Source organism: Podarcis tiliguerta (assembly GCF_965153285.1).
Source record: "Podarcis tiliguerta genome assembly, chromosome: 6".
In the NCBI taxonomy this organism is placed as follows: Eukaryota; Metazoa; Chordata; class Lepidosauria; order Squamata; family Lacertidae; genus Podarcis; species Podarcis tiliguerta.
In genome coordinates, this window is record NC_139539.1 from 38,716,302 (window position 1) to 38,830,568 (window position 114,267).

At 41.7% G+C, this 114,267-nt stretch overlaps 3 protein-coding genes and 1 long non-coding RNA gene across 8 annotated transcripts; 3 read left to right on the top strand and 1 right to left on the bottom strand.

Annotated features, from left to right (window-relative positions):
* The first annotated feature begins 27,047 nt into the window (after nucleotides 1-27,047).
* IL20 (interleukin 20) lies at nucleotides 27,048-36,103 on the top strand. Of its 3 annotated transcripts, XM_083444628.1 has the most exons (6): nucleotides 27,048-27,157; nucleotides 28,420-28,617; nucleotides 28,751-28,816; nucleotides 29,764-29,916; nucleotides 33,383-33,457; nucleotides 34,586-36,103. In XM_083444628.1, the coding sequence occupies exons 2-6, from the start codon at nucleotides 28,462-28,464 to the stop codon at nucleotides 34,661-34,663; spliced, it is 528 nt and encodes a 175-aa protein (XP_083300754.1). In that variant the 5' UTR covers nucleotides 27,048-27,157; nucleotides 28,420-28,461; the 3' UTR covers nucleotides 34,664-36,103. The 3 variants fall into 3 exon arrangements, with proteins under 3 accessions (XP_083300754.1, XP_083300753.1, XP_083300755.1); XM_083444627.1 differs by lacking the exon at nucleotides 27,048-27,157 and having other exon boundaries at nucleotides 27,980-28,617; XM_083444629.1 differs by lacking the exons at nucleotides 27,048-27,157; nucleotides 33,383-33,457 and having other exon boundaries at nucleotides 27,980-28,617.
* LOC310679377 (interleukin-20-like) lies at nucleotides 33,451-87,420 on the bottom strand. 2 transcript variants are annotated; one of them, XM_083444601.1, is made up of 12 exons: nucleotides 87,189-87,420; nucleotides 67,501-67,624; nucleotides 59,546-59,694; nucleotides 55,127-55,269; nucleotides 54,476-54,558; nucleotides 52,340-52,421; nucleotides 51,284-51,347; nucleotides 44,132-44,314; nucleotides 41,804-41,866; nucleotides 40,530-40,682; nucleotides 39,286-39,360; nucleotides 33,451-34,315 (listed from the first exon to the last, which is right to left on the bottom strand). In XM_083444601.1, the coding sequence occupies exons 8-12, from the start codon at nucleotides 44,270-44,272 to the stop codon at nucleotides 34,043-34,045; spliced, it is 705 nt and encodes a 234-aa protein (XP_083300727.1). In that variant the 5' UTR covers nucleotides 44,273-44,314; nucleotides 51,284-51,347; nucleotides 52,340-52,421; nucleotides 54,476-54,558; nucleotides 55,127-55,269; nucleotides 59,546-59,694; nucleotides 67,501-67,624; nucleotides 87,189-87,420; the 3' UTR covers nucleotides 33,451-34,042. The 2 variants fall into 2 exon arrangements, with proteins under 2 accessions (XP_083300727.1, XP_083300728.1); XM_083444602.1 differs by lacking the exons at nucleotides 59,546-59,694; nucleotides 67,501-67,624; nucleotides 87,189-87,420 and having other exon boundaries at nucleotides 55,127-55,658.
* On the top strand, nucleotides 42,989-52,815 carry LOC310679429. 2 transcript variants are annotated; one of them, XR_014512252.1, is made up of 3 exons: nucleotides 42,989-43,040; nucleotides 44,548-44,710; nucleotides 52,410-52,815. It is a non-coding gene; the product is annotated as an uncharacterized lncRNA (long non-coding RNA). The 2 variants fall into 2 exon arrangements; XR_014512253.1 differs by lacking the exon at nucleotides 42,989-43,040 and adding an exon at nucleotides 44,332-44,435.
* Nucleotides 87,421-87,595: 175 nt separating the features above from the next.
* Nucleotides 87,596-96,833, top strand: IL10 (interleukin 10). The gene is made up of 5 exons (XM_083447208.1): nucleotides 87,596-90,086; nucleotides 91,125-91,187; nucleotides 92,370-92,519; nucleotides 94,165-94,230; nucleotides 95,398-96,833. The coding sequence occupies exons 1-5, from the start codon at nucleotides 89,928-89,930 to the stop codon at nucleotides 95,488-95,490; spliced, it is 531 nt and encodes a 176-aa protein (XP_083303334.1). The 5' UTR covers nucleotides 87,596-89,927; the 3' UTR covers nucleotides 95,491-96,833.
* Nucleotides 96,834-114,267: the final 17,434 nt, after the last annotated feature.

Here is a 114,267-nt window from a genome sequence, read left to right on the forward strand (position 1 = left end):
GGGAGCCAGCATTTGTCCACAGACAGCTTTCCAGGTTATATGGCCAGCATGACTAAGCTGCTTCTGGTGAACCAGAGCAGTGCACGGAAACGCCGTTTACCTTCCCACCAGAGCGGTACCTATTTATCTACTTGCACTTGAAGGTAAACGCCATTTACCTTCCTGCCACTGTGGTACCTATTTATCTACTTGCACTGCTGTGCTTTTGAACTGCTAGCTTGGCAGGAGCAGGGACAGAGCAAAGGGAGCTCACCCAACAAGGATTTGAACTGCTGATCTTCTGATCAACAAGCCCAAGAGGCTCAGTGGTTTAGACCACAGCGCCACCTGCATCCCTATATCCTAGTATCCATTTTGTGGGAAGGAGGAAGCAAGGTCAGATTTTGAGGAACTCAGTTTGCACCTTTGCTTGACACCTGCACTGTATTTCCAATGATACTTAGTCCACCAAATAAAAGAGATGGTGTGTAATTTCCTCTCTGAAGTAAGAGTCTTTCTACCCTTCCTTTCAAATTTCACTTGCATTATTTTTTCCCTTTGCACATTACATCATATCTCATCCTGTGTCATCCAGGGATAGACACAGAAGATTCCTTATTCAAGGAAGGATGCTTATTCCTGGGATTTTTTTTTTAAAAATACCTCTTTGCTGTGGAATTATCTCCAGCTTCATTTACATCATCACTTTGACGTAGAGGGAAGCATAAAGTGCATCAGGAAAAAGGAAAGAACGATGCAAGACATGTTGAAATATGTCATTCTAATCCCCAATAAATTAATTTTCCCCTGCCCTGATGCAAGGCTGGAACATTACAAGCTGGTATGACAGCCAATATGGTACAGTACCACTGAAAGGAGTTGGGCTAAGGCCATGTAGACCCCAATCAGCAAAGAAGCCCAATGGAGGACTTCTGGCCAATCACTATTTCTCAGCCTCACCTAGTTCACTGGGTGGTTGTCAGGATAAAAGATGGGGTGGAGAACTATGTATGCTACACTGAACTTCTCAGAGGCACCTGGTGGGCCACAGTGCAAACAGGATGCTGGACTAGAAAAGTCTTTTGTCTGATCCAGTAGGGCTCATATTATATTCTTAGGTCACCATGTTATATAAGAACAGAATTTCAATATTGCCTTTAACAATTGGCTGCCAGTTTACTTACAGTGTCAGCAGCTGCTCATAGTAGTTGCATTTCAGAATGTCATACTGATATGCAACTGATCTAGAAATGAAATCAGTTTTTTTTTAAAAGGCAGTAAAAAATGACCAGCTTCAGGTGTATTTCTGTGCATTGACTTTCAATACTAGGCCCAGATTAATTTCAGTGGAGAACCACACTGCAAGTGGAATAAGATGCACTTTTAAGGTTATTTTATGCGATAAATCTGAGACCCCTTAAATTTAGTTTTTCAGGCACTGAAATGTGTTTTATTGCAAAAAACAAAACAAAAAAACACCACCCAAGAATGCTAATGTGGCATTAGGAAGTGATGCTTCGAAGAACGTGTGTGATGAGACGGACTTTCCCTTTTCTCTCTTTTTCTGAAAATAACCTTCCTGACTCCTGACCTTCCTGTCCCTTTAGGACTCTTTCCATGAACACACCTTTTCCCATTGCACCACCGACTGACTACCTGCTCACTTCCAGCAACTTTGTGCAGGAGCAGACATGTCCACTTGGCATTCACTCTTACTGCTAGCCAAGCATGGGGGTCATATAGCATTTTGTAGAGGAGTACAAGTAAGAACAATTTCAGAGTACAGAATCCTACACACACACACACACACACAGAGAGAGAGAGAGAGAGAGAGAGAGAGAGAGAGAGAGAAGCCCTTTCATCCCCCAGCACTTAGTTAAATACAACCAGGGTCCTAAAGGAGTCACAATGAACAAAAAACCAAAATGTCAGTCTACTCGGTATACATTCTGGAGGGAATGCATAAATGTGATGATGGCTGAGGTGAAAATTGCGGGGAGGGGGTTCTCAGCTCTTCTTCCACAAGGTGGGTTTCTTCCACGCATAGGTTTCTTTCTTTCTTTCTTTCTTTCTTTCTTTCTTTCTTTCTTTCTTTCTTTCTTTCTTGTTAAAAGGGTTGGCTGGGCACAAGCTGAGGGGTGCTTGGGAAAGACTGAGGTGACTGGCTCGTGCATTCACATTACACAGAGAAGTTCCACTGCCTATTATTTCGTATCCCTTAGGAACAATGCACTTGTTTCATTCACTTCCACTGAACACGCTGAGACAAACCTGTGAAGCTATCTTATTTTCATTTATTCTCATGTCTCATGCTCCAGCCTGCACAGCGTCAGGTTATGGGGTGCAATACTTGCCTTGCCCTGGATGCTGGCATCCCCTGCTACGCCACTGAACCTACAGGCAGGATGTAAGAGCAACAGCACTCTTGCTTATGTCCCCCAGCAAACAGTCTTAATGAGCATAGTGCCTCTGATCCGGTAGTACAAGGAGCCATTGGCTGTCTTATTCTCCACAACTTTCATCTAATTCCCTCTTAAAGACACACCTCATTGCATCTTAGGGGTAGCAAATTCCATAGTTTAAGTGTGTACTGTATGAAGTATTTTCTCTTGTCTGCCCTGAATTTCCACACTTCAGAATCACAGGAGAACCTTGGGTTTGACTGGGGCCAGTTGCGGAGGAAAAGGCTTTGGTACCCAGAGCGGCGGGGGCATGGTATGTGGCACGTGGGGGCGTGGCAAGTGGCACGTGTGAGCATCCCAAGGGGGAGGTGCCTGCCTAAGCGAGTGTCCCAAGGGGGAGATGCCCACCCGCAGCGATGTCACTCCCCCAGGCTGGCACCCGGGACGCCCCTTGCCCCTCTTCCTCTGCCACTGGCTGGGGCAACTATCCAGGCAAGAGCCATATGAATGGATGGTGCTTTAAGGCATGGATGAGATTTCCTCTTCCCAGTGTAGCAGCTGACAGCAGTTTTGCATGAGAATAGGGGAGTCCCAAGCATGCCTATTTTGATCTCTGCAATGTTGGAAGGAGTGTGTAGTAAGGTCATGCTTCCCTTGTCCTTGTGCAACTACAACCATCCCTAGAATGTAATGGATAAAGGGAGCAGCCTTCACCGTCAGAGGCCAGGAAGTATTGTACCCTGACACCTCTAATTTTAGACATAGAACATTGTTGGGGAAGTAGTTTTTAGAATGTTGTAAAGTTCTGAGCCTCCAGGGCTGGGTAATAAATTGCTTCCACCCCACAGTGCTGTGTCAAGCCATTAACTTTCACATTATATTGCATCACTGAACCACAAGCACCTTGACTCAAAGAGTGCTAGCTGCCTCCGTACAGAATTACCCATGAAGTTGCAAATCTTACTTCATGTTCCTTCATGACTGAGGAGTCAGCACACTCAGCAAGCACAATTACTCAGCATATTCACCATTACTCAGCAGTGTGGTTCCATAGGAATTTTCAGTGCACTTTTCCTTTCATATGCCAAGACAGAATACTATAGATGTGTAAAGTGACTCTCGTAAAAATGATGTAAAATAAGCAATGCACGCTACAACATAAAAATAAAAGCAGAGCCAATTGCAAAACTATCTATTAACATTTAATAATGAAATTCTCTGTTAAACATTTAACCACTAGAAATCCTTCTGTTCTGAGTTGTTTGGCTCAAGGTTAATTAATTTAGTCATGTTAGTGATTTGATAATTTGTTAGAGATGCATTTTCCTTCAAGGAAATGAATATGGGAAGATAAAAGTATGTTATCCTGAACAGAACTGAAAATAGCTATTCTGATCTTAGGGATAAACTAGATGTGATGTGGGAGATCAGATCTGCCCACATACTTCTGGATCTCCTGGCATCTTGCCAAGTATCACAACCCTGGTCAAAACAGCCCTTTCTCCTGTGTGGCGCCAGCCCACCTATGAGGCAAGATGAGGCAATTACCTCAAGTGTCAGAATCTATGGGGGTGGCAGATCCAGCCTCCAAGCAATACACTGCTTGCTGCCACTGCTGTAGTAGTGAACAGGAGGCGTTGCTTGTTCCCAAAGTAGATCTTTATATCCCCATCCCCCCCCCCAATGTAGGTGTTTATTTCTTTCTTGTTCCATCTTCATTCACCCATTCTTCCATGGAGGTGGGGAGGCACCATTTTGTGGTTTGCCTCAGGTGCCAAATTCTATTGGGCCAGCCCTGCTCCTGTGGCTTCCTTTCAGCTAAGGAAAGATGTTGGGAAAACATAGTCATGGATCTTCCATGTCACATCCATTGAGGGACCTATTTCAACATTAGTATATGCAGGAATAAGGGGCGCAGGTGGCTCTGTGGGCTAAACCACAGAGCCTAGGGCTTGCCAATCATAAGATCGCCTGTTCGAATCCCTGCGATGGGGTTGCTCCTGTTGCTTGGTCCCTGCTCCTGCCAACCTAGCAGTTTGAAAGCACGTCAAAGTTCCATTTGAAACCCTACTTAGCAAATATGTTAGCAGTTTTTTATTGCTATCATTCCATTATTTAATTGGATATCAGCCCTGATTGAGGGGAATGCCTTTACAAACAGTTGCATCTTCAAAGCTGAGACCTTTTGTAACACGTTGACATTTCATCAAATACCGTAGAATGCAAATACTCATATATCACCATCAGCCATGATTCTGCTCTGCCCTTCACGATTTAATTATTGCAAAACATTTTCAGTTACGTGCAGAATCTCATTTTCCCTCTTCTACAGTGAAACGTATGTGTTAATTTCAGATTACTAATTTTCCCTGATCCTGTTTTTCCATTGCTAGTCACTGCCAGAATTTCCCTTGTTTTCCACAATTGTGCAATTAATATCCTAACTGCTGGTAATAGAATAGTATATAAATAGTATATATCTCCTTTCCATATTTGGATCCAGGTATGGTCACAACCTTCACCATACTAGTATCCTCCAGACGTTTTGGACAACAACTCTCATCAGCCTAGAAAACTTGAGCCTTACTAGTTTAGGGTGGTGTGAGTTGTAGTCCAAAATTTCTGGGGGGCACCAGGTTGGGGAAAGCTGATGTAACCTAACATCACTATTCGGTGTCTTTTCTTTTGGTAAAAAGATGGTGCTAGTATTCATATATTGATCAAAGTGTTGTGGCACAAAATGGCTGCCATGGGCAGCAGCAGAGGAGTTGTTGGTACTCCATACCAGTGAGTACTGTCTCAGAAAAGCCCTGCCACTATTATTAAACAAATTGATAGCGTTTATTTGAGAAATCATTTTTGAATCCAAAATATCTAAATACTAAAACTTTGACACCACACATGTACAATGTCAACCTTATCTTGTCCTACTAGTATTCGGATGGCACTTTTTTTTCAGAGGTGGCAACAAATTTTCCAAGCTTGTCTTGGGGAACTACAGGGGTTTATAAATAAGGTTCTCAAGTCAATGACTTCACCTCTGGCCAGAAATCCAAGCCAGAGTAGAATTTCTTGCTCCCCTTGCACCCGGAGGTGGAGCTAGCTGCTCCAGCACCTGGAGTGGCATACATGCTGTGCACCTGGGGGCGGGTCAATTGTTCCAGGGGGCGGCACCCGTGGCTAGCGGCAAGCATTCCAGGGGAGCACCACGATGAATGGTGAGCATCCCAGGGGGCCACTGCCCACGGCGAGCGGTGAGCATCTTAGGGGAGCGCCGCAGCGAGCGTTCCAGGGCAGTGACGCAGTGATGTCAACCCTGTCAGGGATGACACCCGGGCCAGACTGCACCCACTGCACCCCCTTCCTCTGCCACTGCTCCCACCTCCTGCACCAGCCCTATCTGTCACAAAAATCACCCTGGAGGAAGGATAGTATATAAAGTCTATCTATCTATCTATCTATCTATCTATCTATCATCTATCTATCTATCTATCTATCATCTATCTATCTATCTATCTATCTATCTATCTATCATCATCTATCTATCTATCTATCTATCATCTATCTATCTATCATCTATCTATCTATCTATCTATCTATCTATCTATCTATCATCTATCTATCTATCATCTATCTATCATCTATATCATCTATCAACTCCAGTTGCGATGTTTGACAGCTTTTATTTGATCAGAACCACAGTGGCTACTGGGGAACCCACAAAAGTAAAGTCCACTGGACTATAAATTACAGAGTCATATTGTATATAGAAGCATTCTCTCTTCTTATCTGTACACATGCACAGAAATTGCCATACAGTGGTACCTTGGGTTAAGTACTTAATTCATTCCGGAGGTCCGTTCTTAACCTGAAACTGTTCTTAACCTGAGCTACCACTTTAGCTAATGGGGCCTCCTGCTGCCGCCACACGATTTCTGTTCTCATCCTGAAGCAAAGTTCTTAACCCGAGGTAATATTTCTTGGTTAGCGGAGTCTGTAACCTGAAGCGTATGTAACCTGAAGCGTATGTAACCCGAGGTACCACTGTATTCTCAAAAGAAAAGCATGCTTGCATTGTTAGAGCTGGATGCATGTCTCAAAAGAAAAAGAATTTTTGTGTTATTTTTGCACTTTCCTGGATGGGGAAGGATGTGTGTGTATGAGGGGAGGGGAGAGAGGTGGGTGGGCATGAGAAAGATGTGTGGCTTTGTTTCAGCCAGAAGTAGTGGAGGAAAAGAGATAGAAAATAAGTTCATTGTTCCAATCCATCTTTCACACCCTTACTAAAGATGAAATCTGAGCCCCACTTACATGGAAGTAAGTCCTGCTGAATCTGACTTATTATATTTGTCCAGGAGAGTCATTAGAAAATCAGAGGGAGGTGGTGGGTCATTGCTGTGGCCCAGCTTTTGCTCCCCTTGCTAGAGCTGAAACACAAACCCCATTTACATGGAAGTAAGCCCCTCTGAATTTAATTTCAGCATCAGTTCTATCTGCCACAAATCACATACCCCCCTCCGCCCCAATTGACCGCATAGAAATGATGTGGTTTTACCATCACAAAACAGGATTTTTGGAGGCAAGGGGGTGGGAATTTATATGCAGCCATTTATATCTTATTCATTTATTAAAAAACACTCAAATGAAAAGCAGATTCCCTAGTCTTCATAAGGTTGCAAATTTGAAGAGTATGTGATTGTTTTACATGTTTTTAGATGTTTTAAGTATTATTTAAATATTTTAATGTGGTTTTGCTTATCACTTGTGTTGGCCACCCTGGGCAACTTTGGGAGGAAGGCTGGGCTGATAGAAAGAAAGGAAAGGAAAGGAAATCGTTTTTCATTGGAGAAAGAAATAGAATAATGGGACCAAAAAATTCAAAAGGAGGCCACAGAGGAAATTCAGAACGTCTGAGAGAAAACCAAGGGAAAGAACAAGAAAGAAAGAAAATGTGTTATTTCTAATCCTGCCACCCAAACGAGCAATTGATGTAATGAGCCTGTATAAATCTAGCCTGTTTATAATCCCCATATGTTTAACAAGCCCTGATTCTGATGAGCCAAATAGTAATACACTTATAATTGGAACCAATTACAGGCAACATAATTGCTGTTAATGAGGATTGGGCATCACTCTGTGGCCAAGTGCATACTTTGCATGCAAGAGGCTCCAGTTTCAATCCCTTCCACCTCCAGGCAGGCATGGGGAAATCCCTCATTTGAAACCCTGGAAAATCGCTTCCAGTCAGTGTAGACAATACTGAGCTAGATGGGCCAATGGTCTGATTTGGTCTAAGGTAGCTTGCTTGCTTCTGGCTCTGCCTTCGAGTACCAAACCCCAGAAACCTAGAGATGGACAAATCTATCCATTTCGGTTACTCATTTTCCCACTCTTAAGTTCAGTTTTCCACTTTTTGTATTAGTTTGTGTGTCAGCTACAAATATTATGGCTCCAATCCAATGAAAAATTGTAGGTGGTCAAGCTGGTCAATTGAGGGGGGGTGCCCAATAAAGATATTGCCTTACTCAGGCAAAGTAGCCTACTTGCAATGCCATTGTGCATATATAAGCTGCTTGATACAAGGCACACTTACTTTGAGAGTGTATGGGGTGTGCCTCATAGAAGCTGTCATGCATCATGGAGAAGTGGGAGCTTTACCAAATGTCACCTTTCACTTTACAGATGTCACCTTTCACTTTCTTGAAATTTACTTCACAGGTGAAAAAGGGCTGTAAGGCTTGCTTGCCTGTGAGGGGAAACCCACACTTGTTAATACTGTACAACAAGGCTTCCTTCCACTTTCTCTCTATGGGTTCAAATCAGTGGTGCAATTGCCAGGCATAAATGGCATTGAAGAGGTGTTGGAAACCCAGCATAAAGGCAGGGAAACTACAGTATAGAACTGGATACAGGAAAGGGGGGAGGGTTTACTGCCAGAGAAGGGGAGGAGGGATAATTCTATAGGGTTATATGGATTGGGCAAAAAAAGATGTTAGGAGTCGTGGGAAAGATACTGGTCAGAAGACACTAGAAACAGAAAAACTATACTGTCCCTAGATGCAGTGATACTTGTCTATGGTTAGGTCTTTGGGACAGGTGGTCACTGTTCCAGAAAGAACAGTCAGTTCCACAATCTTTTCTCTTTTCAGGTTTACAGCCCAGAGCTACCATTCGGAAAAGCTAGACGGCCAAAATCAGGCAAAGAATGCCATGGTCTCAGATGTGGCGCTGGTTGCTGTCCCATCAGCAGTGCTGACATCAGATTTTATTTATTTATCTGCCACTTTTTGGGGGTTATGGGGTGTCAGGGGAGGATTGCACCTCTGGTGGGGCACACTTTTGATCCACTTTTGATACCCACCCTGCACTCACCTGTGGCTCCTAGAAGCTGTCAACATGCAGCAGCGGCCTCATGGAAGCAGTTTCAGCTGGCCGGCTAAACCAGGTGTGGGTTGGTCTCAAACCCTCAATGTTACGGGGATTTCCCCTCTGTGAGAAGACAGGCTTCAGTGGATTGAGTGGATGAGACCAATAGTGGGTTCAAAGGTCAAGAAGGCAGATGAGACTCATCCACCTGGGAAGGGAGCCCATCTAGGAGAAGGAAAACTCTGATCCTAAACCTCCACTGCCTTGTGGGATATCTTCAGGAAAATAAAGGGCCTTTAAGGAGTAACCCCTATACAAATTAGGAGTGGAGTCCCTAAGATGGTTGGATGGCGCCTTGTACACCTCCTTCCAGGAACTCCTGCAGCCAACCTGGTGCCAAACATATTGCTCTGCTTTCATTTGGACCACATCAGTGAAGCTGAGAGGAGGGTCTTGTCATCTGGGCAGCCCAGGACCTCCATACACACTGTGCAGGCTTATGGCCTGGAGAGGTCACTTTGGTGCTACTACTGCAGTAGCGTGAGTTCACCCCTGGGCACAGTTCATCATCTCTCGAGACAGATGCCAATAATAACAAACAAAGCTTTGAGAGTAATGCTTGTAGCAGTGGCAATGGCCACTAGGTGGTAGCATGCCCCAATAGGTGTTCCACCCTGCCTGTCTTGCAATTACGAATTGCAATTGGCAATTTATGAATATGGCCCTTTATTATAATTTTTAAATGAATATATTTATTCTCAAGACTGCTTTTTAGTACAGCTGGTCCAAACATTCAGACAAAAAAGCTATAATTTTAAAAATTGTTATTTGTATGTGATTTTCTGTATTATCTGTTGAGTGTTTAATGTGCTTAACATAAAAAACATTATTACTTACATAAAATAAAATTGGTTGTAGTTAATATTTTATTCTGACAGGATCAGCACCAGAATATTTTTCTTCTCAAAGAGCTTTGCAGTTCATAACAACTACTAGAACAAGTTTTTACATTCCTTTTTAAAGTGCATTCTCTTCTCTGAAACTCCAGCATGTCAGGCTTTCTGTAAAATTTCTGTAAACAGAATTGAAGACCAATGACTCAAGTTGGTTGCATCTAAGAGTACCCCTGAAGAAGAGTTTACATTCAAATGTGCTGGTCTCAATAAGTAGCCAAAAAAACTGAGATCGTGTCCTGTGTGACTGGTTCCTGAACCTAGGATCTAGATCAGTTTCTTGTTCTAGATGGAATTGTACTCCCTCTGAACTCCTGGATCCATCTTTGTCCTTGTAGGTCGAACTGGTATTAGCTGCTGGGGAGAATTTTACCAGCTTCAGCAAGTGTGTCAGCTTCAACTGTTCCAGGACAGGGTTAACTTGGCCACAGTTGCTAGCCACTTGAGCCCTTGAAATTGATTACTGCAATGCTCTGTGTGGGACATTCTTTAAAGCTGGTCTGTAAGCTGCAGCTGGTGCAGAATGTAAGTTTATGAGCAAAGCAACCTGTTGCCACCATGTAGCATCCCTGTTAAAGGACATGCATTGGCTACTGATATACCACTGAGCCAGGTTTAAAATTTTGTTATTAGTAGTGCTATTTTTTTCTAGAAAAAGAGGTGCCAGAACTCACCCTTGTTCTCTTATAATGGCAATGGAGCCCACCTGAGAGGTGCCAGAATTGAGTTCTGGCCATTCCTGGCTGGGGAAAAAAGGCCTGGTTATTAGTATATACAGTGCTTTTTTCTACAAAAATGTTTAGGGGTACTCTCATTTTCCTACTCATATTGAAATACTGCCCCTTAATGAGGCCAAACTTAGATTCACAAAATGTTTAGGGGGATGCGTGCCCCTGCATCCCCCCAGAAAAAAGCACTGAGTATATAAAGCCCTAAATTTGGGACAAGGTTACTGAAGAGAGCATTTTCTTCCTTAAAAACATGCCCTGTCGCTGACATCACTTGAAGAGTGCCTCCTAGTGGTGCTGCATTCTCATGAAATCCCTCTTGGAGTAGGGCCTTTAATATGGCAGAACTTGCCACGTGGAATAATAATAATAATAATTTATTATTTATACTCTGCCCATCTAGCTGAGTTTTTCCAGCCACTCTGGGTAGCTCCCAATCAAGTGTTAAAAACAGTACAGCATTAAATATTAAAAACTTCCCTAAACAGAGCTGCCTGCAGATGTCTTTTAAAGATAGGATAGCTGCTTATTTCCTTCACATCTGAAGGGAAGCTGTTCCACAGGGTGGGCGCCACTACCGAGAAAGCCCTCTGTCTGGTTCCCTGTAACCTCACTTCTCACAATGAGGGAACCGCCACAAGGCCCTTGGTGCTGGATCTCAGTGTCCGAGCTGAACGATGGGGGTGGAGACGCTCCTTCAGGTATACAGGACTGAGGCCGTTTAGGGCTTTAAAGGTCAGTACCAACACTTTGAATTGTGCTCGGAAATGTACTGGGAGCCAATGCAGATCTCTCAGGACCGGTGTTATGTGGTCCCGGTGACCACTCCCAGGCACCAGTCTAGCTGCCGCATTCTGGATTAGTTGTAGTTTCCGGGTCACCTTCAAAGGTAGCTCCACGTAGAGCTCATTGCAGTAATCCAAGCAGGAGATAACTAGAGCATGCACCACTCTGGCGAGACAGTCCGCAGGCAGGTAGGGTCTTAGCCTGCGTCCCAGGTGGAGCTGGTAGATAGCTGCCCTGGACACAGAATTAACCTGCGCCTCCATGGACAGCTGTGAATCCAAAATGACTCCCAGGCTGCGCACCTGGTCCTTCAGGGACACAGTTACCCCATTCAGGACCAGGGAATCCCCCATACCCGCCTGCCTCCTGTCCCCCCAAAACAGTGCTTCTGTCTTGTCAGGATTCAACCTCAATCTGTTAGCCACCATCCATCCTCCAACTGCCTCCAGACACTCACACAGGACCTTCACCGTCTTCCCCATTTGGAAATAAGGCACACACCAATGATTTTAAGGCTTTGGTGTATGCAAAATGCCTTTTGTTACCCAAGTACATTCAGAGCAGTGATAATGGTCATATATGCTGCTGGTCACTACGAAGCTGTAGAGTTGTTTCTGGTGCTGTTTTTGATTGGTTTCTTATGTATTGTATTTATTTATTTTTTTGCTCTTTAGTACACCACTGAAAGTTTTTTTAATCAAAGCAGTTTACAAGTTAAATAAATAAGATGCTTTCCTACATCTGGAGGAATCCTCCCTTCTTCTCCTGAGTTTTCTCTCTTGCGGGTCCCCCTCGTAAATGGCAACCTCGTAAACATTGTTTTGCCAAATGATAACAACATACTATATGCTTGTTGTACATATTAATCTCTCCTCAGAGCCTGTCTTTTCCCTGAAGCCTTTGACTCAGCCGCTTAGTTCCTATAACACCATAGCAGCAGAGGCTAACCCTCAGCAGTGACTAATCTACACCCTCACCCCGTAATTTTTTCTAGCCCTCCCAAGACTCCTCCCCTCACAATATTTGGCAGTGGCAGCAAAAAGGGGGAAACAAATTAAAGTAGACACAGCACTGGGGTGTGTGTGGAGTGGACAGCATCCTAATGAGCAAACAGGTTTTCCCTGGTTATCAAACTGTTTCCTCCTTTCACAGAACTTCAAGAGTTGGGATTTTAAAGGAATCACAACATTTGCTACAGGACATCCTAAAGGTATCTCAGTTGGGAGCCATGAAAGTTTTACAATGAACTTTATTCATATTAACGAAATTTATCAAAAATATATGAAATGACCCAGACCATCATTCCACAGGGGAAATTTGATATTGTGCACCAATGCTTGTAATAAAGCCCTAGCAGTATTTTAATAAATAGAGGCCCCAGGAGGCTGTAATTTTGAGCAGAAGGAGTAAAATGGATAACTCTTCCCCACTGATCATTTCCCCCTACAAGATTTTTCCCCAAAGCAGCTTTCTCTCTCAGGTGCTTCCAGATATAATTTCAAAGTTGATGAGATGCAGGTAGTCTGTATCTCTTTAAGGCATACTCACAGTGATGAAATCTTGAGCATTGAGCAATTGAGCATTTGGAAACATTTGACACTTCCTTGTTCAATATGTTCTCTACCATGGCCTTGACTTACACAATCTTGGAGCAATAGACTGTTATCGATAAGATCTTTTCCCACCTATTCTTCCTGCAGGAAGGAGACTCTGAAAACCACTTTTCAAGGCAACTGGCAAACACCTTATTTTTCAAGAAGCCTGAAGCAAAAATCTGAAGTTGCCCACCTGTCGTGTAAGGAGGAATAAGTGAATGTTGTTGAAGGAAAACAAAACTCTTAATTCCTTTCTTAATAAATGGCGAAGTCAACAAGCATATTGGAAATGATTACTTCTTATTGAAGTGCAATTTCCTTTATGCCGTTTTTGTCCCTTTCTCTGAAACATGTTTAACTATTTGTTAACAGCACGCACAATGCTGGCACTCTCTTTCAGGACAAGTTTTTACATACCGTACATTTACAATGTAAGCTGTTTGCTCTTTGCTACGTGTGCAAAGCTGTTTGGTCTGCTGTGCACCTGATTTCTAACCATGCTGGGGAATGTTTTGGACAAGCTGGTCCTTTTGAAATGGGAGGGGCTCCACTTAAACCAGAATGGAGCCAGACTGTTGGCACTTTCAAGAAGGTGCCACAGCAGCTTTTGAAATAATTACTGGGGAAAGCAAGCAGGAACTGAGGAGCTGACTGTTTAATTATCTGTTCTAGGACCTCTCCTGATATCATTGTCAAGCTGACTGGTTGGTAGTTACTTGGGTTTTCTTCCCCCCTCCCTTTTTGAAGATGGGGAGAACATTTGCCCACCTCCAGCCTGCAGGGACCTCACTTGTTCTCCAAGAGTTCTCGAAGATTATTGGCAGAAGTTATGAGGCTACATCCTCAGCTTTTTTTCGTACCCTTGGGTGCAGCTCATCAGGCTCTGGAGATTTGAATTCATTTAACGTAGCTAGTCTTACCATCTCTTTCCCTATCTTGGATTGCAGCTCCTCCATTTATTCTGTCATCTCCAGGTTGGGCTTTTGTTTTGGGTGAAAAGAGAGGCAAAATAGGTGTTAAGCAGTTCTGCCTTCTCTCTGTCACCCAATAGCATTTCTCCATCTTCTCCATGCAGAGGACCTACTACTTGCTTGTTCTTCTTCCTCTCGCTTTGAACATAGCCAAAAAAACCTTTTTTAAAACCTCTCTGGCAAGCCTGAGCTCATTCTGATCTTTGGCCTGCCTCACCTTCTCCCTGCAACTGATTCTTCCTATGTGATTTTGATGTCTCCCAATCTTCTTTCTTGTTGGAGTTGTCTGCCTTTGTACCTTCAATATTTCGCCTTTAGGAAACCCCCCTCCATTTTGGACTCCCTTCTCTTTCAGTATTTTAGAGGTGCCATGAGTTCCTTCTTCCTGTGCTAAACAGTGACAGATTCTGTGTTTGTGCATACTATTCCTGTCGGTAAGAAGCTAGAAAGCAACCAAACAAAAACCTTCCTAGTTTGGAGTCACCATTAGCCGTGTTTGCTTTTGCATTCACGTTGAAGCTCTCCGGCACAGTTCCATCCTGAATAAGAAAAACGTGAAGATTTTTTAATCCCATGAACATTAAAACTGGACAGTTACCAGAAACATCAAAGACAAGCGCTCTTGCAACATGCTCTCTGCAGCCTGTGATACTCCCTCTCCCAATATTCTCACCATAAGAGTCCAACTGGCTCTGGAAAAAAACCTGAAATCACAGTTAAATTTGAAACCAGTACAAATTAGGCTTTCTTTCTTTCTTTCTTTCTTTCTTTCTTTCTTTCTTTCTTTCTTTCTTTCACCAAAGTTCTGATATAGCAAATACAACAATATATTCTATTAGAAAACCAGCCAGTTTTTTTATGGTTTTTGCTATTAAAAAACCACTCATTGAATTATCTAGTATCCACCGAACCATTATGTGAACCAAAGAATATGCTGCTAATTATGTAAACTTTACATGAATGGAAGTCAAGAAACTAATTTCTTGACTACTGAATATGTCATACTGAATACGTCAAAATGTGTTAGGAATATTTTCAGGGGTCCTGCTAACTCTGAAAAAAATGAAAGCAAAACATCTAGTTCAGTTTCTATTGTGGATCATGCATGTGTGTTGTCCATCAGGTGAAAGAAGGATCATAAGGAGCATGTGGTTTGTTGTTAAATATACTTCTTACTATATAGTCAATGTTGTATCAATGATAATTTAACAGTCATAGCCAGCCCAAAATAGCTGGGAACTGTAGTTTTCCTGACCACAGAGCTACAATTCCAGCAATATTAACAAACTACATTTGCCAGGTTTTCAAACGGGGTGATTTTTAAATTCATGGTGTGAATGGAGTCATAGATAAACCAAATAGTAGCCAAGGAGTGAATGGTTTGCTTCCACACTAACTCTTTCCCCTAGATCTAGTTACAGGTAGGCAGCCGTGTTGGTCTGCCGTAGTCGAAACAAAATAAAAAAATTCCTTCCAGTAGCACCTTAGAGACCATCTAAGTTTGCTATTGGTATGAGCTTTTGTGTGCATGCACACTTCTTCAGATACTTCTCCTTTCCCCTAGAGTATTTATCACTCAGTTGGTATAGTTTATGTTGCTAGCCTGTTCCACACTAGCATTTTCTGTGTTTGCCGACTGCTTTTTTAAAAATCTGATTTGTGCTGCCTTTACCAACTTCTAATATATTTGCATTACCAGTTTTGACAGGCAAAGCATTCCCAAGACTTAAAGGGAGAAATGGGCAGTGACATACTTGCCTCCCCCCCCCCTATTTCCAAGTCGCCATTGTATGTTTTGCAACCAATCCTTTCCACATTGGGCAGCACATATAATATGCAAATCTATGACCCCAGTCTTTATCAATTACTCTAGGAGTACTGCAGATTCTACTTTTCATTCTAAAAATATAGATTGCTGCAAAATGATAATTTCCTGAAAGAAACTGACACCCAGACACCTTTCACTGCTAGTTGTGTGTGTGTTTATTCTTATAATTTGCTTTCTTCTTCAGATATAAGTCTGTATCTATGTTAATACTGAAACTGAATAAATATATATATTTAAAATATATATATTGTGAGATCTCCATGATCAGGACCATCAGGACACAGCTGACTTCCCGTGGTAAGCCTGAGGTTGTTCAGGGGGGTGGGAAAAAATAACAATGACTGTATTTGATTTTTGTGTTATGCCATACAAACCCACACCCATGGCAGTCATTTTGTGATTGGTGCCCACAGCACTTTCTCAATATTCAAAACATGCCCACTGGTCCAGTGGTAATTGAAAATTCTCTGGTGGGCTGTGAACTTTCCTCCCGTCTGCTGAAAAGAAAGGTGATTGGCTCTCCTGCCTTTGTTTTTCCAAGGGCTTACCAGAAAAAAACACTCCCTTTCATTCAGAGGTTCTCTAATGCAGAGAGGTTCTCTAATGCTCCAGTCTTCTCAGCTCAATCATACCTGCTTCCAAAAAAACACAGACAGGAAATTAGTTACAATTGTGGGGTGGGGTGAAGGAATGGCTGTGAACAGGAGCTCTCTTCCAGCAGGTATGTTGCAACTCTGTGCTAGACATGCCTATAGAGTTTTATTCAGATGATTAGCAAAGGCTCATTAGAATCACCCCAGAAGACACCCGCCTGAGGCATTGGTTTGTGCAGATGAACGATTCCCAATCACAGGTGATTTGTTTGTGGCAGGTGGATCAATTACCACACTTTCTGCTACATTCCTGGGATGTGTGGGGTGTTAGGGGAGGGGTAGGACTTCTGGTGGGGGACACATTGTGTTTCTTCTGGGGTAGTTTCTCCACCTTTGGAGCTCTCACTTGCGGCTCCTAGAAGCTGTCAACAAGCAACAGCAGCCATTCCCCAGGAATGGCTTTAGCTGGCCGGCTAAACCAGGTGGGGGTAGCCAAGGGGTCTAAAACCCTTGGTGAATTGGGGACTCCCACCGCATGTGGTGGCTCCCTACTTGTGGAATGCTCTCCCCAGGGAGGCTCACCTGGCACCTTCATTACATACCTTTAGGTTTCAGGTGAAAATGTATCTCTGTAACCAGGCCTTGGGCTGATTAATTTTTATTTTTATTTTTATTTTTTATTGAATGTCCTTAATATCATAACATGATATGTGGTCTTTTGGGGAAAAAAGATTACAAAACAATGTCAATTCAAAATACAATACAATTCACCATACACTCCTACATATATATACAGATAAGACTTCCCACCCGCCCCCAGTGCTTTTACCTTTTCTATTTTCCTGTTGTACAAAACTTAACATTATACTAATTATACTATCTTAAAGTTGCCTAGTAGTTTTTAGAACCTTTTCATTCATATATACAGAAATCATTCAAATGCTGTCCAAGAAACCACCCCACTGCTATATTCTGTAAGTAGTTCTTGAACATGTCCCATTTTTGAATAAATTTTTGGTTAACATTACTTCTCATGGGCTGATTAACATTTGGTGGCCTTTTAAATGTATTTGTGGGAGGAGACTTATTGGTTCATTTTTGTTTTATTATGTATTTTGTGTTCTCAGTTTGTATTTTTATGTTGTGAACCACACTGTGATCTTTGGATTAAGAGTGGTATACAGATTTCATAAATAATGATAATGATAATGATAATACTCAGATGAGGACAAGTCCTCTATCTCTTCTTGTCAGTCGGCTGCAAGTCTGTACACATATGAATTTAGTCAGCAAACAATGTGTTTTGCCAGGTTTCACCTGTCTGAGAGTAAGTCCCATTGACTTACTACTAGGGATAGATAAATCTGACAATTGTGCTTTCTCTCATGTTCACATTCCCCAGTCAAATTCCATTCTTCACATTTACAATTTGTCATGGGGGGGGGGCATGGAATCCTCAAGAAAATTCATCAAAACTCTAGAGTGCAATTCTCCCCATAAACACATTTTTGTGTTGGTTATAAATAGTACACACATTTTTGTAAGTGCTTTTTCTCTACTAGAAAGAAGTTTAGTGCTATTTTCACTAATATGTATTTTTTTGAATATTTCTTCCAGTATATGCATTTGGTCAGAGAATTTCATCACAAAATTCAGAGAACTGTGAATTTTTAATGATAGCTGCATTCTGGTTTGCATATTGGTTTGAAAAGTGTGAATTAGGTGGTTTCTCATTTAAATGCAAACAAAATCTGATTTCTTCTTCATTCTGGTGTTTTTTTCTGTTGGGCTGCTACATACAGTGTGTCTTTCTTAATAGCCTATCAAAAATGTGCTTCTGCAAATTTGGCTATTAAAATTTTAGCAATTTTTTGACAGCCCTTGGGCTCCACTTTTCACTAGCTGCCCTACCCACGGCCCCACCAGCCCAAATAGATACCTGTCACTACTGCTTATCCTGGGACATGAGAGAGCCATTACTCAAAACAGCTGTACCTTTGTGAAATTCAGGAATAAATAGGTCTATTCCATTTGGGAGATACTTATCATCTGCCATAGGTCACTGCAGCGCGTGGTTGATTCTCAATTTAAGGATAACAAGGATGCCCGCCATGGTGACATTTCTGTTAAAGCTGAAGGGTTTTCTCTCTCCCATCCAGCTAGCTGCACCAGGAACTTACACTGTCATGCGTGAATTGGGACTGTGCTGAATGTTCAACCATTTCTAATTTCAGTGTAAGTGCAGTGCCATCAGGGACCAAAATATTTTTGAAAACCCTTCATGATTTGAATTCTCACTTTCAGCAGCACAGTATATTGTTTGTGAGTGCTACATGCCTGGGTTTGGTCAAGGTTAGAATTTATGTGTGTTTAAGATGTGTGTTTATGTGTGTTTAAGATAGATCTATGCATGTTTTTAATTTGTGTACCAGATACTTCTAGTCATTTATTTATTTAAGTCATTTTAGTCATTCTAGTCATTTTAGTTATTTAATTAGCAGGTGTGAAAGCTAATTATTCTGGACAGACTACTTAAATTGTATATTGGGTACCTCTTAATCCTAGTTGAAAGGTAATGGAGTCAGACTAATTTCCTTTGAGGTAATGGCCTGGGAATAATGAGACATTAGCACATCAAAAGGATGGGGCCTCTTCCTGAGTTAGAAAAGGCAGAGACAATGAAAGCTGAGGGAACAGTGTGCTGCAAGCTGGCAGGAGGAAGTTAGGGGTTAGAGTGACAAGACTGATTTGCTGCTGGGCTGCAAGGCTGCAGTCATGAGAAGGACAGGAAGTGATGCTGCAGAACCAATCCATCTAGACCAGTGTTTCCCAAACTTGGGTCTCCAACTGTTTTTGGACTACAATTCCCACCATCCCTGACCACTGGTACTGCTAGCTAGGCATGATGGGAGTTGTGGACCAAAGACAGCTGGAGACCCAAGCTTGGGAAAAACTGATCTAGACTCAGGTGGTATATATGTGTAAATAAACTATATATTAAAAAGACACCACAGTCTCTACTGTGCCTCATTGTCCAAAAGGAAACACAGACTCTGATAAGCATGCCTGGTACCACTGGAATCTCACACAACTTAGAGACTGGCATAGTGTGTAATACTATTAAAAAACCCAGTCTTTGCATTCTGTCCCTTGACTGCCCAGATATGGTTTCTAGGAAGGTTTCAGTACTGGCATTTCTGGTTAAAGACAACTGTTTGTATTCAAAGAACTATGCAAAATTAATTTTTGTAACTGAGGAAAGTTTGAAAAGCAATTTCTAGCATAGCATGAGGGTCAGCTGATGTGTGTACGCTCAACATTCCCACTGGGTAAAACCCCCTCAGAATCAAAGAATCATGGAATTGTAGAGTTTGGAAGGGATCCTGAGGGTCATCTAGTCTAACCTTCTGCAATGTATGAATCTCAACTAAAGCATCCATCACAAGTGGCCATCCAACCTCTGCTTTAAAACCTTCAAGGAAGGAGAGTCTGCAACCTCCCGAGGGAGACCGTTCCACTATCAAACAGTCTTACTGTCAGAAAGTTAGTTGGAATCTCCTTTCTTGTAACTTGAATCTGTTGGTTCAAGTCCTACCCTCTAGAGCAGGAGAAAACAAGCTTGTTCCATCTTCTGTGTGGCAGCCCTTTAGATATTTGAAGATGTCTCTTTTCCAAGCTAAGCAAACTCAACTCCCTCAATCGTTCCTCTTAAGGTTTCCAGACCCTTGACCATCACGGTAGCCCCCCTCTGAAGATGTTCTAGCTTTACATATCCCTCTTACATTGTGGCACCCGGAACTGGACACAATAATCCAGGTGTGGTCTGACCAAGGCAGAATAGAGCAGGACTATTACTTCCCTTGAAAGGGACGCAGGTGGCACTGTGGGTTAAGCCACAGAGCCTAGGACTTGCTGATCAGAAGGTCAGCGGTTCAAATCCCTGTGACGGGGTGAGCTCCCATTGCTCGGTCTCTGCTCCTGCCAACCTAGCAGTTCGAAAGCACATCAAAGTGCAAGTAGATAAATAGGTACCGCTCTGGCGGGAAGGTAAACGGCGTTTCCATGTGCTGCTCTGGTTCGCTAGAAGCGGCTTAGTCATGCTGGCCAATAAAGCGAGATGAGCGCCACAACCCCAGAGTCGGTCACGACTGGACCTAATGGTCAGGGGTCCCTTTACCTTATTACTTCCCTTGAATTGGACACTATCCTTCTGTTCATGCAGCCTAAAACAGCATTCGTCTTTTCTTTTTCTTTTTTTTTTTTTTTGCTGCTGTGTCACACTGTTGAATCAGGTTAAATTTGTAGTCTACTAAGACCCCTAGATCCTTTTCACATGTACTACTGACAAGCCAGCTGTTCCCCATCCTATATTTGTACAGCTGGTTATTCCTGCCTAAGTGTAGCACCTTATGTTGGTCCCTATTGAAATTCATTTTGTTAGTTTGGGCTCAGCTCTCCAATCTGCTAAGGTCATTTTGAATCCCAATTCTGTCTTCTGTGGCTTTAGCTCCCCCTCCAAGTTTGGTGTCATCTGCTAATTTGATGAGCACCCCTTCAATTCCTTTGTCCAAGTCATTTATAAAGATGTTGAACAACAATGGGCCCAGGACGGGCACTCCATTTTTCACTTTTCCCCTTGTATATACCAAAGTAGCTCTTTGGATGTTGATGTGAGAAAAAAACAACGAGTCCTGCAGCACATTCAATGCTGACACACTTACTATGTCATAAATTGTGGCACAAGCTTTTGTGGACTGGAATCCCTTTCTTCTGATGCATGAAGCATTGTATAAGGAAGTGGACTCTAGTACATGAAGGCAGTAAGCCACATCAAATGTGATAGGATGCACTTCTAACCGTGTCTTTTCATAAATAGGTTATATGGGATTAGGACTGCAGCTTTAGTCTTGAAGGTGCTATGAGACCCTTGGACAATTTCCTATGACAGTTGTCCCCTCTGGAAGTTTTTACCATGAAAGGCTTATAAGCACTCATGATAACACCCACCCACCCCCCAAAAATCCCCTCATCCCTGAAGGCCTGGGTTGTATAGCTAGAGTGAATGGTGTGATATCTGATACCATCAATATGTTATGTGTATGTGAGAATGTGCAAGGCAGAGTTTCACAGGAATTCTGCAAGGCAGCAATAAATAAAGTACATGATCCTAAGCCACGTACATTTCCCAGTACTGCTTAAACCCTGCAGCTATAAACTCCTACACTTACTCTCATGGCAGTACAAATAAATAGCACAAAGCAACATTGATTTCATCTGCTACGTATTACATGGGGTGCAGTTGTCCCTAGCTCTCAGAGCCAGCACAATTAAAGTATGTTGCAAAGCCTCAATCAATCACATTTTGAGCAATTTGAAGTTTCACTCTGCTACTGTTCATTCTGGATGTGCCATTATGTAAACTGTCAGAACAAAAACTTAATGGGATTATGATTTCACCACGACGGCTGCTTCCCCCACCCCCCTTTCAAGCCTGGAATCTGCTTCACCAATAAATTTGTCTCGATTTCTGCTAAGGGTTGCCAACTTTTCTGACCTGGCTGTGTTGCCTTCAGTTGCTGCCTGCCAAAGACATTTAGCATGTGAAGCTGTTTCTGGCATTGAGATCACAGTTGGCAGAGTGTCTGCATCCCCAGTTGCTGTGAGAAGCAGGGCCAGAAATAAAAGGAAAGAGAAATGGTATTCCCATTTCTACCTCCCCATGGAGTCAGCTGTCAGTTCCTACATCATAAAGCCAGAAATTTCGCTAGGACTTGTTTTTCCAGGTTTGGACCTCCAAGCCTTGGGAGCTTGTAATACGCACCTCCAATACAAAATGAGCATTGCAATGGCCTTTCCCTTTCCTACCCACCCCACCCACAAACCCTGACCCACCAACAATCCTCCAACCTCCTCCTTGCCACCCAGATGGCCAATCACTTGTATGCTGTTATTGTGATGGCAAGCAGGAATAATTAATTCCATCATATACCTTTAGGTGCCAGGCAAGCACGTTCCTTTTTAACCAGGACTTTGGTTGATCTTATTGACATCCAACACCCTTTTAGAATGTGGCTTTTGGGGGGGGGGTGGAGGTTATTGGGTTTCTGCTTTTGGTTTGATTTTATATGTTGTAGTCTTGTTGTGAACTGCCCTGAGACCTCTGGGTATAGGGCGGTGTATAAGTTGAATAAATAATAATAAAAATAAATAATTATAGCCACTGGAAAATGTAATTTTCCTGAGAGTTAGCGAAAATATCTTCCTTCCTCCTTGCAATCACCAGATTTCAGTATTCAGCACTAGATTTATACGACACACTATTAAAGTTATGGGTTATCAATGTCTATATGTAAAGATGCATCTGCATATTTGGTGATGAGAGAATAAGAGCTGTCAAGGTTTTGCTTGAGAGGGATCCTGTACCTTTGACAACAATATGTGTGTTGAGTACAAGCAGAAATTCAACAGATGAAGCTTTTCCTGGCATGCACATGCTATAGTGCAGGGCCCTCTTGATACTGTTGGACTCCAATTCCCATCAGCCTTGGGGTGGGATGATGCAAGTTGTCCACAATATGTGGCAGGTACAGGTTCCCCACAACTGCTATAGTAGGAAAAGTATCATATGCTGAACGTCTGCTTGATATGCTGCTGTTAAAAGCACAGAACCCAGCCAGAAACAAAATATGGCAACCCCAAATAATAAAATAAAATAAAATAAAATTGTAGATAACATTTCCAGAGTCACTCTTGAGAGAAGCCAAATGTCTCAGACCTGATAACAGTGTGTTTTCAGAAGGTTGATAGACACAAGGGATTAAGGAATCAAAGTTTTCCTCACCACTTCTCTCCATGTCAGGAATTTTTTTTTTTTTTTTGCATTGTCAGCCTGTTTTCAAATGAACTCATCCAGTAAAATTTCTACCTAACATAGCAATTATTTTCATTTGTCAAAGGTGGGAAGGTAAAATTCATGTCATAAAATTCAGCATTTCCTCAGTGGCAGCTCCATAATGCTTTCACCATCGCCTTCTTTGTAGGATGACGATTTGTCCTTCTGTGAGAGCAAAGCTCTTAATTGCTAGGCAAGGTTGTCTCTCTACAGTCTAGTCAAACCTGAGGTTTTGGTATTTGCAAAAGTATTTAAATTTAGCCAATTAATTCATTGGGTCATTAGTTAAAAGAAAGGTGATTAAGCAATTAAAATGGTATCAGCAGTTTGAGCTGCACATCCGAGAAAACACATATCCCAGAGTGTGCAGCCATTCCTATGAATGGGAACCAAGAGCCTTGGTTCCCTTTCATGTCCAGGGTCGAGGAAAGAAACAAGCTACAGAAAGGGATAGAGAACATTTTCCACCTCAAGGGCCACATTCATTCATAGAGATGCTGCCATAGGCCGCACACCAGTTGTGGGCAGGGCCAGAGACAAAAGTGTGTAGAGAAACAGCTGTGGCTCTTATCTTCTTACTGGATGCTGCATTCCAGCCATGCAAAAGTCAAGGATTTTTTTATTTTTATTTTTACTTATGCCCACAGTGCACACCCACATCTCTTCATCCTTCATTCAGGCAAGGAAGAGACATTATCTCAGTCAAGGGCACATTCCATTCAGTCAAAAACACTCATGGAGGACACAGAGCATAACTAGGGAGGGCTGTGGCCTGGAGAGATGGGTTGCAGCCTGAGAAGGGGCATGACCTAGCAAGAGTCCTGAGGATTGGTGACAGAGGCCTGGGGGGCTGCAGTCAGCCACAAAATCCAGAGGTACCCACTCTTGCTAGTACTATCTACTATCTACTATCCTTCCTCCCTGACCAACATTCTACATCCCATGGCTTATAGGGTTTTTTTGGTTTGTTTGTGTGTGGGGGGGGGGTGGTGACCTCTTTTGGTGGCTTTAAAATAATATTTATTCTTCTGCAAACCCTGGGATTTTCCCAAGCAGGCTAATAACTTGCTCTTGTTTCTCAGTAGCACCATATTGATTCTGTTTCTATCAGGATTGGGGCACTGAGTTCGCTATTATATTGATTCATTTTCAAAGTACTCAATACCACTAAGCAGGGAGTGAAGGGCTTATCAATGACTTATGATTTACAATCTGCTGCTGTTGCGTTTGTACACCATTGGCACTGATTGATATAATATTAGTCATAAGATTTTCCAAGACTAGGTTAACCCCCCCTTTTTTTCCGGCTGCATGACAGGCAGAAATTTAGCTGGTGAAGCTTTCCCAATAGCTTTGGGGTTGGGGGCTGGACCCCCTTCTATTAAATTTCTGCCTCCCATGCATTTCTTAAAGACATAGCATTAGGAACAGTGCCAAAAGTCGGTGACATCTCAAGCCAAGAACTTCTCATTCTATCTGTGTGTCTCGTTGCAAGAAGGCTGAGCACAGCCAAATACTTAATTTCTTTTCTCGGTAGTTCATTTCTTTATTACAGCCTGCAGCATATAGCTGGGAGGCAACTGCAGGGTTCGACCAAAAAGCTCGTTACAAGATAAAGGTAACACAAATCAAATCAGGGTGTTACTAATTTCGGATGTTGTAAAACTTTATCATATAAATATATCACTACTGAGGACTTTATGATCACAGGGCAGAGATACAATGATAACATGAAAGCATGGGCATAAACATAGCACGGATGGGAGATAGTTGTCTGAGCTGCCTTCCAATAGGGATGGTGACAACATGTAGCAGACATAGAAACTAAATAAGTGTTGCCTGTTGCCATTCTTAAGTCCCTATGTGCATCAAGCCCTCTGTGTTTCTTTTTGGGGAGAAAGAAAGGAAAGCTAAGAAAGGAAACTCAGGGTCCGCATAGGACTTTAGGGCAGACATACAGGGTCCCACTCAGCAAACTGAGCAGGATAGCTCCCAAATGCAGAAGGTTTGGTTTACTACACTGAAAAAACACTCACTTCTATCTCAAGAGCCTCTTAACCCAGAGATTAAAGTATCTAATGACACCAAGACTACTGAGAATCTGGCAAAATTCTCCCCCCCTTTCCTTCCTTCTTCCGCTTAGCCCATACCTTCCAACATTTCTCCAATGAAAATAGGGACATCCCATTCCATAATGATAATTTTACTATTTATACCCCAAACATCTTATTGGGTTCTCCCAGCTACTCTGGGCAGCTTCCAACTTATATAAAAACAAAATAAAACATTAAACATTTAAAAAAACTTCCCTATAGAGGATTGCCTTCAGATGGCTCGGGGTTCAGGTAACTCCATACCCTCCAACATTTATCCAATGAAAATAGGGACATCCTAAGGAAAAGTGGGATATTTGGGGATCAAATCAGAAACCGGGACAGCTTCAACAAATCAGGGATGTTCTTGGAAAATGGGGACACTTGGAAGGTCTGTTAGCCCAATGGGCTAGCATAGATGGGATAGCACAGTAAATCAGAGCCTAGTTTTTAAAAGATAAGATCATGCAACACCAGCCTCATCCAAAAAATACATACAGAGGCCCCAGTACAGGTGCTAGAAGTTTGGGGGCTAGAAGTGTTAGTGCAATAGCTTCAGTGGCACAGTTTAACTTAAATCTAAGTACTTTGCCTTAACTGGTTTGTGGATTGTCGTGTAAGAAACCTTCACATTTTGATTAGGCCCACTAGGGACTGTTATTAATGGATTGAACCTTTAAAAAGGGACATATCAAAGACACATAGATGTTCAGTCCTGTTCAGACAACGTATTTGTTTTGACTGAAAGAGAAGGAAAGAAATAAGGGAATCTGGAATGGTGGGCCCTTCCTCCATAATATTCAAAGGGAATGTGCATATGCACAAGTCCTGTTTGGAAGCTATGATGACTATACAGCATGAAATACCCCATGCACACTCAGGGCAAATATACACTATACATTTAAATCACATCTAATGCATACTTGAAGCACACAACTTCCCTCAAAGAAACTTAGGAACAACAGCCCCCCCCCCCCCCGAGCTATAATTCCCATCACCCTTAGGAAACTATAGTTTCTCAGATTCTTTGGGGAAAGTAAATGCACTTTTAATGTGCAGTGGATGTGCACATTAAATATATGGTGTGGATCTGCGTTCAGTCAACACAAGTGTGCTATCCAAACAGGACTAAATATGGGTGAAAGGCATTCAAATCCTCTGAAGAACACTCTACCTTGATTCCTAAGCACCAGAGTCTTTTCATAATTTTTTTAAAATAACCTCAACCTCAAGGTTTTTGACATCTTTGCTAATTGGACCATGTTGTGGTGAATATCTAAATCTATCACTTAGATCAGGGATGAGGAACCTGTGGCCCTCCAGACATTATTCCTATCACCCCTGACCATTGGCCACGCTGGCTGGGGCTGATGGGAGTTGGAGCTCAACATTTGGAGGACCTCAGGTTCCCCGTTCCTGAGTTAGATGTTCTGAACACCTGGACCATTTTCACAGAACTGAAAACAGATTGTTTTCCCACAGGGCTGACTTCATATTATGTGCATTCTCTAACCTCATATCTCTTCCCCCACAAAAACATGAGATATAGATGAGAGGTTACTCCATAAAAGATGTAGCATTTGGAGATGGGCCCACTGAAATTGCCATTTTGGCACACATTTATCATGGATATACAAGGCTAGTAGTCCTGTGTCAAGCTAATCTGGAAATAAAGTTGGCAGTGTAAACAAATATTCTGCTGAAAGGCATGTATCAAGAGTACTTGATGTATTTTCTACATCTGTGTGGGGGTGGCATCTTTACTATATGCCAGTCATCTCAGTGAGAAATGTGTGCACTGTTCTAGGAAATCTGTTTTGGCTGAGTAAGCTTGTACATAATAAGGCGAGAAATCCAAAGGGGATTACTAAGCATTTCATTATCTTCACTTATCAGTATATAAGTGGAAGACAATCTCAAGGACAGGTACACAATGATTACCAATAAACAGGGAAGGCATCTCAAAACACGGTAAGATATTTCTATGATCTGTTTTCATGCACTTTCACAATACTTGTACGTGTGAATTTATCCACTCTACAAGATAATAGATATATCAGATAGAAAGACAGAATCCGATACAGCATTTAGATAGATGACAGACAGACAGATAGATAGATGATAGATAGCTATCTGAAATATATGCATCTTGTTGTATGTTAATTAGATTATTCACTGTAAAGGGTCATTTTATAAAGTGATTTTAATGCTTCAGAATTTAAGAGCATTCTCCCCCCACCAAAAAAAGAAAAAAAGAAATTCATTTCTGATCTTCTATGTCCATTTTTGTCTTTTCTTTTGTATACTTTCAAAAAATATCAGATACTAAAATGGTGAAGAGACGTTCCATGCAGTGAACACTATTAGGGACCCCTATTTGGGCTGCAGCTCCCTGACATGTATCTTAACTTGTATAAGCATGTTCACTTGCCTTCACACTGGACAAACTTGCCATAGGAAACACTGGTACACTACCAGGGTACCTGTGGCAAACACAATCACCATGAAAAGTGTGGTGTTGTGGTGTGTGTTGAGGGCTTCATCCAAATTTGACTGGAAAATGGACATTGATGTGCATGAAGACGCTAAACATTAATATGTTTATTGAGAACTACCAACTGATTCATTTCAGTGGGACCCTTTTTATGTTATCTTTCCGTTTCTTTACCTCAGAAAAAAACTTGATACTGTTTTTCACTGTTTTTTGCTTTTGAGACCTGAAACCCTTATAGCAAGCAGCTCAGAGGAGGTTGTGCTGTAATAATCCAGGAGGTCCTTAAACATAAAATAAACTTTATTAACTGTTTACAGAATGAGGAATCTTGTAAAAAGGAAGCTATATAGCTTCTCTATTGCTGAATCATTCCAGACTCCTCTGATTCACTTAAGCACAACCCACTTCTTATCCTCACAACAACCCTGAGAGGTAGGCTAGATGGTGACTCGTCATCTAGCAGTAAGCTATGTGGCTGAGCAGGGCTTGGGTCTGAATGGCTTTCAAGTGAGAGAGATGCATGTACTGGAACAAGAGATGGGGAAATATACAGGTGGTGCAAGCTATTTACCATACATTCCAGCTCATCATATAGAAAAGGTTGGTGTATACATACTACTGAACAGAATTATGTAGATGAGCCCCATTGTCCAACAAGCATCTTGCAGACCTGTTAAAAGACCAGCATGTACCTGTACAAGTAGGGCTGCCTCACAGGTCTTTTATTTCCCATTAATAGCTCTCCTGGCTGAATAGTGAATGTTTCCTACCCAGTGCTGAAATGGAGGGTGGCTACATTCTCTTTCTTCTGCACACAGCCTTTCTGCTGTGTTTGATCCCTACCAGCAGCCTCAAACAACTCCACTTTGGGCACTGCATGGTATCTGTGGATATGTATGAAATGCGGAAGGGATTTGGAGACATCAAGGAAATGACTGTGAGTATTGGTGGAAGGAGGCTTCATACGTGTTTGGAACTGCAGTGGATTTCGTGCGGGAAGCTTAGTCGCAGAGACAAATCTTGATACATCAATTTGTATTACTGAACCTTTTGGGTTTCTTCTTCTTCAGCAGTCTCAAGATCAACACACAAGCATCCGCCTCTTACATGGATCACATTCTCTTCAAAATACAAAGGTATCTCCCCTAAGCCATTCAGTGATTAAATTGGGGGTGGGAGGAAGAAGACATGTGTGTGTGTGTGTGTGTGTGTGTGAGAGAGAGAGAGAGAGAGAGAGAGAGAGAGAGAGAGAGAGAGATTTGGCAGACTTTTCAGATTTTCTTGTAAATCTTTGTCCTTGAAAACTTGTTGGTATAAGCTTTCTGTCCCTTGCACATTCTGTTCTCTTATTTGGAGAAGTGCTCATATTCCAACAAAATATTAATCTTAAAAAATAGAGGTGAAAATAACTCCTGTTGAACTCAGTAGATGGATTCAATTGGACTGAAAATCTTTCTTTATTCAGAATGTGTCTCCTTTGTGTGCCCTAATATCTATGTCTTTTGTTGGTGATGACGTATATGTATCTCATATGTTCACACATATGGATTCTAATATATCGTTGTCCCATTTACACAATAGTGCCAAAGTTGGCAATAGTTCTGTAATCAAAGCTAACAAAGTCATACCGTGGTACCTCAGGTTAAGTACCTAATTCGTTCTGGAGGTCCGTTCTTAACCTGAAACTGTTCTTAACCTGAAGCACCACTTTAGCTAATGGGGCCTCCTGCTGCCACTGCGCCACTGGAGCATGATTTCTGTTCTCATCCTGAAGCAAAGTTCTTAACCCGAGGTACTATTTCTGGATTAGCAGATTTAGATTTCAGGATTAGATTTTTGACAGGTCATGACTGACATTCAGTGGAGTTTAGTATTAATAGTATTTGTTACTTGCAGAATTTGTTATATGCAGTATTTGAAAGGTGGTATGAAATTTAAGGAGATAACTGTTTAAGATGTTTCATATATGATAACTGATAAAATCAAAATGATTGTGAATTGTCAATAAGCCTCTGATTTGAACTGTAATGAATTATTCAATGAAATGTTGCCTATTCTAATAAGTTATCCTGATTTGCTTTAGTCCGAAGACAGGTGTTGCTTTTTTCATTACTTGTTGAAATTCTACCTGGTTAATGTCTTCAATCAATGCACAGAAGGAAACAACTTTCATCAAAGGAGAGTCAGCAGGATTGCCAACAACTTCCTCAGTATTAAGAAGGAACTGACACTCTGTGTAAGTTGCAGCAATGAACAATCCTATAGCAGTAATGGGCATACTTATAGTAGCTTTAGTACATAATACCAGTAAAATCATGCATGCACTGAAAACAACAAACCAGATTACAACTCATACAACCTTGGAATAAGTCTATGGGCTTTCTAATTGGTCATAATGGGTTTCAGTTCTCCCCCTCTGTGGTCAGCCAAGACAAGAAAAGTGCCCAGAACATTGGTGCCTGCTTTTAAATACATATCTTGTAAATTTCCTCTGGGTTTTTTGTTTTTGTTTTATGGGAACTAACAATCTGAGTAGACCTGCCTACTCAGATATAAAATCCTATTGAGTTCAATGGGGCTTACTGTAAAGGAATGTAGGATTTAGCTGGGAAGCTTTTTCTAAAAATTTGCAAAGCAGTGCAGTTTTTCAAAAGTTCATAAAGAAGTAGGTTGCAGGACTGTGCCAAATTTTAATAAGGTTTGATATGTAAAATTTACAGGAGGGGGAAACTCCACATTCCAGACTACCAGATATTTTTTACACTTGTTTGTAAAACAATTGTTTGCAAAGGGGGGGGGGTCCCCAATTTTTATTTATTCCTAGCCATTTCAGGATCATGAAGTCACAATGACATGTATCCCATAAGATATGGATATATCATTGAAGGGAGAAAGACAAATGAGTATCGTGAAAGGCAGGAAGCGTTTTTGACTATGCTAAATCTACTTGGGGATGCGAAGGAAAAAGGGAACATGTTCTTACCACCTAGTTTAAGTTCCACATCCTTCAGATGGAATGATATGAACAGTCAGATGCACGTTTGAATTTGCATCCCGTTGAAAATAATGCTGGACGAATGGATAGCATTCATTACCAGATGTGAATCCAGAGGCAAATCATGATGCATTCATTTCATTCGAACTGGCGTTCAGGCTCAAAACTGGATGTGTGCCCCAGTCCACATTCTGCTCCAATCATGCACAACTGTGAAAATTAATCAATGAGCACAAATACTCTCTCACCAATGGGCACAAATCCTCATAGTTTCCCCTTATGAACAGTTCCATATTTTTTTCCACAAAGGGGTGCAAAAATTGTCAACAAGGCAGCATGTGTTTTTGGAGTGAGGAAAATGTTCGTGACATCTCTCTCTCTCTCTCTCTCTCTCTCTCTCTCTCTCTCTCTCCCTCTCCCTCTCCCTCTCTCTCTCTCTCTCTCCCTCTCCCTCTCCCTCTCTCTCCATTTCAGCTCATTGTTAAATATATAACTCTCCAAATTGGCGGATGTTTTCATTATGGCAGTACCACTGCTACAAAGCTTCCTTGAGGTTTCCAGTGCATCTCAGATGCTTTTTGTGGGCCTGAAATCAGCAATGATGCATGGTTTTAAAAAGGAAGGAAGAAAAACTCAGCAGATCTGTAAGAACAGCAGTGATCAGAGAGCTTTCCACAAGTACATCAGACCTAGTGGGTTACTAGATAACCAGAATTTCTCTCTCTCCGCCCAGAGCAATCACGTGGGTTAAGGCTTTGGTTTTCAAACTGTAGGGAGGGCCCTTGAGAGAAGAGAGTAAATGACAGACCATCCTTGAGCAGTATTCACTGAATACTGAACTCAGTGGAACTTATTCCAGAGTAAGCTAATAAAAGAGATGAATGGGCAAAATTGCTGCTGAGGAATAAAATACATGCAAAGGGTTGCCATATTTCGAACAGGGGAAATCTGGATGGAAAAGTTGTTGTGCTTTTTCTGGAAAATTGAAAAAAATAATAATGAAGTTTTCGAGCTATTTTTATGGAAAATAAGCAAAAACCAAAAAAAAAAAAAACCCCACTAGTCATAAGAAGAGAAGACTCCCTGGAAAAGACCCTGATGTTGGGAAAGATGGAGGGCACAAGGAGAAGGGGACGACAGAGGATGAGATGGTTGGATGGTGTTCTTGAAGCTACCAGCATGAGTTTGACCAAACTGCGGGAGGAGGACAGAAGTGCCTGGCGTGCTCTGGTCCATGGGGTCACGAAGAGTCGGACACGACTAACCGACTAAACAATAACAGTTTGCCATACGTCCAAATTTTCCTGGACATTTTAAAGATTTTCGCCCAGACACTGCTGCTGCCTACAGTATTCCGGATATGTTCGGGAAATTCTGGACGTATGTCAACCCTATACATGCATGGGGGGGGAGGAGGGGGAGTGTTCCTACATTATAAAGCCCTCTAATATTCCTTCACCCTAATATACAGGTCTTGACATGAGGCCACAAATGGCTGCACATGAGCATCTCTGCAAGTTTGAACAAATGGACTGAGCTTGGTTCTGGGGCAGGGGGAGAAGTATGTTTAGAAGGAAACCCTGCTTTCAAAGTGTTAGAGAAATGTTGACATAAGTGCAAGCTCCATGCAGAAAACTTGCCACCCTCATAGAATTGTCATAAGCAGTGGATGTAACAAGCAAAAACAAAATAATTGCATACACAGATGTAGCACAGTTGATAAAATGGCTTTAACTCTGAAAAACTTCAGATAACGTGTCAGATGCCAGTCCCTTGTCAACTGCAGTTATGTTGCCCATAGGTACATGGATATCAACTCCATCTGCAAGACTGATTCCAGGATATATATTAAAATGGGTTTTATGCATTCAGTAAACCTAAATTCAGATTTGTAATTTAAAATTGGTCTTCAGTAAAGTGCCAAAAGCTTCCATTTCTTCATTAGCCTTTGTAGTAGTGTCAAATAATATAGCTCTTTGATGTTCTCATTGCTACATTTTCTTCCTCCTTTGCCTGACGTGGCATTTGATGACCAATTAGCTTTGTACAGCACTTACATGCATGAGTGGTTACAGCAGACTAGGAAGAAACTGCTTCTGCAGACCCTCTTTTCCATATTTTATTACATGGCTCTCACAACATATTTTTCACAAGTAGAGAATAGATGTGCTCCCATACCAAACACGGTAAAGGTAAAAAGGTAAAGGTACCCCTGCCCGTACGGGCCAGTCTTGACAGACTCTAGGGTTGTGCGCCCATCTCACTCAAAGAGGCCAAGGGCCAGCGCTGTCCGAAGACACTTCCGGGTCACGTGGCCAGCGTGACATCGCTGCTCTGGCGAGCCAGAGCCGCACACGGAAACGCCGTTTACCTTCCCGCTAGTAAGCGGTCCCTATTTATCTACTTGCACCCGGGAGTGCTTTCGAACTGCTAGGTTCGCAGGCGCTGGGACCGAACAGCGGGAGCGCACCCCGCCGCGGGGATTCGAACCGCCGACCTTTCGATCGGCAAGCCCTAGGCACTGAGGCTTTAACCCACAGCGCCACCCGCGTCCCCAAACACGATAATTTAGTAATTCAGCATTTGTTTTTGCATTCAGTTCAGCAGTACTGTGAATCTTGTTCCTCTTGAAGATATATGTTTGAACACAATATACATGAAGAAATATGTCTAAACATAATTTATTTAATGCATTATTTTCCTTCAGGATCCTGTCATAACATGCTCCTGTGGGAAGGAAGCCAATCAAAGATATGAACAAATCCTGAATCAGTTTCAGAGGGTAAATGTGTTTTCACTTTGCAATTTAGCTAATGGAATGCAGGTGCTCTCTTAAGCGGGTTGCAGGAGTCTGGTGTTGAACTGACTTTTGGCATGAGACCAGCCTGGCTGGAACCCTTTCTTGTCACTCCAGAAACTGTCTTCATGGCTTGCTCAGAAAAACAAGCACAGCATTTCCCAAGCCTAGCTGGAAACCTAGGATCTTTCATAGACCCATAGAATTGTAGAGTTGGAAGGAGTCTCAAGCGTCATCTAGTTCCCTGCAAATGCAAGAATCTCAACTAAAGCACCCATCACAGATGGCCATCCAACCTCTGCTTAGAAACCTCCAAGGAAGAAGAGTCCACTTTCAAACAGCTCTTACTGTCCAAAAGTTCTTCCCGACATTTAGTTGGAATCTCCTTTCTTGTAACTTGAATCCATTGGTTCAGGTCATACCCTCCAGAGCAGGAGAGAAGAAGCTTTCTCCATCTTCCATGTGAGAGCACTTTAGATATTTGAAGTTGGCTATCATATCTCAGTCTCTTCTTTTCCAGGCTAAACATACCCAACTCCCTCAACCATTCCTTCGTTTCCAAACCCTTGATCATCTTGGTCGCCCTCTTCTGCACACGTTCCAGCTTGTCAATATTCTTCTTAAACTGGCACCCAGAGCTGGACATAGTATTCCAGGTGTGGCCTGGCCAAGATAGAATAGAGAAGTATTTTGACTTCCCTGGATCTGTCTGGACACTGTACTTCTGTTGATGCAGTCTAGAATAGCATTAGCTTTTTTTGCTGGTGCATCACACTGTTGGCTCATGCTAAGCTGAACCATGGCAGAATCAGATGAAGAGAGCCATAATTGGATCTTCTGTGTCTTAAAGAAAATAAAAGCAAGTCAGCAAGGAAGGAGGACACTTTGGATTGAGAATGTAAAATTTCCCCCTTGAACTGATATAAATTGTCCCCAATCCTGCAGAAGCTGCTGTTTACCCTGTTAAGGTACCCATACTTACATAATTTTCTGTTACACCTTGCTGTACAAACAGCTACAGAAGTAATGCAGGAGACACCAGAGATATGTCATTTGTTATCCAGTATTCACACTGGTTGTTTGGAAAGTTTATCTTTTCCTGTTCCTTTTCAGATGGACTCACACTCTGCAGCAGTTAAAGCCCTTGGGGAGCTCGACATCCTACTGGATTGGATCGATAAAACAGACTAGGAAAAGGCTGGACACGAGAATGGGCCACACAGAGGCTTTAATTTTGTGAACCCCCAAAAGCTTCATCCACTAGCACTGATGTTGAATATCTGCCAAATGCTCCAATATCTGATATTGGATATCTATATTTGACACCTGGCAATAACTTGTAGTACTATGTAACCATCTCATGTGCAATTCAACTTCCCGCATTTCCTCCTTTCATGCATCCCTAAATCTATTCTGGGTTTCCCCTCAACCCTTCAGAGCAAATTTGGTCTGCTCTGAGGCCTTGGGGCACTTGCAAGGGAAAGAGGGAGGGAGTCCCATTGTGGAGTCATAAATCCTCGCACTGTTGGGACAGTAACTTGGTGCTACATTGGGTACAAGCGAACATTTATTCTTCTTAACATGATTTATGTGTCAGACCCAGGTATGTACAAAGTTCATTTGATCTAGCACAGTGATTTAGTTAGTAAATCACTAACTAAAAAATGTCCCAGAGAGTCCCTCAACTCTCCAGGGTTTATATTTCGGACAGCACGGGGGAGAAGGAATGGATGAAAATTGGCATTTCTACAAGCAGAACATTCCACTGCTAACCCCAGAAATGATCCAGCACAGTACTAAATAATTATCAGCCAATGTTCATGGCTATTGCACTTGCAGTTTGTAGTATTTCATGATATGTCGTAGTGTTGGTGTTGACATTATTTATTAATAAATATTTATTTATTGAGCATGTTCATATCCTCCTGCCTTTCCAGCCAAAAGGATCAGCAAGGTAGCTTCCCCTCAGCATAAAAACAGCTTGCATTATAAGGAGTTTTTGGTGGGCTTCTTAAAGGGGATCTTATGGTGTCCAATCTTCTAAAGGACTTGAAACTCATACTGATACCCACTTACCCAGGAGTAAGCCCCATTTAAGACAGTAGGGTTTACTTCTAAGTTTTAAAAAAGCATTGTGTTGTTTTGCGATAGGTTTTGATGCGGAAGACTGTGGGAGAGGCTGGTTTCATCTTTATACATTTTGTTTCTGATTCTGTAAGGCTGCGAGGCAGGGGACTGCTAGGGTGAAAGCTTCATTCCCTCATTTTATTTCTTATACACATATTTAACCTCACCCGTAGGACAGAGTTGTAACATGTTGTGGGGAGTTCTGAAGTGATTGAATACATTTTGTGTGTGGCTATGTGGTGTTTAGTATGATCATATTTTTTGAAGTGTAGGGTTGGTTGTAAAACCTGCTCCTTTCAGTCACTGACAAAAGCTGTCTTTGCCAGTGCTTGTTATCCTGAGAAGTTGTCTTTCCCAGTTCTAAGAAAGCTGTGTTGTCTCAAAGCCCCCAACTGGCATAACCTGATGAAGGAAACCTTTGGAGAACTGTGTTGGAGTGCAAAGGATTCCCCTTTTTATATACTTCATTATACAAATATCACATAGACCCCCGTAAGATGCAACAGAGAAATTTGTGTAAAATGTATGGTATTAAGTTGCAAAACAAAAAAAAAAAGTAAATCTCACCAAAGCATTAGTGCTAGATGCAAATTTATTGCTGTATCTCCTGCCACAACAAGAGAATTCAGGGAAGCTCAATACTAAATGTTTTCTGAATGTGAAACATTTTGGAAATATATTGTTTGAGTAGATTACACAAAAAAATGTGTTTCTCACACACAATCATCCATTTAGCAATACAAAGAGTAATACAGAAGGTATTATTTCAAGACAAGTACAGTAATGTATAGCATTTAATTGCATTAAAATCAAATGCATTGTGTAATTATGGCTGTAATCCTAAACACATTTACTAGGGAGAAAGCCCTACTGAGCACAGCTGCACTTCAAAGTAGACTTTGTACACCACCTTACTTTCATGAATGGCAGTAGTGAAACAATATATAATTTATAGTTATATAAATTATATGCAGAAAATTCTACTGTAGAAGTACTGTATAATTAACAGGTGGAATTGGTCCATCAGATGTTTTGTTTTTGTCCCAACTGAAGTTGATCTTATTAAGAGACTTCCTTGTCTCAGCTTTGTAGTATATGAAAACTCACAGTCTTTAATATATTTACAGCACAGTCCTATGCATGTTTACTCAAAAACAAGTCTACCTTACTTCAGTGGAACTTAGGCTCTTGGTGATAGGGCTACATCCCTCACATTCAAACCTTAGCATATTTTCTTCGAAGTATGCACTGCTTAGTGATAGCAGCCTTAAATTTATAAGCTTGGGATCCAGAATTCCCAGGAGCAGATCTCTGCTCATAAGACACTCCTACAGGAAGGAACAGTTATACAGGCAATTTTCACTGCTTCCTGCTTCCTAGTGCAGTCCCTATGCCATCTGAAAAGCTGCTCTGGAGGACTAGGGCACTCTTCAAAACAGTGTGGGAAATGGTGGTGGGCAGGAAGAGGGAACATTAGCACCTCTTTTCTTCTGCTGGGAGCATCTGCTGGATCAAAGCCTGTTCCATGATGAACTAGTCTAGTCTAAATATTAATATTTCAAGATTTACCAGTAATAGCTTATATTTGGTTCCTACAATCAGTTTACCTATTTGCTCCATTTTCTATGGACATGATTTCTTTTAGTGTGTTGCATGTGGAGATACAATGGATAGTTTGTGTTATCTGCAATTAATTATGTGACATGCCCCAATTAGCATTTTCAAATTTCTTCATATAAAAGTTGGTGCGTTATTGAACTGGTAGCAGCCTTCCCAAGGTATTTCATATAGGACAAAAATATATTTCAATTCCCCTCATCTAGCATAATTGTCCCTCTTTTCCTTTCTTTGCCAGAGTTGTTCTCATTTACAAAATTAAGCTGATTTTGCACATATCCACCCATTCACTATAGATACTTCTCCAATCTTCTGTTTCTGACTTACCATAAATTGAGCTATGCCACCATCCTACAAATATTTTCCTTTCCTTTCCTGCATATTATATCAAAGTAATTGGGTTTCATGGCTATATTTGTTTTGGGGTTTTAGAATCCCACATCCTAATGCTCACTGAAAGAGATGTATATATACAGCAAACATGTGAAAAATACTAGTTCCAGGATGGCAAGGGACAATAATGCACAAATTAATAAAAACAAAATGATAGGGAGTTGTGGCCTGGACTTGTCTAACCATGAACACATGCAGCCTTCCAAGAACATATATACACACTTCTTGAAATGAGTGAAAGGTGTTCAAGAGCAGACATGTTTTGAACAAACTGAACTCTTGCAACAGTCCTGAAATCCATCTCCCCCACTGTCCTTTGCAAACCGGCAGAAATGTGATACATGGATAGCATTCTTCTCCAGTGGAAGGAAGGGTGTGGGGAAGAATTTCATGAAATCTCAAGGAAGAGCTATTACTGCCTTTTCAGCTCTCTGAATCAAAGCCCCTTCCACATATATAAGCCACTACAACGGGTGCCAGGGGTCCCTACATGAGCTGGTTGCTTTTGTGTTGGGAGTGTTCTGTTCTGGAACCTTGTCTTCATATGCATAACTTTTGTCATCAAATCATAGATATTTTGAAACCTGCTTTAGGACTAGTTAAAGTTTAACAAAATGAATGTGCTTCCAGCATAATACTTGTTGATATCCATGAGAGTGTTTTTAAATAATTTGGATAGAGATAAACATGTGGGGGGGAGGGGGAATATGTAGACAGCAATACCTATTCAGGGTTGGGTTCTTGCTGCTGTTTTCGATGTAAGCTCACTGGAAGAGAAAAACTATCCATAATGTAGCTTGAAATGCTTTGTTTTTAACAATATGTTTTGCCTGACTCCTCATTTAGGTGCACTGGCAATCTACTCAGTACAACTCCTGCCTAGGTCTTGTGGAAAGAAATGGGAGCTGTCCAAGACAAGAGCACATTTGCTTTACAATAAGATGTGTTTAGCTTTGGTTTTGCTGCTCACTTAATTGTAGAAAGTCTTGCATGATTCAAGAGGTGGTGCAATTGAGTCGCAGATGAGCAAAGAGAATGTAGGAAAGTGCTACCTGACTGGAGCAGAGGTGCTGTCCCCAAAGCTAACTCCGTAGAACTGAACTTTGGAAGACCCATAGCAGTCCTGCTGCTAAAGTCAAACCCTTCCTGTTCAAGTACAGGGGCTGTGTGTGTGCATCCTTCAAGCCCAGCACCTTATGCAGTTCTTTAAGGCACAAGAGGGCTTTGCACCTTAAAGCATTGGGGGGAATTGGTCTATTGACGTGTAGCTGCTCAACCACGTGGCAGTCTAATGAGCACCCAGGTGTTTTTCAAAGCTTCCCATCTAGTGCCCACTAGGGAAGTGCCCACTTTTATCTCCTTAATTCTCTAGAATGGACTATGCAACACAGAATACTGATTCTGATTCTAATATGCCTCCAGCCAATTTAGCAGGATATCCAGTTCTCCAAGGGCTTTCATAGCAGCAAGTGTAACATCCATCTGGAAGTTAATTAACATGAAAACTTGGTCAATAACAAAAGCATTTGGGGGTGGTACATTAGCATTTTGGGGTGGGATGTAAACATTCCCCTTTAGTCACCTGCTGCCTTTATTTTTGTTGTTAAGATTAATATCATAATCAGTAACCATTTCTATTGCACTTTAAACTTCAGGTTGCAGTCCAATCAGTTTACCTGCTCATAGTTTCTGACGATCTGCTGATATTTGTTTGTTGCCTCTTCCCCACAGGTGCACATATTTTCATCCTGCTGGGAAATTATAGTAAGAATACCCATTGGCATAATAAAATTCAGTAGAGGTTTGGGACATACCAGTTTCATCAGCTGCGTTTTATCAGACTGTACTACATACAGTGAATCCATCACTACCACTAATAGTGGACTTGGGTGGCTGATGGAAACAGAACCAAAGTGGGGCTATGGAAACAAATCTTTCTATTCTTAAATTCAGATCTCTATATCAGCTTGTATTCTTTTTTTGAAAAAGAAGTCCTTGTGAAAATTTATTAGATAGTGCAAATTTCTCCTGATATGTTTGTATGCAATTTTGCTTAATATACACAATTTTGCAGAACATTTCCTCCTAAAATAATGCATTTGGTACCATATTTTCACCATATTGAGGCCAGTCCTGGCCAGGGAGGGCAGGATATAAATAATTTGTTTTAAATCATCATCATTATCATTTTAATGGAAACTTTACCACTGTGTGTGCATTTTTATACATGTTACTTGACAAGAGAACTACAATGCAAACTTTGGAGAAGTCTAAACAAAATAAAAAAATTCCTTCTAGTAGCACCTTAGAGACCAACTAAGTTTGTTATTGGTATGAGCTTTCTTGTGCATGCACACTTCTTCAGTGAAAAATTCAAAGGATGGCTGTGTTTCAGTTCATATATTGTAAATGTAAGTTAGATAGATTCACCTTTTAATGGAAAAGAAAAAATCAGAAAACTGAGGTAGAGGGTAAGGAGTTTGCCCTGCTTGTGTGTAATGGCCAGCTGCAACCCTGAATGAACAGCTCTTGTGAGTATGGCAGTTACGCTAAAATATTCTGTGGAGGGCCTCAATTGTTATCTTTATTTCAGTAATGCTCTGTGGTAATTGTTCGACTTTGGGGCCAGAACTGCCTGCTTGTGTACTTCTCTGCACATTCCTCCTAATTCTCTACATTAGGCATTATCTATTGCATAATATCTTTAAAATATATCACAAAATACCACTCAGTTCTCTGGCAGTATCTCCTCCGAAGAAAACTGACCCTTTCAAGTGGTTCACATTCTATAACTTAAAGAAGGCAACAGAATCGTAATGAACAAATCTGAAGATTAATCAGATTAATTTACAACCCTTCCTAATAAACATTCAGGGCAATGAAAATATGATAATTTCCACAAAACCAACATGTGACTTACACACACTCTGAATTTCTTCTCTATGCTGAGGAAGGAGTTGGCTATGCCACTGATTTTCCGATTGATGTAAAGACTTCCTGTCTCACAGTGCCTGAAGACTTTGTCCAGGTAAAATCTTAAGATGCTACGAGCAAGGCAACAGCTGTCTAAAGTCTCCAGGGAGAGAGTTTGGATTTATTAAACACTGTAAGACAAAGCTTCCAGACCATGGCAGTTGTAGTTTTTTCAGAACCTTTAGGCAAATTTGCATTGAGGCTTCCCACACACCAGCAAGGAAAACTGATAAAAGCTTATATCCTGCTCCCACCATCCCAGCCCCGCAGCAGGTGAACTTGTATCATATCACAATGGGTTGTATTCAGCTTAGTCATATGCAGAGTAGACCAACTAAATCCAATAGACTTAACTTAGTCAAACCCATTGTTTTCAGTGGGTGTACTCTGAGTGGATGCAAACATTATTTTAAAGCATTTGTTGTTGCATTAATGCAGCCATCAGCCAGTGGAGAGTCCTGTACTACTGGAACTGCCAGATTAATGCAGGTTGAACTAATTAATTAAATGTTTTTAAAAAAATCATGCTGTTGTGGGAAGCAGATCAGATCTACATCTAAGGCCACTTTCCAAAACCAGTGCCTCCAGCAACACATCATTTTCCAATTGATGCATTTCTTGGTTGGGAATGCTGGCATATCAGCAAGACAAAACCCACCTGCATCATTTACAAGGTTTTTTGCCCCCCTCCAAAAGCTGACCAATCCTAAAATAGCCTTAAACATGGTTTACACATCAGCAGTAGGTCTTATACCATTACATGGACCTGGGGCTACAAGCATTCCAAATAAGTTTATCTGGAAGTAAAGCCAATAGGGCTTGCTTCTCAGTGTAAATGCATAGAACTGCCTTATTTGTTTAGAAGACATATACAGCAACACTCTGCACAGAATAGCAACTTAACATTCAGCATGGCATTTCAACCCATCTAAAGCCATACCATTCGAGAAATGTACTCTCTTTCTAAAATCCTTTTTAAATAAAATGCTCATGCAGACTTACAACAGATATCGAAAACCAACCAGCCAAGGGCAACAGAGATGGCAAGGGAGTTTCAGACAAAAGTAGACTGAACTGTTCAAAGTAGGATGAACCGTGTGATCGTTAATGTTCTCTTAAATCAAAATCTGCTTGCTTTCCACAAGTTGATTCAAATATATTAATAGTGATATCATTTTGCTACAGAAATTGCAAAGAGATATTCTAACTAGTAGCACTTACTTGAAAGTTATGCAGAGAATGTGGGTGCAAAATGCTTGCTGTTCTGATAGGATCTCTGGCTTGCTAAATAGGGAAGAGAGATGATCCAGTCTGATTATGTGCTTTTTGCCACACCGATCATTAAACAACTACAGCCTAACAGCACATAAATATAGTTTAATATAACTGTAGGCTTCAGCTTGAAAAAAGGTAACAAATCAAACGATATCTGGAGGAGAAAACAACTGTACTTTCAGATCAGCCAGATTTATATTGTCACTGGGTCTAAGTACGTTTCTTGGAGCTAAGACTGCATTGGATAGTATTGCTAAAAATGTTAATGAAACAGCTTTTGGAGTGGAAAGATTTATGGGAACTGATAAAATGTTATTGTTAAAGTTGAGTTTCTGAATTGATTGAAACGAAACATTTCTGATCTAGCAAACAAGCTCCCAATCAAGAATGTATGGAGGTAACGGTCATCTGGGTTTGCTGTAAATTTCAAACTAGTATGCTTAAAGATGAAAAACTTCAAATCAATTCTTTAAATTCAACACCCTTTTCTTTCCCCACACTGCACAATAGTGAGAGTAATTCTACTGAAACTTCTTACATTGACTTTTTAAATGTTGATAAACTCCACTTTCTTCAAGCAATTTGAAGAAATTCTGCAGGGGGAAATGTTTCTTACAACATAACTTTAAGCACATATACTCATATGAAGGTCCCATTAGTTTCTTCTAGGTAAATTTAGGACATCCAGCTAATTTTTTTATTTGAGCAATCTAATTTAGTTTAAACCCATTCAACCTGCACCCACAATTCAATTTTCCAAATCAGCTAATGGATCAGTTTAGCAATTAAACATTTGCAGTAATTGTGTTTGCTGGTGTTGCTTCTTGTCCTGTCTTTAGTGACAAAATAGAACAATCACTTGTTATCTTTCTGGGGATTGTCTTTTAAATATATGGATATTACTAGCTGTGATGTTACCATATATGAGAGAGTGCTGGAGGGGAAATAGTTAAATAGGTTGCACCAACAGGATCCAGGGGGGTGGAGTCAGTGGGTCTATAAAGGAGTTCTGAGAGGAGTTCTGGGAGTTAGTTCGTTGGGAGTTGTGGGTGGGTAGTTGATTGGTTTTTGAGTGGGTTGGCTGGCTGGGAAAGGCAGTTGGTAATAGAGAGACAGTTAGGGCAGTTGGTCCTTGAGTGTGGGGTGGTAGCAGAGATAGAGAGAGGAACATAAGACTAAGAAAGTAAAGAGGAACACCATTTGGAATGCTGTAATAGTTTTGTTTTGAGTCTGAAATAAAATACACTCTTCTTTATGAATTGAAAAGCTGACTGAGACTGAAGTGATTTTACCAGGGAGGACCTGGTTGGTGGCAGCGGATTAGTGGTGTACGGGTCAATAGTCCGTGAGACGACCGGGGCCTCCGTACGAATGCCACACTAGCCTACACACAACTTAGAAGTTTTCTCTATGCTGAATTAAATGTGGCTATACCAAAACAGCCATGCTTTGTTTTCTTTTTCACAAAGGTTGAAAAGCACCCCTTATTTTCCTCATGCTTTGGCATTTTTCGCAAACACACCCATGTTCTCTTAATGCTAGGGTTGCCATATTTCAAAAAGTAAAAACCAGGACACCCCGAAAGTTGAGCACAGCCTTTCAAAAATCCCCCCCAGGCATCAATTCCACCTTTGAACTCCTGGTAATATCCGGGACGTATGACAGCCCTATTAATGCTATACTTAATGTTCACAATTTCTTCTTTTTCCTCACAGTCTTCACTCTCATTTGCATACATTGTCATTTAATCCTATTGGTTGTGGTGGCCCATGTGAAACTGATGACGATATCTAATGCAATACCAGTGTAGAAATTTGGAAACAAAATCAATTGGATTTAACAGGAAGGTGGGTCAATGAAAGCTGTGGAGGAAACGAGGAAGAAAGAAAATATTGCCAAGAACTATAACCATGTGCCAAGTGAATAAAATGATGCCAAAGGAGCAATGAAATGATTCTGGTATTTGGCAAAGTGACGATTTATTTTGCCACAACCCATTCAGCTGTGCCATGAGCGCTACATTTGACATAAATACTGACAAAGAGAATATTTGACACAAAGCTACTGAATATACTCAGAGCTGCCAATCTTTCCTCCAATTTCTTGCTCTTAAAAGTCATCCTTTCTCCCACAGCTATCAAGACTTTTGGACCTTTGTGAATTGTAAATGCTCAACTCAGGCAAACCATTATCGTGTTGGCTTCTATATGTCCTCTGCACTGAGTTTCCAAGAGATTGGCTCTTATGATAGAAGGAGAAAAGAACAATACTTACAATGACCTTTTTAATTGTACCAAAGCATTCCCGGATTTCATGAATATTAATTGAAATGCTGCAAGGTCCAAACTGGAAAAACCTGTCCCCCAAAACAGGCGGCAGCAGGAGATAGAGAAAGAGGCTGAAAAACACTTGCATAGTCTGGAGAATGAAGAACCTCTGGGTGGCTAAAGTGTGTTCCTGTTAAGAGGGGAAATGTTTTTGAATTATTTTGCCTCTGCATTATGCTTCATGCATTATCTGTAAAGTGCTAATCATCATCGTCATCATCATATTTTTTTTTTAACATGACTGGTCACAGGTGGGTCATATGTTAATCTGATCCAGACATGCAACTTCTTGTATTGTTTTATTATTTTCACCATGTGCTATCTGCAACTTCTCCCTTTATATTCTCCCTTTATATTTTACAGTGTGATAGTAGTGCTTTCTGGACAGAACTCTGGAACAGAAATAAGATATCCAATAGCAGGAAAAAAATGGCTGGGTAGGTTGAAAACCAATGAATATGCAACTGCTGCTGATAACTGCTTTGAGATGTTTTTCTACAATCAAGCAGTATATACATTTTATTAAGTAAGTAAGTAAGTGCAAAGTGAAGCCTGTTAGGGTTGGTTGGTTGGTTAGTTAGTTAGTTTATATTTACAAATATTTGCTGTTGTGGATGCCTTGTTGAGATTTCTGCATTGCAGGGGAATGGACTAGATGATCCTTGGCATCCCTTCCAAGTCTATGATTCTGTGATTTTATGAATCACTGGCCTTACCACACATATATACAGGAATAGGTTGCAAACTTGACTTTAACTTGACAAGATAAAAAACTGAGTTCATAGTAGAAAGGTCCCTGGAGCCAGCAGCTCAGTGACATAGTGTCTTAGAGTGTCTACTCTCAGTGGGGCTTATTTTCAGGTGGGTGTGTATTGAACACAGCTTCAGTGTTAGGAAATATTAGTAGAGGATTAGAGGTGAAAAACTGTAGCACCTTTATATTAACTGACAATTACCCACTACAATTCTGATTGGTCCACTTTAAGGTATGGGAAATGATCAAGAAGACAGGTGATCTTCCATTGAAAAAACAGAGGAAGAATGGGCTCCCCTCCACCCGGGCACCTTTCAGTTAACTAGATACTCAGCAAAACAAAAGAGAACCACTTCTGTCACTTGATAAAACTAGTAACTTGCCACCTGCAGCTCCTTCCTCACCCTTCCTTTGAAGGAGGAACCTGCATCCAGGACCATGTCACCAACTTCTAGGGACTTGAACAGGGATTGGAGACCCCCAACTGTTGTGTATTGAGTCAAAGGATTTTATATCTGTATTATTATTGTCTATATTTGCATTAGGGTAAAGTAACTGCCTTTTGGTTTCAGGGGGTACAGCTACTATTGGTTCATTTAAACTGCTGTATTTGGATCCTCTGTCTTATTGGTTTCCTCCAAAAGGCAGGACTGTGATTGCCTGATATTGTTCCCTCCAAAATGTATCCTTTCTAGCTAGTCCCCTGTCCCTATAAATGTAGCTTTCCCCTCCTCAGTCTTCAGTCTTGTTTGCTGTAATAAAGAAGTGTTACTAGAGAACTGTCTCCAGCAGGTTATGTCAAGAGAGCTGAAATCACAAACCCCACGTCACAACAACTGGCGACGAAGGTGGGATCCGGAATGCTGAGGAGCGGTTAAACGCAGCCCTGCCTCAGAGTCCGGATTGCAGCTAAGAACAAGACTCACTGGCCAGCTGAGAAGACGACCCTGCCACAGGACAATGGAGAGTCCAAGGGTATTGGAGCCCTTCCAGCCATCAGAGCCCCACACGTGGGAAGACTACGTCGAACGCTTCGAGTTCTTCGCAGTGGCTCAAGGGATCACCGATGCCAGCAAAAGAAGGGCCACATTCCTGAGCTACTGTGGGCCTGAGACCTTCAAGCTGGCCAAGGCATTGCTTGCTCCAGCGAAGCTAAGTGAGACATCTCTCAAAGATATTCTTGCCTGCCTAACAAGCCATTTGGCGCCTACTGAGACCAAGATGGCCCGGCGGATGGAGTTTCATGAGAGGCAGCAGCGTGCTGGGGAGTCTGTATCTGCATTTCTAGCTGAACTGCGGAAGCTCGCTCAGCACTGCGACTTCCAAAATCTGGAAGAGACTCTCCTGGATCGGTTTATCGGTGGTCTGAGCAGCAAGAAAGCCAGAAGACGCATCGTGGCTAAAGAAGAGGTTACCCTTGCTTCAGCCTTGAAGGAGGCCACCGCCACGGAGAATTATGAAAGAGAGGAGCTTGATGCCAGTCGCAAGGCCCCTAAGCCACAGATAGAAGTTGCGCATGCCATGGACGAGCTAGAGGCTACTCCGAGCCAGAGCCCAGTCCGTGGGGTCGAGTCAGTGCGTCAGGCCTGCACAGTGCACAAAGATCACCGAGGCAGGTGTCCAGGTTGTGGCGGAAACCATGAGCGGAAGAGTTGTCGTTTCCGGGATGCTATGTGCCGGACGTGCGGGAAGACAGGTCACATCGCCAGGGTCTGTAGATCGGCGGCGTTGGGAGCGACAGGAACACCTAGACTGGAGCATCGCAGACCGCCCACAGCAACCCATTTTCTAAAGGACTGCCACTATGTAACGGAGATCAACGGGAGGGTCGTGCAGTTCCCAGCGCAAGGCAAGGCACACGTCAAGGTGAAGATTGAGGGTCAGCAGTGCGACATGGAGGTGGACTCCGGATCTGGATTCACTATCGTGTCGGACCAGACCGCGAGGACATTCTTCCCCAGGGGTAAGTTGCCCCCTCTGGAGCCCTTCCCGGCAACCTTGCAGTCATACTCAGCGGGCCGCATCCATGTTATGGGAATGTGTGCCGTGAGAGTTCAGTTCCGGGACAAACAGGCTGTACTCAAACTGGTGATTGCGAAGGGCAGTCGCCCCAGTCTCCTGGGCACTGACTGGTTCCCCGCCCTGGGACTGAGTATATCAGGGCTTAATTCAATCCAAACCTGCCCTGAGATGAGCGAGGCATTATGCAAAGAGTTTGCTGGTCTCTTTAATGGAAAACTGGGTTGTTATAAAGGGCCCCCAGTTGACTTCGAGTTGGACCCTGGGGTGGCCCCAATCCGACTCAAACCAAGGCGAGTGCCATTTGCACTGCAACCCAAGATCGAAGCAGAGCTGGATAAATTGGTCAAGCAGGGAGTTCTCTCACCCGTGGACTCTGCTAAGTGGGAGACTCCAATCGTCACGCCCCTTAAAGCAAATGGGGAAGTCAGGATCTGTGCAGATTACAAATGTACTATCAATAAGGCACTCAGGGGAAACTCATACCCCATTCCAGTCGTATCACATCTGTTGGCTAAACTGGCTGGGGGCAAGGTGTTTGCCAAAATTGACCTGGCACAAGCCTACCAACAGCTGCCAGTAACCCCACAATCAGCGGAAGCACAGACTATTGTCACACATAAAGGGGCGTTCAGAGTTAACAGATTACAATTTGGAGTTTGTGTGGCCCCAGGGATTTTTCAAGGGCTCATGGAACGCCTGTTAAGAGGTCTGCCGGGGGTCTTGCCATTTTTTGATGACGTTTTGATTGCTGGAAAAGACCCACAGGAACTGGTTGCGCGTGTCCGTGCAGTGTTGCTCAAGTTCAAGGAGGTGGGGTTGCAACTGAAAAAGGAAAAATGCAGTTTTGGGGTGCCAGCTGTGGATTTCTTGGGGTTTAAAATTGATGCATCAGGCATCCACCCCACAGATGCTAAGATTAAGGCCATCATCGAGGCACCACGACCACAGAACAAGACGGAGTTGCAGTCATTCCTGGGACTTATTAACTTTTATCATTCGTTCTTACCCCATAAAGCTTCGGTAGCTGAACCATTACATAGACTGTTGCAGAAAAAGAATGTGTGGCGATGGGGGCAGGGGCAGCAGAAGGCTTTTGACTCCTTGCGAAGAATGCTGAGTAGCGGGAGCGTCCTTGCTCATTATGATGAGTCAAAGCCGCTGGTCCTGGCATGTGATGCCTCTCAATACGGCCTGGGGGCGGTGCTGAGTCATAGGGAACTGGATGGGTCGGAAAAGCCCATCTCTTTCTATTCCCGTACGTTGTCGCCCACGGAGCGCAACTATGCTCAAATTGACAAAGAGGCGCTTGCAATTGTGGCAGGAATCAAAAAGTTCCATGATTATGTGTACGGTCGCCATTTCTCCATTGAAACGGACCACAAACCACTGTTAGGGTTGTTCAACCCGAACAAACAAACGCCACAAATTCTCTCCCCCAGAATGTTGCGTTGGTCTATATTCCTGAACGGGTTCCAGTACACCTTGACCCATGTGCCGGGGAAACGGTTGTGCCACGCTGATGCGCTGAGTCGATTGCCCCTTCCTGGCGGGAGCAATGAGGATCCCGCTCCAGCGGAGCACATAATGATGCTGGAAACACTTCCGGGGGCTCCTGTAACGGCTACTGATATAGCTGAGAAAACGAGGAAAGATGCTGTTCTCTCCCGTGTGCTCACTTGGGTGGGGAGGGGGTGGCCAGGTGGTCCGCATGAAGACAAATTCAGGCCTTATGCGACAAGGCAGCACGAGTTGTCCATGCATAAGGGTTGTCTCCTGTGGGGAGATAGGGTGATCATCCCAGCACCACTGAGAAACAGGGTGCTTGAGACGCTTCACATGGGACACCCGGGAATGGTCAGGATGAAGTCGCTAGCCCGATGTTATGTGTGGTGGCCTGGAATGGACCAGAACATAGAACAATGGGTACGAACATGTAAGGCATGCCAAGAGGTGCGGCCAGAAGTGGCCAGAGCACCAGTTCACTGGTGGGAGCAGTCCAGATCTCCCTGGAGCCGGCTGCACTTAGATTTTGCTGGGCCATTCCAGGGGAAGGTCTTTTTGGTTGTCGTCGATGCATATTCCAAATGGTTAGAAGTGGCGATGGTCCCTAGCATGGCATCAGCTGCCGTAATCAAGGTGTTGAGGCAGCTGTTTGCAACCCACGGGTTACCTGAGACCATTGTATCAGATAATGGGGCAGCTTTTGTATCCCAAGAATTCAGGGCATTCTTGGCTGATAACTTCATAAGAGGGGTCACATCCGCGCCCTTTCACCCATCCTCCAATGGGCAGGCTGAGCGCATGGTAAGAACAGCCAAAGAATCCATTGCGCGCTTAATGGAGGGTAACTGGTCAGCTCGCATCGCGCGAATGTTATTTTTGCAGCATGCGACGCCGTGTACTGCGACGGGCAAGTCGCCAGCTGAGCTGCTCTTGGGTAGAAGACTGGTAACGGTGCTGGATTATGTCCACCCGGATAAAATGCCAAACCATAATTCAAGAGCAACCCCCCAGGCTGAGACTGACACAACAAGGTATCTCGCCCCTGAAGATCTGGTCTGGGTGAGGAACTATTCACGAGGTTCGCGGTGGGTGGCTGGTGTGGTCACCCGGGCTAGTGGACCTGTGTCCTATTATGTAACCTTGGAAAATGGGCAAGTTTGGAAGAGACATATAGATCAGCTGAGGCGCCGGGCGCTCAGCAGGGAGGAGTCAGATAATTCATCCCTGGCTAACGACGCAGAGCTGCAAGACCAGAGTGAAAATGGCCCAGAGGTGCAGTCACCAGGGGCTTCAGCAAATGAACCAGGGTCTGCTAGTCCTCATGATGACGAGGTACAGGTAGGGAACCCTGAGATGTCTGGGACTCCATCTGTTCCTGAGGAAACCCCTATAGCAGCCCCTCTACCACAGGTAACACCCAATCCAGAACCGGCAACGCCTGTTGTCAGGAGATCAAGTAGAAGTTGTAGGACCCCACAGTACCTGAGAGATTACGTCTGCTGTGCTCACTAGGGGGGGAGGGGTGTTGTGTATTGAGTCAAAGGATTTTATATCTGTATTATTATTGTCTATATTTGCATTAGGGTAAAGTAACTGCCTTTTGGTTTCAGGGGGTACAGCTACTATTGGTTCATTTAAACTGCTGTATTTGGATCCTCTGTCTTATTGGTTTCCTCCAAAAGGCAGGACTGTGATTGCCTGATATTGTTCCCTCCAAAATGTATCCTTTCTAGCTAGTCCCCTGTCCCTATAAATGTAGCTTTCCCCTCCTCAGTCTTCAGTCTTGTTTGCTGTAATAAAGAAGTGTTACTAGAGAACTGTCTCCAGCAGGTTATGTCAAGAGAGCTGAAATCACAAACCCCACGTCACAACACCAACCCTTCCAGATGTTGCTGGACTCCAAACCCTATCATCCCTTACTATTGATCATGCTGGCTGGGGATGATGGGAGTTGGAGTCCAACAACATATGAAGGGCCACTGACTCCTCATCCTTGTACAGTATTGCAGAAACTGCCATACACCCATCCATGTATCTGAAACATCTTATGTTATATTGGATTTAAATAATTGAAAATTTTATTGAAAGCCAATCTTGACTAAAATGTGGTTGATAAATGTAATCATTAATAAATAAAAAAGATGGATTAAACAATTGAGAGGGAAATATTTTGTTGCTACACTGTAAGAATGAATTAATAAAGATATAATTTCATTTTACTCCAAAAGAAGTAATTATTGACCTTATGATACAGAATTAAAAGGAACAGAAAATTGGGTTGGTTGTTTTTTTACTAGCATTAGATCATTTTTAAAGATTTGGATGAATTTGTGGAGTTAGAACTAGTAATACCCAAGTATAGCATAATCCTATTTAGTGAAAACTAAAATTTTAGATATCAGAGCATAGAGATCACTATTTTTATAGTTTGGTGTGCACATTCAGATAGTATTTAACTGGTTTATAAATTGTGAAAATAGATACAGAAACCAATTCCACTGTAGCATAATCTCATAGCATTCCTGACTCAGAAATTAGTCTCTCATGTAGTTAGTTCCAATCCTAATTCTGGAAAGTCAGTCCTTTATTCTGGCCTGTCAAAAAACACTGTAAGTTTACAGCAGCTATCTGGATCTTTTCATGCATACTCATCACTCAGCTGAAGCATATTGCTGCTGGTGCAAAATAACTTTCAAACAAGATCAACTAGATATAAATGCCTGTATGTTATAGCTGCATATGCATATAAGCAGGGAGGCATGTTGTAATTACCGAAAAGTAAGCCAAATGCATAGATATACATCTTGGATAGTGTCTTACCCTAGGCTTTGATGTGTAGATGCTTGCCTCTTGATTTGATGATGAATCTGAAAATGTCTGATGGTTTTATAGAAGTAAAGAGCGGAAATCAGTCTTTGAGGTTTTTTCCATGCGTCCTTTTCTCAGTACTCCATTTCCACATAGTTTTCCTTTATTTGGGAGTGGGAATTTTGGAGTTTCCTTGTACTGATTCGATCCAAGATGAAAGGTTGAGCTTCACGTAGCTGTCCCTTTTGCCTTATCTATCAGCTAGCAGGTATACATTGGCAATGAATTCCAAAATCCTATATCTGCCATTGCTTTTGTCTCAGGAGCAGAGGGTTGTAACCAACACTGGCAAAACAGAATTCTACCTACCTAATATAACACCAGTCATGGCCCAACTGCACTGGCTGCCAACTAGTTTCCAAGGTCAATTTGAAGTGCTGGTATTGATCTATAAAACCTTCTGCAGCTCAGGACCCCAATACCTCAAGAACCGCCTCTCCCCATATGAACAGACCTAGATTTAGACCCTGCAATCGTTATCTGAGGCACTTCTTTGTGTGCCCACTGTATGGGCAGTTAGAGAGCCAATTTGTGGAATGCTCTCCCCAGGGTGCCTTCATTATATATCTTTAGATGTTAGGCAAGAACATTCTTCTTAAACCAGGCCTTCAGCTGTTAACCAATCTATGGCCTTAAAACAGTGTGTGTGTGTGTGTGTGTGTGTGGTTATTGTCTTTTTAATTATGTGTGAGACCATAGAATTGTAAAGTTGGAAGGGACCACGAGGGTCATCTAGTATAGAGTATGGGGCCAGGCAGCACTAGGGATTTGCAGTTCTTCTAGATTACTTTGCTTGGTCTAATACAAAACAGCATTTCATGTACATGGTATCAAACATAGTAGGCTGTGTTCTGCTGGCACTTCCCATCATGGTCTATTTAGCATTGTGGAGCTAAAGTGGAGGAGAGGGCAGGTACCTCCAGGAAGAGATGTGCATGAGAAAAGGGGGTTCCTACAAGAGGCCTTCTTTTGGATTATGCCACCCGTTTTGTTCCTTAGGCAGCCTACCTTCTGGAAATGCCCTTCTCTTAAAAGATTGATTATTCCACCTGAGAATTTCCTTCTTGCATCACTTCAGCTGCTGCTCTGCCTGCAAGGAAGATGGAAACTGTGTGTCAAAGAAGGCTGTTTGCAAATGCTGCAGAAAATGCAACTTGAAAAAAGAGACAATGCACATATTTTTGTAAACTAAGAAATCTTTAATTTTTTTTTTAATGGGCTTTTGAAGCACCATGAGTGAAAACGTCAGACTATCTGGTACTCAGCGGGACACCAAACTGCTCCCTTCCCTTCAATAGAATCAGACCACTGCATGGCAAACTAATATGTTTGCCCCCTGAAGAACTAAAACACAGTGAGAACGTTTGCATTTTATGAAGGAACACAGGAAAGAGAGTTTGAGGATATAAATCAGCCTGTTGCCCATTCTTCCGTAATGTCTCTGCTGTATTCTGTTCCAATAATCTTCATTTAGAATTCTAACATTAAAGACCTTCTTGAAAAGTCTTTTGCCTCATGCTGAAGCCCAGGGTGGCCAATTAATAAATAATTTGCATAGTGCAGAAATTTGCACTGCTTCGATTAGTGGGGCAGTTATAAAGCAACTGTAACAAGGAAGCTACATTTTAACAGTGCCAGGGTGTGGTTCGTTCTCAATACATTGCTGAAAAGTTACGTATCTAAAGGCCTTCAGCAATGTTTGGCGTTAAAAATTTGTAAAAATGCAACACAAATTTCCCTGAGTTTCCAGCTGGTGCATGTTGGGGAAACACTAAAGGAAGCAAAATACAGTACATTTCCCACTGAATTGTTATATTTGTCCATCTCCCCAAAATTCCCCAACAGTTTTTCAAGAAGAAGAAGAAGAAGAAGAAGAAGAAGAAAATGATGACAACAGACATTATAATCACTTATTATTATAACCTACAGGTGAACAGAAGTAGAAGGTTAAAGTCCAGCAAAAAATAAAAATCAATCAACAGGAAGTATACACACACACACACACACACACACACACGTGTGTGTGTGTGTGTGTGTGTGTGTGTGTGTCTATTGTAATGGAGGGGCAGATAGATTTTTAACAGTGAAGTCAGTTATCCATTTCCTAAAATCATTGTACAAAGCCCTAAGGATGGGAGCAAATACTCTTCAGAACTTTCCCATCTTCTAAAAAACAAAATCAATTTTAAACACGCCTAGATAAAAAGAAGAGGAAAAAGACCCTAGACCTATTTGTTTGTAATTGGAAAGTTTCTTAGCTAGCAGGACCGTTCTCATGTGCTATTTTTATCCAATTATCCACAAAAGAATAGAGAATATTAAGTAAATCCCTTTAAAAAATCAACCCCAAACTATAAAACAGTGGCATATAACCTCTGTCCCAATCCGGCTCAGTGGGAGTCCTAAATAGGCCCATATGGTTGCTTTCCCCAAAGCATGCCCACCTGTCGTATGCCTGACATCATATGTGATGCCAGGTGTGGGGCAAGTCAAGATGTAGCTGAGGGAGCTCCTTGGACATTGTGACCTGTTGACCCACCCACCTGACAAAGAGGTCACAGGAGTTGGGGGAGGTAAGAATCCAGCCAACCATCCAAATCTACTTCTCCATTCCTGCTGCAAAGACTGCTCTTCCAAAACAACAAAAACAAAAAAATGTTGCCATTATCCTTTTGGAACTTGGTAGGATTCAACACCTCAGAATGAGCTACTGTGTCTGCAAATTTCCTCCACTTCTACAGAAAAGTTATAGTCAGATCGCTTTGCTTTTTGGGATAACTCGTTTGGGTTTACAGACAGAAAGCTCTGTATGGCTTTGTAAATGTAGTTGCCTACAGAAGCTTGAGGAAGAAGCACTCCATGTCAAAAATAAGCAGATTTATAGAGATTTGTTCTGTCCCAGGTGCTTTTCACAGAAAGAAATGTGCGAATGATAAGTGATGGAAATTAGGAGGTATTGCTTACTACTGTACAAATTCTGCACTGCAAAGCTGTACTCAAGGAAAGATTCCCCACATTCATGTGTTGTACCTTCCCACCCACCTGACAAATAATATAATGTATATTCTTTAGGATTTCTTCATTCTCTGCCATGTAATTAGCTAACACAAACAAACATATTTTTTATTGGTTCAAAAAAATCACCTCCAACGGCTCAGACTCAGAGTAGATTCCTGTTTGGATTCAGTGTACAGATTCTCAAAAACACTGGCATGTATCACATGTGCCTATAAAAAACAAATAATCACTTTAGTAATAAGTTTGTACTATATTATCAAAACAGTATACAGTGGTATGAACACTATAAAAAGCACTATGCAGAAATTAAACTCTTCCACGTGGACTCCCTTTCTCTGCAAAAAAAAAAAATCCATGCTTTCATTCAAATCTTCCTGATTATATATTTTTTATTTCAGCAGTGTTTCTCTGGTTTCATAGGTATCCCACCATCTTTAGGCTCTACAGGCTGCAGAAGAAAAGATCACGAACAAGATACCTGATTCATGCTGGGTTCTGCTCATGGATCTTTTATGCAGAATCTACATTAGTTTTTTATCTTATCAAAATATGGTCTGTGTGGTTCCCTATATTTTTATTACTGTACTCATGATAGAGGGAAAATCTTCCTATGGCAACCACTTCCAGAATCTCTTTCTCCCATGGTTAATAATGCAGCCCTGCTTTACTGGCAAAACCCGCACACTGATCATTCAACACATATTCTTAACATTCAATCTTAGACATATTCTTCAGGCGCCATCATTGTTGTTTTTTAGAGACCTGGCCAAGTCTGACCTCATTGGTTGATATTTGAATGCTGTTGAAGATTGTAGCAACTGCTTTCTTCTTCTTCTTTTGTATTATTGGTATTGTTGATGTATCATTGGTTTTTAATATTGTTTTAATTGAGTTTGTTGGCTGTCTCGAGGGCCTTTATGCTGTAATAGTAGAGCAAACAACAAACACACCCATTATCATAGTGAGGGCCCCTCTGAATATAGCCTGGGACAAAACTTACAGGTGTGTGAAAGAGAGAGGGGAGTGAGAAAGTTTTGCCTGTTACTACTACCAACTCCATTTTGTAACACTAGAGGGAAGCAAACTCTCTTATTTATTTGGTGCAAGAGTTTCTGCTAGAAATGACCTAACATATAAAACTGAAGACGTTTGTACTCCTGCTGCTGAACTGGTCTCCTAGGTTATGGACCTGTTAAGTCCTTACTGGAAATTCCAGTATCATAGGCAGGAATGTAGAAAAGATGTGCTCAGGTCTATTGCTAGCCTGCTCTTTGCAGTCTCATACCAGTTGTCCAGAGCAGCTAATGGCCATTGGTCTTACAATAGCTGTACCTTCTTACAATAGCTGTATCTGTCTTTGTCAGTGCAGAATTAAATTTGGTGCCCCCAGAAGGGACCCACTGACTCTGTTTGGGCATTCAAAGACTGTAGCTTAGTTGTACGTTCTTTGAATGCCCAAGTAGAGTCAATGGGTTGGGTCCCTTGTGTGGGCATCAAATTCCGCTTGCTGGTTTCTCACAGGCATCCATTGGGCCACTTTGAGAACAAGAAGCTGGGCTAGATGGGGCATTGGCCTGATCCAGCAGCCACTTCTTATGTTCTTTTAAAACTGTGGAGATTCACTGCCAGTCAGTGGAGCTGACAGTACTGGGCTGGATGGACCAGTGGTCTTACTTGCATAAGGCAGCTTCCTAAAGAGCAGCTCAGGGTATGGGGCTGCACAAATCACTCTGTAGTGCCCAGTCTTGATGTACTGAGGCCAAAAGTCTGTAGGTCGTGAATGGCACAGCACATAGCCAATCTGCTGTTTCCACAGCTTCGCCTGCACTGCATCAACCACCTTGCCTTTCAATCTCTCAGTTACCTGCCTCAACCTCCATCAGGCATGCAGCCAGGTATGCAACGTTGCCCCACCTTACTACTAAACGGTAAAGGTAATTTAAATAAACATTCACATTATTAGCATCAGAAAATGTTTGGAAGATAGTGAAATAAGATGGTGTATTTAATTTAATTTTTATGTTTTTAAGGTTTGATGTTATGTTATTAATAACTTTTTCTGTTGAGAGATAGCAAAGCGGGTGAAAATAGAAACAAACCAGAAACGCAAGTTGGGGGAAGTCTTGGAGGGGGGGGGAGGGAGGGGGGGAGGAATATATAGAAAATGTTAAGAATTTGAGATGTATATAATGAACAAAAATGAAAAATGAATTTTTTTAAAAAAATAAAAATAAAATAAAAGGTAAAGGTAAAGGACCCCTGTCAGTTAAGCCCAGTCGCAGATGACTCAGAGGTTGCGGTGCTCATCTCACTTTACAGGCCAAGGGAGCTAGCATTTCCGGGTCATGTGGCCAGCATGACTAAGCTGCCTCTGGCAAAACCAGAGCAGCGCATGGAAACACCGTTTACCTTCCCGCCAGGAAGGTATTTATCTACTTGCACTTTTTTAGTGTGCTTTCAAACTGCTAGGTTGGCAGGAGCAGGGACCGAGCAATGGGAGCTCACCCCGTTGCGGGAATTCAAACCACTGTCTTTCTGATCGGCAAGCCCAAGAGGCTCAGTGGTTTAAACCACAGCACCACCCGCATCCCTTTACCAGCCACTACTATAGGGGAATTCTTTGCATGATCTCCTGGATGCCCTTAGAATCTTCCTCATGATCAAGAACCCAATGAATCAGGAATCCTGCTCATGAGGAAGATTCTAAGCCAAATGTGTCAATAATTCCCCATCATACCTTGTTGCTCAGTGAAGGTAGAGCTGGCAGGAATACGGATGTTGACTTGAGGGAAGGCAAGCTAGCACACATGCCCTCTTTCCACAGGCATTTCTTGACTATGTAAATAGTGCTACTGACTAGCATGTATTTGTGTTCACATTTCATGCAATGGCCCCGGGATTCCTGCCTTTTTCCCCCTGGCCTTGCTCCTGTGCCTCAAACAGCAGATCAACAGGAAGAAATTAAAAAGGAGCAGGGGTTTTTAGCATTGAGAAAGAGCGATATGAAGTATTTTTCCCTGCTTAATTTCTTGATTGTGATTTGTTTCAATTAGTTAGTCTAATCCTGGCACTTATTGCTTTATCAGGTTACTGTTAAAGGGAAAGTAACAGTGCTCCACAACTCCCTTCAGTCCCAGCCATCATGGCCAACAATCAGGGAGGATTTGGGGTGCAGTCTAACATCACCTGAAGAGCCACAGATCCCCCATCCGTGGTCTTAGGAGAAACACCGCTGTGGCCTTGTGTTTAAGAGCCCTGTTGGTGAACTATACACAACTCTGTTGAGAATGCGGTTGTGTTACAAATACCTGTGTGGAGCTTAGGCAGTTGACAAGACACACCCTTGACAGTATTTTCTGTGTGATAAGCTATTTCCATGCAGTGTGGATTTCTTTTAAACAAAAAGAAAAACAGTAACATCCCACAGTGGTTTGTTTTGGTTTTTTGTCTAGGTTTGCGGATTGCAATGCCAATGGGAAAATTTCTTAATCAACGTGACAAGCCACTGTTTTGGAATGTGTGCTGCATGCAGGCCCCCCCCCCCCAAGCCAAAGCAATCTACTTCACAGCCTGCTGTCTGCACACTTGCTACAATTTGCTTGGCATTCCTCTATTTGACCCGGGTGCCAGGGTCTGTTCTAACAGGCAGCTGGACACACTTAGAAAAGTGGGGAGGGGGGGGAGTTTTATGCCACAGGAACAAAGTTTTGGTGCCACTGGGTCTATATGGAATGTAATAAGGAGTTTGCTTTCTCTTAAAATGAAATAGCATGGGGGTTGGAGAGAAGATAAAGGGAAATTGAACTAAGGATGAGAACTGTTTCCTTTCTATCTTCGTATCTTTTCTTTTCTCCAGCTTGGCTCCAGTACCGGAAATGGGGGAAATTGTGTTAAAGCAGTGGAGCAAGGGAAAGTAATGTGTAGGGTCAGGGGAGTGCGCTTCCCCATACAGTGGTACCTCGCAAGACGAATACCTCGGAAGACGAAAAACTCGCAAGACGAAAGAGTTTTCCGTTTTCTGAGTTGCTTCGCAAGACGGATTTCCCTATGGGCTTGCTTTGCAAGACGGAAAGTCTTGCGCCTTTTTTTTAAAGCCGCCAATGCATTCCTATGGGAAACCGTTAATACACAGCAGTGCTTCGCAAGACGAAAAAAACTCGTAGAACGAAAAAACTCGCAGAACGAATTAATTTCGTCTTGCGAGGCACCACCGTACGCTCCTCTTAGAATTAACTCCTACCCCCTCTTTTATAGCTGAAAAGGGTGAATTCCATGTTAGGAATCGTAAGGAAAGGTACTGAAAATAAAACTGCCAGAGCACTCTTCACGTGTTACTTGCATGTAAAGGGTACATATGTTGAATGGAGGCTCAAGGCTGCAGCATTCTGAATCACGTGGGAAGCCTTCATATATAGCAAATATGGGGGAAGGAGGAGTGGAATAATTTTTGGGGCGAGGCTATATGCATGGCCCCAAGCCCCCATTCAACACACCTTCTACATGTGAGTAGCACATGAAGAGGGCTTTCTTTTCTTTTTTTCTTGTTTTCCTTCCCTGCTCTTCTTTTCCCCACCTCTTCTCTTTTTTTGTATTTGTCCCCATTTACCTTCTTCTCTTTCCTGTTTTACTTTGTTACTTTTTGGTTAGCAATAGATACATGAGCAGTGAGCATGAAAGAAAGAAAGAAAGAAAGAAAGAAAGAAAGAAAGAAAGAAAGAAAGAAAGAAAGAAAGAAAGAAAGAAAGAAAGAAAATAAATGGGCTGGAGCAGGGGTCAGCAAACGTTTTCAGCAGGGAATTGGTCCACTGTCCCTCAGACCTTGTGGGGGGAATGAACAAATTCCTATGCCCCATAAATAACCCAGAGATGCATTTTAAATAAAAGGACACATTCTACACATGTAAAAACACGCTGATTCCCGGGTCATCTGCAGGCCGGATTTAGAAGGCAATTGGCCGGATCTGGCCCCTGGGCCTTAGTTTACCTACCCATGGGCTGGAGGGTTGCTGCATGAACTGCCTGTGCAGTGAACTGGGGTTGGGGGTAGACAATGGAAAGAACCTATGTGATCATTCCTACTACTACAGAAGCCACTGCTGCCTGTCATTCTACTATTCAACAACAGTAACTCTTTTGTTGTTTAGGTGGGTTGGACGGCAGGGTAGAGAGCAGAATCCCCCTATGTCATGCCTTTACCTGCTCGGAAGTATTTCCAGTTCTGCTTGGGACCTTGGCAGTCTACACTTCTTTTCTAGAAGACACACCATCCATAACGAAGCACCCGTTCATGAAGTAGACTGAGGTGGAAACCAACTGACGTGTATAGTACCTAGTGGGGCGACTGACTGTGGAAGAGGGAATAAAGGTAATTAGCAATTAAGTTAAATACGGTTAGGAAGTAAGTTTTATCAGGAAGCTCCCTTAGCTATCATTTAATGATATAGTAACCTTATTTCAGCAAATATAAGCTAGTCTTAAAGAAGCAATATAGTATTCACCAAATCATATCTTTGTAATTTATAAAGAATATATTGTCACTTTTGTTAATAAAAAGATGTTTGGCTGATTGATTTTGTACTACATCTAGCCAATACCTACTGGAATATAAATGTGTTGGTAAACAGCACAGTACAGATATTTGGTGACAGCGGTTAGGAGGCGAATCAGCAGTGATAAATAAAAGCTGGTTCTCCAGTCCACTTATAAAGAAATAAGAACTCCTTCCACATAACCAAGCATAGTGTATATCAAAATATAAAACACTGAGATATGTGGGACTCAGTCCTTCCCCTTCCACATGTCAAAATCTGACATGCATAACAACAAATGACTTCCTATACTGATGGCAGGTGTTACTTTAAAGAAATTAAACATTTACACCTATATTTAATAGCAATCCCAAAAGATTGCCAAAGCAGGGGGAACCTTTTCTAGGAGCAAACTGTTTCACCTTTCCATTTGAGTTGATCACTACAGTTTTCTTTGAGTTAATATAATTTAGTTATAATATGCATTGCATGATTTTTCTTTTCTTTGCTGTAGATCCTCAAACGTTATGGTATCTCATACATTTTTGCACAGGTGTATATATAACTCTAGTGGATTGATTAATAGGATTTATTTCTCCAGCAGTTTCATTCCTTGTTGAGCTAAATTCAAGCTGAAACTGTGAGGCTGCTTAAACAGTACTTCTATTTCCATATAGTGACGACTTATTAATCCTATTAATAAGTCGTTAATCTTAAATGAGTCAAATGTGGCTGTGAAGCAATGCAGGTATACATTTGGAATGACTAGGCCACCCTAATAGGTCTTACAACACAGCATATTCTTTGAAAGATAATGTATTATGCTTCACTTGCAATTTCTTCTGTAGCATGAAAAAATATTTAGATTTCTTTTGCTAGTTTTGTTTCCTTTATTACAGATATATCTTGCCTTAGTAAAGAATGAAATATCCAAGTAGTTATTAAATGCTATCTTTCAGAAAGTTCTGTTTCTTTTGCTTGGCATAGTCGCATGTTAGCAAACTTCAAGAAATGGTATAAGATGCTTAAATTGCAAAAAATTGATGATCAAAGCAATAAAATCATAGTTTGTTCATCCGGTTCTTTTTTGTGGTAGAAAAAACTATATTTGTTTCTCAGAAAATCATCCAGCTATGACTCAAAACAAGCTGGAAGGTGGTATAGATTGAGTATGCAATCTTTGTAGTCACGTTCTAACCACAACCACAGACTTTGAAAGTTAGGAGCGATCTTTCACTGTGAGTTCCCATTGCTATCAGAAAAGAGATGTTTAGCTTTTTGCACAAGCTTGGAAGATAGAAACAACAGATTGTTGACCTTAAAACTATATTGTAATGGCAAATTTTATTATGTTTTTATAAGTGAAGACCCAGGTGTTTTTTGACTTGATTACTTGCAAATGAGTACTGATTACTCCCCAGATGCTCTGGTTGGGTTGGAAAAAGCACTTATGAGTGGCAACTGCAAACACAAGTCTTGAGTTTTGTGGTAGGTAGGGGCATGTGTTTATAGGCCATGCTTTTGGAAGCAATGGGAGTGCTCACTGGAAGGACAGATCCTGAAGCTGAGACTCCAATACTTTGGCCACCTCATGAGAAGAGAAGACTCCCTGGAAAAGACCCTGATGTTGGGAAAGATTGAGGGCACAATGAGAAGGGGACGACAAAGGACGAGATGGTCGGACAGTGAGTTTGACCAAACTGTGGGAGGCAGAGAAAGACAATGCCTGGCGTGCTCTGGTCCATGGGGTCAAGAAGAGTCGGACACGACTAAACAACAACAACAGGGGCATGTGTTTATAGGCCATGCTTTTGGAAGCAATGGGACTGCTTTATAGAAAAGCAGTGACTCTCTGGGTTCTTGTCTGCTCCTCCATGGTCAACATGTATATTTGCTAAATATATAGACATGCTATAAGCCTACAGCACTCTCTGCTTGCAAGAAATAGCTGCCCCTGTATATATGTAATGAACAGGAAAGTGTGAAGCCCCGCTCAATAAAAGCAATGCAACAAAATAAAGGATTTCTTCTCCAGACACATTCAGTTGGGGTTTGTTGTTGCTGTTTTGCCCTCTCCTCTTCAAGGTGCACCTCAAAGTTAGGAACATTGTAAGCCAAATCCAGATTCAATAGTACAGCTGAAATTTAGCCCCACTGATGGCAGCAAGGAGCTTGTTGTTGATTAAACCAATCCAGAATTTCACTCTAGACCATATGCCATTTGTTTGCTGTCCAAGTAATAGGCAATCTGACCCTACAAATAGGCCTTAGCCGATAGCTGTATTGCTGCAATTAAAACGATGCCAAATCTAATCCGAGCACTTCGGAGAAGAATCAGTCTTATCTCGCCTTTCGCATCTGACATAACAGAAAAGCAAGCCAAAAACACATTAGTTTTCTGTTATATCAGATGGCAAAAGCGTAGCAGTGGACTGTTAGCAGATGCCATTGCATAATTGGTAGTAGGAGACACTGCATTTTCTCCTAGCTTTGCCTGAATGGTGTTAAGGGTTTGAAACAAGGCCACAGAATTCTTTCAAATCATAGCCTTAACTCAAGAAAGCATGGGAAGAAGACGATTAGATTCAGTTACCCAAATGTCATGCATAAAAGCGGAATGAGGCCTACTTTGTCCACCCTGTTTTAAAGAGTTCAGTGAACTGCTAGTTTAAGAAATCAGGTGGACATTCCCCCCCCCCTTCTTCTTTAAAACATTTCACAAGAACATCAAGACAATGTTCTGGGAGTTTTCCAAAGGCTGCAACTGTCATTTTCGGTGCATTTTAAAATTTTGCAACAATTTTTATATAACTCACTTTTTGCAACATCTGGTTAAAAGCAGCACAGTGAGACAGTAATTGAAAGTGATAAAAAAGAAGAGAGAGGCCTTTGACTGTGTGCAAAAGTGTTGACTAAACCCATTACCAATATTGTCAATGGTGAGTGCTCCCACAGCAACTACATTTGAGAGCACTGGGTTCAAATAACCTCTGTGATATTCTGCAAATGCTTCTGTAAGCGGTAATGGAAGATGTTATGTTATAGCAGGCAGTTCTGCAGCTAATCTCTGTCGTCCATTTGTCAAAATGGAAGAATATCCTTGGATTTAGTTTCACTTTTCTGATACAACATTGTATGTGAGATATGCAATAGCTGTGAATAGGCAACACCTTTCCTTTGCAGAACAGCACCTTAGTTTCAGTACAACTCAACATATTTATGCTTTCATTGCTTTTCCCCCCCCTTTTGCTATGGTGATTTGATGTTTCGGCAGTAACACTGTACAAAAACAAATAAAAGTGAGCAAATGTTATTTTTGATCCTTGGAGCAATTGGGGACAGTAAAGCAACACTTTTTCTAGGAACAACAGAAAAGGACAAAGAGGTCCCATGAAAGTGGCTGCAAGTTGGGCATTTAAAAAAGGAATAAAAAGACATTTCTGTTAGAGGGCCTGAGGGAAAGCAAGTCTCTTAAGTCTCATGCAAGCAAATGGTATAAAGTACAGAACAGGCTGACTTGAGTAGATGGCACAAGCTTGGGGTAGCTTGCTTCCACCTTCTAACAGGTCACAGGGGTCTTTCTTAAGCGGTCCAGTGTTGGTGGTTTCCCATGAGGACTGATAGGGTAGACATCACCGAAGTCAGCAGTAGATAGAGTCGGAGGTGATGAGGGTCACAGCCAATGAGTTCTAGTTTCTTCCCATTTTCCTCTCTGTAGAGCTCTACAATGACAATACTGAGACTGTGGAGAAGGAGGTTGACAGGTAATGCCACCCCCTGGACTGCTTTTAAGTAAGAAGGCATGGCAAAGGGAAGCTGGCTGAGGGCAGACTTGAGGTTGGTTGGGCAGCTCCCCATTCACCCTATGGAAGCATGGAAGTCTCCATGGAAACAGTCACAAGGAATGTGAGAAAGGGCTGCTTAATATGACCAGCATCTTGATTAGCTGCTTCCTGTAGTATGAGGATGCCTCTTCAAGATGGCTCAATCAAGAGTTTTCAGGAACAAAACCAAAACCACAAGAAAGAATATTCAAGCCTTTGATTATTTAAGGGGACCTGGCAGACGTAGTGGGCTGAATTCAACTAAATAGCTGCACTAGTGATTTCCAGTGCAATGAGTCCTTCTTAGAGCAATGGGACTACAGAGTAATACTGGCTTATTACTGCAACAGTGTACATTTCTCTACACACATCCAAGGCTATTTTCAGATACTCTGAGAAAGCCCAAGCATAGCTGTAGTTCTTCAGTGAAGACAAATCTTACTTGCAAACAGTTTTCGATTTGTAATATGAATCTTACTCACAAAAAGCTTTCAAACAGCAACTTGAGTTCTTAACAATTTGGCTCCTATGAGTGATCATGAGAACGAAAGTCTGCTAGCAAAAATTGGCAGTATGTGTTTGATAGGCTAGTGATGAATTGCAGAAAGGGCAGCTAAAATGAATTGAAGGAGCTGTATATTTTCAGGATCTATTCTGTTTTCTGTGACTATCGACTGTCTGGCTCTGAAGTGCCCTCTCCAATTGCATGGAGCCTGGACAGTCCCATGGTTTCCCCTAGAGCTGTGGGCGATGAAATAGTCACTGAGACGGCTAGAGTGCTGGTGGCAGAAAACTCATTCTGAATCAGACCAGACAGAGGTTAGAGCTCAACGTTGAGTCTGACAAGTGGTGACAGCGACGGTGAAGAGGGCCATCTTCGCCGCCTCTGTTGCTTCTGCAGAAAACAGCAGCAGGAGACTCTTTCAGGTGGTTTGCAATCTAACGGAACCACCTCCACCATCAGGGCCTGGTGAAGACCCCAATAGCTCCTACAATGATTTTGCAAATTTTTTTGCAGATAAAGTTTCAGAAAGAGGTAGACTCCACCATGGTAGTAGGGTCAGAGTGGGAGAGTGCTAGAGTCCTGTCTAGTCAAGTTGCATGGGATCAATTCCAATCTGTTACCGTCCAAGGCTGCTTGGACGAGTGAAACCGACCACTGTCTCCTTGATCCTTGCCCCTTAAAGCCCTAAAGGCCTCAGCTCAGTATACCTGAAGGAGTGTCTCCACCCCCATCGTTCAACCAGGACACTGAGGTCCAGCACTGAGGGTCCTTCTGGTGGTTCCATCCCTGCGAGAAGTGAGGTTACAGGGAATGCCCACCTATCACATGTATCTACAATATTTTACAGCTAAGACATTTCCTAGTTGCATTTGATGATATGGGATCTAGTCTACAGAGTCTGTGACAATAAATTTGTGAGTCTTTAAGGGCCAGGCAGCTCTTTCTTTTTCTTTCTTTCTTTCTTTCTTTCTTTCTTTCTTTCTTTCTTTCTTTCTTTCCAATTAATATATCCAATCATAATACTCCAATTAAAATAAAAAACTAAAATAAAAAAGAGTAAATTATAGTCCAAATTATTTTTATTAATTTTTCAGAGCTCCCCACAGTCTGGATCTCTGAAGCATATCTCCACATCTCAGTCCTGCCTCTCCTTGTTGTTTCCATATTTTCCACATCTCGATTTTGACGCTTTATAATTCTCCGTCCCTGAGTCCATTTCCTTTTCTTTTTTTTTAACCTAACACATGTGCTGCTGTCTTAAATGCATTAAAACCACTTTTCTGGTACATCAACTTGATTTTCTAAATGGTAATTTACCATTGGTTCATTGTGGATCATATAATTTGCACAATGTATTTGTTTGTTGTGAACTTGTAAAAAGTGGCATACCAAGCAGTAGCATTTTTGTAAATTAAGAATGCTGCTGATATTGTCTGTGTGTGTGTCGTTGCAAAAAAGAACAACAAAACAGTTATAGGAATGAATAGACCAAGATAACCATTTCGACTTTTAGGACCTCATTACTCATTTCTATGGCTCCTTCCTACCAGTAAAAAGCAAAGTCCAAAACCACAGCATCTCTACCCACGTCAGCCTCAAAGTACATTAATGATTCAAAACTTGCTCAACAGGCTGACCCCTCATTGTACTAAGCAGACAGAAACTACCTGTTCATAGGTTCCCCCCCCCCCCCAGCTTTTGTAATCTGAATCAAGAACAAATGAATCAGTCTGTTGGCCATTCATAAAGGCAGGCAGTCACCAAAATTGAAACTTATACTTTCAGTAATTGCTTGTGAGTTGTAATTCATCTTTCTAATTGAAGTATTGTTTTCTTCAGAATGTTATTGGTACCTGCACCTGGCATAAGCCAACACTAAGCTAGGAAGCATAGCTCATGGGGAGGATAATGTTTTCTGACTGAGTAGGGATGTGAACCCTGATCTCCCAGCTCCTTGTCCAGCACTTTAACCACCACACCATACCACACAACAACTTCTGAGTAGATGTACCAAGTAGAATTGCATTGTCCATGTTAGGTTGCCATGAGTACCTCCACCTCCTTTCTTGTAGGGAGGAACTCAAAACCCACTGAATTGGGAGGAGAAGATTCAGGTATTAAAGCAACTAGAATGGAGTAAGATACACTTTGTGCCCGTAAAGCTCAGAATTGATTTTTATTTTTTTTAAAGTTACAATGCTTCAAATCCCAGGCTTTCAAACTTCTCAAGATGGTTTTGAAAGGAAGGCTTATTTGCGAGTACTTGGTGAAAGATATATTTGTTTAAGAGAATGGTTAGTGGTAGAATGAGAGATATTATATTCAGGTTCTCCTTGCAAGCTAAAGGCACCTGGCTGGCCACAGTATAAACAAGATGCTGGACTAGATGGGCTTTGGCCAGATCCTGCAGGGTTCTTCTGATGTTTTTGTTATACTACAGAGTCAGGTACCAAGCACTAGCTCTAGTTCCACCACCATAGGGACACATCTACCACCAAAGCTCTCCAAAGCTTCAGACTATTATGCTTCAGGGGGTGCCCTTGGGCCACACTTACCAGCTATACCAGCTGCACTGGCTCCCCGTGGAGCACAGGATCAGGTTTAAGGTGCTGGTTTTAACCCTTAAAACCCTATAAGGCCTAGGATCCACGTACCTATACGACCTCCTCTCCTGTTATGTCCCACAGAGGACCTTACGGTCTTCAAACAAAAACATCTTGGAGGTCCCGGGCCACAGGGGAGTTAGGCTGGCCTCAACCAGATCCAGGGCTTTTTTGGCTGTGGCTCCGATCTGGTGGAACACTCTGTCACAAGACACTAGGGCCCTGCGGGACCTGACATCTTTCCGCAGGGCCTGCAAGACAGAGTTGTTCCACCAGGCCTTTGGCCAAGGCACAGTCTGACCCCCTCCTTTGGTAATCCTCATCGAACTCTAGCCCAATGGTTGGAATTTAATTTGATTTTGAATTGATTTTAGAATGAATTGATTTTAGAATGCTGTCTTACTTTTATTGTTAGCTGCTCTGAGCCCAGCTTTGGCTGGGGAGGGTGGGATATAAATAAATAAATAAATAAATAAATAAATAAATAAATAAATAAATATTACAACTGCAGATAGTGGGGTTCCAGAGCAGCATAGTTTCAAAAAGTCTAGCTCAGGCAACACTCAAAAGCAGGAATCTTCAACCTTTTCAGACCCAGGACTCACTTTTTACACAAACATGCATTTGGGGACCCATTTCTTAATCTTTTGCCATATATTTGCATGGTAGTAGTGCTCCTGTTGCGACTTACCTTGGATTACGTCATGACCCAAACATGCGTCCCAACACACCAGTTGAAGACCTGTGGTCAAAATTCAATAGTACAGCGTGTTCAGGCAATGTACAGCCAGGTGGGTGTCTAAGAAGCCAGAGACCTGGACAAAAATGGAAAATGGAAACTAAGAGATTATGATGAGATAAAAGATCACTTTCAGAGTTGGTTGCACTATTGACAATTACATGAAACATACAAAGAAGACAATAAGAAGGATTCAGTTACACGATATCCAGGTTTCAAAGGGAAGTGGTAGAAGGGAAAGTCAATTATTGAAGGGTACATATAGCATCCTGCTAGAATGGGAGACGAAAGACAAAGATGTGAAATCAGTTATGATTAAATGGTCACAAGATGTAGGTCATAATATTATGCTGGAAGATTGGGAAACGTTATGGAAAAGTGATTTAAAATTTACAGATCGCTCCTTGCTGAAAGAAAATTATATGAAGATGATGTATAGATGATATATAACGCCAGTGCAACTAGGAAGAATGTACAAAACCAGTTCAAATATGTGTTGGAAGTGTAAAGAAAAAGAAGGGACCTTTTATCATATGTGGTGGGATTGTAATGAAATTAAAAAGTTTTGGGAAATGATATATAATGATCTGAAGAAAATGTTCCAATTAACATTTGTTTAAAAACCTGAAGCTTTTTTTTGTTAGGGATTGTAGGAAAAGACCTGCCAAGGAAATTGAAAAATATATTTATGTATCTGACAATGGCAGCAAGAGTCTTAATAGCACAAGGATGGAAGAACGAGGAACTCCCGACTAAAGAACTATGGCAAGAAAAATTGATGGACTATGCAGAATTGGCAAAATTGACACACAAACTACTTGACAAGGATAACTGTGATTTTAAAGATGAATAGGAACCCTTTACAAAGTATTTAAAGAAACAACAAAACGAACTGGACTCCTTGGCAGGCTTTGAATAAACTTTCACAAACTTTTTATATTGATAACGTTCAGATGGATAAATTGAGGATCTGTACAGTTTTGTAACATGCAGAAAATAAAATATGCTGACAAACCAGAGACAGGAGCTGAGGGAAATCTGGGGGGGAGGGGAGGGTGGGTTATGTTGAGGGGGAGGGAAAAACAGGGGGGAAATTTAAGGATGATATGTTTTTTGATAAAATGTGGTGTTGAAATTACTAATAATTTTTAAAAAAGAAGACGCCAGAGACCTCTGTTGTTTGCAACAAATGGAAATGCTTTGGCTTCCTAGACAATGCCCTAACCACATCCACTGGAAGCAAAGGAGTTCCAGAGATTGCTTGCGCACAAATAAACATCCTTACTCATGAGCCACACAATGACTTCAGGTCTGTTAACACATGCTATTTCATTGCTCTTCAAGGGTTCTTCAGCTGTCTGTCACTAGAGTACTGGTTCCAGGAGACCCTGTGTGCTCCATAAGGTCTTCAACCTGTGGAGTGTCTGGTTCATGTTCTGAGGAGTTAGTGTCTGACAATAGGTCAGGACTAGGCATGACAGAAGTCTTTCCCAGCCCTACTTGGATGTTCTAGGATTGAATCTGTGAACTTTTGCATGCAAAGCATGTTCTCTTGGACATGCTTTTGTTGTTAACTTTGAAGCTAGCCACTCAGAAAACATGGGGTGGATCTACGCATGGGGGGGACGCTATAAATAAGTCAGAAATTAGATTGTTTTAACACACACACACAAACCCCTATGGAAAAACACGTATAAAAATTTATTGCTCTCTGGCACCATCTAGTGTTGCATGTTTATAGCAATTTCAAATCGTCGTTTCTTTACTAATGTAGTTGAGTCCATGACCTCCCACCCCATACGTCAGCAATGTCATCTGAAAAGAGAGACGAGCTCTCCTTCCCTTCAGTTGGTTAGGTATTTTAAATGCCTATTGGTTTTGGTGGGAGAGGTTTAAACGAATGTTTAGCACTCATGCTGTGATCTAAGCAGCCTTAAGAAAAGCTTCATCTGGAATCGTGGAGTGTACTCATAGATGCTCAATAGTCATAATAAAAATGTTATGTACCACACTGGAGACAACTACTTTGTTTTGGCAAACTCTTCAAATGCGCGACATTGATTTATAATGTTGTATTACATAAAACTAATGATAAGAATCCTGTTAGATACTTGCCAATGAAGACTATTAATCATAGCCTCTCATGTTATACCATCGCAGCCTCTCATACCACCTGCAAATCCTTGTACTTAAGGTTTGAGCTGGCCCAAAACAAACACGCTTCTGGCTTGCCTGCCTTATGACTCAGTTCATTAGGCAGAGCCTTGGGCAGGTATAAATAACACACCTCTTCTTATACCATGTCATGTGTGTGAAAGCAAATGCAAAAGGTAAGTGCACTTTGGGCAATCCCATAAAATCCCCTCACATCAAACAAGAGGGAGCCCCCTTGTAAATCACATTTGCATGAAATAGCAATACAGTGCATTTAAAATTATGGGAAGGTCACATGTTGTTACAAGCACTCTCAGAATTACAACATCTGTCAGCCATCTCAAGCCACAGGTGCAGAAGAAGATTACTCAATAGGAACCAGGCCTGAGGGACTGGTGTATTCACTGTGTTCCAGTCAGATGTTTTGGGGAAATCTCCAAGCAAGGCATGAAGGCAATATCCCAGTCCTGTTTCTCCCGGCAAGATCTGGATTTCAAGGTATACTTCCAATGAAAAGCTAGGTTCCATTTAGCTACCATAGACTGAGGCTGTGCACACATCACCAACTTTATTTACCGTATTTTTCGCTCTATAAGACGCACCAGACCACAAGACGCACCTAGTTTTTGGAGGAAGAAAACAAGAAAAAAAATATTCTGAATCTCAGCAGCCAGAACAGCAAGAGGAATCATTGCGCAGTGAAAGCAGCGATCCCTTTTGCTGTTCTGGCCTCTGGTATAGCTGCGCAGCCTGCATTCGCTCCATAAGATGCACACACATTTTCCCTTAGTTTTAAGGAGGGGGAAAAGTGAGTCTTATAGAGCAAAAAATACGGTATTTATTTATAGCATTTATTTCCAACTTTTTTCTCTGAGGAGCTCAAGGTGGTGTGCATGGTTCTTCCCTGTCATTTAATCCCACAAACAACCCTGTCAGGTAAATTAAGCTGAGAGACTATGAATTGCCCATGGTCACCCTTCATGACTGAGTGGAGATTTCAACCCTAGTCTCCCAGGTCCTTGTCCGATGCTCTAACCAACACAGCAAACTGTCTCTCCTATGCTGCTAGGTTCTTTTTGTCAATTTGGATCAAAGCTGATTTGGGGGAAAGCACATCAAGGTGCAGTATTTCATAGGAAACAACAGGGCGAATATGGATTGGCGCTAATGTCATGTGTGCACAGCTTCCCAAACCAGTAGTGGGAGCACACTGGATGCAGATTAAACAGGAGTGTGTACACCACCCTATTCTTCATGAATCTAATGCTTTTTGAAGTCATTCTCTCTTTTTTTAAAAAATATGTCTTTATTAATTTAAAATAAATACATTTATGACAAAACAGATGCACACACAAGTAAACAAACATACAACCAATCAAACAAACAAACAAACAAACAAATAACAGAAAAATAAAACAAATCACCACACTATAAGATACAAGAAGATCAATATAATTATCATAATATATACTCCTGATACTGAACACAATTATAAAACTTATAGAGAAGAAATTGAAAACTGACTTCCAATTAATCTCACTGTACTTTATCTATCCATTACTTTATACCGCACAGTTATATATTTCTTATATAATTTCTTTTTACCTCCCTACGAACTTATATTTATACAATACAGGGATTCTTGGAGCACTGTTGCTTATGTAGCTAAAACAACACCATGCACGCACTCAAAGAGTAGGTATCAGCAGATCTGTGAGGTCACCAAAGTCTGTAGAAGTGCAAACAAAAAAATATTTTTTTGAGGTGGAGACAATTGGGGAAGCACAGAAACTGCCTAGACTGTCCTGGTCTGCTTGTATATATTATAGGAACATATGTCTTGTTTATGTGAAAAATTTGGGGCTGGCTTTTGCAGCCCAACTCCCTATCAGTGTCCTCTAAGTCTATTATTGGTCAGAGAAGAAAGGATGGTGGCAGGAACTAGTTAAAGCAAAGCAGATCTTAATTTTTCTGTTGCAACAAAGTTGTGCAGGGCATGGGAGGGTGGACAACAGCGGGTATAAATCTGTGGGTTTAAGAAATAAACCCACTGGATAAAGTTTGAGTGCTTCACTTGTAGTTTTATAAATCATTTAATGTGCCAACACAAATAGCAGTTATTAAAATTGCAATTGCTGTATAAGGAGTTATTATTATGACCGGAATGTAATTGAAATTAATAAGATTTTGGAATGCAGAAATAAAGAAAATCATCAAACCATCAATTCTAGAATTATATAATTTGGTATTTGAATGATTGCTATTAGCAATTGTATTATATACAGTATTGGTATTGTTACCATGAGGCTCTTATTGGATTGTAATTGAAAACTAATAAAATAGAATATCAAAAAAGAAATAAACCCACTGGAGCTCAAAGATCATATAACAGTGCATGCATCAGTTATGTTCTTGAGGTCAAATTGATGCTAACGGCTGCTTGTGACCTAATGTTCTCTAAGCCATAGATTCTGGTCAACCTTTTGAAGCAAATGCATGAACTTCTGTTCATGAAAGCATTATGCAAACAAGGATTGCTTAATCATATACTCCCCACCCAAACTCCAAAAGTACTGTGAATGTGAACAAGACAGTGAGTGGCATTCAACTAAGTTTTACTCAGAGTACACCCATTGAGAGTAATGGCTCTTTATTTGTATGGGTTGTTTAAATAAATAAATGAAAATAAATGAAATAATAATAATAATAATTATTATTATTTATACCCCACCCATCTGGCTGGGTTTCCCCAGCCACTCTGCGTGGCTTCCAACAAAATATTAAAATACAATAGGTTCAATAGGTGAGTAAAACTTAGTTCAATAGCACCTAGTACATCTCACCATAGTGGAGAAGACATCAGGTGCCTTGTGTGCTTGCTCAGTCTGCTGGCCAGGCACTGCTACCTGTTGGTGGGCAATTTCTCCCTTTTTATGGTTCTTTAGCTTTGCACCAGACATGAACTGGATAACCCTTAAAGAGAGGATGTCTACAAACAGAGGACCGCCCTTAATGTAGGACACATGGCCACACCACCAAGAAAATGCATGGGATCTGGCTATAGGAACAGTCACACACCTTGTAGTCACTTTCCTCTCCCCCACCCTCTCCATCCCTCACAAGCCTCTCAAATGAGCTCCTAGCATATTGATTTCCTAGTCCTTGTTCAGAGTCTAAGGCTGGGTAAGGTATTTTTTTAAAGGTCTCTTGTTCGGCCTGAGATGGTGGGAAGAGCAGGGAATAAAGATGACGGGATGTGTGTCCCCCACTCTCTTCTGCAGAGAACAACCTAATCAAATTTGGTTGGACTGCAACTCCCAGCTTCCCTCACCATTGGGTGTACTGACTTCATCTGATGGGACTGTGACTAATAGCATACAACCAGATAGGCCAATTTCACACCTGGTCTACACTGATCCTCACACTTCGTGCTTTTAATGAAGTGCAATGACATGATCGTGCACTATTTTGTGATACTGTAGCCACTGGGAGGTAGGGTTGCCATATTTCAAGAAGCCAAAGTTAGGGTAGGAGATACTGATCCGGACCAATGGCCTGATTTTACATGAGGCAGCTTCCTATGCTCTTCATGGACACCTGCACCTGTCAAACTGTTGCTTGTTACACAACTGTTAACATCACAGATACCTGGTTTTCATGGCACAGTAGGCCAAACTTGGGCTTCGTGGGACCATGCAAATGTGTGGGCTCCCAGATAGCAGCTTGTTGCTGCTTTGCTCTTCCACAGCTGAGCTTAGCCAAGGTTTGGCTTAGCATAACATCGAAACCTTGGCTCGTGGTTAAGCTTTCTCCTCTCAAACCAAAAGCTGTAGCCAAGGTTTGTTCATAGTTTGGCTTACTGTGTCATGTGAATGAGGCCAGCATCTCTATCAGCGCGGAAATCAGTATTAATTCTGCAAAAGTAAGTGTGCTGGAAAAGCCACATGCGAATTATAATTGGGTTCCCTGCAGTACAGGCTGCTGAATTTCTCCTTACAAATAAAAACATTTAACATTTACATAGTGTTTTGCAATCCTGTGCATACCTGGAAGTAAGTTTTATTAAGCTGAATGCACCTTACTCCCAAGTAAGTACACAAAAGAATGCAGCCTTAGAATATTCACAGCACTTCACTTCAATGTTGATCCGTACTATTATCTCAACATGGCCAGGGGTGGGGTGGAGCTGAGAATGAAGGGCTCACCTAGGGCTATAGACAGTGTAATCCTAGGCATATCTACTTAGGGCTTGCCTCCAGGTATGTACAGGAAGTCTAGCACTGAAACCCTAGTGACATTTTGTGCCAGAAGGGACGTTTCAAGAGGGGACTTCCTGGTTTACATTTGAGACCCTGAACCATCATTGTTACATGAGTTCTAAATGTGAACATAAAAGATAGCAATCTAAAACATCAAAACAGTTTTCTGCATAACTTTATTCTTAGGTCTTTCTTTGCATGCTTCTTTCTGGGAATCAGCGGGTCAGGTTTGTTTGCTTTTTAACTAAACAGTCTTTGGGAAATCAAAGCTACTCATTCAAATGTGCTATTCGAAAATATAAGTATGTGACTATCCCTTTTCTTTTGTTTTACTGTCTGAGTAACACTTTAAAATGCCATTTTGTCTTTACGGAATTTTTCACCAGGAAATAAGAGAGGGAGAACCCCAGTGACACTGTTGAATGCTACCATGAACTTTTTACAAACCAAGAATGAGGAAAGCCCCTTGTTAGAAAAGTATTGCTGATATACTACTCCTACTACTGTTAATATATTGCCCTATACCCAGAGAGCTCATGGTGGTTCACAGAATAAAATCAAAATATAAAGCCACAAAATATATAATCAAAATTAAAAACAACAACCCAATAACCCCCCCCCCCAAAAAAACCCCACTGCTTCCTTCAAACAGGCAGAGACCACTCCCTCTCGTAAAGAGGCATTGGTCACCTCCCTGGCCCAGCCAGCTGTTCCCTCCCTGTTGGTTTTTAACAGTCAAGAGTGGTAAGGGCCTAGAGTGCAGGTGGTCGCCCTGACTGATCCAAGCACCTTGTCCACATCCTCAAGCCTTACCAAGTGAAACTCATCCAACACAACAGGACTAGACTGTGCTCTGGACACCCCATGAGATTCATCTGCTATAACAGCAGAGTCAAGGTTTTGGTGGATGCGAGCGATTTTGTCCTCAAAATGCTTTGCAAACAAGTCACAGCGAGCTACTGTTGGTTCTGACACCTCCTTTGGGCCAGCCTGCAAAAGGCCCTGTACAACCCAGCAAAGCTCTGCTGGATGACATAATGAGGATGCAATGGAGGCAGCAAAGTATGCCTTCTTCGCTGCCTTCACTGCCACTAGGTAGGCTCGATAATGAGCCTTCACCAGTGTTCGGTTGCATTCATTCGGATCTTTCCTTCACTTGCATTCAAGCCGTCTCCTAGCTTGTTTCTATAAATATAAATATTACTGTATGCAAAACCAATGAATTTTGGCTATGCTTCTTCTAGCTTACAGTTTTTCTTAGCTAAATAACACAATATTATGGGGAAATTATTTCAAATATATTACCTGGATATTTGAGTTTATTTAGACATATACAGACTGAGCATAGGTGGAGGCACAGCTTGAAGACACCCAACAGACATCCCACTCCACTGCCCTGCATCTCAGATAGCTCTGATGCAGACAAGGAACATGCAAGTATGCAGTGGCTCCACTATTCAGATCCATGTGATGATGATAATAATAATAATAATAATAATAATAATAATAATAATAATAATAATTTATCTATACCCCACCCATCTGGCTAGGTTTCCCCAGCCACTCTGGGTGGCTTCCAACAGAATTAAAATCACAATAGAACATCAAACATAAAAAATTTCCTAAACATTCCTTTGCTGCTTATTAAACTGAATGCGACAGCCAGTCGGTGTAAGAATGTCCTGTAAGTAGTATTGGTCTTGGGCAGATGTGTGAACTATGTGTGTTCTCTCAGTCTCTCTCTCTCTCTCTCTCTCTCTCTCTCTCTCTCTCTCTCACACACACACACACACACACACACACAGAGTAACTACAGCTAACACTGCAATAAATCCTTACTTTGCCCAAATAAACAGGACCTTCTATCGCCCTATTGCTCTGAATTTTGTGAACATGATGATACAGGAAAATCAACATCCCCGTTGAGCAAGAGAGATCGATGTATCCAGTCGATACGGACACGGGTGTATTTGCATCATTCTGCTCATCTGAACCTCATTAAACCTGCTGGATTTAGATGTGGGCAGAAATGGGCATCTCCATTTAGGGCCACTAGCGGTTGTACCTAGTTATAGCAGGAGTGGAGCCATTGAGTTGCAGAGTTATTAGAGAGCATTCAGTGAGAAAGTCTTTCTATATTTTTATGGTTTGAACCTAGGAAAGCTTTTGCATACTGAACACTGGTCTTCAAGACTGCAGATGGACACAGGAAAGAAAGAGCGTAGTGGCCAAATTGCTCATAGGTCATGATTATGAAAAGGGAGACACCACAGCTTGCCTTTCTAGAGTCACTTGGAATGTACACACAAACATCAATATGAGTCATATTTATTTGCTTGACATACATATACAAAATCCAGTTCCCAGGAAAAACAATTTTGTGTTTGCTAAGAGAGAAAAAACCCACTGATGGTGTCTAAATGCAAAGGGTATTGCTATTGGAAAATATTAGTCATCGTTAGAGAGGCCAACTCATTTTAAATAGATTGCTTGACATATTACTTTAAGAAGATGAATAATAGGGAATTCTTGTGTCACCTTACAAGACATGGAATTTGATATACCAAATTTCTAGATGTAGATGTCTTAGTAGACAGCAAAGAATGAAAAGGCATGAGAGAAAGAGGCACGTTGATATGTTACTGTGGAATTCTAGGGGATTGCTTAAAGCAGTTATATAAAACAAAGAACACTGATGACGAGTTATTTCAAGGAGCATGACAGGCGTTGTAAAATTTCCCAGTCTCTTTACACAATAGTCTGTCTCCTGTTCACCCTGCAAATATAGGAACCACCAGTTTAATTTTAGCACAATCACCAATTCCCAACTTTACTAGTGGATTTTCAAAGAAATGGTGAATTTAGGCACCAATCATTCCCTGGTTTTCAATAGGGTAGCTTCCCCCACCCCTTCTTTTGACTTTTCAAAAGTGAGTTTGCAGACATCAAACATGCCTTCTTTAGAGCTTCTGGTTTCAAGTTTACATTGTTGCCTGACTTTTAAACACCCTTTATAGTCATGGGGTGATATCCAATTGCAGAGTCCCACATTGCACAACTGACATCCAGGGCTGGATCTAGACACATCAAAGAAGCATTTCAGTTAAACGCATTGTAAACTTTGTATGAGAAATCAGGTTGGCAAAAACTGAACTCCACAGCACCATCTGGTGTCACAATGTTATAATGCATATGCAGTAAATATAAAATGCGTTTTCTTTACCAATCAAGCTGAGTCCCAGGTTTAAAACTGGGCATATCCGTCCTTTCTTTCCCTATCCCATTTCCTTCAAAATCTGCTCTGGAGGGTTGTGGGATCCTTTGTAGTAGAGGTGGGTACAGGAAGGAGAGAAAGAAGTGGAAGTCCTATAGTGTTCATTGCTGTGGTGTTAGATCTTAGCCATGGGATGAATCCTGTGCAAGGTTAGTCTGCTGAAATCCCAAACAGATTAATTCTATACAGGTATGCTGCCTCATTTTGCATTCCTAAGCATGTATGTACATGGAAGTATGTCCTATTGAAACCAATCAGATTTTTTCTATTTTCAAGAAAATGAAAATAAATAAAAGTATGTGTTGTTTTGTATGTGTACTTTTATGTTCCATTGTCTTAAAACAAAAAACAAAAAAACTCACACACAAAACCCTAAAATAGCAAAATATGTTGTTGCTGTTATACAAGTGTGCATGCCACATAATCAAAAGTTTCTTAAGTGGTGCACACCACAAAATCTTATAAAAGGGTATAAAGTTAATATATAAAATTCTCCCAGCAGTAATAGACCTTTTGATGATTAGCGTATTCATATTGACTCCTAATCTTTGTGTGATATGTTTGTATCAGGGACCATGCTGAGGAGGGCTGCACTGAGGAAGAAGAGTGGGAGCCACCCCCTCCCGCTGATCCTGATCCTAAATCTTCCCAGGAGCAGGAGGGCAGCATAGATTTGGAAGAGTGGTTTGCAGAGGGGCAGAGTTCAGAAGGCAGAAGCTGGGAAATCTGGATGGGGAACAGCTAGGAAAAGAAACACTAGAAGAGAGAGTTAACAGATTCACAGTCTCTGGACAGCATTCACCCCCTCCTCCAAAAACACAGAGAGCTCAGAAAGTGTTAGAACAGAAAGTGCAGAGGGTACAAACTCAGTCTACAAGATGTAAGAGTGATGTAGATTAATAGGGATGGTGGGGGGAGTGACCCTTAATTGGGAGCACCGCCACTTCTAGGAGATGTGTTCTTTGTTCTTTCACTGTGATTATTAAAGATTCTAACTGGTAAGATGTTCCTTTCGTTTGATCTTCTTATCTACTGCCACGGGGAGAGGAAGCCAATTCCCTGAAGCCTGACAATTTGTTTGCTTATAGTTACGTTTCTTCTTTTTACTCTATCCAATGCTTTTCTTAGCTGTTCCAAAAGATAAGTTGGAGTCCATTATTCCACACTGGGTGCACACAATCAAAGCTGCTTCTAAAGCAACATAGTCTCTGTTAATATATGTAATAGAGGTCCTGATGCTCCAAGTTTAACATTGGATCTTTGCTTCTTTCTATTTTTTTAAGGACTTGTTTCTCAGTCCCTCTGTGCTTTGATCTGAGTTTCTGAGTTGCTTCCCATGCTGAAATTAGGCTCAAAAGAAACATTCTATTTGAGCAAGTTTTTAATACATTGTGGTGTGTGCTTAGTTGCATTATGTGCGTGTGTTCAACACTTTCCCTGGTTTGCTAATATGCCCACATATTCCAAAGGGTTGGTGAACCCTGTCTTAAAGTAATGTGAAAATATTGTATTGAAAGGATGCTGATCTGCATAAAAACTGATGGAAGGACTGAGGTGTTCAGGCCCTCTGAAGTCCCACCCACCGCCTTCTCACACACAGATTCACACCCTTTGTTGCAATACCAAACTATGTTGACTCTGTGGAGCCGCCTGAGAACTTTCCATTAGAAGCTTCACATGAAAGCAGAGTGCGACCTTCCAGGGCACTGCAAGAGGATGGTGAAACTAAGTCATTTTGTATGTCGTATTTACAATGGTTTTTAGGATGTGAAAAATGAATCTAAGATTAGAGTGGCAGTTTGCATCATTCATGGCACATGAGGCTCATGTTTTGCATAGAGAGTGCCCTGTGTTCGATCCCTGGCATCTCCTATTGGGTTTATTTATTTGTGGGCAGGGTGGTCCCTCCCCCTACCTGGCCTGATTACCTTGGCAACACCTCCCTGGTGGGATTGGGCAACTGGCTGAGGTAGGCGGAGGCCTCCAGGTATCCCACCTGGGGAAGGCCAAGCCAAGCCTGTGTTAATGGTGCCGCATAGGGTCCCGGGGGCTGCACGCAACCACACAAAGGGTGCCCGCCCCCCCATTTAATGTGGGGAGTGGTCATTCTGCCAATAATAATAATAATAATAATAATAAATACCCCACCCATCTGGCTGGGTTTCCCCAGCCACTCTGGGTGGCTTCCAACAGAATATTAAAATTCAATAGTCCATTAAACATTAAAACTTCCCTAAACAGGGCTGCCTTCAGATGTCTTCTAAAAGTCTGGTAGTTGTTTTTCTCTTTGATATCTGGTGGGAGGGCGTTCCACAGGGTGGACGCCACTACCGAGAAGGCCCTCTGCCTGGTTACCCGTAACTTGGCTTCTCGCAGTGAGGGAACCGCCAGAAGGCCCTCGGTGCTGAACCTCAGTGTCCGGGCAGAACAATGGGGATGGAGACGCTCCTTCAGGTATACTGATCGCAGGGTGGGCTTGCAACATAGAACATAAGTGCCAATACATAACACAATATCTATACAATGTAAAAATCAAAACAGTTATATAAATACAATAAGTACATAATAAAATACAGATTCTCATAGCAGGGACAGCATACAAAAAATAAAGGAGGAGAAAAATCAGCAGCTGGATATCTAAAATACAGAACAGTGCACAAATGCAGGATCTTCTCTCTATCCAAAAGTAGCTCTTAATCCCGGCCACCACAGAAAATGACAGACCCTCCCAGCTCTCACCTGGGAGCCTTCCTGTCATCTCTCAATCTCTCACCTTGTGAGATATTCATCCTGCAAGTCCAGTTTGCCTATTTCTGTGCTGTGGCAGCCAGTTAACACAGACCTCTGCACCAAACTGAATCAAACAGAATGCAGCTTTGTTGCTCCAATCAGGCCATAAGCCTACACACTCCCAGAATGGTTTCAGTTCAAGAACCAAGAAACCACTATACTGAGAGCCCCACAACATCCCTTCACCTTCATCAGGCAACAGGATTGGGAAATACTTTTGCCGGAGATATTGGAGAGCAACTGCCTGGCAGACCAGGCTATATTGGGTAAATCAACCGCAGATTTGTTTGATCAGTAGTTCTGGCGACTTCTGGGCAGAAGTGGTCATGGGGTGGGGAAGAGCTGCTATGTTAGCTTCCCGGCAGGTGGGTTGTTGTTGCTTACCAGGAGAAAAAAGGGAAAGAGCAAGGGGGTGAGGAGGACAGCATGGTGCAAACACATGAGCAGGTGCCTCAGATTGGCTCTGTTGTTGTTTGCACCATGCTGACTTCCCTACCATCTCATTCTTCCCCTCTTCTTTCTGGTAAGCAACAGTGACAACACCTGCCGGGAAGTTTGTGCAGTGGCTCCTCTCCACTCAATAAACTGCTTCTGCCTCTGGGTTCCTTAACATTCGGTAATGGTGAGAAAGCTTTCCTATGAGATACGTTGCACACCACTCTTCACTTTCCATTTAGCACCTACCCACCCACACTCTTTTAGGTCACTAACAAACTCAGTCTTTTGGTTATGATTTGTGTATATACCCTCTGTGTCCTTTGCAAGCAGTTAGGCTTCCTTGTGTCTTGAGATCCACATTACTGTCAGGCTTGGACTTGGACTGGCAGGCTTTGACACAGGAGAAGAAAGAAACAGAAGGAGGCTGAATGGTAGAACCTGGGTTGGAGGAGAGCGGGGGACACTTTGCAAGGGGGAGCGGGGAGGCTGGCTCTCCTCTCTGACCTTCCTGTGGAGCAGCCAGCCTCAGAGAAGGAGCGGGAATGGGGGTTGATCAGCCAATGGGGGAGCATGAAGGTGGCAAAGACAGAAATGGAGTCTGAATAGGAGGGTGCAGCCTTGTCTCCTGGAACCAGATGCTTCCTTCACAGATAGGAGCAGACCCACCTGCCCTAACAGAGTGCGCTTCAAAGCTTTACATTCTCACAATGCATTCTCACCCGTGAGAGTTTCACGGGTGATCACACCACACTTTGTCTTTAAAAGCTGGTGGGAGAGGAGCTTTTGGGGGCACATCTTTGTCTCTTGTGTCCAGTTCTGAACTTCTTGTCCTGCTGAATTGTGCCTCCTGAGCACTGCCTGCTCCTGAGCCTGTACCAATACTTGTCTGAGTAAAGATCTCTTACTTATAAATAAGAGTCGCTGCTTGCATGTGTTGGGCAGGAACCAGGACACCTTGCCAGATTATTAGGGCTTTTTTGGCAGATGATGGGAAAGGAATGACCCCAAACCAGCCATTTAAAAAACTGTTGCATTGCATCCAGTCACCTTGATTTTAATTCACTTATTACATAGTTCATCTACCCCAGCTGCAACAAAACATGTCTCTCCCATATCAGCCTCTACAGCCACAGCAGGTGCTGTAACCTTCCAACAGTTTGACGTTACCCTCAAAGGCTCCATTGTCTCCTAAGACAGATGGATATCAACCAGAACAGAGTTCTAAGTATAGATGTAATATGATGCCAGGCACATATTTCCTTTGCATGAGCTTTTCCTGAATGCAGCATCATGCTTATTGTACGCTTTTATTCTGTAAACCACCCTGAGATCTTATGATGAAGGGTGGTGTATAAAGTTTAAAATAAAATAAATATATCATCGGGTATTTCCTGTGCTCACAGTAGAAAATATAGATGGTATTATTTTTCATTCTGAAAATGTTTTTGGGGAAAAAATTAAAAGAGAGAAAGAAGATATATTATCTAACATTTTCCTCCTGGATTTCTGTTTCACCAAGTACACAGCTGTTGTCAGTTTGAATTCCAAGTATGCCAATAAGCAAAGCTTAGGAATTAAAACTGAAACTGCACGGTCACGATCTGCAGAAAATAGTAACATGCTTCCTACGCATGATACCAACGCATCTTATTCCTAAAGAGCATACAGAGGGATGTGGGTGTATTAAAAATGCTTTAGGATACAAAGAGTACAGTGCAGGGGTGCCAACTTGAATAAAATATGGGGGGGGGGGAGGTAAGCCCCACCCCACATAATTGATCATATTACATGGCTCATGCACACCATTGGAATGGCAATGCCCATCAACTTTGGGGGGGGGGGGGGATTCAGGAGAGTTAGACTGAGGGGGGAAAACTGTGGTGAAAGGTTTGCAGCCCCACAGCCCCAATCTGACATGTCTACATATATGGTTGTCAAAAGCGGGGCATTTTGATCCATATCTTGTTTAATTGCTTCCTAAATGAATGCAGTATTATGAGAGGATTATTCCACCAGACCAAAGATGCTGAATGACACAAAAGAACTGGGTGTTTTAGAAAACCATGATGCAGGAGAAAAGGTTGCGCGTCATATCAGCGTTCTGTGAATACGAAACTAACATGAAACTGTGGCAATCTCACACGAGGCCAGTTTGATTAATGCTTTCTCTTTCATGAAAACTAGAGCTAGAAATTGTCGCTAATAATATGTTTTTAATCCAACCACAAAGCAGGAGATAAATAAATGAATAGACTGCGTTATACTAGAAAAATGGAAATGCAAACATGCTGTGTTGGAGGAAATTGTTTGAGTGTTCAGTTCTCGCCTTTTGGTCCCATGTGTTCAGACATAGACATCCAGAACTGAGCAGAATGCTTAAGGTTATCATAAACCTTTCTGCTTCTGAGAAACTTCAATGACTTACAAATGTATACAATGACCTACAGATGTTTATAGAAAGGCACTGTCTCAAACAGCTAGGTGCTGGAGATGTAATGCTGGAAATGCCTTGTTGAGACACATGACAAGGGCATGCACAGTAATATATTCTTTTTAGTCTCACATTGTTGACACATCAATTTTATACTGGTAAAACCCTTGATATTTGCAGCTGTTTGTGTATTTTAAAACTATATTCCAAAGGAATATAGGAATAAAGTCTGGACAACAAAAGTGAACTTTGTGAGCTATTATGGTGGCTAAGCAATTTATATATACCGTATTGCTACAAGGAGAAATACCCACTGTCTATTACACAATGTTCTAATGAACTCACTGCCCTGGCTGCATCCAACATATTTCACATATATGTCAATTCTGCGTGGATACCTATTTTGGTATCTGGCAGGCATATATTAATTTATATGATTCATTTAAGATTCATGAAATTATGGTCCCTGTATCTGCAATGTGAATTGTTCGTTGTTTACTGCTATTAGTAGTATTAACTGTAGACTGTCTCTTTCTTTCTTTCTTTCTTTCTTTCTTTCTTTCTTTCTTTCTTTCTTTTTATTTCATTTCCCCCTTTCTCTTCTTCTACTTTACTTGTCAAATTTACAAAGAAGAAATGTTTTTTTAAAATCATTCAAATAAGAGGCAGCTTTTGGAGTATTCCAATCATCACCAGTCTTTCAACAGTATTTATTTTGTGTAAGCACTGGTGATTGACCACAGCGATGCCTTCCAAAACATTTAAGCAAGCCAACCATGTCACAGACCAGAAAACTGTCACACAAGGCAGTGTGTACAAAGGAAAACAATTATTTACATCAGCCTTCAGCTATTGCAATATATTTCCAGAGTACATCAAACATAAAAATGCAACTGAACACATAAAATTGCCAGATAAAAAATTATACAAGTTGAGATTCAGAGTGGCTTTTAATGCCAGCTGTTAGAAATTTTGCAGCCTATGAATTTCCAAACAGTTTCCAAACTGTGTAGAATAGCTGTTGGGAAAGACTTGGTAAATAGCCTTGAGATCTGCCATTCCCACTGAGTCTAGTATCACATCTTGGCCACACCTACTTTGATATGCATAACCCATAAAAGAGGATAGGTATAGGATAGGGACGCGGGTGGCGCTGTGGGTAAAAGCCTCAGCGCCTAGGGCTTGCCGATCGAAAGGTCGGCGGTTTGAATCCCCGCGGCGGGGTGCACTCCCGTTGTTCGGTCCCAGCGCCTGCCAACCTAGCAGTTCGAAAGCACCCCCGGGGGCAAGTAGATAAATAGGGACCACTTACTAGCGGGAAGGTAAACAGCGTTTCCGTGTGAGGCTCTGGCTCACCAGAGCAGCGATGTCACGCTGGCCACGTGACCCGGAAGTGTCTCCGGACAGCGCTGGCCCTCGGCCTCTTTGAGTGAGATGGGCGCACAACCCTAGAGTCTGTCAAGACTGGCCCGTACGGGCAGGGGTACCTTTACCTTTTTATAATTCAACACATTCCGTTAGATCAAAAATAATGATGGAGAGAAAGAAGTGTGGGACAGTAGCCAGGATAAAAACATTGCACAATATTATCCAAATTATTATTGATATCCATTCAGAGATAATGTAAAAAATTCAATTCACTTTTGTCTTCATATTGGGCAAGACTCCAGCAAATATAGAAAGCTGCTTTCTCCCCACCCCCCATCTAGCCCAGCATTGTCCACTCTGAGTGGCAGAAGTCTTCCATCACATGTTACATGGTCTTTTAAACTCAATGTAGAACCTGGAATCTTCTGCATGCAAAACAGATGTTCTACCTATGGTCCGTCCACCAATATGGAAAGATTAGCTCACATTTTTTGATTTATGAAGTACCCTGCAGCCTCTGGCCCAGTGGTGGTGAACCTATGGCATGTGTGCCAGAGAGGGCACTCAGAGCCTTCTCTGTGGGCACACGCGCCATCGCCCCAGCCGAGCCGTAGCTTCCGTGCTGGGGGTGGGGGAGGAGGAGGAGGAGAGGAGGGCTCACGCGTACCATCCAAAGCCTGCAGCACCAGGGCCTCAAGCCAGTCTGTTTTTCCTACTTGGGAGTAAGCTGCCTTGAGTTCAGCAGGGCTTAACTCCCAGGTCAGTAAGCATATAAAGACGCCAACCTAAGAAGGGGCTGCTGGGTTTACATGTTCCCTGGGCTTTCCCGCGGAAGCCAACAGAGAAATTCATTCCATGGAGGCTGCGATCAAACAGCAGCCGAAGAAATGGCTAATAATAATAATAATAAATATATATATATAATTATATATAATAAATTATATAGTAATAAATATTATTATTATTTATACCCTGCCCATCTGGTTGGGTTTGCACACGCAGACGATCATTATTATCTCATATTAAAAATTGGGAGAGGGTGGCTCTTAGTACAGCCCTCCAGTGTACACTAGTGGCCAGAATTGTGGAACCTTCTGGAAAAAATGTACAGTGGTGCCCCGCAAGACGAATGCCTCGCAAGACGGAAAACCCGCTGGACGAAAGGGTTTTCCGTTTTGGAGGTGCTTCGCAAAACGAATTTGCTATGGGCTTGCTTCACAAGACGAAAATGTCTTGCGATTCCTGGGGTTTTTTCCCCCCTCCCCCCCTTTTCCCCAAGCCCCTAAGCCGCTTAACAGCTGTTCGCTAAGCCGCTTAACAGCTGATCTAAGCCGCTTAACAGCTGATCTAAGCCGCTAATAGCCTTTTAGCAGCTAATCCGCTAATCCCTTAAGCCTTTAATAGCCGCTAATAGCCTTTTAGCAGCTAATCCGCTAATCCTTAAGACTTTAATAGCCGCTAATAGCCGCTAAACCGCTAATAGCGCTAATCCGCTAATGGGCTTGCTTCGCAAGACGAAAAAAACCGCAAGACGAAGAGACTCGCGGAACGGATTCTTTTCGTCTTGCGAGGCACCACTGTATTTCCGAGGTTTGATGGCTCATAACACCACTTTGTTTTGCAGTAATACCAGTGCTTTTTTTTTCAGTGGGGACACAGGGGGACGCATACCCCTAAACATTTTGTGAATTTAATGGGAGAAGAAATTCATTGTATTTATTTTTCCCAATTTGAACTGCATTTATTTCCCCCCGGTGGTGGTTTTCTTGAGTCAAAATGAGAGTACCCCTAAACATTTTTTAGTAAAAAAGCACTGAGTTATACCATAAAATTAGATATCAATGAAAATATAATTTAATGAAGGATTATTTATTACAACAGCAGTCATAAAGAAGAAACATGAAACACAGAGGAAAACTGAGATATACAGGTTAAATCGCCATGTTGGCACTTTGCGATAAATAAGACAATGAATAGAATTTAGGTATTGTTTATAACTATCTTATTTTAAAACGTTGGGACAAAAAATAGAAAATGCTAGTACAGTTGTATATGAAAAAGAAACCCAGTCATTATAGCAATCAAGATTCTATATTTGCTGATTAACAGCACATATTTTAAATCTTAAAATATCAAATCTTGAAATCCAGTCTGAATGATTACTAATGCTATTATAACTGCCATTAATAAAGCAAAATATGTGAGAAAGCTTTCCTATAGACCAGTCGTACATTTGTATAATATCATACTCCGAGACTAAAGGGCTTGTCCATCATGCAGCAGAGTTTAGGCATGCTTAAGACCAGTGAAATCAATAGGTTTAAGTGACAGAAAATTCACATTGAAGCTACAGTATTTATGGCCCATGGCTGTTTCAGAGTTTTATTGACTATATCAATTAGCATCTTGAATTGTAAGTAAAAATATTAGAACTTGTGAAGTGAGGTGAAGGCAGCAGTAGTAACAGCGCTCCTGTTGCCACTATGGTCCGCTTTCCTGGTTTATATGAGTGTGCAGACCGCATCCCTTTTCCCCTACCCATGTAATTTTCCACCCCTTCTGTTTCTTCATTACACAATAGTCCACCACTGCAAGTATATAAAATACACAATTCCCTCAAGAGACTTTAAAAAGACCACTTTAAGATGGAATATGATAGAGAAGCAGTTTTAATGACACATTCTGAGAGGCAATCCAGTTACCCCAAGTATAATGCTGTATGTGCTGACATCAAGAAAAAGAATCTGGGAAAGAGAGAACATGTGCAATAAGCAAATCAAATCAAATCCATGCTGAAATATTACTGGAATCAACCACCTTTAAAAAAAAAAAATTCAGATTCTACAAATGTAAATTTCCTCCCCCACCCACTGCAGAAAAGGTTAGAACACAGACATTTCATGGAAGAATGGAAGAATTGCCTTACTAAATAAAACTCAGCAGTGACCAGCCAGTGGCCTCTGGAAGCTCACAAGCATGACAGCCAGTTGGTGGTCCTCTCTTCTTGGTTGTCGCCAGCATCTACTATGCTAGGTGCATCTGCCTCTAGATATTACAGAGGTCCCACCTAGCTATCGCATCTCAAATCTATTGACAGATGTTGACATACTTATGCAAAAACTGTCTGCAAAGCACAATTATAGTCTCCCATTCACTTCAGGAGCACTTTGTACTTGCCTGTGGCATTTGTTCCAAACATAACATTTGAAAGGATGCCAGTAGGAGTTTCTCCTAGCCGTCCAAAGTACATATTGACAGCAGAACAGTGCTGTTTTCCCAAAGTCCTCTGATTATAATATTATAATTGTCAGTACATTTAGGATCGCAGCTTCTAAGTCCTACTGAACTACACTGGAGCAGCTTCTAAGCAAACATACGTAGGATTGTACTGCCTGCACTGTGAGTTTGCGAGGGCCTGGAACAGGGTGTGCATTCTGAGGGGAGGGGGCTCGAAAGATGTGGCTGGGAGGGAGACAGAGTAAGGAGGACTCACAGATAATCAAGCATGCCAGTGGTTTGGGTGGGGGGAGAAGAGGACATGGCTGGAGGGGGGTGGGTCAGATGGAGACTTATAGAAACATGCGTTATGTTGCTTGCACTAACCACCTTCCCACCTGTGGTATCATTGGAAGCTGTGCCCAATGGACTGCTGTTGTTGTTACTGAATGCTAGGCTGGTTCCTTATAAGACCGTGCTGATCCATTATCTTATTGTGAATAAACAGGCTGATCTAGTCTGCATAATTGAGATGGGTGGGGGATGTCCCTAACCTGACATGGTTGTGCCCACCTGGGCACTCTGAGCAGCTTCAGTTCTGACCGGAGGGTTGGGGAGTGGGAGACATTTGCCACAGTTCATAGAAGTTAACTGTCATTTACTAAGAAACCTCTCTGCATGGGAGCTGCACTGCATCTGGTGTGGGGTCATTGTCAAGGCAGGGGTTGGGAGCAGGTTAGCAATAACTCAGAGAGTGTCTGTGAAATTAACTGGTGAGCGCAGCAACTGTTCCCAGCAGGTTTTGCCCCAATGAGGCAGGTGCAAGGACAGAAGGTCCCCTCCTTCCCTCTGTTCTCTAAGACTCCTTCGTCTTCAGGTCCTTCCCAAGCAATCTAAGGCTCCTTCGACTTTTCTTTCTTTGTCCAGGGAGGAGGGGAGCTGGTCACAGCAAGAGGGGGCACTCCCTGGCTTCTTCAGCAGCCACCACCAATCTACCTCTTGGCCTCCCTCCTCTTCAGCTTCCACTCTGACTCTGCCACAGCCTCTTTCTGCTCACTAAACCCTGATACCTCTTCAGCTTTCAGCACCTCCTCCTCCTGATCTGCTCTCTCTTCTCCCTCTGACCACTCATTGTCATTCTATCACCAATTCCTTGGTCTGAGCCTTCTTCCCTGGGGGGTTCCCCAGCTGGTACCTCCCACTACTCGTCTGCATTCCATGTCAGTCATGGAGGCAGGCTGGGAATACTCTTGGTGTACCTTTCAGCTCAACAGCCTCCCTTACTGAGCTACAGACTGCCTCCAGTGTGGTTTTGGAAGAACCACCCAGGTCTCTTGTCCTGGGTGACTTCAGCGTGTGTGCTGCAAATACCTCGAGGCCAGCCCAAGATTTCATGGCCGCCATGGGACTGTTTCATACCATATGGTTATCTGGCCAATGCACAGAGCAGGTGTACCCTTGATCTAGCCCTTGCTCCCAGTAGAGAGAGGGGTGGTCTGGATAGAGTGGAGTGCCTTAGCATGTTGTTGTGGTGAGACCACTTCCAGGTGAAGTTTGGACTTTTGGTGGCAGTCTTACCTTGTATGGTCCACCCCCAGAGACCAGTGGAACCTCGTAGGTTCCTCAGTGTTGAACAGAGATAGTCTGGTCATGGTGAAAACAGCCCAGAGCAGAACTATGCAGCGCTCAACAATACAGAAAAACATACATATATATATTTAGAAAAGTGCAAAAATTTAAAAGTGTCAGGAATAATATTTGCAGTTGAAATAGGTGATATATTAAACCCATGGGGATTTTAGCTGCATCTCCTTAGCAAACATGAAACGAACAGGATATATTGTTTTACAATTAATCTCTTGTGTTATTTTTGTCTGGTTAATCCTTATTTGCATTGAGATCTATATGGGGATTTTACATAGTTGGGGGAAAACCTTTACGCTTTTCAGAGATGTGTTTTAAAAATCTGAAATTGATTTGCCTACCAGTTGTGGCAGTTTAACAGGAAAAACAACAATTTAATTGGGTTTTCAGAGATTTAAATAGTGAAAGGTCATTTTCTCCCTTACAATAAGGACATTTACCTAAAATTTAGGAACTAAAGGAACAAAATACCATGATAAATGAGAAAAGCACCTTTTTATGTTTCCATCATACTGTAATTAACACAGCACAATCTTTCCTTTCTCCTTTCCTACATTTAAATTTACAAGAAGGAAATTATGTAAAAAGATAGAAGGAAGGGGTCTTGGCAATTCTTTTTCTATTTAAAAAAAAAACTTTTTATGGGAAGAGGTTGACCTTTTGGTTAATTTGAGTACCATATCCTGCGAAATGAGGAAGGAAGCTGGATGGTATAAATTAGGAGCCAATCAAGGTGATGGGCATTCAGATCTGGCTTTTTGCCTCTTGCAAATTGAGCTGAACCACAAAGGAAATCTGTGAAGGCATGAACTCTCTCAGAGCCTTTACTCTTCTGTCCCTGGTGCTCAACCTCGAGAATGCACAGGGCCATCTCTCCGAAAGCAGCTGTAAGCGTTTTGCAGACATCCTGCCTCACAAGCTCCGAGAGTTGCGGGTCACGTTTCATGAGATTAGAGATTATTTTGTGAGTATGACGATCCTTTCTTCCTCTAGCAGCTTCTATTGGATCCAGAGTTTAGGAAGAGTGGAGGAAAAAGGCTTTGCTTCTTTTTGTATAGCAATTGAAAACACTTAACATAGCTTACTGTGCTATTTGTTTTTCCATGTTTTGATTTTTTTAAAAAAAATGTTTTCTGTTGACGTGTTTTAAGCAGCTTAAAAAAATATTGTTGTATTGTTTTATTATTTTTCTGTTTGCCATCCTGGACACTTTTGGGAAGAAAGGTGAGATAGACATTTAATAAAATAAATACTTACTGATAAGTACAAGAGATGCATTGCTTGGGACACAAACAACCAAGAATTTCTCCTGTGCAAGCCCCAACAAAATGAATGGGATTCAGTGAATTTTTTGATGGATTGTGCCTTTCATTTCAAATGCTGTCTAATGAAATTATGTGAACAGTTGTGATTGAAACTGACAAGAAAAACTTCTAAGGTTAACTCATTTTCTGATTTTGGGAAGGGGAGAAAACTTTTTAGGAACCAAAATGTTTCTAAGGGGATCTGAGTAACATTTATGTTATTCTATGTTACCATGAATGTCCAGATTTTTGGAGAAAGTTGATATGCATGTGTGAAGGACAACAATAACAGATGAAATGTATGAATAGCTGAAACTCTATATCCATTGCCCCATTTTTTTAGACATGCATGAGAGAAGGCTGGTGATTACATTTAAGTGTATATTGCTTTTACTGTTGTATTTCTGAGCTTTTTGATAGCCATACATTTGAAATCTGAGTTTAATCATTCACAAAAGTTTAGGCATATACTATAATGTATATATATCCTGTGCAATTAAAAGCTTGCTGTAACAATATTTGTCATAGCTATTATCTACGAGTGGATGCAGTAGAGAGGGAAGACCCTCAGATAAGAAGTTGCATCAAATCTGAATGCTCACATGTAAAAGAAACTGGGCGATACTAGATGCTCTAAACTTTTTGCTGATAAGTGGGGTCACACTTATCTGAGTCTTCTTCATTGCATACTCTTATAGCAAGCCAGAGATGATGAGCTGGAGACCATGTTGTTAAAAGAGGATTTACTGGAAGATTTCAAGGTGAGATTTCAATTGTCTTCACGCTATTTGGAAATAAGTCCGTGCTGATCTATGGGGTCATGGAAAGATGTTCCTTGGCAGAAATAAACTATGAGACCAATATTTTAGACATCATGTCAGGCAAGAGGGTCTTTCTTATATCGTAAACCATCCTGTGATCTTCGGATGAAGGGTTGTATAGAAATAACAACAACAACAACAATTCACAATAATGTGAATCTGCCAGTGTATGTGTGTTGAGAGCTAGAAGATGCTGTTTTGAAATGCATGTTATTATATGCATTTGTATTCTAAGTCTGTACTGTTAAAATCCTTGATTGCACCTCATCTCCCTTAACTCCCACTTTCCATTTCCACATACAGTACTTACTTGTGAGGAACTTGTAGGGGAAATTGCAACAGTGCCAACCCTATAACAGTCAGCATTGCTGTATAATATTTAGGTTGTTAGAAGCCTGACTAAGAAAAGCAGTATTCAGTGTACCTTTGCCTGAAAAAAAACAGTTCTGAACAAAATATCCCAAGAAGTCATTCCCTTTCAAAAGTGTTGAGGTTGCACGGGGCTTTGTTCAGTGAATGCATAGTGTGATCTAATGAATAGACAATAGAAGCAAGAAATATCTACTAGGTAGAGTCCAGCATAACTCAGGGGAGTTATTCTCTCACTTATAGCAGCACTTCTTCTTTTGATCTTAAAGAGCAGGGGAGTTCAGGTCTCTTGTCAACTGGGAGTAATCAAGCAATCAGGAGCTAACTGAGGCTTTCTCTGTGTTGTTTTATTTTTAGGGATAATAGGAGTTTTAATGATGTTATAGTTAATTTACATGTATCAAAAAAAAAATTATTGCCATGCACTATGATGGAGCAATGGAAAGACGTTATAGAAAATTTACTGAAATAAATAAGTTGGCAGCCTATGGAGTCACAATTTTTATTTGTATTATTGTTTTATTATTTTTTGCATCAGTTTCCAAGTATGTCATGTGCGTGTTTGGGGAGGGTTTATCTTGGCTTATCAAGTAGCACAAGGAAACTCTGAAGTAAGAAAACATTGTTTAGAGCGACAGAATTGTCATATGTGTACATCGTAATCCATGGAACAAAAGTCATAATGAGCCATCTTATTTCTGAAATGCCTTATTCATGTGCTCTTACCATTATTATTGTCTCCTCTTCCTTTAGGGGTACTTGGGCTGTCAGTCAGTGGCAGAAATGATACAGTTTTATCTGGAAGTTGTTTTGCCCAACGTAACCACTGGCAGCGCCATTCAGCGGACTGTCGACTTTCTTGGAGAGAGGCTGCTGGATCTGAGACAGACAATCAAGCGCTGTGTAAGTCGGCCCGTTTCCTTTCCTAGGCCACCTGCCATGCTCCCAATCAAACTGCAGTTTCCTGCCTCTGTGGAACTGCTCAAGAGGAGTGAAATATGGCATCCAATGGTGCTTAGACCCTAGAAACAAACAGCATGTTCATTAGGCAAAATTAGTGCTCTACAAAATGGGACTACATTCTCAAGTGCAATATATTATTTTGAAAGATAAGAGAATAGTTTCCACTTCTATTTGTAAAAAGTGTTGTGGGGACAGAAATATAAGCCAGAACATGGGTCTCCAGTTGTTTTTTGGATTACTGTTCCCATAATCCCTGAGCACTGGTCCTGCTAGCTAGGGAAGGCAGGAGACTCAAGTTTGGGAACCCCTGTATTAGAGATTTCAAAAATGTAGGCATTGCCAAGGTGCCTTCACCATTTCTTCAGGTGTCAGAGTCAGTGTTATGTATATTCTGGGCTACAAAAAAGATAAAAAATGTCTCCTCCCAGGTAATCACAATTTTGTCCCAAGAAAAGCATAATCCATAATATGTAGAAATTATGCATCGTAAGCATACAATGTGCATAACTTTGCTTATTTTGCCAAATTAATTTTGTTACTGCTATTTAAGCAAATGCAAAAAGTCATTTGCGGCACGGCAGATACTAGAAATCCAGCACAGCCTGTCCTCTAGATTTAAAGTTTCACTGTGCATGACTTACACCATTTCGAACAGATCTTCACAACCTTCAGGTCTAGAAGCTAAATTAAATTCAAGATTCTTTCTGTACTCAATTCTGCACCCAGTAACAATTTCTGCACACAACTGTAGGATGCACGTGGTCTTTGACATAGCTGTATTCATTAAGCACAGTGTTGTAGTTTCTTCAGGAATGAGGTTGCCTTCTCTATAATGGTGACCTCATAAGCAGATTAATAAAGCACAGAGAGAGAGGATTATTATGTATGGGACTGCACAAACTGACCATTTTATCATACAGCCTATGGATAAATATATAAGTTAAGTGCTGATGTCTTCTTTCATAAACCTTACGTAAAATTCTTACCTAAAGCTGCTGCTTCTACAAAGGCACAACTACAGATGACAGAGCTATTCAGTGCCACATCCTAACATTACTTTGCTGTGGTGTCCTCACTGTGTCATCTGGTCACAGTATGACTCAGAAAACAAGCACGCAAGGCCACAAGGAAACCCTCTGTGCTTAGCAGAGTTGCAAGAGGAAACTCTCCTCTCAAAGCTCTTTTCTAGGACTAAGGGGTATTCATGAACTTACGCATCAGAGTTGGGCTGGACCTTTGCCAAGTATAGAGCTGTAGGGAAAGGCATTTGCACTGAAACAAAGCAGAAGTTACCCTCTTCCGTCTCTGATTTTGCGTTCCATGGTGCTTGGCTTTGGATTGTGGTGCACATCCCCACCAGGCCAAAGATGTATCCAGCTTGTTCCGTGTTGCCTGGATGAGCATCACCAGTGGAACACATCTGTATCCCTTGCATAGACAGCAGCTGATTGCATGGGTGGCTCTTCTTTGCACTAATGGCTCTTCCTTGCTGAATCAGGCCAATGCGCAGTAGAGCTCTTAGGATTTTCAAGGATAACCAGAAGAAAACCACTGAATTCACCATTCTTCTGCTTCCTCTTTTCAGCATAGGTTCTTCATCTGTGAAAAGGAGAGTAAAACAATAAGAAACATCAAAGAAACCTATGAAAAGGTACGTTCCTATATCACATGGCTAAACACCCTTGTTTAGAGGCTTTGCACAGTACATCAAAGAGCCAAAACAATTAGTGTGTGAGAGTCATGCATCCTCTTGCTACTCTTCTGGATTAATACATACACTGTAGATTGGATCCTTCCAAATAACTCTGTGGCTTGCCAGTTTAAAAACATTTAAAACCTGAGAAGACTAGCACTGTCAAGTGGAAGTTAAGGAGAGGGAGCAAGCTGACTTCATGGTGCAGGAAATGCAACTTTGTATTTGCAGCCGGGCTTTTAGGTGTTCTTCTGGGCATGCAATGTACACCCTTGGGCAGGTTGCCACTGGCTACAATAAACACACACATAAACCAGTTGTAGGTGGTACTTAATGTTTTATTTTCCAACTCAATCAGCGAAGCTGAAAATGCTATATTCTACTGTCTGGAGTGAGCATTCAGTTTCAAACAACTTTCTTTCATTTTCTGTATCATCCAAGTAATGTCCAAGTGATGCCTATGCTGTGTACTGTTACAAATGAGGACTTGCTTCCTATTACATTAAGAATGCTGTTAAAAAGTGTCTTGAAGTCCAAGTTGTAGTTTCAAAGCAGCTTCCTTCTGTGACCTACCGGTATATCCTGCACTGATCCAGTAATGTCTGTAAAGAGGAATTGTGTAGGTTGCTTGATGGAGATAGATTCTTCTTACACTAGCAATTTGTGTTCATTGTCCCAAATGATGCACTCAGAAACCTTTAAATAACAGTGATTTTTCATCTATTACTCCATTTGTCCAAGTGGCATGTTTACTTAGTCTTTTGTTTCACTGGAGACCCTCTTTTAAAAATGATTATTCTCCTTTGTTCCCTTCTTCAAGCCAGAATGGAATAAAGGCAGGGAAATGAAGGCTAGGCTTCACACAATGGTGCAGAGCTGTGTTGTCGCAGGGAGGGGCTGGCAGTCTTGCTCTGTCAGCCCATCCCCTTCCCAGTCCTGTTCCCCATGCTTGCCTCTCCTTCTTGGAAAGTATCACTTCAATCCTGGTCAACAGAGTTCAAAATTCTGTCACATGTCAAATCTCCAGAGTAGAATAAAGATGATGGAAAAATGCATGCATATTTATCTTGCAATAACTATTATTCCTTCAGTTTGTAATTAATTATCCCTCCTCTTCCTTTCCAGCTGCAAGGCAAAGGCATTTATAAAGCAATGGGAGAGTTTGACATTTTCATTAACTACATTGAAGAATACCTGGCAATGAAGATGAAAAAATGAAACAGTTTTTTCTACTCAGGACAACTAACTTCTGTAACTGGAATATATTTTGCAAAGGTGTTACAAGAAATCAGTATTACACAATACTATATATTTTTAACTTAAACTTATTTATTAACACAGATACCTCAGCTTTTGTCAGTGTTATACATTTTTATAAAGGAAAAGCTATAACGTAATTTATTGACCTGTTTTTGCTTCTCCTTCTCCTTTTACATAGCGTGTTTTTGTCCTTTTAGTTTTCTCTTAGCTTAGGAATGCTCCAAATTGTAGCATTCAAGGAAATGCTTTTTAGGAAGTGAGAAATTTGAGAAGTAGATTCTAAATCTTTATTATGTTTGAGTCAGCATTTTGGATTTAAATGTGAGCACCATGATCCAAAGACTTCAAACAGGTTGTTAATTTCATTAAGGGGACTGTCTGCTGCACAATATTAAGTACATCTGAGCATGTCAGTTTCCATTTCAGGTCAGATGTTAACAACTGATAGTTTGAAAGTACAGCCACCAGGCTGCTAGCTGAAACCCGTCATTGGGAACACAACCCACCAGGGCTTAAAGACCCTCACCAGCTCTTGGTCCACATCCAAGCACAATTCAAAGTGTTGGTGCTTACCTTTAAAGCAAGGGTAGCTAACCTGTAGCTTTCCAGATGTTTTAGACTACAACTCCTACAACATGCATAGCAGTCAGAGACAATGGGATTTTGAAGCATTTGGAAGGGTACAGGTTGGTTTTTTCATCACTGATATATTTTTATTTCTGCTGAATTGCTTTTAATGCTGCCTTTGTTTTGTTTTTAATAATTCATTGTTTTTATTGGACTTTTCACAGTATTTTGATGGCAATGCCCTTCTGAATGTGATTTTTTTTAAAAAAAATGAAGGATAGGGTGGGGAAGTTTGTAAATAAATAAATAGGTCAAACAAGGACAATCATGCACTGAAATATTTTAAAATTTAATATCATTGTTGTTTGCTCGTGCAAAAATAATACCTGTCTCTGCGAGCACTAGTACATGACTTCTGGTACATTTTATTGCCTGTGCTAGCAATGCATCAGATCACAATATGCTTGTGCACTTCTGTGGATCTGGTTACAGTTGCCTTGGCAAATGTGAGACTGTTACTGCCATTGATTTTGCATTTGTTTTTTTTAAAACAGGAACTGAATGTTTTTCTTCTGCATCAGAATGATTTTTAACCTCAAAGCAGATGATTAAGCATGTTTGCTTTTTGTTATGTAAGCTTATAAGGAAATGTGAAAGCTCTTGTTTACGTCCAACACACTCTGATGTCATTAGGCACCCCATGATGAACAATAAAAATAAAGTAAAACAAAAAATCTCAGCTCCTGACACTTATTCATTCTTAACTTGCTGTTATATGGAAAGGTTAGGAAGAATGAAACTTGGAATAAGAATATGAAAAGGTTGATTTTCCAGTCTCATCTTCTGAGTCATTGTTCCTTCTGCTGGGGTTTGCTGGGATGTGATTCACTCAACTGGGCTCTCTGGCTTCTTCCCCTTCTTTTTGCATTGCTTTGTTAAGCTAAGCTGTATCCTCCTTGCTGGCTACTCCATCCCACTCCGCACCTTGAGGGTCCTCGGGTTTTTCCAGCTGTAATGTTGCTAACATCACCATGGCTTCCTGCAGTGTTGCAACTGCCACTTATGCGAGAGTTCGGTTCTGGTGGTCCACAGAGAAAGGTGGTGCTGACCTTTAAAGCCCTAAACGGCTTCAGCCATGTATATCTGAAGGAGCACCTCCACCCCTATCATCAAGCCCGGACACTGAGGTCCAACGCCGAGAGCCTTCTGGCGGTTCCCTCACTGCGAGAGGTGAGGTTACAGGGAACCAGGCAGAGGGCCTTTTCAGTAGTCGTGCCCACCCTGCTGCACACCTTCCCAGCAGGTGTCAAACAGCTATGTAATTTAAAAAAGACATCTGAAGGCAGCCCTGTTCAGAGATTTTAGTGTTTGCTGTTGTGTTGTATTTTTACTATTTTTTTGTTGGGAGCCACCCAGAGTGGCTGTGGCAACCCAGTCAGATGTGGTTTTTTCCACAAAATTGGTGGCAGTATAGTGGTGTACAGGTCAATAGTCCGTGAAACGACCGGGGGCTCTGTACAAATGCCACAATGGGGTTTTCAGGAAACAGGTAACCAGGAAAGCTGTGCAATGCAGACAACTGAAGAGATGGTTTGCAGAATGAAAAGACACACACTAATAACCCTTGGCAACCTTAAAAGTATGGGAAGCACCAAAAACACAGGCAGCATATGCAAACAGTATTAGCAAGAAGAGAAGTCTGAATCACAAGGGAATCTCCATGTAAATAGTGGTGGGTTTATCTTTAAAATAAAGCTCTCCACCCAAACTTCCCCAAGTTTGAAAATAATCTACAATGCAGTGAAAGTCATATTCTGTTCTTATGCATGAGGAACAACAGCATCAAAAATAACCCAGAAGAAAGGAAGTATAAAGGTGAGGTATAGGTAACTTATATTATTACTGATAGCGCCTGTTGTGTGTCTGTTTTGGCTATTATTCTGAACCAAGTTTAAAAAACAATATTTCTGGCACCTCTTTATCAGCATACAGAAATAGTGCACAAAGGAAACATTTTAAAATGCATTGCTAACAGTTATACATGTGACTCACAGCACCTACATCAAACTAGAAACAGAGTACTAAGTTTTAACTTCCTTGCCTTGCCTTATCATTTGCTTAAATCTGAAACTTGCTCACCTAAGGTTTTCTGTTGCATGTTGTTTTTTCTCATCGCATTTTCACATAATTTAAATTTAGTTACAGTGGTACCTCAGGTTACATACGCTTCAGGTTACAGACTCTGCTAACCCAGAAATAGTACCTTGGGTTAAGAACTTTGCTTCAGGATGAGAACAGAAATTGCGTGGTGGTGGCACGGCAGCAGCGGGAGGCCCAATTAGCTAAAGTGGTGCTTCAGGTTAAGAACAGTTTCAGGTTAAGAACGGACCTCTGGAATGGAGAGGCACCACTGTATTTGGTTTCTCTGCTGCCTAAACTGTCCTTCAGATTTAGTTATAACACTGACAGCATGAGCATATTTTCATTATCAGTACTCTAATCAGCCTTTCCGTTTGTGTTAAGGTGAGTGGAATTTCCTGATTTTTAAAAATGCATTAGCAGCGTCCGGGGGGAATTGGCAAAATGACAACTTGTTGTGTCTGGATTTTTACTTCTTGGAATATGGCAACCCTACATTACTATGTATGAAATGGGGAATGAAATTCTACTTTGTTTGTAATGATCTGTCTGCAAAATGAGTCCTGCTTTTACAGGACAAAATGTATCCATTGTTCCTGCACTTTATGGAGGAGTTCACCTCTGGCTTATGGAAAGGGATTGTCTATGGGATTATGGCCCACCAATCCTGGCTGCAGTTTCCTTTTGCTAGGGAAATTGCTGGCTAATTACTCAGAATGGGCAGTCTCCAGTGATCTCTCCTCCAAAAAGGAACTCAAATTTGAGTAATGCTGACCCTGGAGCTCCTCACTAGTTGGGAAGATGGAAGGGAGCATAACAAGAACATTGCATTTATTTTCCAGAGATGATTATGTGATCAAAAACTGGAAATAGTTCAGAAAATATCCCATAGACACACACATTTGGAAAAACCACAACAACAGGATGAGGAGAAGAATAAAAACCCTACAGATAATCTCCAAGTCCTTGAGACAGATAGCATAGCTGATGGTAATGTGATACACTTCCTGTGCCTTTAATACAGAAAAGAGTCACAGGCAGAGACCGCAATATGGGGCCCAGAAGAGGGGATCTATCTATGACCAAAACTACACATAGACAAAATCCAAACTTGCATAATTCTGGAGGCTGTACTTTTCGTGAATAACCCTTGAGCTAGTGTGATATTCAATGTGAATCACTATTACTTTGTCAGAGTTTAGGTTAGCTCTTTCTGGAAGGGCATCCTGGTGAGAAGGATAAAAGTATAGTAGTGTCAGTATTACTCTAAATAGAAAAAACATTAATAGATAACACAAACTGTGAATAAAGACAACTGGTGACTAACAGGCATCATGTGGGTGAGTGACCAGCACAAGAACCAGTGGGTTGTTGATGACAAAAGTTGTTGATGACCCATCGAAGAGGAATCTTGGGCCTGGGCAGACAGAGGTGCTATGCTGATGGTATATATGCTTGAGGTGAGAGGGAAAGAGTGTATTTCACAAGTTGTACTTGGAAGAAGAAGGGAGAACAAAGATGGAGATCCATCTTGGGCAGGTTGGCTGAAGGCTGGCTGGGAGAGATGCCTTGCACGTCTGGGGGGACAAGCCCTTCTTGAGATGACAGTGCTGTAAGATCTCTACTCCCTCCATGCAGACTGAAGGGGTAAATTTGTCTTCAATTCTCCAAAGGAGTGCAGACCCTGGGTGAGTTCCTGGAACCTCCTGGGAATTTTTCACCACTCGGCAAAGAGTGATGGTGGAGCCCAACTTTTGTAATAGTATTTTGTTGGGGGTTGCTGGTGTTCAAGAGCATACCAGAAATTTAGGTTTGTTCAATTAAAATGCTCTGTTACAACAAACCCATTCTTTAAAATAACTTTTTATGGTTGGGAAAGAGGTGAGGAAATGCACCGAAAAGTCTATGGTTATTAATAAGAAGACTTTATTATCATTATTATCAGCCTTTGCACAGCAAGGCAATTTACAAACATAATAAAAACAATTAAAATGTTTTTAAAAACAGCACAAAACAACAACGGAAAACAGGTTTTAAAGCAATGCAAAATGAATTCCCAAAGCAGAGACCTTTTCATCCAGCTGGAAATGCTTATTGAAATTGAAATATTTCTAGTTGTTTCCAGAAAGGGCAGATAGTGGGCATTGTGTACAGGAATGGTGTTCCGAGGAACAGGGAAATCCATACTGAAAAGCCCTGCTCCACGTAGAGCTTCTGATATAAGCACCACACACACAAATCAAAATGAATTCAGGATGAAAGTTCATTGTGGTATAACCACCCCTCAGACAAACCAGAATGAATGCTCCTTAAATACCAGACATACTCTAATCTCCGTGCAAGCAGGATGAATGTTCAAAAAACAGTTCATCTGGAGGTGCCCTTTGTCTCACTCACTTAACCACAGAAATGCAATTAGGGTCAGTATCATCCCCTGTACTGGATATTTTCTTCCTGCTACATCAAGGAACACACGTGTTAATCATCTCTTTGTCACATCCTTGTTGACAAATCCTGGAAATATCTGGGGACCAAAAGATGGAGCATAAGAATGCTGTTGGGTAGGTGGCAACTTCTTCAAATGAATATGAAAGATTAAAGGAAAGTCACGTTCACTTCTTTGGGGAGAAAAGGGGGAAGGTGCTGTCCTGATTTCAGTAGCTCTTCCATTTGTGCAATGTTCTAAAAAGAGGAGAGATGGTCCTGTCCTGCCCCACTCTACTTTCATGCCGAAAGAGCAAAGAATGGGGGAAGTTGGAGAACTGCCACTAACACAACACCATGGAAAAACATTGCAAGGCAGGCTGCTCTCAGACCTTCTCCTCAGCCTTCTAATCAATCTACGAGTCATGAATGGGAGCTAGGATTAGTTGGCCTACTCCTCCTCTGGGTGATCATGCTCCATCTCTGAAACCACAGCAGCAGAAGACATAATGTGCTCTTGTGGGCACACTTTCCCTAGTGTGAATGGTGCTTCCTATCCCTCTACACCAGACATGACTAACCTGTGGCCCTCTAGATATTTTTGGATTCTAACACCCAAGAGCTCTAGCCAGCATGGCCATTAATCAGAGTTGATGGGACTTGTATTCTGGCAACATCTGGAGGTCAAAGATTAGCCACCTCCACCATCCAGGAGAGGGCACCTCCAGACATTCTTTTTTTTGTGTGCATTCATGATTATATGTGTTCTTGTTGCTATTGGGACAGCCATACACAATCACATTTTCAATATTTTGTAAATGTTGTAGACTCTCCTTCATTGGAGGTTTTCAAGCAGAAGCTGGATGGTCAACTGTCATGGGTGCTTTAGTTGTGATTCCTTCATTGAAAGGGGTTGGACTAGATTGCCATTGTGGTCCCTTCCAACTCTACAATTCTATTACAGTGGTACCTCAGGTTAAGAACTTAATTTGTTCTGGAGGTCCATTCTTAACCTGAAACTGTTCTTAACCCGAAGCACCACTTTAGCTAATGGGGCCTCCCATTGCCGCTGCACCGCTGGAGCACGATTTCTGTTCTCATCCTGAAGCAAAGTTCTTAACCTGAGGTACTATTTCTGGGTTAGCAGAGTCTGTAACCTGAAGCGTATGTAACCTGAAGCGTATGTAACCCGAGGTACCACTGTATTCTATTATTCTATGCTGCTTCATTTCCAATCAGTGCATATCCAGTAAGGAACTTCTGAAATCCTGTGACCTTTTCTACCACAAATGTTCTGACTTTGGTTTGGCTTTTGTTGCACGATAGCCCCTCTCAGCAGTGATAGTGTGGTAACGAGGGGAAAGCACTGCAGAATAATCTGAAGAAGAATAAGTCTACCTCTAACGCACTGTTGTGTCAAGCAGATGATGCAGAATACACATGTGATAAAACACAAGCCTGGAAGCGTCCAAGGAGATGCCTGTTCATGCTTCTCTCTGTGTTTCTTGCTCTCTCTCTCTCTCTCTCTCTCTCTCTCTTGCATACACAAACACACACTCACAAAGCAATGAGGCCATAGCTGTGTGCCTGTACGCAATAAATTGAGACACCTGATTTATACAGGTGGCGACATTTTGCTTTCCATAGCAAATAAACTGTGCAGAATGTGAAGGGAGTGGATTAATGTAGCAACCAGACAGTCTTGAATTTAATTATTGTAATTTGTTATGTCTTTTTATGCTGTTCAAAAGAATCTGTGCAAGCCGGTGACCACAGACTATCTTTGATCTGTGTTCTAGACATCTCAGACCTTTGCAGAAAGTCTGAGGTTTGCATAAAATAGGTCAAATTATGCCATTGTCTTTCATATGGGCTTGACACATGTACTGTTGTAACAAAGATTGATAGAGGAAGAGGCCTCAGTCCATGACTTCCCTCTGCACATTAATACACTCTTTCTTACCCCTGCCCAGCCTCCAAGTCACCCAACTAAAATCAATTGCTTATTAAAATTAAAATTACTCAGGTTACAAACTTTAAATTCTCGGAATGATTGAAGAATCCAGTAACAGTAATACTATCCAAAGAATGAAACAGATGTTGAAATTCACCACCTTTGCACACTTTATTAGTGGGGTGACAGAATGAAAGTCTGCAGGTGCAGCTTCTCAAAACATGAAATCGCAGTGAAACCAGGAAAAGCAATAATTGCTCATTTCCTGCAGAAAGCCTCTCTTAGGAAAAAGAAGATTGCATTGCTACCAGTGGATGACATGCTACAATTCTTTTTGTTTCATGAAGAGGAGCAGCACAGGCTCGGGCCATTTTCACACTATCCCACTTGTAGCACAATAATATAGTTTTTCTCAATTTGGAATTGTTCTCATCCTCAACAGCCTCCATCTAGATTGATTCTAGCTCTTGCCATATATAAGGGTGGGTATGGTTCTGAAATACACATTTCTATGACATGGTCAACTATCATGAACATATTTTTTTTGTCATCATAGCAACAGAGTGACAGTTAATATATTCTGGGCAGAGTAAAAGAAGAGTAAAAGCCAACGGAGAGTTGCTTGGCCCAAACTGGGCAGTTGTCTTTGGTGCACTTTCTCAGTTTTGTAATGATAAAGAAAACCACACCTCTGGACCTTTGATACAGAAGCTTTTTCTCTCTGTGAAATATTGCAGCGCTATCCTTAATGCTCAGGAGTATATTAATGTCCTTAGGCATCTTTGTGCACAGTGTCTGCTGGTTGTATGGTTGGGATATGGGCAGTCTTGGGGGCAAGAGGCTTTGCATTAATGCAGACACAACAGCAGCAAGTTGGTCACCAGCAGGCTCCAGAGCTCTTGATCTGTATCATTCAGTTCTGCTGTCCCCATTTCTTAGGGTCAGCCATTATTACCCGACAGCCATCCTTACTGTCTGTAGCCATTACTGTCCATATTTCACCTGCAGGAATACTGCTTTTACTGCACATTTCATCATACATGTCACGCTCCTCTCAGTGTGAAAAGGCATTTGTCACCAGAGAGGTTGGTGAAAAGGCAGAGGTATAAGCAGATGGGAATTCACACACCTTTGAAAAATGCCTCTCTTAATGAACGACTATTGTGATGTTGTATCAGAGCGAAGTAGGAATATGCATGGCTGGGTGGGGTACTCAGGGGAAATCCTGGAGAGAAATTTCCTAAGTTTCCCTTAAGGTGAGGAGTGAGTTCTTTCTCATCTACCTGTGAGGGTCTGGTTAGGGATTAATGTAGCCTGTAGCTATCAGGCTACAAATGAGGGGTGTGTGTTGTGTTGTGATCCCAGCTGCATAAGGCTCTCACTTCAGGAAGGAAGGCCAGTAGGAAGAAGTCATGGTTGCTAGTATGCATCTCCTCTTTCTCTAAAATTATTGGAGGCACAGCAGGTAAGGGAAGGCCGCTGACATTTTGCTAGCAGTTTTCCTGTTGCCTTTATCAGCCACTATGCCTTTTTTTCTTTACTGTATACAGGCCACTGGGGGCCCAGAAGTAGAGGGGTGGTTGTTTCATTCTGCTTGTGGGAAGACAGTATGTCTTATATAAGGGAAGTGGTTGTATGGGGGAAATCTGTTCTGGGTGACAACTGCAGGGAAGGAAGCTAAGCTTGGTAGCAGCACACCACTAAGTAAAATTTGTTCCATCTAATGCAGTCCCCATGCATGATTTGTAATCTTGCAAATACTATAGGTAGAATGTGCTGTTTTCACTCTTAAACCAACCAAAGCAAATTAAAGCACCATTTTTTCAGCCAGAAGCTTCTCTGCTCCACCTTCATCTTTGGGGCAGGGAACACGTTGTTGCATCATTAGATAGGGTGAAGGAGCATGACAAAAGTCAATGAGGGAGTCTGTCCAGACTAGTATGACCAGCATGTAATTATCCTGACAGTGAGGTGCAATGATCAGAAAAGTATTTTTGGTTTCTGCACAAATTATGTTGTGGTTTCCCCCTCATGCCTTAATAGTCATTTTCTCATAACCAGGATCACACTCCCCCCCTAACCCTTGCTTTCATATAAGTCCTCGACCGTTATCTCCTTATTAGTTATTTAGTGAACTAAAGAAGTAGTTGTTGAGTTGTCAGTATTGTAAAGTAGGGTAGTGGAGCATTTTGAGGGCTTTCGTTTGGTTCCATGAGTCAGATAAATTGTGCTGGCTACTGTGTGGTACATGAGGTCAGGGCTACACATATATATAGGCAGCTTCTCAGAAACAAAGTTGGCTTCAGTTAAATAATTTGAAAAGAAATGTCTCGACACAAATTGGTTTACCAAAGGGTCATGTGAGTTACTCAGCTATTCACGTGTGAATTAAAGTTAGAACACAGTTTGGGTGAGTGTCCCTCGACCAAAGGAAGTCTGAAGTGGGAATGCCAGCAATATAGTAACCAGTGGGGGATCTCTGAGGTTTTTTGTTAACAGATATAGTAACTTTTTCAGTCAGCTTTTTCATTTACTGATAGGTATCGGCTTTCTCACAATTGAGAAATTGTCTCTAAGCCTTGGTTAACAAAAGGATGCAGTGGGCCTCCCACAGTTACCTCTTCCACTTAGCTGATAAGAACTTTCCCATGTTACCAGTGTACAGTAAGTAGGAAGCCAATGGCTGAGAAACCATTTTACGGCAGCAACTCTCAAACGGGGTACACATCTGCACATGTAAAACACTATGATACAATTTTAACAGGCATGGATCCCTTCCCCAGATCCTGGGGACTGTAGTTTGTTAAGAGTGTTGTCAGGAGACCTCTGCTTCCCTCACTGGAGAGCCAGTGTGGTGTAGTGGTTAAGAGCGGTGGACTCGTAATCTGGTGAACTGGGTTCGCATCTCCGCTCCTCCACATGTAGCTGCTGGGTGACCTTGGGCTAGTCACACTTCTTTGAAGTCTCTCAGCCTCACTCACCTCACAGAGTGCTTGTTGTGGGGGAGGAAGGGAAAGGAGAATGTTAGCCGCTTTGAGACTCCTTTGGGAAGTGATAAAGTAAGATATCAAATCCAAACTCCTCTTCTTCTTCACAGAGCTGCAATTCCCAGAGCTCTGCAGGAAGATGAAGATATGGTTAAACCACTCTGGTATATGTAGCACCATGACAGGAATAAGAGTCGCCTAACAACTCTCAGCACCCTTACCAAACTACAGTTGTCAGGATTCTTTGGGGAAAGCCATGACTATTAAAGTGGTAGAGTGAAGCTTTAAATGTTAAATGGTGTGGATGTGGCCAAAAATAGTGTCAATGGAGCCACTGTCACAAACTCCCAGAAGCATGTCAAAAGAGATAAGCAGTGAGAGACTCAGGGCTCAGTTCATATGGCATGAGGGTCAGCAGAGGCTGTGGTGTCTTTAGGATATATAGCCTTATTTACACATATATACAACCCAAGCATAATATGGAGGGGCTCACAGAATTAACACCCCAACAGATCTTACTTCTCCCTTGGTCACAGGGTTGGTCCACACTTCCTTTTGTGCCATGCTTTGAGGCACAGGTCCATGTTTCCCCCAGGAAAACCTGCCTTTCACCACTGAATCGGAACGTCAATTGGGCTTTCAGTGGATTGCTATTTGCTCTGAATCACTGGTAAAACATGGGTTTTCCAATTATTCTCCACAGTGTCTTCAACTGCTCAGAGGTTTGCTAGATATTCACGAAACATTTGCTTTTGGTATCCTTAACTTGCATATTCATATCCGATTGATATTTCCTTTCAACATTTGATATTTGACAGTGTTTCATACTTGTACAAGCTGACATGGGCAGCTAACATGGACAAGTAGCATACAATGTTTGTTGACTTTAAATTATATTTAGCAGCTGGCCACACTTGTATGTTTTAAATATGTATCAGACATCAAATATGTAATATTCAAAACTATCAGCAGTTTCCAGTAAAGTTACATTGACTCCATTTTGGGACAGACGGGGTGGAATTCACAATTTTAAAAAATGTATCTTGAATCTGAAATATCCCATCCAAACTTTTAGTGGCAAAACTGGAAGATTTATCAGATTTTTGAATTTGTTAAAATATTGTGTTGACAGTTTCCTCTGTATTTTATTACTTTATAATATTATGAAGTTTTAATGATGTCATTGTGCCTCATCATTATACTTTTCTATGAGTTGGAAGCTTGTAAATAATCAAATAAATAAATAAATAAATAAATAACGCTCTACAATTCACTTGCCCACCTGACTATTTCACCCCACACCTATATTCCTGGGGTAGAATTAAGCGTCACTAAAATAAATTTTCCATCTGTGGCCATTTCTATTTACCTGGTAGAACAATCACCCCTCTCCTATCCTGCATTTTCCCAACCACCCAGAGTGAATTGGTGGGGAGTGGGGAAGCAGCAGGGAGAGAACATTGTGCTACTGGGTGATCTTGCGTTGGCTTCTGCTAGTCCACCAGATTACAGCAGTTTAATCTGGGCCCTGGGGACCTTCCCCCATATAATTCATCATGTGCTAGATGGAAATCAGAGCACAGGGTGAAGCTGTTACAACAATCATTTTGCCATGCATTCAGAATTTAGAGCAGGCCAAGGAACAAGAGCTAAGGCGCAGTATTGTAACGTACGCAAGCTTTTAGTCGCATATCTTTTAACTGTCTCTTTCTGCCAACTTCCGGTTAGTAACTCATTATTTGTCTTGGCATATTGGTGCTGGTGAATGTTCCTGGAACAGTGTTGTACTGATGTTGTTAGATAAAGCAGTAAGTGAGTGCCATCGTGTTCACACTGGCTAGCAGAGCAATTTTTAGGCTAGGCCCATTGTGTTTAAACGGCATATTTCCATACACAGGTGGTGACCATTTCATGTAGGGGTTCCGTTCCTGGCCCCCGTGGACATTAGCAGAACATGCATAAGCATGTCCCACCCCCTTATGCCCCTCCCCCTTATGCCCGTGTTACACCCTCTTCTGGGTCCAAAAGGACCTGCGCATTGGCGATCACATGTCAGCTGGTCACTCCTAAAATGCTCACCACCCGTAACTAATCTAGATTAACATCCAAATAGCTTTGGCAAACATTTCAAGATTAGAAAATCTGTAGTAATTAGTGAGCCCCATTGGCATTATATAAGAGAACAAGGGAGGTGTTCATGATGAGTTCTGGCACCTCTTTTTCTGGTGCTATGTATTAAATCACTTGGTCATCTTTCTCAAAAACTATGCAACGTGATTTACATTAGATAGCATCAGACAAAATTTGACAACCATCTGCCATCACAGCAACAAGCAAAGGTACTGCTTATAGTCAAAATGTGTTTGCAACAATTTTACCTGGAATTGCATCAGCCATATGCGAACAAGAAACTGGTGCAAGTACTGAGAATTTAGAGGATTCTGTTGAAAACTCAAGTTGTTAATCTAATAAACATTTATTGATGTACCGTATTTTTCCATGTATAAGACTAGGTTTTTTTAAAGCAAAAAATTAGGTTTAAAATTGGGGCTCGTCTTATACATGGGTAGTGCTGAGGGGTGTTTTCTTAATTTGGAGTCCCCCCAAATAGGGGGCGTCTTCTACATGGGGGCATCTTATACACGGAAAAATACAGTAAATTCTTCCATAAGCCCTCTGGTTAGTTTAGGGTGGGGAAAACTGCCGCCACTATACATGTATGATGGGGAAGCATTTGATTTTACTTCCCAATATCACATGCTATTGTGGTTTGGAATTTAAAATATGAGTTGGCCTGAGTGAGTCTATATGACGGTGTTAGTTATATACCACCATAAACAAACAGCATCAGAGAAGACCACAGGCTTGTCTCATCAAACTAGCTGGCTACCACTTCTGCCTTTCATGGGGAATATTTTTAACTGGGAGAGAATTTAGGCCAAATAAAAATATGCTGATTATGGATGACATGTTTTTTCACATCCTTTTGATTATAAGCCTGAGGGCGATGGCCATCTTACTACTGTGTTAGTTTTTGTACACCACGTTGAGGTCTTTTTGGCTAAAAAGCAGGTTATGAGTCTATGGCCATACTACCCTGAACACGCCCGATCTTGTCTGATCTCAGAAGCTAAGCAGGATCAGGCCTGGTTAGGATGGGGAAAAGCAGGTTATGGATAGGAAGCATAGGAACATAGGAAGCTACATTATTCTGAGCCCAGCCATTGGTCCATCTAGCTCAGCAATGTCGGAACTGACTGGCAATAGTTCTCTGGGCCTTACCTGAAGATGCCAGGAATTGACCTTCAGGATGCAAAGCAGATGTGGTGCCACTGAGCTATGGCTCTTCCCTGTGGTTTCAATCAATTATTCTAAAGTGGCATCAGTGAGAATTTTTTCCTGCTCAGCGCGAAGCAGTGATCTCTGTATGCTACCTTGAGTGCTGGAAAGACAGCTTATAATTTTTAAAGCGATAATTATGGCGCGAATGAAGAACTCATTGCGCATTATCAAATAAGTAGGTTTGTTAAGAACTGGAAATCCAATGATGGAATTATTATTATTTATTAAATTTGCATGCCGCCCTTCATCTGAAGATCACAGAGGCAGTTTACAACATAAAAATACAAAATGAAAATACAAAATACTTGATAAAACAAAAGCCAAGCAAACCAATAACTTCCCCTCCCACAGACACATTTTAAAGCCCTTAGAATGTTAATCAGCCCAATGCCTGGTTGAAGAGTTTTCTCCTGTCACCTAAAGATGTGTAATGAAGGTGCCAGGAATGTAGGAAGGAAGGCAAAAGGGTAGAGAAAAGAGGTGTTGGGTTGCACTAATACTCTAGTAGAGGAGTAGCCTCCATTTACTTTATTTTGGGGTACATTTGTATGTATTCAAATGGCGTTGTTGAAAAACCAGAAGTGTTGATGTCTGCTAAACATGTGCTTGCTGGTTTGGGTATACTTTCATTACTAAATAGAACACAGAGAATGGGAGTAAACCTGGCACCCGCTCTCTCCTCCCCACTTTGAGTAGATAGACAGGGAGTGGGGAATTAAAGTGTGCAGCACAGCGAAGCAAGCAGTAGGGGGGAGTATTTTACTCCTGTCTCCCATCCATTTAGGCTGTGATCCTAACCCCCACTTACACGAGAGTAAGGTCCATTGAATTAATGTCTGCTTCTGAGTATGCATGTTTAGGATTAAAGGTAAAGGTAAAGGGATCCCTGACCATTAGGTCCAGTCGTGACTGACTCTGGGGTTGCGGCGCTCATCTCGCTTTATTGGCCAAGGGAGCCGGTGGACAGCTTCTGGGTCATGTGGCCAGCATGACTAAGCTGCTTCTGGTGAAACAGAGCAGCACACAGAAACGCCATTTAGCTTCCCATCGGAGCGGTACCTATTTATCTACTTGCACTTTGATGTGCTTTCAAAGTGCTAGGTTGGCAGGAGCAGGGACTGAGCAACGGGAGCTCACCCCGTCGCGGGGATTTGAACCGCCGACCTTCTGATCGGCAAGTCCTAGGCTCTGTGGTTTAACCCACAGCGCTACCCGCGTCCCATGATTAGGATTACGTTGTGATTAAAAAAAATATAGACCCGCAGTCTATTTTTATAGCCAAAAAGTGAGTATGTGTTTAGCAAACATACTCATGTGTCATTTGGTCCTATGCGTTTTAGTTCCAGAGTGATTTAATATTTGTTGTGCTGTACTATCTAAACTTTGCTGTACTATCTGAACTTTACTTATTATCACTTTGTTTAAAAATGTCTAAACTACCCACCAATCCAAGTACAGTGGTACCTCAGGTTAAGAACTTAATTCGTTCTGGAGGTCTGTTCTTAACCTGAGGTACCACTTTAGCTAATGGGGCCTCCCGCTGCCGCCGTGCGATTTCTGTTCTCATCCTGAAGCAAAGTTCTTAACCCAAGGTACTATTTCTGTGTTAGCGGACTCTGTAACCTGAATCGTCTGTAACCTGAAGCATCTGTAACCCAAGGTACCATCTCCTCTAGGGTGGGAATTTCAAAACCAGGGTGCTACCACAGAAAAGGCACCTTTCTGCAAGTATAACTCACTTCAGTGAGTGGCGGCATTCAGAGAAAGACCTCAGTCGGCAATCCTAATAATCATAACACTACGTTAAGTTTTTAGGGAGGAAAATGGTGATGATGTAAAACAAACAAACCCTGAACATAGTTATTTATAGACATATGTACCATCTGATAAAACTCATTATCAGTGTTCTAATAAATATTTCTTCCTCCCCACCTACAGAAGGTGGTTGTGTCCGTAATCGTTGTCATTAGGTGAAAATAAAGCATCATCTTTGCTCAACTTGTTCCAAACACAGTCATAAAATGATATATTTATCTCACAGCTAGCCGTGACTTCCAGTTATACTTATGATGCAGCAAAATGGCATCACACCTTCAATTTATCTTGGAACATGTTGTTTTGAAATTACCTCCGGTTTTCAGTAGAAATTCTAAACCAGCACCTTCTTATAAAGTGAATTAAAGGTCAACATGAACCCAATAACTTAACAAAGGTAATTAACACACTGTAACATCTATCAAGCATTTGTAAACACTGTTTATAAACACAGTTTTATACCGTTTCCTGTTCTGAGGTCAGTTCTGTGCAAATTGCATGCAGACAGGGGCTTGGATGCAAAACGCCCCACGTGCCAGCGGACTGCAAATCCATCCAGTGAGGCTGCTTATTTTCCATCCCAGCCTGCATACACTTTTGCAGCTCCAGCCCTTTTCATACTGAGGCAGTGTTAAAGCTGGTGTCGATGTTTTGCCATACTTTAATAAGATCCCTACTTGCAATTCAAAATTCTTAATTCTGACAAGCAACCAATTAGATAGCTTACCTTAAACCTGGGGTGCGGAACCTTTTTGGCCTGGTGGGCTAACTCTTTATCCACCCCCTCCAGACAGGCAGAGTTTGACAGGTGGCTAGGGCTACCCACCTCTCCCTCATCTGATCTCATGATGATATTAGGTGATTGATAGGTGGGTGGTTTCAACCGCTTGCCAAAGTTGGCCTGTGGTTTGGGGGAAAGGGTCTGCTTCATCTACACATTCCCCACAGAATGCACTGGCAAAGCAGAATGGCTAGGACCATTTGCTTGAGAACTTTGAATCTCATTCAGCTGGACTCTGAACCTCCTGAACAAGTTCACTTCTACATTCAAATTCTCACCACCTCCCACTCATTGACAAAACAGTTCCTTTGAACTGTGATGCCTTCACAGAAATGAGTGCCATTTCATATTTGTTTTACTCTCAGCTAGGAGCAAAGTGTGAGAAAAAGGGTGTGTTGCTACTTCCATCAACAGAGTTGCAACCCCAACGATGCCACCATTCTAACTCATGAGACCAAATTCAACTAGATAGTTGCACTAGTGGGATCTAGCACCATGACTTCCAGTAACACAATGGGGTTTCCTCCTCTCCTCCCCCTGGGACCCTTGCTATGGCAAAAATGTGCCCATAGAAACATTTGACTATTTTCTGATATGGTACCTGTTTTCTTACAAGCCGCTTTCAACATGAAAGCTATTATGTGGGGAGCGGGTACAGCCACTGACTGAAACTTAGTCAAGGAGGCCAAGAAACATGACTCTTTTTATGCCAACTTGGCACTCTTCAATAGAATTCACTTAGAAACAGATTTCTACAAAATTACCCACAATTCATGCGTGGTATATCTAGCAAAATAAATGACTGTAACTCGAATTCTTGGATGAACTCATGCAGCCATCTTTGCATGAGTTGAAATGCAGTAAGGCCTTAACAGTTGTGGCTACTCTGGTGGAAATGAGCAAAAGTGTGAATTTTTGTTTTGTTTGCTTCATTCTTATGCTCTTGTTATAATCTGTTGTGTTGATAAAATACCTCTGTAATACTGAGAAAAGGCAATGAAAGTGTTGAAAAAAATAAGTGGAATTTACCAGCTCAAAAATAATGTATAAATTGGCCTCTAAGGGAATAAAGGTCCAATCAACAAAAAATAAGCTGATATATGGTGCATCAAGTGCCATTAAATAAATTTATATTGATGCAATCTCCAAATATCGATGCAATCTCCAAAAAATGCAGCATCTCCAAAATAATAATTATATATATTTTTAAAACAAAGCAACAGAGCTGCTGGAAGGTACAAATCTGCCTAAACAATTACTGTCTGTGGCCACAGCATGAACCACAAAAATCATACATCCACTGTTTCATTTAGAATATATTTTTTTCTTGTTTTCTTCCTCTAAAAACTATGTGCGTGTTATGGTCAGGTGCGTGTTATAGAGCGAAAAATACGGTAACTATAATGCTGAGTTTTCAACAGCAAGAAAGAGGTTTCTCTGGTTTCCTTCTGTGTCACATTGAGGTAGTTGAGCTGTTTCATTCCTCTGCTCAACTTATGGCTTCCAACTCTACAATTCACCCTCAATGACAAATGCTGATTTCAGTGCTGTTTGCTTAGAAAAAGATACTGGCAAGCCACAGTCTTTTCCAAAGGCAGCCATACATGAGCTTTCACAACATTTTTGTGTTGCAAAGGCCAAATTACAATGTGTGTGCTGGAGAAAGCCTAAATTTGTCTGGTACCTTTGCCCTTCTATTTGTGTGCTCACATGTTAAAATCTCTTGGCCAGATTTTAAAAGCTGCACGTGACATCGGCATTACTGAAGCAGTGTCACAAAATCCAGGAAGCACTCTCTTCGAAACCCAGAATGCTAACTTAAAGCCACTTTAAGGGCAATGGATGCACCAGAGCTAGACAACTGGCTCTGTCTAGTAGAGGCTTCCTGTCAATACAGAGCAGATCCAAACCATACATTTAAAATACAGAACTTCCCCCAAAGAATTCTGGGAACTGTAGTTCCCCCTCACAAAGCTACAAATCCCAGCACCCTTAACAAAATAGTTTCTATAATATTTTTTTTTGGGGGGGGGGGGAGTGTCCCACTTCTGACACCGGTGTAACACACCACTCCAATCTCTAGTGTGAGATTCCAGATGCTTACACTGGGGTATGTATTTCCTTTTGGAAATGAGGCACAGCAGAGACTCTACAATACAGTTTAGGTAAAGGTAAAGGGACCCCTTGACCATTAGGTCCAGTTGTAACCGACTCTGGGGTTGCGGGCGCTCATCTCACTTTATTGGCTGAGGGAGCTGGTGTACAGCTTCCGGGTCATGTGGCCAGCATGACTAAGCCGCTTCTGGTGAACCAGAGCAGCACATGGAAATGCCGTTTAACTTCCCGCTGGAGCGGTACCTATTTATCTACTTGCACTTTGAAGTGCTTTTGAACTGCTAGGTTGGCAGAAGCTGGGACCGAGCAACAGGAGCTCACCCCGTCGCAGGGATTCAAACCGCCGACCTTCTGATCAGCAAGTCCTAAGCTCTGTGATTTAACCCACAGCGCCCCCCACGTCCCAATATACAGTTTATTTACACATATATACAGCCTGAGCCTACAATGGAGGGGCAGACTGAAGTTAGTGGCACATTGTTCCACCACTAGGTCTGCCTGGGAATTAAGATCAATGTCAGAGGCCTTGCTCTCTCAATGCCATCTCAGGAGATTCTCATTGGCAGCATCGTATACTCTCCCCAACTGAATATTGCAGTAGATATCTGAAA

Bases quoted from the DNA above. Each gene is read 5' to 3' on its own strand.
- IL10 (XM_083447208.1), top strand. From the start codon at position 89,928: ATGAACTCTCTCAGAGCCTTTACTCTTCTGTCCCTGGTGCTCAACCTC. The intron at 91,188-92,369 runs GTGAGATTTCAA...CTCTTCCTTTAG, and splicing joins ATTTACTGGAAGATTTCAAG to GGGTACTTGGGCTGTCAGTC. The intron at 94,231-95,397 runs GTACGTTCCTAT...CTTCCTTTCCAG, and splicing joins TCAAAGAAACCTATGAAAAG to CTGCAAGGCAAAGGCATTTA.
- LOC310679377 (XM_083444601.1), bottom strand. From the start codon at position 44,272: ATGCAAGTGTTTTTCAGCCTCTTTCTCTATCTCCTGCTGCCGCCTGTT. The intron at 39,361-40,529 runs GTAAGTCACATG...ATAATTTCCCAG, and splicing joins AGAAGAAATTCAGAGTGTGT to CAGGATGAAAATATGTGCAC. The intron at 34,316-39,285 runs GTAAACTGATTG...ATTTTCTTTAAG, and splicing joins TCGTCAGAAACTATGAGCAG to ACACAGAAGATCCAATTATG.
- IL20 (XM_083444628.1), top strand. From the start codon at position 28,462: ATGGAGGGTGGCTACATTCTCTTTCTTCTGCACACAGCCTTTCTGCTG. The intron at 28,817-29,763 runs GTATCTCCCCTA...GATTTGCTTTAG, and splicing joins ATTCTCTTCAAAATACAAAG to TCCGAAGACAGGTGTTGCTT. The intron at 29,917-33,382 runs GTAAGTTGCAGC...ATTTTCCTTCAG, and splicing joins AGAAGGAACTGACACTCTGT to GATCCTGTCATAACATGCTC.